At 42.6% G+C, this 138,301-nt stretch overlaps 1 protein-coding gene and 1 pseudogene across 1 annotated transcript; one reads left to right on the forward strand and one right to left on the reverse strand.

The window, feature by feature from the left end:
* The first annotated feature begins 24,344 nt into the window (after nt 1-24,344).
* Slc17a8 (solute carrier family 17 member 8) lies at nt 24,345-78,594 on the forward strand. The gene is made up of 13 exons (XM_052165052.1): nt 24,345-24,398; nt 26,363-26,514; nt 42,169-42,421; nt 49,184-49,302; nt 51,792-51,906; nt 53,203-53,290; nt 60,582-60,668; nt 61,358-61,497; nt 62,583-62,732; nt 64,316-64,448; nt 70,423-70,533; nt 75,735-75,862; nt 77,147-78,594. Exons 1-13 carry the CDS (start codon nt 24,345-24,347, stop codon nt 77,489-77,491), a joined length of 1,875 nt encoding a protein of 624 aa, XP_052021012.1. The 3' UTR covers nt 77,492-78,594.
* A 16,433-nt stretch (nt 78,595-95,027) lies between these two features.
* Nucleotides 95,028-95,742, reverse strand: LOC127670970 (eukaryotic translation initiation factor 4E-like; annotated as a pseudogene).
* Nucleotides 95,743-138,301: the final 42,559 nt, after the last annotated feature.

Genomic DNA, 138,301 nt, shown 5'->3' on the forward strand with positions numbered 1-138,301 from the left:
GGCTTTTGCATGAGCGTAGCCATTATAAAGCCCCATGCTTCTTAAATGCTTCTTAAATCGCCCTAATGAAATTCAGACATACATGGAGAAAAGGGGTAGTTGGACAGAGGAAGGACAGGAGTGGGAGATGGGTAAGAGAAGGTAGCGAAGTGAATATTAATGAAATTATGTACAAGAATGGAAACATCACAATGAGACCCACTATGTATAATTAATACATGCTAGTTTAAATGTGATAATTGGGCTCAGGGTATAGTTCTGTCAGTAAAGTGTTTGCCTTGCAAGTATGAGAATCCGGGTTAGATCCAGAATGCATGGGAAATTCCAGGGATGAGGTGCACACTTGTAATCCCAGTAGTGAGGAGGTGGAAACAGGGCTTGCTGGCAGTCAGCCCAGCCTAACACTCTAGGCCAATGGGACCTCCTGTCAGAGGAGGTGGGTGTGTCTCTGAGGATGATTCTTGAAGCTGCACAGCTTCCATTCACATACATACAAATGTGGGTGTGGTCCCCCCCACATTAAAAAATTACTTTTAAAAATTGCTTTTGGGGCTGAGTCTCAGTTGATAGAGGTCTTGCTTAATGGCACAAAGCCGTGGGTTTGCTTTTCAGTATTCTATAAGCTCTATAAAGCTTATAGAGTATATAGTATTCTATAAAGCTTATAGAGTATATAGTATTCTATAAAGCTTATAGAGTATATAGTATTCTGTAAGCTCTTGTGCTGATCTGTACTCTCATCAGTGTAGAGTTGGAAACAGGACCAGAAGTTCCAAGACTATCCTTGGCTGTAAGTTCAAGGCCAAACTGCTAAAAGAGAGCCTGCCTTAGGAAAAAAAATCATTGAGAATTGGGCAACAAACTTTTAACATTGTTCGATTTTGTCAATGGGAGTTCAAATTTGTCAACTATTTCTATCAATCGAGTTTGTGCTGTTGATGCTGCAGTTGTGAAATTGCCCTGTATTCAGGCTAATGTGTTTCCTTGTGAACTCAGTTTTTAAGTTGATAGATATCCTTAAGTTCAGAAACAAGCATTTAAATCTCTTGCCTTAAAGTAGGAAGTTGTATTTGCAGCCATCAATCAAAATAAATTGATTTTGTTGGTTTAAGTTTGAAATGAGATGTACATTGGATATATAAACAGAAATAGATCACTTCTTCTGTTTTCTTGTTTTTACTTTGGAATGCTTGTAACCCTCCTTTTCATATGTTCCCCATCACATCTTCAACAACACATGTGTGAGAATACCCAGTGGCAAGCAGAGTATGCGTCAGGTCCATTTGAATGTCTTGTCATGTAAGGTTCTGAGTTCATATTTTTTCCCCGATTTGAGACGTGTCCAGTTAATGTGCCCACTCAATGATTGAACTATTTGCTTTAAAAATTTGAGGTCTTGCTGGTTGGCCTTGAATCAGAGATTCACTTGCCTCTGCTTCCTGAGTTAAATGGGTTAAATGCCAGACAATTGTTAGTTAAAAAAAAAAAAAAGAAAAAAAATAGCTTCTAGAATTTCACTAATTTCACATATATATATCATGCTAATACATCACATATATGTGATGTGTCTCGATCCCAACCACCCCTAATTCTTCCTTTCACACACCTCCCCATATTTTGTATTTTATTGCTTTTGGAATATTTTAAGACAAATGAGTCTGTAACAATCCAAGTTACCTAAGACTTGAATGTCTTTCAAGCTTAAACACACAGTAAGACATACATTTGTTTGTTTTGATACAGGGTCTCACAGTATAGCTCTGGTTGGCTCCAGACTCCAGTCTCCCACCCCTCCCTCCCCCCCTCAGCCTCCTGAATGACATAACTACAAGCATACACTGGCTTAAACACATTTTGTATTGCAACCACTATGTAAAATACACAGCTGGAAAAAAAGCCTGAGAGAATGCCTTTTAAACGTCTAGTATGCCTTATTTTATGGTTGGTAGTCAAAACCCTAGAAGGGTTTCACCACGTGATTTGGGTTGAATGGAGCTGAGTCCTGTTCCCCTCTCTCTTAAGTGAATGTAGAATCAGGGTCCAAGAGGTCAGACTAAGAGTGGATGCAGTCCAGTGTTCGGTATCTCTGTATCCTTTTGTGAATTCTTCAGATGCTTTAGTTGAGACTGATTTACGTAGCAAGCACTGTTGATTTGGCCTCACCAATATGTATGCTGGGAAATTCCTGTTGAAGATGGCGCAAAGTGGGAGATGCCAGAAATCTATGCAGTCAAACTCAGTGTCAGGGCTACTGATGTGGATAACAGATGAGGATGGTTGTAGGGGGCAGGGTGAGGGGATGGGAGTGGGGGAGGACACAACACTCAGGCCAGTGGTGCTGGCAGCGCCCAGATGTGTGATAGAAAGTTTGTAGCCTTGGGGAGGAGAGAGCACAGCTGGAGCAGCCAGCTCCCTAAATGGTGCTTGTCGGATGTTAGAAATCTTTTCTATTCCAGGCACCAGGTTGTTGCCGTAGCCTGGGGTACCTACCTACCTAGGCTGTAAGCCACACGTTCCCATTTAAAAAGGTTGAACTCATTTTGCCATGCCTTATTTAACTTGTACCATTTGGGTATGGGCTGCTCTGTTTTCATTACTTTTTTGGCTTGTTAAGAATTTGCATGTATTTTACCTTGAGCATAGTCCCAATTAGACAACTGAATCTCCACGTGTTAGCTATTCTATTAGATAGTGCGAGATATATATAAGCTGTGCTCAGCAGTGCAAAGGTGAAAACAGTGGCACTTTTTAGCTTAGCTCCGAGCTCCAATCTGCTAGGACTGGATGCTCTAAACTTGCTCCTTTGCTGACAAGTGCCAGGCTTCGTCAGGAGAGGGCACTGGGGCTCTGTCACAGAAGCCTAGCTGTCTAAGCAGGGAGCTGCCTCTGGGCCACTGTGGAGCAGAGTCAACTCTGCCACTGTGACCACTGCTTTGCTCCCCAGTCCTTACAGTGGAAGCAGATTGGGATGTCCCACAAACGCAGTAGTAGGGCTGAGCCTCTCCGCCTTAGGTACCCAGCTTTAAAACAAAGCCCCTTCCTTGGCACATCGCCCCTGCTTTGCTGCCTTTTAGAGCACCAGCTACTTGGGTGTCCTTTTGTATCTTACTCCTCTTTAGTTAACTGGCTTCTAGCTAATACTTTCTTTTTTTTTAAAAAGATTATTTTTATTAGATATTTGCTTTATTTACATTTCACATGTTAACCCCTTTCCATGTCACCCCACTGAAAACCCCCTGTCCCATCCCCCCTCCCCTTGCTCCCCTTCCCCACCCAATTTCCTGACTTGCATTCCCCTATTCTGGGGAATCTTCACAAGACCAATGGCCTCTCCTCTCACTGATGTCTGAAATGGTCATCCTCTGCTACATATGTAGCTGGAGCCATGGGTCCCTCCATGTGTACTCTTTGGTTGGTGGTTTAGTCCCTGGGAGCTCTGGGGGTGGGGTACTGGTTGGTACGTATTATTGTTCCTCCTGCAGAGGTGCAAACCTCTTCAGCTCCTTGGGTCCTCTCTCTAGCTGCTCCACTGTGGAGCCTGTTCTCATTCTATTGGTTGGTTGTGAGCCATGGGTATTTTGATCCACTTTCCAATAAGAATCAAAGTGTCCACACTTTGGTCTTCCTTATCTTGAGCTTCATGTCGTCTATGAGTTGTATCTTGGGTATTCTGAGCTTTTGGGCTAATATCCACTTCTCAGTGATTGCACACTGTGTGTGTTCTTTTGTGATTGGGTTACCTCCCTCAGGATGATAGTTTCTAGCTCCATCCATTTGCCTAAGAATTTCATGAAGTCATTGTTTTTAATAGCTGAGTAGTACTCCATTGTGTAAATGTACCACATTTTCTGTATCCATTCCTCTGTTGAGGGACATTTGGGTTCTTTCCAGCTTCTGGCTATTATAAATAAGGCTGCATAATGGAGCATGTGTCCTTATTACATGTTGGAGCATCTTCTGAGTATATGCCCAGGAGGTATAGCTGGGTCCTCAGGTAGTGCTATGTCCAGTTTTCTGAGGAACCACCAAACTGATTTCCAGAGTGGTTTTACCAGCTTGCAATCCCACCAGCAATGGAGGAATGTTCTTCTTTCTCCACATCCTCTCCAGCATTTGCTGTCCCCTGAATTTTTGATCTTGGCCATTCTGACTGGTGTGAGGTGGAATCTCAGGGTTGTTTTGATTTGCATTTCCCTGATTTCCCTGATGATTAAGGACATTGAACATTTCTTTAGGTGTTTCTCAGCCATCCAGTATTCCTCAGTTGAGAATTCTTTGTTTAGACTTTTATCATGAAGAGATGTTGGATTTTGTCAAATGCTTTCTCAGCATCTGGTGAAATGATCATATGGTTTTTATCTTTGAGTTTGTTTATATAGTGGATTGCATTGATGGATTTCCAGTTATTGAACCATATTCCTGGGATGAAGCCTACTTGATCATGGTGGATGATCGTTTTGATGTGTTCTTGGGTTTGATTGGCAAGAATTTTATTGAGTATTTTTGCATCAATATTCATAAGGGAAATTGGTTTAAAGTTCACTTTCTTTGTTGGGTCTTTGTGTGGTTTAGGTATCAGAGTAATTGTGGCTTCATAAAACAAAATTGGGTAGTGTTCCATCTCTTCTATTTTGTGGAATAGTTTAAAGAGTATTGGTATTAGGTCTTCTTTGAAGGTCTGACAGAACTCTTCATTGAACCCATCTGGTCCTGGGCTTTTTTTGGTTGGGAGATTATTAATGACTGCTTCTATTTCTTTAGGGATTATGGGATTGTTTAGATCATTTATCTGATCCTAATTTAACTTTGGTACCTGATATCTGTCTAAAAATTTGTCCATTTCCTCTAGATTTTCTATGTTTGTTGAGTATAGGCTTTCGTAGTAGGATCTGATGATTTTTTGGATTTCCTCAGTATCTGATGTTATGCCTCCCTTTTCATTTCTAATTTTGCTGATTTGAGTACTGTTTGTGCGTTCTGGATAGTTTGGCTAAGGGTTTATCTATCTTGTTGGTTTTTTTCAAAGAACCAGCTTCTGGTTTCGTATAGCTCTTTTTGTTTCTACTTGGTTGATTTCAACCCTGAGTTTGATGATTTCCTGCCATCTACTCCTCTTGGGTGTATTTGCTTCTTTTTGTTCTAGAGCCTTCAGCTGTGCTATTAATCTGTTAGTGTATTCTCTTTCCAGTTTCTTTTTGGAGGCACTCAGTGCTATGAGTTTTCCTCTTAGCACTGCTTTCATTGTGTCCCATAAGTTTGGGTATGTTGTGCCTTCATTTTCATTAAATTCTAAAAAGTCTTTAATTTCTTTCTTTATTACTTCCTTGACCAAGTTGTCATTGAATAGAATGTTGTTCAGTTTCCATGTGTATGTGGGCTTTATGTTGTTTTTGTTGTTATTGAAGACCAGCCTTAGTCCGTGGTGATCTGATAGGGTGCATGGAATTATTTCAATCTTCTTATATCTACTGAGATCTGTTTTGTGAGTATGTGATCAGTTTTGGAGAAGGTACCATGAGGTACTGAGAAGAAGGTATATTCTTTTGTTTTAGGATAAAATATTCTGTAGATATATGTCAAATCCATTTAGTTCATAACTTCTGTTAGTTTCACTGGTTCTCTGTTTAGTTTGTGATTCCCTGATCTGTCCATTGATGAGAGTAGGGTGTTGAAGTCTTCCACTATTATTGTGTAGTGTGCAATTTGTGTTTTGAGCTTTAGCAAAGTTTCTTTTATGAATATGGATGCCCTTGTATTTGGAGCATATATGTTCATAATTGAGAGTTCATCTTGGTAGATTTTTTCCTTTGATGAATATGAAGTATCCTTCCTTATCTTTTTTGATTGCTTTAGGTTGAAAGTCAGTTTTATTTGATATTAGAATGGCTACACCAGCTTGTTTCTTGGCACCATTTGCTTGGAAAATTGTTTTCCAGCCTTTTACTCTGAGGTAGTGTCTGTCTTTGTGCCTGAGGTGAGTTTCCTGTATGCAGCAAAATGTTGAGTCCTGCTTATGTATCCATTCTGTTAGTCTATGTCTTTTTATTGGAGGATTGAGTCCGTTGATATTAAGAGATATTAAGAAGTGATTGTTGCTTCCTGTTACTTTTGTTATTAGAGGTGAAGTTATGTTTATGTGTCTCTCTTCTTTTTGTTTTGCTAAAAGATGATTAATTTCTTGCTTTTTCTAGTGTGTAGTTTTCCTCCTTTTGTTGGTGTTTTCCATTCATTATCCTTTGGAGGGCTGGATTTGTGGAAAGATACTGTGTAAATTTGGTTTTGTCATGGAATATCTTGGTTTCTCCATCTGGTAATTGAGAGTTTTGCTGGGTATAGCAGACTGAGTTGGCATTTGTGTTCCCTTAGGGTCTGTATAACATCAGCCCAAGGCTCTTCTGGCTTTCATAGTCTCTGGTGAGAAGTCTGGTATAATTCGGATAGGTCTACCTTTATATGTTACTTGACCTTTTTCCCTTACTGCTTTTACTATTCTTTCCTTGTTTAGTACATTTGTTGTTTTAATTATTATGTGATGGGAGGAGTTTCTTTTCTGGTCCAAACTATTTGGAGTGCTGTAGGCTTCTTGTATGTTCATGGGCATCTCTTTCTTTAGGTTAGGGAAGTTTTCTTCTATAATTTTGTTGAAGACATTTACTGGCCCTTTAAGTTGGAAATCTTCACTCTCTTCTATACCTATAATCCTTAGGTTTGGTCTTCTCATTTGTCCTGGATTTCCTGGGTTAGGTGCTTTTTGCATTTTGCATTTTCTTTGACTGTGGGCCAATGCTTTCTATGGCATCTTCTGCCTCTGAGATTCTCTCTTCTATCTCTTGTATTCTGTTGTTGATACTTGTATCCATGGCTCCTGACGTCTTTCCTAGGTTTTCTATGTCCAGAGTTGTTTCCCTTTGTGATTTCTTTATTGTTTCTACCTCCATTTTTAGATCCTAGATGGTTTTGTTCAATTCCTTCACCTGTTTTTTTTTAATTTTTTTATTTGATATAATTTATTTACATTTCAAATGATTTCCCCTTTTCTAGCCCCCCCACTCCCCGAAAGTCCTGTATGCCCTCTTCTCTTCCCCTGTCCTCCCACCCACCCCTTCCCACTTCCCCGTTCTGGTTTTGCCGAATACTGCTTCACTGAGTCTTTCCAGAACATGGGGCCACTCCTCCTTTCTTCTTGTACCTCATTTGATGTATGGATTATGTTTTGGGTATTCCAGTTTTCTAAGTTAATATCCACTTATTAGTGAGTGCATACCATGATTCACCTTTTGAGTCTGGGTTACCTCACTTAGTATGATGTTCTCTAGCTCCATCCATTTGCCTAAGAATTTCATGAATTCATTGTTTCTAATGGCTGAATAGTACTCCATTGTGTAGATATACCACATTTTTTGCATCCACTCTTCTGTTGAGGGATACCTGGGTTCTTTCCAGCATCTGGAAATTATAAATAGGGCTGCTATGAACATAGTAGAGCATGTATCCTTATTACATGGTGGGGAATCCTCTGGGTATATGCCCAGGAGTGGTATAGCAGGATCTTCTGGAAGTGAGGTGCCCAGTTTTCTGAGGAACCGCCAGACTGATTTCCAGAGTGGTTGTACCAATTTGCAACCCCACCAGCAGTGGAGGAGTGTTCCTCTTTCTCCACACCCTCTCCAACACCTGCTGTCACCTGAATTTTTAATCTTAGCCATTCTGACTGGTGTAAGATGAAATCTCAGGGTTGTTTTGATTTGCATTTCCCTAATGACTAATGAAGTTGAGCATTTTTTAAGATGCTTCTCTGCCATCCGAAGTTCTTCAGGTGAGAATCCTTTGTTTAACTTTGTACCCCATTTTTTAATAGAGTTGTTCGGTTTTCTGGAGTCTAACTTCTTGAGTTCTTTATATATATTGGATATTAGCCCTCTACCTGATCTAGGATTGGTGAAGATCTTTTCCCAATTTGTTGGTTGCCGATTTGTCCTCTTGATGGTGTCCTTTGCCTTACAGAAACTTTGTAATTTTATGAGGTCCCATTTGTCAATTCTTGATCTTAGAGCATAAGCTATTGGTGTTCTGTTCAGAAACTTTCTCCCTGTACCGATGTCCTCAAGGGTCTTCCCCAGTTTCTTTTCTATTAGCTTCAGAGTGTCTGACTTTATGTGGAGGTCCTTGATCCATTTGGATTTGAGCTTAGTACAAGGAGACAAGGATGGATCAATTCGCATTCTTCTGCACGCTGACCTCCAGTTGAACCAGCACCATTTGTTGAAAAGGCTATCTTTATTCCATTGGATGTTTTTAGCCTCTTTGTCGAGGATCAAGTGGCCATAGGTGTGTGGGTTCATTTCTGGATCTTCAATCCTGTTCCATTGATCCTCCTGCCTGTCACTGTACCAATACCATGCAGTTTTTAACACTATTGCTCTGTAGTATTGCTTGAGGTCAGGGATACTGATTCCCCCAGACTTTCTTTTGTTGCTGAGAATAGTCTTAGCTATCCTGGGTTTTTTGTTGTTCCAGATGAATTTGATAATTGCTCTTTCTAACTCTGTGAAGAATTGAGTTGGGATTTTGATGGGTATTGCATTGAATCTGTATATTGCTTTTGGCAAAATGGCCATTTTAATTATATTGATTCTACCGATCCATGAGCATGGGAGGTTTTCCCATTTTTTGAGGTCTTCTTCCATTTCCTTCTTCAGAGTCTTGAAGTTCTTGTCATACAGATCTTTCACATGTTTGGTAAGAGTCACCCCAAGATACTTTATACTGTTTGTGGCTATTGTGAAGGGGGTCATTTCCCTAATTTCTTTCTCAGCCTGCTTATCCTTTGAGTATAGGAAGGCCACTGATTTGCTTGAGTTGATTTTATAACCTGCCACTTTGCTAAAGTTGTTTATCAGCTGTAGGAGCTCTCTAGTGGAGTTTTTTGGGTCACTTAGGTAGACTATCATGTTGTCTGCAAATAATGATAGTTTGACTTCTTCCTTTCCAATTTGTAACCCTTTGACCTACTTATGTTGTCGAATTGCCCGAGCTAGTACCTCAAGTACAATATTGAGAAGATAAGGAGAGAGGGGGCAGCCTTATCTGGTCCCTGATTTCAGTGGGATTGCTTCAAGTTTCTCTCCATTTAGTTTGATGCTGGCTACCGGTTTGCTGTATATTGCTTTTACTATGTTTAGGTATGGGCCTTGAATTCCTGTTCTCTCCAAGACTTTAAGCATGAAAGGATGCTGAATTTTGTCAAATGCTTTTTCAGCATCCAATGAAATGACCATGTGGTTTTTTTCTTTGAGTTTGTTTATGTAGTGGATTGCATTGATGGATTTCCGTATATTGAACCAACCCTGCATTCCCTGAATAAAGCCTACTTGATCATGGTGGATGATTGTTTTGATGTGTTCTTGGATTCGGTTGGCAAGAATTTTATTGAGTATTTTTGCATCGATGTTCATAAGGGAAATTGGTCTGGAGTTCTCTTTCTTTGTTGGATCTTTGTGTGGCTTTGGTATCAGCGTAATTGTGGCTTTGTAGAAGGAATTGGGTAGTGTTCCTTCTGTTTCTATTTTGTGGAATAGTTTGAAGAGTATTGGTGTTAACTCTTCTTTGAAGGTCTGATAGAATTCTGCACTGAAACCATCTGGTCCTGTGCTTTTTTTGGTTGGAAGACTTTCTATGACTCCTTCTATTTCTTTAGGCATTATGGGACTGTTTAGATGGTCTAGTTGGTCCTGATTTAATTTTGGTATTTGGTATCTGTCAAGGAAATTGTCCATTTCCTCCAGATTCTCCAGTTGTGATGAGTACAGGCTCTTGTAGTAGGATCTGATGATTTTTTGGATTTCCTCAGTTTCCGTTGTTATATCTCCTTTTTTCATTTCTAAGTTTGTTAATTTGGATACTTTCTCTGTGCCCTTTGGTCAGTCTGGCTATGGGTTTATCTATCTTGCTGATTTTCTCAAAGAACCAGCTCCTGGTTTTGTTGATTTTTTGTATGGTTCTCTTTGTTTCTACTTGATTGATTTTGGCCCTGAGTTTGATGATTTCCTGCCTTCTACTCCTCCTGGGTGAAATAGCTTCTTTTTGTTCCAGGGCTTTCAGGTGTGTCATTAAGCTGGTAATGTATGCTCTCTCCATTTTCTTTTTGGAGGCACTCAGGGCTATGAGTTTTCCTCTTAGCACTGCTTTCATTGTGTCCCATAGATTTGGGTATGTTGTGTTTTCATTTTCATTGTGTTCTAAAAAGTCTTTAATTTCTTTCTTTATTTCTTCCTTGACCAAGGTATCATTGAGTAGAATATTGTTCAGTTTCCACGTGTATGTGGGTTTTCTGTTGTTTTTGTTGCTATTGAAGACCACTTTTACTCCATAGTGATCTGATAGGAGGCATGGGATTAGTTCGATCTTCTTATATTTGTTGAGGTCTGTCTTGTGACCAATTATATGGTCGATTTTGGAGAAGTTACCATGAGGTGCTGAGAAAAAGGTATATTCTTTTGTTTTAGGATAGAATGTTCTCTATATATCTGTTAAATCTAATTGGTCCAAAGCTTCAATTAGTTTCATTGTGTCCCTGTTTAGTTTCTGTTTTCCTGATTGGTCCATTGAGGAAAGTGCAGTGTTGAAGTCACCCACAATTATTGTGTTAGGTGCAATGTGTGCTTTGAGCTTTAATAAAGTTTCTTTTACGAAAGAGGGTGCCCTTGCATTTGGAGCATAGATGTTCAGGATTGAGAGTTCTTCTTGTTGTATTTTTCCTTTGACCAGCAAGAAGTGTCCCTCAGAGTCTCTTTTGATGACTTTGGGTTGAAAGTCAATTTTATCTGATATTGAAATGGCTACTCCAGCTTGTTTCCTGAGACCATTTGCTTGTAAAATTGTCTTCCAGCCTTTTACTCTAAGGTAGTGTTTGTCTTTGACCCTGAGGTGTGTTTCCTGTAAGCAGCAAAATGTAGGGTCCTGTTTACGTATCCATTCAGTTAGTCTGTGTCTTTTTATTGGGGCATTAAGTCCATTGATGTTAAGAGATATTAAGGAATAGTGATTGTTACTTCCTATCATTTTTGACGTTATTTTTTAAATTTGATTGCTTAACTTCTTTTGGGTTTGATGAAAGTTTAGTATCTTGCTTTTTCCAGGGTGAAGTTTCCATCCTTGTATTGGTGTTTTCCTCCTATTATCCTTTGTAGGGCTGGGTTTGTGGATAGATATTGGGTAAACTTGGTTTTGTCATGAAATATCTTAGTTTCTCCATCTACGGTGATTGAGAGTTTTGCTGGATATAGTAGTTTTGGTTGGCATTTGTGTTCTCTTAGAGTCTGCATGAGATCTGCCCAGGACCTTCTAGCCTTCATAGTCTCCGGTGAAAAGTCTGCTGTGATTCTGATAGGTCTTCCTTTATATGTTACTTGGCCTTTTTCTCTTACTGCCTTTAATATTCTTTCTTTGTTTAGAACATTTGGTGTTTTGATTATTATGTGACAGGAAGTATTTCTGTTCTGGTCTAGTCTGTTTGGAGTTCTGTAGGCTTCTTGTATATTCATGGGCATCTCTCTCTTTAGGTTAGGGAAGTTTTCTTCCATAATTTTATTGAATATATTTGCTGGCCCTTTAAGTTTTAAATCTTCACTCTCATCTATGCCTATTATCCTTAGGTTTGGTCTTCTCATTGTGTCCTGGATTTCCTGGATATTTTGGGTTACAAGCTTTTTGCATTTTGCATTTTCTTTAACTGTTGAGTCCATGGTTTCTATGGAATCTTCAGCATCTGAGATTCTTTCTTCTATCTCCTGTATTCTATTGTTGATATTTGCATCTCTGTCCCCTGATTTCTTCCCAAGGCTTTCTATCTCCAAAGTTGTCTTCCTTTGAGTTTTCTTAGTTGTTTCTACTTCTGATTTTAGATCCTGGATGGTTTTGCTTAGCTCCTTCACTTGCTTGTTTGTGCTTTCCTGTAATTCTTTAAGAGATTTTTGTGTTTCCTCTTTCATGACCTCAGCCTGTTGACCAAAGTTCTCCTGTATTTCTTTAAGTGTTTTTTGTGTTTCCTCATTGTTGGCTTTTGTATTCTCCTGTATTTCTTTCAATGATTTTTGTGTTTCCCTTGCAAGGGCTTCTAACTTTTGATCCATTTTCTCCTGAATTTCTTTAAGTATGTCCTTCATGTGTTCCTGTACCAGCATCATGACCAGTGATTTTAAATCCAAATCTTGTTTTACTGGTGTGATGGGGTATCCAGGACATGCTGGTAGAGGAGAATTGGGTTCAGATGTTGCCATATTGCCTTGATTTCTGTTAGTTACGTTCCTGCGTTTGCCTTTTGCCATCTAGTTCTCACTGGTGTTAGTTGGTCTTGTCAGTGCTGGACTCACCAGTGCAAGCTGCCCCTTCCCAGGTGGCCTCTGGTGCACAGCTTACCTCCTGCACTGCCTGTAGACAGGGTGCTGCTGCCCAGGCTGTTCAGATCCCGAAGCAGGCACCCGAAGGCTCCCGCTGGGGCCCGCTGGATTCACTGGAGCATTCCGAGTTCTCCCCGTTGGCCGCCCGGAAGCCCCTCTAGCCTCTTGCAGGACCTGGAGATGTGTTGCTGCTGTCCAGGCTGATCTGGATCCGGAAGTGGAGTGAGTTGAGCTGAGGGCTCCCGCTTGAGGCCTCAGAACCGGGACCCAAGCTCTGGGCAGCAGGAGCAAGCTGAGCTGTGAGCTCCTAGACTGCCTCTGGGTGTACACTGGGTCCCCCGCACTTCCTGGAGACCGAGTACTGTGGCCCTGGCTGTTCAGATCCGGAGCACACTGACTTCTCCCCGCTGGCCACCGGGAAGCCCCTCTAGCCTCTTGCAGGACCTGGAGTTGTGGTGTTGCCGCCCAGGCTGATCTGGATCTGGAAGCGGAGAGAGTTGAGCTGAGGGCTCCCACCAGAGGCCTCAGAACCGGGACCCAAGCTCTGGGCAGCAGGAGCAAGCCGCGCTGCGAGCTCCCAGACTGCCTCTGGGTGCACACTGGGTCCCCTGCACTTCCTGGAAACTGAGCGCTGTGGCCCTGGCAGTTCAGATCCCAAAGCAGGCACCTGAAGGCTCCCGCTGAGGCCCGCTGGATTCACCGGAGCACACCGACTTCTCCCCGCTGGCCGCTCGGAAGCCCCTCTAGCCTCTTGCAGGACCTGGAGATGTGGTGTTGTCGCCCAGGCTGATCGGAGCACACCGACTTCTCCCCGCTGGCCGCCCGGAAGCCCCTCTAGCCTCTTGCAGGACCTGGAGTTGTGGTGTTGCCGCCCAGGCTGATCTGGATCCAGAAGCGGAGAGAGTTGAGCTGAGGGCTCCCACCAGAGGCCTCAGGACCAGGACCCAAGCTCTCCTTCACCTGTTTTGCTGTGTTTTCCTGTAGTTCTTTAAGGGCTTCTCCCTGTTTACTTGTGTTCTCCTGTATTTCTTTAAGTGAGTTATTTATGTCCTTCTTGAAGCCCTCTATCAGCATCATGAGCTGTAATTTTAAATCTAAATCTTGCTTTTCCAGTGTGTTGGGGTATCCAGGACTTGCTGTTGTGGGAGAACTGGGTTCAGATAGTGCTGTGTTGCCTTGATTTCTGTTGATAACGTTCCTATGTTTGCCTTTTCCCATATGGTTGGTTATCTTTGGTGTTAGTTGGTCCTGCTGTCTCTGTTGGGTTCTTGTCTCTCCTGTGGGCCTGCAAGCCTGTCTTAGCACCTCTGGGTGACAGGCTCTCCCCTGGTACAAAGTGCTGTGGCACTGCCCAGCTCCTGGGTGCAGGTGGAGCCCAGACTGTTGTCGGAGAAAAGATGGTGGTGCCTGACCTCCAAAGCTGGAAGTCAAATCACTCCCTGCAGAGTGGTTCTCCCCGGTAGGATTGGTGCACAGAGGACTGTGGAGCCGCCCAGCCCCTGGGTGCAAGCGGAGCCTGGATCGACCCAGCTGTTCTGCCTCTCTGATTTCTGCCTATACCTGCCCACTTGATCACCAGAGAGAAGATGATCTGATACTTTCTTTATTAAAAATTTCCTATTTATGAGTCCTTAATTGCCCTATCCCTCCCTGGAAAACAACTAATGGATTGTGAAGGACCTTGTCTTCAGCTAATGTTAATTCCATTAATTGGATAGCTGTCACCCCTGTTCACATGAAAGGCCCTGGTTAAACTCAGTGGGACTCAAAATGAAACAAAGAAAAACTCAAGTATGGGAATGGGACTTGTGAGGTGTTTGATGGAGTGAGAGTCTTCAATACGTCATACATGAAATTGACAAAGAATAAATATTATTACATTTTTCCCTGTTCAAATAGCATGATGTCTGTCTCCTGTGTGACCCTGCTGCACAACTTCTAAAAAGCAGGTCCATGGTCTACATATGCTGCCAGCAAAAGGCGTGGCGTGTTATTTGTTAGTTCTATATTAAAGCTTCCCTTTTGAAAAGTTCTGAGCTGGGCGTGGTAGCTCAGGTACGTAATCCCAGCTTTCGGGAGGCTGAGGCAGGGAGATTTCTGGACTCCAGAGGCCAGTCTGGGCTACGTAGTAAGTTTAGGGGCAGTCAGAGTGATAAGGTATCTCACAAGGAGAACAAGCGGGGTTATTGTGAAATGTGCTGGTGATTGTGGAAATATGGTTCAGATCTATTTCACACACACACACATACACACACACACAAATAAAAATAAAACCAGTGACCTAGGTTGCTGATGAACTCTGTGTTTGAGGTTTTATGTAAAGGTACAGTATAGAGACAAGTTTGGAATTTGTACATAAGAATCAACATTGATGAAGGTTTAAATCTCACTGCAGTGATGTAATGTCACCAAAGTAAGGTATGCCAAAGGCATGCTAAAAGCATGCAGTGCATGGACTTTGGAGCCGGATAAAGGTGTATTTGTCTTCTGTTTTATAAAGAATTAGGCCAGAGTTACTTATTGGTTCACGAGTTGGAACAAAGCCAAAATTGTAACAGGAAAAAAAAAAACAAACAAACCAAACTGAAGTCCTTTTTGATTATGAGACAAAGTCTTGCTGCCTAGACAGTCACCCCAGCCTCTTGGGTTCTGAGACTACAGACATTCATCACTGAGCCGAGTTTTGGAAGGTCATTTCTGTAAAAAAGAGGAAAAGGCTTCCCATGGAGGCAGCCATCATCTTGGGACTGCTCACAGCTAAGGAGTTACCATTGGCGTCAGCTCTAGTTATGTGATTATGTGACTGACATTCTACCAGCACCGACCTTATATCCACTCACCAGAGCAACTGTCGACATCTCATTTTCAGAAATGTCTGTGAACAGTCTGAGTTAAGGCTTCACTTTTCTAGATGTTCTGAAAGAAACCCCCTGGAGCCTTCTGGGCCTGGGTGGCTGAGGCCATGTGCTGTCATGCTACCTTTATCTCATTTAGCTTAGAACGGTTATGAAACCAGTACGCGTGCCAGGAACATCTGGCATGCTCTCATCCGGAATAGCTTCTTTGAGTTGGCGAAGGACAAATGTTGGCCTTCAGGTCAGGGGAAGTGAAGGTTGTTAGTTGTCAATTTATTACAACCTGGAATCCTCCCGTGTGATGGTCTCAGTGAAGGTCTGTCTCCATTTAGTTGGCCTATGGACATGCTGGGGGCGGGTATCTTAAGTCAATGGCCTGGAAAGACTCAACTCACTGGGGAGGGGGGCACCATCCTCTACGCAGGAGATTCCGAATGGTGGAAGAGCAGAGAAATTCACGGAGCTTGGAAAGGAAGCGTGCATTTGTTTCTCTCTGCCCCTCAATGTAGATACAAATGTATTTGCTGCTTTCAAGTTTCTGCCTTGGCTTCTCCACAATGACAAACTATAACCTGGAACTGTAAGCTGAACAGAACTCTCTCTCTCTCTCTCTCTCTCTCTCCACTGCTTTTTTGGGGGGTTATTTTATCACAGCAACAGAAGAGGATCTAGAGCATGTAATTCTAAGCAAATGGTAGCTCTGTTCTTTTTAGATTCTCCAAATAGCAAAGTAGGTATCAACAGCAAAAAGGAACAGCCAGTTTTCTAGGGCATTATACCAAACACACAGGGTGTCGCTAGGACACAGGGTTCAATGCTTAGATTTCTAGCCTGAATGGTTTTTTTTTGTGTGTGTGTGTGTTGTTGTTGTTTTGTGCTTAGATTTCTAGTGTCAATTTTTTTGTGGTTTTGTTTTTTAAAACCCTTCTTTGATGTGAGTTCCTTTTTTATATAAATATTTTATTTTAAATGATGTATATATGTGTATGCCTGGGTGCAAGTGTGTGCACCTGAGTGCAGTTGCTCTGAGAAGCCAGAGGAGGGCGTCAGATCCAGATTGCTGCGAGCTAGCAGTGTGGATGCTGGGAACCAACGGTAGGCTCTCCATGAGCATCCATCCACAATGCTTGTTTAACCAACCACTGAGCCACATCTCCAGGCCACGATTTGCTCTCTTAAAAATAGAAGCACACGTTTGTGGCTTGGAACTAGTTCGTTCCTGCTTGGGAACTAGAGTAAATATTTACACGGAATGAGTTTGAAAATCTTTGTCTTTCACAACACAGAGCAAGTTTTCTCAGGCAAATTACAGCTCACACTTGCCCAGCACAGGGAGGGAGGTAAAGTGTGTGAAGTTCCTGGTGTGGCTGCTCTAGACTGGTAAGTACCCTAGATACTCATGCTTCATCACAGTGCCGGATGCCTTCAAAGCACTTGAATGAAAAAAGAATGTACAATTTGTCACCCAACACCAGTGGAAAACTTTCATTCTTCAAAAATAAGTTTCCACCAGGCAGTGGTGGTGCACACCTTTAATCCCAGCACTTGGGAGGCAGAGGCTGGTAGATTTCTGAGTTCGAGGCCAGCCTGGTCTGCAGAGTGAGTTCCAGGACAGCCAGGGCTACACAGAGAAACCCCGTCTCAAAAAAAAAAAAAAATGCTTCCAAGGTACTACAGACTTGGAATTGTGAATTTCTTGGGGTACAAATATGAACAGGCTGTGGCCTGGCCCCCTGCCCCCGTTTGCACTGCAGTTGGGCAGGAAGCTTAGTAAGCAGGCAGAGAGAGAGAGAGAGAGAGAGAGAGAGAGAGAGAGAGAGAGAGAGCACATAGGCTGTGGCTAGGAGCCACACTGTAGCTAGGAAACAGGCATTTGGGCTAGTCTAGGGAAGCTCTTCCCAGAGGCGACAGGGCCTGAGCTTGGGCGTCCAGAGCCCTTTTGGAAGGGTGCTTGCGTTAACACAGGATTACGGAGGAGCCACATTTTCTCCCATTAAACTGGAGATCCTGGGCATGGGGCTGGTTGAGATAACTCCCTAAGTCCTTCTGAAATCAGGGGTCATATTGAATTGACCAAATTTGCTTATCATCATCACCATTGTTATTTATTCTATTATTGTTTTGGTTTTTTGAGACAGGGTTTTGCTGTGTGGCTCAGGTTGTCCTGGAACTCACAGACCAGAGAGGTCTTGAATTCCCAGCGATCTGCCTACTTCTGCTTTCTAAGTACTGGAATTAAAGGCGTGTGCTGCCACCACCACCATCTGGCAATACTATTTTTAAACACGGTCTCACTATGCATCCTAGAATGGCCTAAAACTTGAGATCCTCCTGCCTCAGCTTCCTCAAGGGCTGAGATCACAGGAGTGCACCACTGTATTGGTTGGCCAGTTAACACCTGGTTCACATTGTAGCCCAGGCTGGCCTTGAGCTCCCCTCGCTTCCATCTATCGAGTGCTGGGATAACAAGCATGGACCAGGGACGCCTGGCTTGGGATAATTTTTCTATGCCTATGTTGTGTGTGTGGTGTGCATGTGTATATGTGTGTCCACATGTGTGGGCACGCATGTGCCTGGGCATAGATGGTTAGCATTGGGCATCTCTTTCTGTCACTCTCTATCTCTTCTGCTCTGAGGCAACATCTTACTTTAGCCAATTTGCTCTGGATTTACCCTGTCTCTAGGGTGCTGATCATACAGGTGGCCACCATGCCCTCTGGGTATTAGAACTCTGCTCCTCATGCTCGTGTGGCCAGCACGTGTGCCTGTTGGACCACCACCCTGACTCTCTTTCAAACACTTTTGATGAGAAGAAAAAGTGGAATTAGTGTTGGGTTAAGGCAAGAACAAAGCAAATACCAAAACAATTGGCAGTGTTATTTGTATCTAAAGATTGATATTTTGAAATATTTTAAAGTATTTTAGAAGAATTCACAGGGTTTGAAACGTTTTAGAATAAATAATATTATTTGAAGACAGTGGCTGATTTCTGGGGGAAGTGCGTATCCTGTGACTCTATTAAATCTACAAACGACCAGAAGATGTCGCTGTTGCCCAAGCAAGTCACATTAACTAGTTTCCAGTCTGGAGAAAACCTTGTCAGGGATAGTTCGCTTGTGGTTAGGAGTCCTTAGAAGAACAGCACGTCAAGAGAAAGGCTTGCAGAAGATGTGTGAGTTTCTTCTTCTCCATTCTCAACACAATGAAATTATCTGGTCCCTCAGGTTTTTGTCGTACCCCGATAACAGCAAAGGGAGAGCCAGTGAGATAGCTTAGCAGGTAGGGTGCTTGCCACCAGGCCTGATGACCTGAGTTTGATTCCTGGCATCTACATGGAAGAAGGAGAGAATCGACTCAGGCATGTTGTCCTCTCTCTCTCTCTCTCTCTCACACACACACACACACACTAAATTGGAAGGTGAAGGTGATAAAAATATCTATGCTTTGTGACATATTGTGACATTCTGTTACAACTGCATTTGTGGCATTTGTGAAATTTACCAGATTTTATAATTTATTTTGGCTCTGGATGCCATCTAAGTATCTATGAAAAATTTAAAGTCATTCTGCATGGAGTATAAAGCAAAGTCATGTCCTCCCCCGCCCCTCCCCCACGTTCCCATGGCTTAACGACACAGGGTCAAAGGACCGGACGTCTCCCCATTTCTTCAAAAGGAGGGGTCAGTGATTCATGGTACCTACCAAGCAGTATTTGCACATAGCCCACAGGTAGCAGGTGGTTCAGGAGAAAGAAGGACAATTCCACTGTTTTTACCACTGGAAACTAGAGTACAATCTTAATGTGTTTTGTCGCGGAGAGCGATGCCTTCTAAACGGAGAGGAGAGGCAATGGAGGACAGCGAGCAGATGGACGCACGGCTCGGGTTTACTTGTTTTTGCCTTTTGAGACAGGCTCTTACTGGAAAAAAGGCCACGGAAAGCCTCAAGCTTGTGGCGATCCCCCTGCCTCTGCTTTCTAGGTGCTAGAATTAAAGAAACATGCCATTACCCTTGGCTCATAAGTATGAGTTGTTTTATAATAAATCTTTTAGAGTGTGAGTGTGTATGTGTGTGTATGTGCGTGTGTGTACTTGGGAGTGTGTGTGCACACATGTGTGTGCAAGAGAGAGAAAGAGTGTGTGTGTGTGAGATGCAGGATGCACACACACACACACACACACACACACACCATGGTGATCATGTGCCATCCTGCCACGGGCCTCTGGGTAATGTTTCTGTCTCCATCTCCCATCTCCCCAGAGGAAGGCTGGGGTGACAGAGGCACCCCATACCATCAGACTTCTTTTAAAGCATGGCTTCTGGGGGTTGAAGTTGGGTGAACTGGCTTGCCCAGCAAGTGTTTCTCCTGAGCCACCTTGCCAGACAATGAGCATCACTCCAGTCCCTTTTCCGCCTGATGCCCCAATACATTAAGTCATCTCCATCCCTTCTCTTTCAACAGTGAGGGGCAGAGTGGGCCTGATCCAGTTCTCTGGGAAGTTACAAGGCTCGAAGGGGGAAAGTTAACAGTTTTATAAATACAACAAATCATTTTAATTTGTAAAGAGTATATTTATGTGTGAGTATGTATATGTGTTTTGTGTGTATGTTTGTGTGTGTGTGTGTGTGTGTGTGTGTTATGTGTATGCAGGTGCCTGTGGAGACCAGAAGAGGCATTAGAACTGGAGCCACAGCTGACTGTGATCTTAGAAGTGCTGGGAACTGAACTTGGGTCCCCTAGGAGAGTAGCAAGTGCTGTTAAACACTAGGATATCTCTCCAACTCATTTTCTCTTATTATATATATATGTATATATGTATATATATATATATAATTTCATACATGACCACTGCACTGCATCTATGCCTTCTCCATCCCTCTTCCAGAGTCTTTTTCTAAGTTCCTGGGGGCCCAGTTAATTGAATTCCAGTCCTGACTGGACTCAGATGAAGCTGGTGAGAGAAGTTTGGCGGAGTAAAGTGAGAATTTGCCATCGGGTTTACCTATTGCCCCTCCCCAAAACTGACTTTGGATACATTCTCGACTGGGTTCCAGAATCCTTCTATGGAATACGGGCATAACGTTTGCTCTTCCGTCTTTGGCATATCCTCGTCTCCATTCTAGTTTATAAGAGTGGGACCCTAAACGTAAGAAGATAAGGAAGCAGTCACAGGGGGTTGGGATGAAGGTTCCCGTTTGCCTTCCTGTGGGGGCAGCTCATCCAGTCTGCGGTCCACAGTAGCCCCCTAAGCCAGGACCTAGGAAATCACTGCTCTGTGTTAATATCTTTTCACTTTGTTATCAGTTTAATTTCAGCCAAACGCTTTATCGAAAGCAAATGTGTTATTGTGGCATCTTGAAAACCAGCACCCTGCTCTTTGTTTTAAAAAATGTCTATAAGTGGGGCTGGAGAGATGGCTCTGCGGTTAAGAGCGCCAACTGCTCTTCCGGAGGTCCTGAGTCCAAATCCCAGCAACCACATGGTGGCTCACAATTATCTGTAATTAGATCTGATGCCTTCTTGTGGAGTGTCTGAAGACAGCTACAGTGTACTTACATATAACAAATAAATTAATCTTTAAAAATTTCATTTAAAAAATGTCTATAAGCTTACCAACCGTTCGGCTCCCACATTAACAAGTTCATACAGCACCGCGCACAGCATACGCGGCACAAGGCCGCTGTTCCCCCTGCTCTGGCCTGCCTTATGGTCTCTTCCTGACGCTCACACCACGCCCTCCATCATAAGGGAGCCCTCCCTCTTCCAGTCCCATCTACCCGCTGCAGCCGACATCCTTGCTCACGGTTGAGGGACCTCTTCCTTCTTCACGCTTATTTGTTTTATTAAAAGAAATATTGTTTCTATGACAGCACCATTGCCTAAAAAGCCACCCAGAAGACCTTCAAGAAAAGGAACACAACAACAAAAAATATCGGTGAATAAAATAAACCTTGGTTCTGAAAAGTCTGGTTGTATGAGTCCTAACTGCCCGCTCGTGTAGTAAACTAACTACTATACCGCGAATATCTATTTTGGCTTCTGTTTTTGGAAGCACTGGTAAATGGTTAGTGGGCCCTGTTCCTTTGGGTCTGTCGTGGCATGTCATGGTAAAAGACGACGTCCTGTGCCCTGGGGCTGAGGGAAAAAAAGGCACAGAGGAAGGAAGGGGGTGCCACTTTGGCTTCAAGCATTCCAGCAACTTAAAGACCTCCCACTCGATCCCGCCTCCTCAGGACCTGGAGACTCCAAGCTAAAGAGGCAACCTTTGCCACTTGGACGTTTTTGGGTGTTGGGGGAGCAAAGTGTTTATTTTATCTTACATTTCCAGGTCACAGTTCATCACTGAGGGAATTCAGGGCAAGAACAGATGCAGAGTCCATGGAGAAATGCTTTTTACTGGTTTGCTGTTTAGTTCTTCATTTAGCTAGCTTCCCTCCCTCCCCCCCTCCATCTTTCAACAGAAATCTTTTTTTAAAGATTTTATTTATTTTATTTATATGAGAACACCATAGCTGTCTTCAGATACACTAGAAGAGGGCATCAGATTCTGTTAGAGATGGTTGTGAACCCTCATGTGGTTGCTGGGAATTGGACTGAGGACTTCCTGAAGAGCAGTCAGTGTTCTTAACTACTGAGCCCTCTCAACAGAAATCTTAATACCCCACAGCAAGAAAAAATTATGGAGTTGTATCAATACATTAGTATAAATACATGACTTAGGAAGCATACAAACAATTTTGAAAGGTAATTAGTTAAAGATTAAGTTTCCTGTGTGTCATAGTGAATGGAAAGTGGTAGAACAAATCAACAGCTCTTAAGTATTGAATCAAAGCAGGAAGAACAGCCTGTGGCACACTGCGATGTAATATAACTTCAAAAAATCTCATACCTGCTGGCATATGCCTTTAATCCCAGTACTTGGCGGAGGTGGGCAGGAAGAAGAAGTCTGAATTTTTGTGCGTTTGAGGTCAGCCTGGCTTACATAGTGAGATGCTGTCTCAAAAATAAAAATAAAAACATTCAAATGAGTTTCATTTCTCTTCCAATTGTACTTTAACACATAGTTATAGCCATACACAGACTCTGATTCCCTATATTTTTTCTAGTAGTAAGCGTTAGTGATGCAGAAATTTGTAAGAAAAAACTTTCCTATAATACTTAGCATCTGATAAAGTCTTGCAAATTATGTCAACATCATTAAGGGCTTCATTTCAATCAGGTCTATTTTAAATATCTTTTGATTTTTAATATTATAATTTAATTCTAATATTTTGGGGGGTGGGGGTGGCCACTCCGTGTCTGAATTAGAGCACTGAGCGCACACTCTTAACAACAACTCTAGTGTAGCATTAGGAGACAAGTTTTAAAGCCAGGCTTCTTATCCCGTCATTTCAGTCTCTTAGTTGTGTGAACTGCAGCAAATTGATGTAACCCCTCCCTCTGTGCCTCAGTTTTCTCATTGTGTGTCATATAGTGGTAGAACCTCCTTACGATCATTTTTGGGGAGGGAGCTAAATAAATCAGTGAATAGTAAAAACTTGATGTTTGTGTGGTGGATTGAATAGGTTTGGCTTCCACTGACTTGTGGGTTTGAAGGCTTGGCCATAGGGAGTGGCGCTTTTAGGAGGTATGGCCTTGTTGGAGGAAGTGTGTCACTGTGGGAGGGCCTTGAGGTCTCCTATGCTCAAGCCATGCCCAGTGTGACATGCAGTCTCCTACTGCTTGAGGATCAAGATGTAGAACTCTCAGCTCCTTCTCCAGCAGTATGTCTGCCTGCATGCTACCATGCTTCCCACTATGATGATAATGGACTGAACCTCTGAAACTGGAAATCAGCCCCAATGAAATAGTTTCTTTTTTAAGGGTTGCCTTGGTCATGGTGTCTCTTTACAGCCATTATAGTCTATCTAAGACAGTCTGGCACCTGGGAAATGGCCCCCAAATTATAGTGATCATTATCATCAACCATCCACAGCACCAGTTGACCCAGCTTGTGCTGCGTGCCCAGGGCTTTCTGCAGGAATGGTGCTCTCAGTAGCTGCTGATCCTCAGAGACCGATGCGGTCTCTACTGAGTTCTGCTCCTAGATATGTAAAATAATATATAAGTAGCGTAAAGCTATTTGGGACTTGGAGAGTGGGTTAGAAACTTGACTAGCGCTGTGTTCTGTAGGAGAAACTGCTTACATTTTATTGGCTTGCATGTGCTTTGAACCAATGAGTGACCTTTGAGGGGGCAAGATAAGGAGGGAGTGCATGTGTAGTTTCCTGGGGCCTTAGGGTTCTGTATTGTGCAGGGGTGTATTGGGAAGGTAGGTGACAAGAAAATGTCCCTTTAAGAGTGCAGGCCTGGGCAGGATTGTGCGTGCGTGCGTGTGTGTGTGTTGTATATGCAGGTGTAGATGTGTGTCTTATGTGTGCATGTGTGTACATGTGTGTGTGTGTAAAAAAACTGAACAAAAACACTGAAAAACTATTCTTAAAGCTCATATGCAAAAATACTTAGAATGAGCCAAGGCAATTTTTTAAAAGGGCAAAAGTTGAAGGACTTTCATTTTCTCATCCAAAGCTTATAAAGCTACAGTCGAGACGGTGAGACACTGACACATTAACTAGGCACACAGACTGGTGGGACAAAATTCAGAGTACAAAAGTCTTCATGGTTTTGTTTAATTGATTTTTTAAAATAAAAGTGTCAACACAATCCGCTGGAGAAGAGATAGCAATTCTTGGGCCGGGGGATGGTTCGGCCACTAAAGCATTTAATTTTAAGTAGGAGGACCTGTGTCCAGTCTCCAGAAACCGTGAATAAATACCCAGCAGGTGGTTTGCACTTGTAATCCCAGCAGTGAGGAGGTAAGGCAGGAGGGTTCGTGAGACCACTTACTCTAGCCTACTAATCTCCCAGTCAGTGAGAAACCCTGCCTCAAAGGATCCTGAGGAGAACACTTGAAGCTGACATCTGGTCTCCACAAGCACATGCGTTCATATTCACACGCACGCACACACAGATGTGTTAAAAAGACATCGTAGCAGTTCTAACAAATGATGGATTTTCACACGATGAATTCGAATGTTAGTCTCACGAGACATGCATAAACATGGACTCAACATGGCCGCGGGCTCGAGCTTACAGGATCAAGCAGTAAGGCTCTTAGAACAGAACACAAGAGGAAACCCTTGAGACCTCGGGACAGCTGAGACCCAGTTTGTGAAAGAAAAAAAATGTATCCATTTTTTTTTTCTCCACAAAATGTAAAAAGTCTGCACTTCAAAATACAGATGGACAAATGGAAGCACAGACAGACTTGGGAAACTGTTTGCAGAACACATATCTGACAAAGAACCTGTGTCCACAACATGCACCTGTGGGATCATTAATAAGCAGACAAAATCCACTTAATATATGTAAAGTATCTAAACAGACATTTCACACACCCTGAAAGATGTCAGTGACTCTTAGGCACGTGGAAAGACGGTCGATGTGTCATTAGTCACTGTGGAAATGCAGATTAAAGCCACAGGGGACGCTGTTACACCCACCACATTGATTATACTTTTAAAAAATGGAAATAGCATGGATACGGAGAAACGGGAACCATCAAATGGTCTAGAGGAACTGTCAATTATAGCCACTTTGAAAATAACTTGGCAGTTTCTTAAAAAGTGAAATGTGCATTTTCATATCACCTAGGAATTTTAAACATTTTCTCCAGAGAAATAAAAGCAGCGAAACATATACAAATGTTCATAGCAGTTTTGTGTTTTTGTTTTTATGTGTTTTCATGTTTTTAATTGGATATTTTCTTTATTACATTTCAAATGTTATCCCCTTTCCCCGGTTTCCCCTCCCGGAAACCCCCTATCCCATCCTCCCTCCCTCTGCTTCTATGAGGGCCTCCACCCACTCGACTCCCACCTCCCTGCCCTCGATTCCCCTACACTGGGCATCTATCAAGCCTTCATAGGACCAAGGACCTCTCCTCCCATTGATGCCTGACAAAGCCATCCTCTGCTACATATGCTGCTGGAGCCATGTGTACTCCTTGGTTGATGGCTTAGTCCCTGGGAGCTCTGGGGAATCTGGTTGGTTGATATTGTTGTTCTTCCTATGAGGTTGCAAACTCCTTCAGCTCCTTCAATCCTTTCTCTAACTCCTCCATTGAGGACCCTGCATACAGTCCAACAATGGTTGGCTGTGAGCATCTGCCTCTGTATTTGTAAGGCTCCCTGCCAGAGCCTCTCAGGAGACTTGCTTCCGTTTCCATCCATTAAAATTGGGAAAAATAAGAAGTCCATACATCTAAAGCAACAGTAGGACTCTGACTACGGTGTGGACACCGTGGGAAACACAGCATCGACTGCGGAAGCTCTCGGCAGGTGCTAGTTCCACTCAATCTACTGTGATCCAGGGCTAATGCAGCTTAATTCAGATCTGAAGAAGGTTTTGGATTTCAGTGTGTAGAGAAAACAGCGAGCCTGGTGCAAACAGATCCTGGGATCCTGAGGGGCTACATCTGTACATGGCCGTCTCATATCAGTCTTGAGCTTAGAGCATCAGTGCCTCCCAGACAAGGCTGTTTCCTCGTGGTGGCATAGTCCTGAAGTCTGTAATGTGGAAGCAACTGGTTGCTCCCACCCAGGTCCAGCGGGTGTTTAGACAACATCCACTATCATCCAAGTCTAGGTAATTTGGTGCCTCAGAAGAGGGCCAACTCTCCCAGTCTAGAGGGCTTTGAAACGATGCCTTTGTGAACCTCTGGAGGCTATGTAGATGCAGGGGCAAGGGAAGTTATCAAGGCAAGGGGTACCACTTGAGGAAATCTCAGAAGCAAGAGGGAGCTGGCTGAGTTTGGGCTAGTGTTGCTGTGGAGAGCAGAAAAGAAGCAAAGGTCAGGGTCTTTGGAGATGTTTCAGGCGCCACAATGAAGTTTCACTTATCTTGAGGACAAGTGGTGAGGAGCTCAGAGCAGGTGGTAGAAAAAGCTCAGATATCCTTGCTTGGTCCTAAAAGCACCTGTGTGCCACCGCTCCTAGATGTTGTGACCCGGGACGAGCATTCAACCTAAAGGGTGCTGTTCCTTGAACCACATCCACGCTTGTGGCCAGCTGAAAAACCACCTCCCAGCTACCCTGAAGGGACTTAAAAGGCATGCCGTGGCGGCTGAGAGCCAGTGGGGCTGGATCTTAGAAAAGCAGGAGACTTGTAAATATTTCATAAACTTTACTCTGGGCGCCTGCCCTGGCCGAGAGCCCATTCGGTAAGGCAGGGATGCAGAGGGGCAGGTGGGCTGGTTTCTATAGCATCGCCCCAAGGAGAAACTGACAGCGCCACTTGCGAGCTGAAGGAGGCAGGGCTGGCTTCAGAAGCTCCTGCTGGGCTCAGGACCCCTCGTGCACTGAGCTCACTTTAGCTGCAGCCAGGGATACAGCTGTGCTCAGTCTGAGCGTGGCTACCCGCCACAGCGGCGACTGACAACTGCTCAGCTGGGAGCTTTTTGCAAAGCGCTGTATTCCTAAGCAGCGACTCCTCACCCAGCTTTGTCGATTCTGGATGGAGAGGAGAGGGTTTTTCTCTTCTGGAACACCTGAGCTGGGGTTTTTACCTCCTTTCTGATTTTAAGTAGTTTCCTCCGTGAGAACTGAATTTCAAGTGCTCCTCAAGGGTAAACGCAGCGCCCCTGGGCTGGAGATGAGAGAGGGCAACAGCTTCTGAGGTTGCCTGCTAGGGGCTCTGAGGTGCCTCCCCCACCATCACCCCCCCCCCATTCAAAATGCCATTTAAAGCATTTGATACCTTCAAAGAAAAAATTTTGAAACCTGGGAAGGAAGGAGTGAAGAATGTCGTGGGAGATTCGCTGGGGATCTTACAAAGGTAAACTCTGAACTCAAACTTTAGGTTGATTTCTGAGTAGCTTCACATTGCTTTTGTCTAAGATATTTTGTCGTGTTTATAAAAGTGCATTTTAACGGGGAGGGGGCGGGTCGCATTAGACGGTTTCTGGTGCCTCCTCTAGAGTCAAGTTTATATCTGGACAAAAACGGTGCGTGGAAAGTATTGGGTCTTGCCAAGAATGCACAAGTTTCCGGGTTCAATCCTCAGCACCAGGGTGTGGGCTGGGAGGGCTTATTCAAGTCAGGAATATACCAAGACAAACACTCTGTTTTATCTGTTGAATTACCGCTTACCTGTTATTCTGTTAGGAAGATCACTCACTGCTGCTGGTATTATTTTTTATGCTTGTTATAATAATCAAAAGGAATTTTGGAGTCAGAATTTCATGTTAATTCAGTAGCAATGGTGTGATTTGAGCTGAAATAACTTAAGAGAGTTTTACTATAAATTATAGTCAAATATTTGCAGTATTTTTTTCAGTTTTAGACCCAAATACATAATATAAAACAAGTGAAATGTCTTTTCGTGATATCATTCTCAAAAAGGAGAGTGGCTGCCCTGTAACTTGTAGATGGTAATGTAGAACATTATCATTCTATAAGGGAGAAAAATCTTATGTAGTAGCAGTGGGAAAATTCCAAGACCGTCAATGAATTCAAAGAGATATTTAGTCCATGACAGAATCAACATTTTTAATATCAAATATATTACTAATAGTAGGAGAGTTTGCCGTGTATGAATGGTGTCACATTTTAATTTGTTCCTTTTTTTTGACAATAGCAAATGTCTTCTCATGTGTTGTGAGTTAATCAGTAGTCATTATGTGCAAGGTAACATGATTTTATTTTCATTTATTTTTATTTCTCAGATATAGGGAATGTTAACACTAACCTTGATATCTTTTCTCTTTTGGTGTTTGAATAATTATTTCTAATCCTAGTGAGAAAAATGACATTTGTCTTCTTCTTTTAGCTTTTTTTTAACATAAATTTCAAAGCATTAGTGCTCAAGAGACCGCTTCTAAGTAACCTGCATGAGGTCTGAGAAGCTTCCTGTCTCTTGTTTTTGCACCACACACTCCTCTTGATGCTGAATTTTTCCTGTGTCTCTTCTGATGAAGGTTCATCCCATAAGAGGCTAGAGTTAGCAACCGTCTCACTTCAGTAATTAGAAAGCTTCCCTCTGAGATGCCAGGTCGTCACGTGCAGGGGAGGACTCCGTGAGAGCACAGGAACCAGCCAAATATAGAAAATGATTATAACATTTTTTAAAATAAGTCTTCCATTTTTTTAAGTGAGTCTTCTGCCGATCACTCTCCAGGTAGCATCTTCCTGTGGTGGTGCTCACTTGATAAATGCAAAAGGAAAGCGCATTAGTGTAATTGGCTGACCTGAGGGATAACAAAGACATCTGACAATGTCAGGAATGAAAACCCTGGCTTTGGACCAGGGTCAGCACTGCCCTCCCAACATCTTCTGAGTCTGTGAAGATCTGACAGAGAGTACTTAGTTCTTAGAAATGGTAACTTTGAACCCCAGTTAAGTTGTTATCCACCATCTTTCCCATGAGTTCATTCTTCCCATGAGAGACATACGGTCAGATTTTGTCCTCAATTATTATACATTGGGTTTTATCAATAAGAAGAAGGGGCATTTGATTCCCATCTCATTGTAAACATATTTAACCTTAAGCAAATTTCTGCGTGATTGCTTTTTTGTGTGGGGGGGACTTTATCCTTTTTGAAAATAGGAAGCATCAATTGTAAGAGTGATTTCTAAGGTTTGGTTCGATGATTTGTAATAAGAGATTTTTGTTTATGAAGCCACTAGTCAGGTTCATGACTGAATTAGTAATTTCTAAGTCACACAGCCCACTTGAAATGGAACTATGAGTCGGGGCTCTTTGACCAGCATCTGAAGCAGTGGTCTTCAACCTTCCTAATGCTGTGACCCTTTAATACACTTCCTCATGTCGTGCTGACCCCCAACTATAAAATTATTTTGCTCATACTTCATAACTGTAATTTTGCGACTGTTATGAATTATAATGTACATCTCTGATATGGAAGATATCTGATATTCAACCCCCAAAGTGGTGGAAATCTCCTTGAGGTTGAGAACTACTGGTCTGGAGACTTGTACCATAAGAACAGCGAGCACAAGGCTAGGAGGAGAATACACTGAACAAACTCTGGGCAGTGCCATTATTGACACAATACCGATGACTTTAGAACGAACAAACCAAATCCAAGATTCCGTGTGTTCATTGGTGGACCTTAGGTGGAAATTGCTGGCAGGGAGGGAAGGAGAGTACTCAATCCTCAGTCCTGTGATCTCTATCAGAATTTTTGTTTGTTTGTTTTGTTTTGTTTTTTTCGAGACGGGGTTTCTCTGTATAGCCCTGGCTGTCCTGGAACTCACTCTGTAGACCAGCTGGCCTCAAACTCAGAAATCCACCTGCCTCTGCCTCCCTAAGTGCTGGGATTACAGGCATGTGCCACCACCACCCGGGGAAGCTCTATCACAATTAACCAGACAAGCTCTGGTACAAGTCTAGAAAATGGTTACATGCAAAGCCTCCTACTGTGAGCCCAGCATAGAAAGAGGCATTTCCTCCTTATTCCCGGACCACCAGGTGATTGAATCTAAGCTTAACAGTGAAACAAAGTATCTTTTCTGTTTCCAAGGGCATTGGGAGGTCAGAAGCCCTGCTTTTAACTACGGAGGTGAAGGGAGTTATAGGTATGATCCCATCAGAATGTTTAAGACTGTGACTCACATACATTAAACAAACAAACAAATTAAAACAAACAAACAAAAAAAAAGACTGTGAGTGCCACCTCAATGGAATTCCGAAGATTCTCTTTTTAAATCATGGGCTGCTCCTCCTGGTTTCCGGGAGTGGTCACCAAGCAGGGAAGCCTTTGAGAGTTAGCACTTGGGTTTGATTACAGTCAGCTTTTTCTGGAGAATGGGTTCTGTGGAGAAGCAGCTAAATAATTGCTCAGCTGAAGGGATAGTGAGAGTTTAGAAGTTTGGAGTGAACAAAGATTCCCCACCCTTATCCCCGGAGCCTTGGGCTGTGTAGTTAACATGGAAGGCATTGAACTTGGGGGGTATGTCCCAAAATTAGCTTGGAAATTTGTTCAGCTTTGGTGACAATGGGAGCATTCCATGACTGTTCATCCATAAAAATATAATAATTATGGCAAGCACATACAATATTCCAGACACTATAGTTTATTTAATACTATTAAAAACCCCGCGAAGAGATTACCACCTGTGCAATTTTATAGATGAAGAAATCAAGGCACAGAGAGGATGACGGAGTTGTCCAAGGGCACACAGCTTACAGAGAGCTTAGGTTTCAAACCAGAAGTTCTATGTCAAAATTCTTTTTTTTTTTGCCACATTATTTTTTAATTGACATATAATAACTGTATATTCGTGGGGTATGGGGTGATGATTTGATGCATTATCCGATGTAATTTTCACATCAAGATAATTAACACTCCAATCTCCCTAAGCATCCAGTATCCTTTGCTTTAGGAACTTTGGAACTCCTCTTGTTCTTTATAAATTAGATAATAAGTTGCTGTAAACTATGGCTGACCTCCATTCCGCACTGCTTTCTCTTCCCTTTCTAGTTTCTGGTGAATATTATTCTACACGTGGCTTCTGTGACATCACATCTCTCCTTTCCCCTCCCTCCCCCTTCCCTTCCTTCCTCTTCTCCTCCCTCCCTTCTTTTCTCCCTCCCTCCCTCTCTTCCCCCCTCCCTCACCTCTGTGTAGCGGGGTGACTGGAATCGAACCCAGGTCCTTACACATGCTAGTGTTGCATTTCCGTAATAAACAGATGCACCCTGTCCCACCATCAAAGATCCCTGTTAAAGATGCTCTGAGATGACATGAGCCTAGAATCCCACTGCTGTGATGTCCGCGATCTATCTGCATGACCCACGGCAAATACCATGGTGATGCCGGGTGACTCTACTAAGCCATGCCAGACCACACCCCATCAGCGCTCACGACACCCCACAAAGTTCAACTTCATTCCACCAATGTCTTCTCAGTCCACTCTGGACTATATAGACTTCTTGGCATTTTCTTTTTACCGAGACAGGGTTTTCTCTGTGTAGCTTCGGCTGTCCTAGAACTCAACTCTAGATCAGGCTGACCTCAAACTCACAGAGATCCCCCTGCCTCTGCCTCCCAAGTGCTGGGATTAAAGGAGTGTGCCGCCACTACCTGGCGGACTTTCTGGTGCTTATTGGAGTTCCTCTAACCCACTGTCCTGGCTTTCATAAAGCCTGTTCCCAGGGAGAGTTATTCTAACTTAACCTTGCCCCTCTCGCCCACTTCCCAGTGCCTCTTGCTTCCTTTGGTTCTACCGCTGTTAGGCAGGATTCTCTAAAAGCAGCGTGTGAGTCAGGGAGTTTGTGGGAACCTGAACTATAATCCATGAAAACCAAACTAATTCATAAAACGTAATGGAGGAAGCAAGGCAGGGTAGGAAAGCCAAGAGGGCTATGCAAAGCTGTAGTCCCAGGCAACCGGCAGGGTAGGCTGGGGAAGGTAACCCGCACGAGGACCAGCCTTGTACGTCGTCGATGCATTAGTCAGTCAGGGGCTGTGAGCTCAGCAGGCATGGAGACCCCGTACCTGTGGACAGTTTTAGAAGGGATGGCTGTGCTGCTTAGCAGCCCTGAAAGCAGAGGCTATGTGGCTGCTCCAGGCATGTGCTGGCCTGGTCATCTTGCCCATGCATCGCAATGCCTGAACAGCCAACCATCCCATGACTCAGACCTACTTGGCTTCTCTCGGAGATGATGAGTCCTTCCAGGTTCATCTGCTCCCTGGCTCCATGCTCTTAATCCCCGAGATATCTTCCAGAGAAGCTACCAGAACAAACCGTAGGTCCCACTGTCACGACTGGTCTTTCTTCTTCCGCTTCTGTTGGAATTGTTTTGATTGCTTCCACTTCTGTTGGTTCCCCTGGGAAGTTGACCCTGACCATCAGCCTGGAGGAATCTGAAACCAAGATGATATTTCCTTCCTGGGGCTTGGTTAATGAACCTACCCAATTTCAGGTAACGTGAGACCAAAGAGCACCAGGGGATGTCTCAGTAAGTATCTGGGTGCCAAAACATTTCTTCTTTCATGATAAAGCCACAGTCCTAATCTCTCCTCAGGACCAGGATCCATTTTGCTTGTTGATGTGGTGATCCTTGGTCTTTCTGTCGTGTTTTGTGAGGGCCTCAAAGTGGCCAGGCAGTAGTCATAGCCGTTCATTTAATGGGAGGTCCTTTGTGTTCCACACATGATCTTAGCCAAGAGGTCAAGAAGCGATTCCAAGGTGCTGGAGAGATGGTCCGGTGCTTGGGAGTGTCTACTGCTTTTGCACAGTACCCACGTTCAGTTCACAGCACCCACATCTGGATGGAAGCTGCGTATAGCAGCAGCACTAGGGGGTCCATTACTCACGCTGGTCTCTGTAGGCACTGCGCACATGTATACACCCACACAGACACATAGACACACAAAAATAAAAATAAAATCTTAAAAAAAAAGAAATGCTTCTATGAAGTTCCAAATGGGGTAGTTCTTCCTGGTGAGCTAGGATCTGTTAAGCCATGAGCTGAACTCTGGAGACCTAAGTTACACCCCAAATGTGACGGAGGAGTAAGGGTGGGCAGGGGTACTTCTCTCATCTTTTTTCTCAGCCTTAGTCATTCCAAATTAATTAGTCTATGATTATCAGGGTGGGATGCAGGAAGGCATGGTGGTAGAGGGGTAGCTGAGAGCCTTATATCCTGAGCTATGCTATAGGCAGCAGCAGAGCAGAGAAGAAGAGGGAGGGGAGGGGGAGGAGAAGAGGGAGAGGGGAAGGGAGAGAGAGATTGGGCCTGGTGTGAGCTTTTAAAGCCTCAAAGCCCACCCCCAGTGACACACCTGCTCCATCAAGAACACACCTCCTAATTCCTCCCAAACAGTTTTCCCAAATTGGGACTAAGCATGCAAATATCTGAACCTGTGGAAGCATTTCTCTCTCTAGCCCCCAACATTATGTCTTCATAGCTTTGATCGTGCCAGCTCATGAAAGCTATTTTTGACTATATTGTTTCTTGATATCCTGTGTTGAAGTGGTCCTTGTACTCTCCCCACAACCCTCCCCCCACACCCCACTCAGTTGCATGCCAGGACCTGGGCCTTATCTACTAGAGAGGCGTGGCCTTGTTCTAGAATGCATGATGTTGTTCATTGAGATTCTGTTAGGAAGCTCATAGGATACTTTTCCTCGTATGGAGTCATAGGTGTTCCAGCAGTGAGATGACTTTTACTACATCCTGGGTTGTGGTCCACTTTCTTGTTTTTGGATCTTACCTAAAACTAACAATTTTCAGAGTATAGTTTGTATCCTGGAATAAATATGTCAGAACAATATTCCCTAGTGTTCAGTACAGTGTGTCTAAAGCTCAAAGAAAGTCACTAGGCTATGCATATCTTTAAATAGTAGAAAATACCAAGTACAGCAATTTTTCCTTTACTTGGGAGGGAGTGTTCTGGAATGCCCTGAACCAAGTTTGGATGTGTGCATATGTTCATGTGTGTGTGTATGTGTGTTCATGTGTGTGCGTGTGCATGTGTTCATGAATGTGTGTGCCTGCATGTGTTCATGTGTGTGCATGTTTTCATGAATGTGTGTGCCTACATGTGTTCATGTGTGTGCATGTGCATGTGTTCATGAATGTGTGTGCCTACATGTGTTCATGTGTATGTGTGTTCATGTGTTCATGAATGTGTGCCTACATGTGTTCATGTGTGTGCATGTGCATGTGTGTGTGCATGCATTTGTGTGTACATGCATGTGTGTGTACACACCTATAAATCCTTAAAGCATCTATTTGTCATACTCAGAAGGATATGTATTTTATGAGTAATTGGTATTGTTTTGCTAATGAGCTCTATAAAACACTTTATCCACTTGTCATAATGGACCACTGTGGTATTATTATACAAAAGTTCCTGAAGGTCTGAGACTATGAATCACAATACATCTCATAGATCTCCCCACTGGGACTTGCTTCCAAGGATGTACCTTGAGGCAGGGTCCAGATGTGAGCCTTTAAGGTTTGAACTCTCAGGTCTCTTTTCTAACCACAGCCAGGAGATAGATTCCATTTCCTCCCCCACCTCTCTCCCTCCTCCTCCTGTCTTCCTTCTCCTCTCTCCTCTCCTTCCCCACTCCCCCTCCTTGCTCTCCCCTTCCTGTTCTTTTCTCCCCTCCCATCCTCGCTTTTCCTCTTCTTCATCCTTCTCCACTTCCTCTCCCTCCTTCCCTTTCCACCCACCCTCTCCTCCTCTAACCACCATCCTCCCAGCTCCTTCCCCCCTCCTCTTCTTTACTCCCTCATTCCTTCTACCTCTCTCCTTCCTCCTCCTTCTCTTCATAGAAGATGGACCCAGGGCCTTGTTCTTGTGAAACACACACCCTGCTAGGTCTCTGCACCAGTCCTGGAAGTTTGTTGCTGCTTTGCTTCTGAGACAAGGCTAAATAGCCCAGGCTGACTTCAAACTTGGCCTTCCAGGTAGCTGGGCTAATAGGTTCTAATGATAATGCCTGCACTCCACCCCTCCCGAATCTCCCTGTATTGCCAAGTCCTAGGCTCAGTCCTCCTACCCTAAACTTTTGAGTAGATGTTATTATGGGCATAGGCTACTGTCTCTGGCTTTTTATATTTTTATATTTTTCTGAATTCTCCAATACATATGTATGACACCCAAAGTCTTTAAATGCTTGGTTTAGGTGTACTATGTAAAGAACCTGGGAAAGGACGAGTTTCAATTTTGGACATGGACATATGTAATGTGCTAACATACAGAAGTTCTCTTGGCTTCCATGGAGCGGCCTACTGCACCACCCAAAGGGCTTGGTCACAATCAGCAGATGGATAAAGGGTATCCACCTTTGATAAAGTGGACAGGAAGTTAGGAAGGCAGGACCAAGCCTGGATGCGGGACCTGCAGAAGGAAAGCAGTGGGAACATCCTGTATGATGCCACTAGATTGTTCTAGATGAAACATCATTACTCCTGATCATGTCTGTTGGTACCAGTTATGGTTTGTTGGGAGTCCTCTGGCTGTGACCATAGGGCAACAGCTGCCTCTCCATTGCATAACCACCCCTGGCACTGTCCTTCTTCCTGCCTGTGTTCTCTTTTTTTTCTTTCTCCTCTTCCTCCTCCTCCTCACCTCTCCTCCTTTCTTCCTCTTTCTTCCTCTTTCTTCCTCTTTCTTCCTCTTTCTTCCTCTTTCTTCTTCTTCTTCTTCTTCTTCTTCTTCTTCTTCTTCTTCTTCTTCTTCTTCTTCTTCTTCTTCTTCTTCTTCTTCTTCTTCTTCTTTTTCTCCTCTTTCTTCTTCTCTTTCTTCTTCTCTTTCTTCTTCTCTTTCTTCTCTTTCTTCTTCTTCTCTTTCTTCTCTTTCTTCTTCTTCTCTTTCTTCTTCTCTTTCTTCTTCTTCTCTTTCTTCTCTTTCTTCTTCTTCTTCTTCTTCTTCTTCTTCTTCTTCTTCTTCTTCTTCTTCTTCTTCTTCTTCTTCTTCTTCTTCTCCTCCTCCTCCTCCTCCTCCTCCTCCTCCTCCTCCTCCTCCTCCTCCTCTTCCTCTTCCTCCTCCTCCTTCTTCTCTTTCTTCTCCTTCTCCCTTCTCCTTCCTCTTCCTCTTCTTCTCCTCCTTGTTCTCCTTCTCCTTCCTCCTCCTTCTCTTCCTCCTCCTCTTTCCTTTTCTCCATCTTCTCCTTCTCTTCCTCTTCTTCTTCCTCCTCCTTCTTTTTGTTCTCCTCCTTCTTCTCTTCTAAATCTCACTCAAGTGTTTCTGATACCAAAGCATCTACCTGGACTATGAAGATAACTTCCTGAGACTCCAGAAAAAGCATTTTTTTTCCCATTGTTCAGGCAAGATCAGAGTCTCAATACACAGTTAAAACTCTGGGCAACCATGAATGCCATTTAATTACTGAATTTATTTGTTCCCAACTAGGATTTTTATTTTTCTATTTTTCATAGTGACATGGGTAAAAAAAAAATCTTTTTTTCCATTTTGACTTTTAACTGTAAGTATACTGGAAGTATAGTGTGGCAATAGGGAATGGTAGGGATTGTAGCAAAAGGGAGACCCAGGAGAAAGGGTGCAGCAGGAGAGAGTGTGGATTTAACAATTCTAGGTCTTGAAAAGTTTCAAAAGAAACAAAGCCTCCGTTAATTTCTAGACCAAATGATGATTTTTAAACTCTGGCAATTAATTCAGATTCCAAAACCACTCTCCGCACACACATCATGCATGCTAGATGTGACTGTTGAACTTGTTGGTGTGTCACCAGTGACCTAAGGTTTTAGAATTAACAACAAGAACAGCAGAGAATAGAACTTGTACTGGGGCAGGAAATAGCAAGTCTGCCTGAAGGACAGGGCAGGAAAGGGGGAAACTACAAAACAGCGAGGACTGACCCCTGAATGCTGAAATTGCTGGATGCTATGGTGTGTCCTAATCCAATGTGATTGCAGATGGTTGGTGTTCTTGTAAGAAGACACTTGAGAGGCATCGAGGATGCAGACCAGTGGTCCTCAGCCTCCTTTACTGTGACCCTTTAAAACAGTTCCTCACGTTGTGCTGACCCCCAACCATAAAAATATTTTTGTTGCTACTTCATAACTGCAATTTTGCTACTGTTATGAATCTTAATGTAAATATCTGTGCTTTCTGATGGTCTTAGGAGACCCCTGTGAAAGGGTCATCTGACTCCCAAAGAGGTCGAGACCCACAGGTTGAGAACCACTCATGTGCGTAACCAAATACTCACTGAAAAGCAATTTAAGTGGGGGAGAGGTCTGTTTTGGATCCTGGCTTGAAGATACAGTCTAGCATAGTGGGGAAAGCATGGAGGCTAGAGTGGATTATGGCTGTAGAGGTTCAAGAGAGAGGCTGCTTGTTCACATCTGGGTATATCAGGAAACAGACATGGGGCAGGAAGCAGGGCTAGGTTATAAATCTCAAAGCTTAGCTTGGCTCTTACTCCAACTGTACTGTATAAATAACACACACACATATATATGTTATATATATTATATTACATATAAATATATTATAATATATACAATATATTAATGCATATAATATAAAATGCAAATATGAAATAATAATATAAAATACAAATTACATACACACATATATATATAGGGTTTCTATTCTTGCACAAACATCATGACCAAGAAGCAAATTGGGGAGGAAAGGGTTTATTCAGCTTTTTTTAAAAGCTCACTTAAAAAAAAAAAAAGATTTATTTATTTATTATATGTGAGTACACTGTAGCTGTCTTCAGACACACCAGAAGAGGGTGTCATATCTCATTGGATGGTTGTGAGCCACCATGTGGTTGCTGGGAATTGAACTCAGGACCTTTGGAAGAGCAGTCAGTGCTCTTAACCATTGAGCCATCTCACCAGTCCTGGGTTTATTCAGCTTACACTTCTACATTGCTTTTCATCACCAAAAGAAGTCAGGACAGGAACTCACACGGAGCAGGAACTTGGGGGCAGGGCTGATGCAGAGGCCATGGAGAGATGTTATTTACTGGCTTGCTTCCCCTGGCTTGCTCAGCTTTCTTTCTTATAGAACCCAGGACTACCAGCCCAGGGATGGCACCACCCACAATGGGCCCTCTACCCTTGATCACTAATTGAGAAAATGCCTTATAGCTGGATCTCATGGAGGCATTTCCTCAAGGGAGGCTCTTTCTTCTGTGATAACTCCAGACTGTGTCACGTTGACACAGCTGGTACATATATATTCTCCCTTAATTCCAAACACCATCTTGAGAGGACTTAACCCATTTGACCTGGAATCTCACCATAAACACTTATCCAACGCTGGCAAGTGGGTGGAGTCTAAGCACTCATGGAGTGATCTTCGGGTTCTGCTCGTGTGCACGACCGACATTGAGCTTGTTTCTTCTCAAGTGAAAAACCCTCTCCATAGTCCGTGGGACATTTGGATCCACTGGCAGGTTAACTGTTCTGAAAATGCTTGAAGACTTCTCAGGCTATGTTCCCAGCCAGACCTCAGGGCTTAGACTATTACTAGACAAGCATACATATGAACCATGCAAGGAACCTCCTAGTGTGTAAAAGACCCCAGCCCACAGTCTGCAGCTTTCTATATCTGGAGAAACAACAATGCTGGCTGTCACCCTGGAAAGAATGAAGCATCTCTGATCTAAATGAACAACCACAGGCAAACATGGAGAGATGCCAGAGTGGTCTAAACAGCTATTATGGATAATTAAAGCCCTCCATTTCTCAAGAAAGGAATTCTTTTTTTCTCCCTTATTCATGACCAAGTGGGCCCTCCATCCTTCATAGAGAGATTATTTGAGGGTAGGAAAAATACATTCTCACCCCATCTCTGAGGGCAGCAAGTCTGGAGTGACGTGTGGGCTGATGCCCCAATTCCGTTCAGCTGAACGAAGACTCATTGTCTACATGAACGGTGCTGAGTCCTGGGAACAAAGACGAGGTGGGGGCTTCTGCCCACCAGGTGGGGCAGGTCTTCATTCATTCCTGCACATATGCATTCATTCCTGCACATATGCATTCATTCCTGCACACATGCATTCATTCCTGCACACATGCATTCATTCCTGCACATATGCATTCATTCCTGCACATATGCATGATGTGGTGTATTTACTCTCTACCCCTATGCTGAAGAAGACAAAAAAAAAATCACATCTCTAGCTCTCAACATGATAAGCATCCAGATAGAGGAAAATGAAGTCGTATGGTGCCATGGGATGCGGAGAATGTGCTTAGCACGAAACAAACAAAACAGAAGCCACAGCAATGCATTGAATGCAGAGGATAGGGTAGAGCCTATAGGTTAGTCCATGCGTATGCCTTTATTGGCTGTGAATTTTACTCTTTGTAGCAAAAAACCTTAGCAGCTCCATAACCTATTTGTTATAGAAGTGATGGGAGATTCAGAATAGCTGAGATACTTGCCCAAAGGCACACAGCTACTCAGCACAGCATGTTGTCTGACTGTCTCAAGTGTGCTTTGTCCCGGTCTTCCTCTTTGAGCTTACCTATGTAAAAACACCAACCCAACCCAACAACAGCAAAACACACCAAAATCGCAGCAATGTATTTATTTTATTTCCGAGACAGGGTCACATTATGTAGCCCTTGCTGTCTAGAAAGTCACTGTGTTGACCATACTGGCCTCGAAATCACTGAGATCCACCTGTCTCTGCCTTCAGAGTCCTGGGATTAAAGGCATGTTTCACCAGGCCTGGCAAATTTAAGTTTTTTAATCATTGGTATGTTTCTGTTTTGCTTGCTTTTTATTTTTATTTTTAGCATAGAAGATGAAGCCCACAGTCTTATACACACCAGGCAAGTGTTTCTTCACTAAACTATGCCCTCCCACTATTTAAATATTTTTGAAACAAATCAATCTGATTTTTTTTATACCTTCTCTGATAAAAATGGAATCTTCGCCATTTTGATGTCTTCTCACCTCCATCCAGACTGAGCAAATGCCTCACACACAGCTCAGGAGGTCTCTCTAGGATCACATTTGCTTCTGACCCTGTGGTCTCTTAAAGCAGTGGCTCAGCTGTCCCTTTCACAAGGGAGACTGAACCACGCACCCAGTGACTTAGTTGCTCTGTTCAATCAGTCTCTGCCTCTATTATGAGGGAGTGGCTTCAGATCAGTCAGCTCTAGATCCTGTTGTTCATAGAGCCTGCCCTTCCTGCATCTGGGGGATCATTACCCTTTTTACATTACTACTGTGACCCCCATAGTGTTGTGCATTTTCTTGGGAAAGTCTCAGATTATCTTAGCAGGTACTATGCACAAGAGGATGCTCATGTTGATCTCAGGATGTCTGAGCATGTCCTGTGTACAAGAAGGTGCTCCTGTGTTGATCTCAGGATATCTTAGCAGGTACCATGTACAAAAGGATGCTCACGTGGATCTCAGGATGTCTTAGCAGGTACTTGCACAAGAGGAGGCTTATGTTGGTCTCAGAATGTCTTAGCGTGTAGTGTGTACAAGAGGATGCTGTGTGCATTTGGGTTTCTAGGCAGCGGACTGTAAGACAGGACTAGAAAAAAGAGGCACATGCTGAGAGAAACCGAGGAGGTAGCGGGGTGTTTCTGGGGGAGCATCCAGACCACGTGCTGTCTGTGGACAGAGTGGGAAGGGATCCAGGTTAGAGAGAAGCATTTGAGGTCATGGTACACAGCTTCGTCTAGTGACTGTTACTGGGTATGTGTGCATCTTCCTTCCCTACCAGCACAGGAGGTGGAGGAGAGCAGAGAGCATGCCACATTCAGCACTGCTCTTTGTCAGTGGCACAGTGCCTGGCACATAGTAGGTGCTTAGTAAAAGTCTGCTGTGCTGACCCGAATCTAAAGACTGTATGTTTTCCTGTACATGTGCTTCAAACCTTGTCAAAAGAAGCTGCCAAAAGTATCTTCTGTATGGATTCGTGGGGAAAGGAAAGCACTTTGTTTTTATAAACTGTTTTATTAACAATTATATTAGCTACTTATAGTAATCTAATATTTATGAAAACAGAATCATACTCAGAAGGATTACAGTGTCACAGGAAACAAATAGCTCCTTTTGTGTGTTGAATATGTGTGTACATATGTGTGTGTATGTGTGCCTATGTGTGGGTGGGAGTGGAGGTCAGAGATTGACTTCTAGTGTCTATTTCAACTACGATCCACTTTATTCTTGATTTTGTTTACTTATTTATTATTATTGTTAGAGTATGTGTGCACATGTGCATGCACACCCATGCATGTGTGTGCATACATGTGCTTGCCTCTGTGTGCCTGTGAAGGTAAGAGGACAACTTTCAGGAGTTGGTTCTTTCCTTCTACTCTGGGACCCGAGGACTGGACTTAGGTCCTCAGGCTTGCCTGGCTGGTAATTTTCCCTTCTGAAGCTTCTTGTCTTCCTTCTACTTTATTTTTGAGATAGCGTCTTCATCGAAGCGGGGCTCATCAGTTTGTCTAGGTTGCCTTTATCTCCTTCTCTAACCTTATAATTACAGACATGCTCTACAATGAATGCCTCAGTTTTTTATGGATGCTGGGGATTCACACTAGGGTCCTCACATTTGTACGGCAAACACTTACTGATTGATCTCTCCACTACACAAACAACTCTCGTTTCTTAATTGATACTGTACAGTTCACTCAATTACTTTTATTGCTGGAGAAACAGGTAATGGGCTACAAGAACATACTATCACTTGAACCTATAGAAATATGTGGAAATAACCTGCAAGTGTTTTTTTTTTCCTTGCATATAATCTTAGCAAGCTTCAAGTGACTCTAAAATAAAGGTGTCCCGTAACAGTTGGCTGGACCACACCATGAGGTTGTCCCATCTTTCTTTCAGCAGGAATTCAGTATGGTGTACTGTTAAGGACATGGATTCTGTCTCAAATGAGATCTCCTCTGTCAATGGCACTGAGGTATTTCACCTCACTGGGTTTGTGTGAGATTTAAGAGACGTTTTTCCTTTTTCTTTTTTTTTTTTTTTTAAATAAGGCCATGCTCTGCAGTCCATGTTGGAATCAGACTTGCTTTGGCATTCAGATTTATACTTAAGACCCTCCTGCCCTCACCTACCATGTGCTGGGATCAGAATAGACACTGCTGACCTCAGCAGATTTGGGTGATTTCGCCCCTATGAAATTCTAGCACAATGTCCAGAACATTGGTCATTTCAACCACAATTCTCTACTTCAATCATAATGATGATGATGATGATGATGATGATGATGATGATGATGATAAGTTTTACAGCAGAAGCTGAGCACTCCTGTGGGCTTCCTCTTTTGGTTACTTGGCGCCATCTTTATTTTTACTTTGTGCATCTTGCCTCACCTTGAATACTGGCTTTTTTTTTTTTTAATTCTCTGTCTGTTCCTTTCATGATGAAGAAAAATTGATGGGACCAACGAGGAGGGAGATACCATTGAGCTGAATGAAGAAGGACAGCCCGTGCGGACATCCAGAACACGCCTCCCTGTCTGTGACTGCAGCTGCTGTGGCATCCCCAAGCGGTACATCATCGCTGTCATGAGCGGCCTGGGATTCTGCATTTCCTTTGGGATTCGGTGCAACCTTGGAGTGGCCATTGTGGAAATGGTCAACAATAGCACTGTGTATGTGGACGGGAAGCCAGAAATTCAGGTCAGTGTGGAGCTACAGCAAGAGGGTCTGTGTGTGTGTGTGTGTGTGTGTGTGTGTATTCATTGATTGGTGTAAGAAACACATGGAGTGACAACCCCATTCTGGGTCCAGGACATGGTGACAGGGATAGAATGCTTCCTAACACCGGCTGGGACCTTGGGCTCCGGGAGACATACAGTATAAGTGACAATTTTGTATGTCAGCTGCTATACCAGTGTGACTGTACTAAATTCTTGGGCTCCCCTAGGAGTGGATATACCATGATTTTGCTATTGTGACTTTCCAGAGAAAGTGATGGCTGAACCAGACAGATATTTGGTGGGACAGGAAGAAAAATGTTTGAAAAAAAAAAAGAACATTGTATGCAAAGAACTGTAAGAGAGACAGACAGACAGACAGATAAGCCATAATGTGTTAGGAACATGAGAACCTCACTTTTTGTGTATGTGTGTGCTATGAACCCCCTTGAACAACTTAGTGAAACTTTGGCCAAAGATAATGTTTGAAATCTTTAGTATAATAGAAAAAGGATTATACAGGGAGGTAATTATATTAAAATGTAGAACATGTTTACAAGTTAAATTTATGAGGTAGAAACTCCGGGCTTCCTTACCAATACATCAGATGGCAAAACCTAGCAAAGTGCCTGAAATTGCTACAATTTTAAGGTCGAAGTATAAACAATAGCTTGAGATCATGGCAATAACTATAATGTAATTCGAATGTGTTTCTGCCTTTTCCCTCATGACACAGTTGTGGGACTGATATTGCCATGTTTTTAAACTATGCTTATATTTGCAGACATTCTAGCTTTCAGTCAACAGGCAATAAAGATAAAAATACTGACTTTTCTATAGTTTATTAGAACACTCTACTGCAACTTTGCAAAATCGCCCATTGAGATTGGAATTCCAGGGAAAAGGATGGTTCTAGAAGCTTAAACCAAAGGAACTCACCCAAGAACATTCTATTCCAAAGTTTTTACCCCAGAGATTATGCAAATCAATGAAGTGTTTTGCCAAGTATCTTCATGAAGCTCTTAATAAAATATTATATATTAAGTTTTAAAAAACCCTGACTTTTCCCCATCCAAGTTCTTAGACACAGGATCCCTCCACAGATCCCAGGATGATCCCTGATCAATAGGAAGAGACCTCTAGACGTAGATAAGCATTGGGACTCATTTAGGTTCTGGTACTGGGCTGGTGTTGTCATGCGAAAGCATGAAGTTATTTAATAAACTGTTTCATGGATGCTGGAAACATAAATCTAGTTCATTTTTTTACCTAGGCTTCATAAGTTATGGAATGAGTAAATGAAAATGTCTCCTCATGGGCCACTCCATAACTGTCTAGTTCACTGAACCGAACACAGACTCTGAACTGACTGTGGTAAAGATTGTTCACCTATGGTTCACTGAACTGAACACAGACTCGGAGTTGACTGTGGTAAAGATTGTGCATCAATGGTTCTCTGGATGCTTGTGTTTGGATGCATTGCGTAGATCCGGGTTTCCCATGTTAGTGTTGTGGATGCCATGCTTACAGGGTTTCATAAGAAGACATTGTGTGACATAAAGCCTACTCTGTTCCTGAGTGCTGTGTGACTCTGAGGTGGGGACATGGGGAACTATTTCCTCAGCTGACAACATGGTAGTCTTCTCCTCTTAGACATCAATCACATCTGTCAGTATCACCTAGAACACTCCCCTGCCAAGGGCTGCCTTGGGGAAATTTGATGTCAGTTCATGAAAAAGAGGTCTTTAGCTGGCATGCAGGCTTTCCCCTTTCTTTCTAAGAGATTGTTCTGTCGGAGGGAAACAGCTCCATGGAGATGCTTCCGCCTGCTTTTCACGGCTCAGCTGAGTCTGGCTGAGACAGATAGCCTGTTTAGTCAGGGTGGGGGGGGTGGGGTGGTGGTGGTGGTGATGGAAGGAGGTGAGACAGGGAGAGGACATTCGATGCCTTTAAAATAAAGACTCCGGTGGGGTTTCAGATGTGCCTCACACATATTCTTTCAGCCTTTTGTGAGCAAGGCTAGCTGATGAGAACTTGCCTGCAGAGACACAAGTCAAAAAGAGACGATGTCTGCATTTGTTTGTTACCGGTCAACCGAGTCTGACTTAGGGAATATAAAAAAGACGGATCGGTGCTCCAGTGTGCTCTTCAGTTCCTATGATTGTGCTTAGAGGATCTGATTAAGATCTATAAAATATGTTTTATATCATTTTGTCTTGTGCCGAGGATAGGAGTTTAGAAACTGGGTATAGTGGCTTATTCCTGTAATCCTAGCACTCAGAAGACCGAGGCAGGGGAGTAGGGCTGAGTTCAGGCTGGCTTTAGCTAAATAGTGAGCTCTAAGACAAACTAGGTTACATAGCAAGACCTTGTCTCAAAAACTAACCCAAGAAGAGAGAGAGAAATAAAAGGGAAAACACAAACCTAAAATAGTACCCTAAACAATAGTAGACCCCCTTAATAAGAAGAATAAAAAAAACCTCACCAAAACCAACCAAACAACAAATGTTCATGTTCTAGCAAGCAAAACTAATTTATAGCATACTGTTCCTCTCTTGTCCACACAGAATGAGTTAGGTTTCAGCTGAGTGTGACCAACAGGGTGTCAGGGCTCTGGGTGGCTGGCATTTCTGTTTTTGTTTTTGCTTCATGGGAAAACGTAGTTATTTTACGCTGAGATTTTTTTGTGGAAGCCTCATTTGAGGAGCTGGAGAAGGGCCAGGACCAGAGGAGACCTATGTGGCACACTTCCCGCAAGTGGTGCGATGGAGGACTAAGCTGATGTGTGGCTAGTTGCGTTTTTATTCTAATGCCATGAGTTACCACTAGGTTAAAGTTCAGTGGGCAAGTGTAGCCGTCCAGCAGCCATGGATGAACTGGGTTACCTGAAAGGGTGGCTGGAAATGAAAAGGGACGGGGTGCGAGAGAAGAATGAAGCCAAGACAAAAGTTTCCGATCAAGGCACCACGTTTATTACTCAGCACTGCGTTTATCTAGGGAAAGCACAGACCCCGTCCTTTGTTTCAGGGGAACTGAATGGCAAAGCAATTTCAGCAGGCAGTCTGCTCCTGTCGGAAATTGATTCCACCTTGGTAGTTAAGGTCCAACTGTGGCAAACACTTACGGTCTATTCAGCCTGCTCGAGGCTGTCAGGAAGGGCACAGAAAAGCACGTGCCTAGCATAGGCCAAGCCCTGCCTTCAACCTTGGCACTTCTCCCCTGCAAACTGGTAAGTTAAAGCCCCTGTGGCCCTCAGTAGCTGGCATATGGCAAACAAAAAGCAACCAAAGGCTGAGAAACTTTGCAGTGATTTCTCACTATCCAGGAGTCTTGCAGGGTTTCAGGGATGGACTTTAGGATTTTCCAGACTTACTTTTAAACATCACTGCTCATTGGCTCTGAGATCCAAGAAAGGTGTCCTGGTGTCCTGGCCAGGATGGCTGGTTGTGAAGAATAGAAGTTGAGTGAGAGCTACTCACACTAACAAGGGACGTGCAGAAGACTCAAGTGGAATCTCATGGAAGTGAAGAGCAGATGGCAGGTTGGGAGGGGAAGTTTGTGTGCATGATCCATCGTGTGGGTAGGGAACTGAGGTCCAGAATGCCCTCTACCAAACTGGGAAAGGCATCTTTATGAGTTCTTGAGACAGGAAAAGAACCCCCATGGGAGATGTAGACTCTGTTTTACCCCAGGGGACCTGGAAAATACTTTGCTAGGGTTTCCAGCTTGTTGGCACCACACGCTCTCTCATCTGCTTCCTCCAGTCTGCTCCCGCTCCCCATGTCTCCTGATGACTGCTTTCTGTCATTTACGGTGGCTTCTTCCTGCCCCCATGACCGAGTCCTGTGATCCTGTGGCTCAGCTCTCTATTCTAGTGTCCATCAGCTGTGGTAGACAGAGGGGGAGTATCCTATGGCTAGGGAAGCCGAATTCTCTTGGCAGGAGGAGGCTGAACAGGACAATACAAAGCAGCATGTCTAGCAGCCTTTTGGTAATCCTCATGGCTCTTATTGTGATGGAAAGAAAAGGACTTCTTGCAGATCAAGTGGGTACTTCTATGAAGCACCTATATAAGCTTCCTTTTCTATTATTTCTATTAAGTACCTTTATAACGTTCCTAAGTACCTTAACCCTTGGCCTTCTCCCTTTTAAGGACACTTGCCTTTTGTTTAAGGGTTCAGCTGGCTAATTCTCAGTGTCTCGTTTTGAGACTCTTGGCTTTTTTGCATCGGCAAAGACATGTTTTCTAAATAAAGGAGCATTTTGGGGGCTTTGATATGGGCATCTTTTGGGGTAGATAAAGCACTCTATCTCCAAGCTATCTTTCTGGCCATTCTCTTACTCTTTATTGGAGATAGGGGCTCACTAAGTTGCCCAGGCTAGCCCTGAATTTACTCTGTAGACTAAGTAGGCCTTGAATTTGAGACTCCTGCTTCAGACTTCTGAGTAGCTGTGACGAAAGGCCTGTCCAACTGAGAGCAACCCTCTTGATACACATTTATCGTTGGCTGTGAGTGCAGCGTCGATTTCCAAAGCTTATTCACTAGCTGGATGAATATATATTTTACCCATTGATTAATAATTCTCCATTTCCCTCCTCCCAGTCCCTGAAAAATCACCACACCCTCTTGAAGTCTATCAACTGACAACTTCAGATGCTTCATGTAGGAAGGAGCACACAGCATTGCTCTTTCTATGGCTGCCTGACTTCCCTTGGCATCTGTGTTCTAACCCCATCTGTGCCATTGAGTGTTATGAAATGTCTTTTTATTTTCATTGAAAGTACACACCACACTGTTCAAGTTCATTTGTCAGTGGGCATCTAGGTTGCTTTATATCTCAGGTATCAAATATATCAGATATATCAGATGTCCACAATGAATGTGGGAGTACAGACTTACTTGAGATTCTGATGTCTTTTGGATACTCTAAAGTATAAGTGGTGAGTTTTTTTAGCTAAATTTTTAGTTCTGTTTTTAAGTGTGTGAGGGAATTCTCCTTTCATGAGTGAGGGAACCATTCTGCCTTCCCAACAGCAGCATAAAACATTCCAGATTCTCCACATCCTCACCAGCTCTCTTCTTCCTCTTTCTATATATGTAAGCATACACACACACACACACACACACACACAGACACACACATACACACACATACACACACACCTGTGTGGGAGGCTATACATGCTATCCTGACAGATATGATGAGCTAATTATATTTCCCCAAAGGTGCCAGGCTAGGCACCAATTTCCCAGTGGTGATCTGTATGGCTATTGTCCATTAGCTTGTCTTATTTGGTGAAGTTTATGTTCAAGCTGTCATGTCATTTCACACTTATTATCCAGTAGGGTCAGGTGATGCCCAAAGTTGCTTCTCAGCAGGTCTCAGTTCTTTAAAAGATGACAGAAGCATCATCTTCTCAGAGAGAGAAGGGTGCGGACGGGATGCTATTGCTGACAGTTAGCAGCGGGATGAAGAAGGTAGAATAAGTTTGTCTTAGGTATGCTTGCAGACAGGAGACTAGCATGGCTATCCTCTGAGAGGCCCAACGAGCAGCTGAAAGAGTCAGATACAGATACTAGCACCCAGCCAATGGACAGAAGCTGGAGACCTCTGTGGTTAAATTAAGAAAAGGCTGGAAGAAGCTGAGGAGGAGGGCGACCCTATAGGAAGACCAGCAGGCTCAATTAACCTGGACCCCTGAGGTTTCTCAGACACTGATCCACCAACCAGGCAGCATATACCAGCTGATATGAGGCCCCCAACACATACACAGCAGGACTGCTGGGAGACTTGAGGCTCCAGGGAGTGGGGAGGTCTAGTGGGTGGGGGTGGGGTAGAAGCATCTTCTTGGAGATGGGGGGAAGCATGGGATGGGGAACAGTCAGGGGGCAGATTGGAAGGGGGATGAAGTCTGGACTGTAAAAGAGGATTATAGAATAATAAATAAATAAATTTTAAAAAATTAAAAAAGAAAAAAAAGAGAATTGAGACTCAATCAGGCATGGTTGTGCATCCCTCTAATCCCAATATGCAGGGGACTGAGGCTGGGGGATCACATATTTGGAGTCAGCCTGGGTTACTCACTGAGACCCTATCTCAAAACAATGACAAAAGAGGGGTTTGCTTGTTCCTTATTTATCCTGAGAATTAAATCCAGAGCCTCACACAAGCAAGGCAGACGCTCTACCACTGAGCTATCTCCCTAGCAAAATACATTCGATCATACAGTGACAACTTCGTTTTTTTCTATTTTGGAGATTGAGCATGGGGTCTTCTTAATGCAAGGTGAGTGCTTTAACTACTACACTGCATCTGCCTAAGACTGTAGTTATCATTATGTTGTCACTACACTGATAGCTGAACAACCCAGGAAGTCACATGCTAAGTCCAGAGCTTGTTTGTTGGTTTGTTTTGTTCCTTCGCAACCCATTTTATTTTCTTCTTAGCACACATGGCTCTTGGGAATATCACATTTTACACATGTATGGTCCGTGTGTGTGTGTGTGTGTGTGTGTGTGTGTGTGTATGTGCACTTAAATTTATACATCTCTTCCCTCTCACCAGAAGGTAAGTTTGTAAGACCAGAGACCCCTTTGGTCCACACTACCACTGCCACAACCCAAGTATTCAAGGTGTGTTCCAGAAATTTACCAGAAAAGGGAGGAGCTTATGAAGCTGTCACGTGGTGACATATGGTATCCACTGTTCTCTAAATACAATTGCATCTGATTTTTGTTTCCAGATGGCGCAGTTTAACTGGGATCCGGAGACGGTGGGCCTGATCCACGGATCTTTCTTCTGGGGTTATATTGTAACACAGATTCCGGGTGGCTTCATTTCAAACAAGTTTGCTGCTAACAGGTAAGAGTGATCGTGACAAATCCTGCCCAGGTTATCCCGGGGCCATGTGCCTTTATTGAATCTGTGGATTTGTTCTCAGGGTAGAGGTGCAGAGAGGAACATAGGAACCACACAGGCAGATGCAATTTGGAGGAGATATTGATCCCTCATGGCACTGTTTGTTTTTAAGAGTCTCTCTGGATTTGCTTCCCCCCACCACCTCCCCACAATGTAATTTACCTTGTAGCTCATTAAGCGATGCTGTAAACAGAATAATTATTTGTGAGTTTGGGGAAGTGGTTCACGACCCCTCACTGCAAAACCATTGACTCACTTCCCTTTCTTGGTTTCCTCATCTGAGAAATGAAACAGTAGGTTAAGTTGTGGTTTGGAGCATTGTTGGTTAGTACTCCTACATGTTTACATCAATGTCACCAGCACAATAGAAGCACGGTCATGTGAACACCGAGGACTTGCCTTTAGACCACGAGATGCTTTCAATGTTCTTAAATGACCCAGCACTTGTCTGAGGCACCAACTCTTCAGAACAGGGTGGACTGTCACCAGAGGAAGTGAGTTTTCTGTCACTGCCAGTATTTGATGAGAAGAGTGTTCCCTGGAGGGAGATACTGTAGTCTGGATCATGTTGCAGAAAAGGAGTGGGTCAAATATCCAGGTCCTTCCCAGGATATTTGTCACGAGACCCTGTGTGAGTCAACTCCGTAAAAGAGATCAAAGTTTGCAAGGGAGTTTATTTTTCCAGTCTGAAATCACAACTGTCATGGCTATGAAGTTGGCATAGTGAGTCACCAATGGGAATTTTATTTGAAAAAGAGAGGAACAGAAAGGAATGTAATTAAAGAGAATAAAGACAATGAAACATCACAACATGTGGCCTATGAGAGTAAGTATTGGTTTCTAAAACTGGTCTCATTCACATGTGTATATGTATAGGCTGGGTGGTAATATGAAATATATGTATATATACATATACATAAATATATATATATATATACACATACATACACACACACATATACACACCCCAGATATGTGTGGTGTGCACACGTGCATCTGCACACATGCAAATGCAGGTGCATGTGTGTAGGGGCCTGAGGTTGATGTCAAATGCCTTCTCCAATCACACCCTATGACCTTAGTTTTTTGAGACAGGGTCTCTCCCTGAACCCAAAGCTGATTGAAGTGGCCTATGTGGCCAGCAAATCCCAGAGATTCTCCTGTCCTCCTCTCACCAGGCCTAGACGCCCAGGCTCACACTACACTTGGCTTTTTATGTAGGTTCTTTGGGATTGAATTCAGGTCTTCATGCTCGCCTGGAAAACACTGTACTGACTGAAGTGTCTCCTCCCAAGCTTAATTGGAAATGTGTTTTTAAGATGCTTGAAAGCCACTGTCATAGGATCTAAATATATATAAGCACAATTGTCTTTATGTGTGTCCTCTAGCCTATTCCTTTTACTTCTCACGGTTACTTGCCTGTGGTATTCTCTTAAGACTGATCAAGTGCTGATGGTCACTGGCTCTTCAGCAGTCACTGCTTATAATCCTGCCTCTAAAAGAAAACCACTCATACAAAGATTTCCTACTGTGTATGGAAAGTGCGAGAGTCATTGAAATATGTGAGGAGGGGCATTTGGGGGTGTATCTCAGGTGGTGGGGTACTTATTTAGTAGGCATGGAGCCCTAGGGTTGGTCCCCAGCCCTGAATAAAACTGGGTATGGTAGCATAAGCCTGTAATCCTGGCATTCAGGAAGTAGAGGAAGGAGGATCTGAAATTCAAGCTCATTCTTAGCTATATGTGTGTTCAAGACTAGCCTGGTGTATGTGTGTATGTATGTACATATCACACACACACACACACACACACACACACACACACACACACACACACATACACACGACTCTGCCTCAAAGAAAATTATGAAAGGAGAGAAGAAAATGGTGCTTTCTTTTTAAAATTCTTCCTTCTTTCCCAGAGACTCTTGGGTTGGCAAGGAGGAGGGAGTAAATGGCTGTGTCAGGAAATGGGAAGTAAGATAAGTAGTTCACAGCTTGCTCCAAGGCCACAAGCTGCTTTCTGGATTGTCAGTATTCTCTTCTGGTCTGTTGAGAGGAGAGTGGGAACAATCCCAAACATACAGAAATAGGAAGGGTCACTTGGCTGAAGCCACGGTTGGATGTGGGTGTACCTGAAGTTCCCCTTAGCACAGTTGTCCTGTGGCCTTCTAGGGCATTGTGCAGGTTGGACATCTTGGGCTTCTGTGAATGTGACTACAAATGGTCCATGGACTACGAGTTGAAAATCAAAGCAACCCAGGTGTCTAGCTGGTGGCACAGCTGATTTTAGCATACTGTCTATTTCTTTGAATTAGTTTCTCTTAATTTCCATCATGCTCTTTCATGAATGTTTAGGCTGTTTTCTGATGTTTAATTGAAGTATTTTAGCCACTGTCATCCTGGATAATAATGCAGTACTTTGGTCCTCTAGGGTCTTTGGAGCTGCCATCTTCTTGACATCGACTCTGAACATGTTAATCCCTTCTGCAGCCAGGGTGCATTACGGCTGTGTCATGTGTGTGAGGATTTTGCAGGGGCTGGTGGAGGTAGGAGAGACCCTTGCTTTATAGTTAAGAGTGTACTTGGCCTCAGTGGTGCAAGTCCTGTTATCTCAGTTACCTGTTATCTCAGTTACCGAAGAGGCAGAGACGGTGGGGGTGGGGTGGGGGGAGATCTCAAGTTTCAACAATTCCTGGGAAGCTCAGTGAGGCCCCGTTGTAAAATAGAATTTAAAAGGGGCTAAGGCTATACTAGTGATAGAATACTTGCCTAGCGCATGCACAGCCCCATGAAGTTCCGAGGTTACCCTTCATAAGAAGAAAAGGAAGAAAAATCTAGATTGCTGTTGAGACGTCAGTGCAACTTTAGTTCTCTTATGAAAGGAGATGTGCCGTACTTCCATAGCCCCCAACATGGCAGAAAGAATGTGGCACTTATAGCTGTGACAACCAAGGTTAAGACCCATCCTTAACAAACTGGAGCCTCAGATTCTGGGCCTGGAAATGAGGAGACCAATAGGTTGATTGTGGAAGTCACTTTCTACACGTTAGTTTTTTTTTTTTTTTTTAAGATTTATTATTTATTATATGTAAGTACACTGTAGCTGTCTTCAGACACTCCAGAAGAGGGCGTCAGATCTCGTTACGGATGGTTGTAAGCCACCATGTGGTTGCTGGGATTTGAACTCAGGACCTTCGGGAAGAGCAGTCAGTGCTCTTAACCCCTGAGCCATCTCTCCAGTTCCCACAATATTCTTTAATACTGTGAAATATGGATGTAAGATATCCTTTTATTCTCCATGGCCCTTATATTTGAACTATATTTTTGAACATCAGCATCGCTGTTATAGGAGTCAAAATTAGTTAAATTATGTGATTCAATGTCTTCAAAAATCTGTTTGGGTGTCAGTAACAAAGTATTGCCCATAACAGGCACTCAGTTCTCACGGTTCTGGAGGCTGGGAAGTCTAAGACCTGTGTTGCCAATCTCTTCAGTGACCATGAAGGCTTGCTTCCTGGTTCTAAAGGTCTTTTCTGTGTTCTCCTCTCCTAGGGAGTAACCATCTTCCCAGAGTTGCTCCTGTAAGGGCACTAATTCCATTCATGAGGCCTCCGTCTCTGTGCCCTTGTTGCCTAGTAACACAACGCCCATATTCAAATACCACCACTACAAGAATTTGGTATCAACATAAAAAAATTGAGAGGAACATAGGTGTTGTATTTGGCAATGTATACAAATTACATTTTTATATTGTAGCTTGTGTGAAGCAGCAATACTTGCATCTTAAACACAAAAAGAAATTGGTATAAGATGCCATCGTCAATGTTTAATCTTTTGGCCAGGGTGTGACCTACCCAGCATGCCATGGAATGTGGAGTAAATGGGCACCTCCCCTGGAGAGAAGCCGTCTTGCCACAACTTCTTTCTGTGGTAAGTGTGCTAGAATCATACGTTGCTTATGGAATGTTTTTTGGCTTCAAGTAACTGAGAACTCTACCAAGAATCTTCAAGAGCACTTTTTCTTTTCAACTGAGAGAATTCCTAAGGTGAACAGTTGCTGGTGTTGGGTCCATAGCTTTCTGAGCTGTCCTGGCCCATAGATGTGTTCAATCCCTGGGGCCAACTTCCAGAAGTTGTCCTCTGACCTCCACTCCTGTCCCATGCCTTGTGTATGCCCCTCATGTGCACATAAAAAAAATAGTTTTTAAGGTAGAAGAGATGGGATTCCCAAGTTCTGCCTCCCCCTTAATTTCACAGTGAAAATACACAAAATTGTATTTTTTTCACAAGCAAAAATACAAAGCCTTGTTTAAGATTGTAAAGCCCCTCGTCCACGGAGCTAAGCTGAGACCACTTGGCTCATAATATGGACTTTTTGTTACTACACATACCTACCACGTACAAATTACCACCGACTTAGCTGTGGGCATTATATTCTACATCAAAAAGGGAGTGGTCCATTTATCTTACCTGAAAGTAGACCAGAGTCTACGACTTCCTCAAGGGGTAACACGACTTCAGTTCTGGGGTCTCTGACTTTCATCTTGCCAAGGCTGCCTCATCTCAAGCCATCTTTTCTACGTCTTGGAGGAATCAGTGATGGGAAGGGTGTATCTCATTATGGACTAGTGAGAGAAATGGGAACCAGCAGTACAGATAGAAGATTTAAAATGCATAAAGATAAATTTAAAATTTATTTGCAAATATTTATTATAGAAGGGGTCTGGGAAAGCAAAAGTACCTTAGTCCACCCAAGTTACTGTATGGCCAGTGAGGATTAGAACTTAGGTGTCTCTGATTGGTTTTCTATAAACAGACCATTATTTTTGCATTATTGTGAAGTTATGAAAATAGATATATTTTGCAAAACCAGTTTGGTCTTTAACAGAATCATTTGCTATGAAGAAAGCTACAGTTGTATTAAATATTTAGGATACATTTGAGTCAATGTTCCAAGGGAGTGTTCTTGTAAAATTTTTAAATTTACTTTTACTTAAAAGTTCATTTTTGACTCTCTTAAAAAAGAGTTAAAATGTAATTATGGTCTAAGTGTTCTGCCCGCCTGTGCCTGTGCACCACGCCATGTGTGTTCCAAGTGCTTGAAGAGGTTGGAGGAGGGCATGGATCCCCTGGATCTGGAGTTTCAGAGGGTTGTCATCAACCGTGGTGTGCTGTGGGGACCAAACTTGGGTCCTCTGCAAGGGAACAGACTGCTTTTAACTGCTTTCCAATCTGTCTCTAGTCCCTGATTTTTTATTTTTTTCTTTTCTTTCTTTTTTTTTTTTTTTTGGTTTTTTTGTTATTTGGTTTTTTGGTTTTTTGGATTTGCGTTTTTTGAGACAGGGGTTCTCTGTGTAGCCCTGGCTGTCCTGGAACTCACTCTGAAGACGAGGCTGGCCTCAAACTCAGAAATCCGCCTGCCTCTGCCTCCTAGAGTGCTGGGATTACAGGCGTGTGCCACCACTGCCTGTCTCTGATTTTTGATTCTTAACTACTGGTATTTATTTATTTGTGTGTGTTTGTGTGTGTGTATGTGTGTGTGCATGTGTGTGTATGTATGTGTGTGTATGATAATGATGATGATGATAGTGGTGGTGTGTATATGTGTGTATATGATGATGATGATGGTGTGTTGGTGTTTGTGTGTGTGTGTGTGTGTATGTGTGTGTCTGTATGTGTGCATGTGTGTTCGCCTGCATGTGTGCATGTGAGTGCATGCCATGATGCATATGTGGAGGTCTGGGAAGACCGTGGGTGTTAGTCCTCACCTTTCACCCTGTTTGAGAGAAGGTCTCTTGTTTTGTTACTGTCTGTGACAGCCTGGCTGGCCTCTCCTCCTGCGCCTGCCTCCCATCTTGGTGTAAGAACTCTGGGATTACAGGTACTCACCACCGTTCCCAGTTTTACAAAGGTTTGGGGGGGAGTTGAATCCAGATCCTCATGCCTGTGCGGCAGGTGCGCTGCCCACTGAACAATCCCCCCAACTCTGCTTCCTTTCTTTGAGGCAGGGTTTCAGGTAGCCCAGTCTGAACTTTAATTTGTGATTCTTCTGCATCCATCTGCATTGAGCTGGGATTGGTGCACCACCAAGTCCTACCTCTTGGTTTTTAGTCTAAAAAGATACAAAATATCCCACACTCCCCTCAACTTGGGGCTCATTTTCACTGACTATGTAAAGATTGGGTCACTGAATTCCAATGACTGTTATAGTTTAGGTGACCATTGGATGACAGTAGGTGACCATTGGATGACAGTAGTGACTACTGGACTACAATAGTGACCACTGGACTACAGTAGTGACCATTGGACTACAGTAGTGACCATTGGACTATAGTAGTGACCACTGGACTATAGTAGTGACCATTGGACTACAGTAGTGACCACTGGACTATAGTAGTGACCATTGGACTACAGTAGTGACCACTGGACAGTAGTGACTACTGAACTATAAGAGTGACAACTGGACTACAGTAGTGACCACTGAACTATAAGAGTGACCATTGGACTACAGTAGTGACCATTGGACTATAGTAGCAACCATTGGGCTATAGTAGTGACCATTGGACTACAGTAGTGACCACTGGACTATAGTAGTGACCATTGGGCTATAGTAGTGACCATTGGGCTATAGTAGTGACCATTGGACTACAGTAGTGACCACTGGACTATAGTAGTGACCATTGGACTACAGTAGTGACCACTGGACTACAGTAGTGAGGATTGGACAATAGTAGATGACTATTAGACTCTAATAGACAACCATTGGACTCAGGATCCTCACCAAAGGAACCAAGGCCCCTTTCTTTGTACAGTTGGTTTGTGAAGTCTCTGAATTCTCACCTTGCTGTCTCTATGAACCAATATTTCATCAGCATGACCCCACATGTCAGATTCTTTTATTCATAAAGAATTCTTAAAGATGTTATTTTTTTTTCTCTTAATGCCTCCTTAGTATTTTCTGGCACAATTCAGCTGGCTTCGTCAGTTATGAAGATGGTTTGTATATAAAAAGCTGTTCAAATTGGTATGTCTATGGAAACTGGATCTTCAGAGAATTTTTCTTTTTTTTTCTTTTTTTTTTTTTTTTTTGAGATAGGGTTTGGCTCTGTAGCCCAGGCTAACCTCCAGATCATAATCTTTCTGCCTCTGCTTTCCTAGCGTTGGGATTACAAGGTATGCACTGCCATGCCTAGGAATTTGATTTGGTTTTTTTTTTGTTTGTTTGTTTGTTTAGCATGAGAGAAGGAGAGGTGGGAAGAGGGGGAGAGAGAGTGTGTATTCATGCTAGGGCATCTGTAGATGGCCTATCCTCCCACCATATGGGTTCAGGGGATTGAATTTGTTGGGTTTGGTGGTAGTTGCCTTTATCTGCTGAGTCATATATTGGTCCAATCTATCTAATTTTGTAAAGCTGCCATGTCTTTCCTAAGATAAGCTGATTTGAACTTCTTTATCAAAGGGATAAATCCTCTTTATTAGTATGATTGTTTTCATATTTTCTTTTAAAATTATTTATTTTATGTATATGGGTATTTTGTTTGCATGTATATCTCCATACCACATGCATTCCTGGCCCCTATGGAGGCCAGAAGATGGCAGTGGATTACCTGAGATCAGAGTTACAGATGGTTGTGAGCTGCCATGTTGGTGCTAGGAATTGAACCAGGGTTCTCTGGAAGGTGGCCAGTGCACATGACCTCTGATCTATCTCTCTAGCCCCATTAATTCTTTTTCTTATTTTCTCTATATCTCCTTTAAATCATCGTTAGCACTGTAAAATATTTCCTGGAAGTTTAGTGGGAGATATGGTCTGTGCGCCTGTTTTGTGCCTAGTTTCACAGAGTGCATAGCTGTGATGTTTTTTAGCTTCTTGTCTGTCCTCTTGATTGCCAGAGTGTAATCTCCACCCTACAAAAGTTACAACAACCCCAGAAGATGTCAGACTGCCCCGCTGACAGTGGGCGGTGTGACCTTTGACTTTACTTTCTATGACAGGGATTGGCAAGACCTTTCAGTTTGATTTGCCAGCAGAAAGAGAGTGAGGAGCGGCCACTCCTCGGTCTCAGAGAGGTTTTACAACCCTGATGTAAACATGGCTTGACTCAAAGAAAGTTGCCTGGTCAAGGTTGCAGGCCTCATTACTGTTTCCCAGATGAGGCGTGGCTTTGTTTCAAGGAATGGTGGAGGTGAAAAATGTCCCTAGAAAGAAATTTAAGCTTGAGGTAAATCCCATTCTTGGTCTCAAAAGATCTTGGAGTCAGGAGAGACTCTAGAAGCCATGGGTCACAGCCTGACACTTCAGAGTTGAGGAAAGCAGGGAGGAGAGATGGAACGACATGGGGAGTGAGAATGAAGCCAGGGTCGCCTACTCACAGACATCTTCATTTCTTCTCCACGGCACACCACTCTCTGCCAGCTTTGTCTGCCCTCGGTGGTTAACACATGGGTGCTGATGTCCACTCTGCTCTCTATGGTAGTCTGAGGGCTGAGTAGCCTACTTGGAAGAAACTCAAGGGGTTGTGAGTGCAGACAGGAGATGATGTTGGAGCTGTGACTGAAGAGGAAGGAGAGTCTAATAGGCAGGGGAAGCAGTGTGAGCCACTTATAGTTTCTCCAGTGAGAGAATGCTTTTTTATAAAAATATTTATTTATTTTATATATATGGGTACACCGTCGCTCTCTTCAGACACTCCAGAAGAGGGTATTACATCCCATTACAAATGGTCGTGAGCCACCATGTAGTTGCTGGGAATTGAACACAGGACTACAGGAAGAACAGTCAGGGCTCTAACTGAGGAGTCATCTCTCTAGCCCGAAGAATGCTTCTTAGAGTGGGGGATTGTTGGCATTTGATGGTGAAGGAGGCAGGGTTGCAAAACCACAGGGTAAGATCTTCTCTGGGGTCTTACACCCTTGTCACCATAGGCAACTCATGGCTTCCCCAGCCTTGTTTTTTCTTATAAAATGGGGGCTAACAGTTGTATCTCCTTCATCAGGTTGAAGTAAGCTGAGTACAAATTAAAGGTTCAGAATTCTTGGCCCAGTACTTAGCATGCAGCATGTATAGTAACTGGTCATTCTTTGTAATTTTTTCTGTCTCAAGGACAACTTTGCATCATGGAAACTTTGCATCATGGAAACTTTGCCTTCCTGCTCCTTGGGGGCAGGAAGACCATCTTATGTGCACACACACACACACACACACACAGAGAGAGGGGGGGAGATGCTAATGTTGATTTGGAGTGCTTGCTTTATTGCTGTGAAGAATTCTGAGCTTTAAAATACATGCACTTCAGGACTGGGGTTGTAGCTCACTTGAGAGAGAGCCCTTGCCTGGTTTTCAGAAAGATCTGTGTTTGATCTTAATATCATCTAAGAACAGATGTGGTGACACATCACCTGATAGGCGGAGACAGGAGAATCAATAGTTCAAAGTCATAAGTGATCAATTCAAGGCCATCCTAGGCTACATAATAGCCTGTCTCAAAGTGAAATGCGTGCTTTTGCTATTCTGCACACAATAAAAGCATTAGCAGTTGGCAATCGTGTGGCCCTTTCCAGCTTACAGAGCATCCTGGAATACACTCCTAGTTTACCCTTATACTACCCAGGAGGCGGAGTCTTCATTCCTATCTTATCTCTGAACTAGTCTTTTTGCTTCCCCATATCTCACAGTCACATTCCAGGGTCAAGGCTGCTCCGATTTTAGAGATAACACCAAGCTTAGGCAGGTGTGATGTTTTCCTATTCCCCCTCCCCCTCAGCCCCACCCACTTCCTAAAGCTTTGTCTTAGTGTTGGATTTGGGGAATGGACTATCCATTCATGCTGCTCATGTTTCTTAAGGAGCAGCTTCTCATTCACAACCCTTAGGGGAATCTCAGAGAAGGACTTTCCCATTCAGTTAGCAGTTACTGGAAAGTTATAGGGCTTTAGTTTTCCTAGCAGAAGTCCGGGAGCTGCAGCAGATAGGGAAACCAGGTGACTGCCTCTAGTTCCCACTCTCTTCTCCCGGACAAGACAGATATTCTCACCCAAGTCCACGACGTCAAAGGACAGAATCATCAAGGTCTAAGTTTAAAGATTTCAACTGGCTTTTTTTTTTCTTTCTTTCTAGAATCATCGACAGTTCAGTTCCTATGAAAGAATGATTGTTGCAAAGGGGCCAAGTGGGAGAGATTAGCTCATGGGCAGAAACTAAGAATAAAAACCAGAGGACCATTTTAGTGACTTCCTGTGCATGGCAGCAAGGCAAAGACCCAGGACAAGAGAAAAATAGCCAATTGCATCATGTGACCCTTTCAATAGAAGGACCAAGGCAGGGATACTTTGTTGTCACACTCAAGGAAACTAGCTTGCTATTTTTCCTGGCTTCTTAAAAGAAATTCGCTAAACAGCTTAGCTTCTTTGCCTTGGTGATGCAGAACCCTGGAAGTAGTGACTCCATTTTGATTTTTAGTGTGGTCTGTTTGGGCCCAGTATAAGAATCCCCGTCGCCTAAAACATTGGTCTCCGATAGTTGTTATTCAGTGAAATGATCTTGAAAATATACCTACTTAGAAAGTGAACGGAAGCTCGGCGGTGGTGGTGCATGCCTGTAATCTCTCTGGGAGGCAGAGGCAGGGGAATTTCTGAGTTCGAGGCCAGCCTGGTCTACAGAGTGAGTTCCAGGACAGCCAGGGCTATACAGAGAAACCCTGTCTCTGAAAAAAAAAATCTAAACAACAACAACAACAACAACAACAACAACAACAACTACAACAACTACAACAACAAAGGTCCTGGGAGCTCTGAAAGCAGATTCTATGTGTCTTTAGTTGCTCTCTTTAGCATCCAACACTGTGCCTGGCTGCATTCAAATTGTTCTTTTATACTTTTCTCATTTCTGGATCCTTTTTGCTCAAGAAATTCTAAACTGTGGTGCCTGAGCAAAGTTTGTCAAATCCCTGAATGTGTCTCTCAGTGAAGTTAAAGAGCATCCTGAAGATGATGTTCTCCTGATTGCTCTGCTTTAAGGCATGCTTGGGGGCTGGGGTAGATAGCTCAATTGCAGAAATATGGCTTTAGTCTCCTGTACACTAAAAATAGCAATAATGTTCACTGGGAATCCCAGACTGTTGTCATGGAGACATCTGACTCGGACTTCATCACACATACTTCTGCCTGGACTAGCAAGGCTTCATGATGATTGGCTGGTGTCCCTAAATTTTTTCTGCTTGCAGGTTCCTATGCTGGGGCAGTGGTTGCTATGCCCCTTGCGGGGGTATTGGTGCAGTACATTGGCTGGGCCTCTGTTTTCTACATTTATGGTGAGTGGTTTGGTTTCAGGAGTTCATGTGCTGACACACAGAGATATATTTTACTACGTAAGGGTATGCTTAAGGGCTAGCTGTGGGAAAACAGAAATACAAAACTCAGTTCATTGTAGAAATGGAAGCCTGTCTGTGATCAATTTAATGCTTATATTAAACTTGGCATTTTGAAAATCAGAATGTTGCCTTATGTTAGGTCTCAATGAACATGATGAAAATCAACAAGATACTTCTCAATGAACATATTTTTAAAAAAAAGTAACAGCCTAGACAGGGAGCCATTGAAGATAACACTTAAACATTGTTACAGGGATGCTGAATTATAGCTCTCCATAGCTGGTGGCTTCTGGTGGCAGGGTGTGTGTGTGTGGAAGGACTCAGTTTTCTTTAAGGGGCTGGCCACTGCGAGTTTGATAGTGCTCCAGGGAGAATATGCACAGTATAAATAGGACTTGAGGGTTTTCTTTTGTTTGTTTTTTGTTTGTTTATTTCTTCTTGCAGGTGTGTGTGTGTGTGTGACAAGGATGGGGAGGTAGACCTGGGAGGACTGGGAACTGTGATCAGGGTGAATTATGTGAAACTCCCAAGTAAACAATACAAATATTATTTTGGGAAAAACCTGGGCAGTTACAGAGATGGAAGCCAGTGAGGCCACAACGCTGAACCTTTTGGTTGTTTGTCTGCAGGTATGTTTGGGATTATTTGGTACATGTTTTGGCTGCTGCAGGCTTACGAGTGCCCAGCAGCTCACCCAACAATATCCGATGCAGAAAGGACCTACATAGAAACAAGCATAGGAGAAGGGGCCAACTCGGCCAGTCTGAGTGTAAGTAGAGACGGAAGGTAGGCTTTGATCTCTTTCCCATATGTGTTTCTCTCCATGACTGTACTACCCGCAAAAGCTACAGCTGGTGGAGGAAGATTCATGCAAAAGCAAGAAGGAAATTCGGTTCAGCGCAGTTCAGTAGCCAGTGTGGGTTCCGACTTCTGGAGGCTGACCCTATGCTGTTTATTTTAGACATAATTAAGTACATTGTGCTTTTGGAAAAAAGTTCCTGGTAACAGTGTTTTCAATCCCACATGCATAAGCTTAAGGCATGATGACATTTGTCTTAGTCAGGGTTTCTATTCCTGCACAAACATCATGACTAAGAAGCAAGTGGGGAGGAAAGGGTTTAGTCAGCTTACACTTCTGCATTGCTGTTCATTACCAAAGGAAGTCAGGACTGGAACTCAAGCAGGTCAGGAAGCAGGAGATGATGCAGAGGCCATGGAAGGATATTCCTTACTGGCTTGCTTCCCCTGGTTTGCTCAACCTGCTCTCTTATAGAACCCAAGAACACTAGCCCAAAGGTGGTCCCACCCACAAGGGGCCCTCCCCACTTGATCACTAATTGAGAAAATGCCCCACAGCTGGATCTCATGAAGGCACTCCCCCAACTGAAGCTCCTTTCTCTGTGATAACTCCAGCCTGTGTCAAGTTGACTCACAAAACCAGTGAACATCGAAACTCTTTTGCAAAAGTATGTGTGACTTCTACTGTGAAGATACATTCTATAGCTTAAGGGACTAGGGTCTGTTGTGGTCTCAGTCCTAGAAATAGTGTAGAGATCACCAGGCTATAAAGTACATATAACATCTCCCATAAGGATGGTCTATGGATGGAGAATCTGAGATAAGCATCATAGTCTTGGAGATTCAGGTAATTAACTATATTAACGATACCCACTCCCAACCTTCTTGATGGAAAACAGGTATATACATCCTTTCTATTAAAGAGACAAGTTTGCATACTTAATATGCTTGGTTTCTCTAGTGCTTATCTGAGCACAAAGACCTCATGTTCTCTATGCCTTCTTACCGAAGTAAGATGCTCAGAATTTCATGGTCTTTTTTTTTTTTACTCCCTAGAAATTCAACACACCATGGAGAAGGTTTTTCACATCCTTGCCTGTCTATGCCATCATTGTGGCAAACTTCTGTAGAAGCTGGACCTTCTATTTGCTCTTAATAAGTCAGCCTGCTTACTTTGAAGAGGTCTTCGGATTTGCAATAAGTAAGGTAAATGCACAAATGCTTCCAATGTTTTTGAACTTTAACTGTCTTGATCCAATTGAGTATAATTTTGTATGATGAAATAATTAATGGCTATCATCATTCATAACAGTTCTGTGATACTTCGCATACCAAAGTTCATAAAATAGTCTATTCAATTTCTTCTTAGTAAGGATCAAAGGTGTATTAATCTGCTTTTAAAAGCCATGCTCTATCTAGTCTGAGAGTGTTTCTGAAGCTAATGTAAACATTGAATATTAGTTCAAAGGTAAAAAGAGTCAATGGTGTGGGTTTATAAACTATTCATTATTATTGTGTGCAGTTTTACACTCTACCTACCTTTGCTCTGGGAAGCAGCTGTGCTACCAGTCCCCTCTGAGTTTCCCTTGAATCTTCAGATAAAAGACACACATACACACAGTTGTTCATTTTCAACTTGCCTTCTTGGCACAATTGCTGGGGGCTACTATCACCTCCTGCCTGGAAAAGCATAAGCCCTCACCTATTTCTTATCTCTATCTCCCCCACCTGCCCTAAACTTCAGTTGCTAAACTCCCCTGACCACCCGCCTGTAGGAGAGGCCACAGCCCACTGCTCCTCCGAGACCTCACATGGTGGCCTGGTTCTCCTCTTTCCAAAACATGTCGAACTCCCTCTCCCCTTCCTTGCATCCCTTTTCCTCCCAGCTCTCTGAAGTACCACCTGTACCTTCCACCCCCCAATTGACCCATTGCTTTCTTTACTGACAGATCAAGAACCAATTGGGGAACAGGACCTTAATATCAGAACTCCCCCCTATACATTGTGAGCTAGCAAGATGATTTATTGGTAAAGGTGCTTATGATCAAGTCTGATTACTCACATTTGGTCTCCAGGACTCAGATGGTAGAAGGAATGAATCAATTCCTGTAAGCTGTTTTTTTTTTTTTTTTAACTTCAACATATGTGCTATTACCAGATTCCTTCTACCAAATAAATAAGTGCAACAACCTGCTCCTTAGGAAGCCAAAAAACAAACAAACAAACAAACAAACAAAACCAACCACAACACTGAGGCTAAGTTCAGACCAGCTTTTTTTTTTTTCCATAATGGTGAATGTAGTAGTAGCAATGGTTACTTATAACAGTTTAGAAAGAACCTCCCACAATGCCCCCTGCCATTGTCATTAGGTTGCCTGTGACTCAGGAAGGTTTTGGTAGTGAAACCAAACTAATCATTATAAGACCAAAAAAGTTCCTGTCTTCAAGAGAAAGGACTGCAGCCAGGCAGAGGGAGATGCCTGACTAGCTACTGGCTTGATAGCAAGCAGAGGTTGGAAGAACCAGCATAGACTGGATACTGGTACCTTTGTGATGAGTAAGTGCTGTCTCTGACCCCAGGGAGCTTTCAGTCTGGTGGGGAAGACAGTTGGTCCATACACAGGATCACTCTACCATTCATTGCTTAATGGTTAGTGCAGACCTCCTGGATCCCACATTAGGTGACTGAACTTGGTAATGACTGTGGGGCTGTGTAGGAGGGGTAAGCAAGGACTTGTAAAGGCCTCTCAGTAGAATGGAAGGCAGCTCTTTATTTCTTTTCCTTCCAGGTGGGTCTCTTGTCGGCTGTCCCACACATGGTGATGACAATTGTGGTACCCATCGGAGGACAACTGGCTGATTATTTAAGAAGCCGAAAGATTTTGACCACAACCGCTGTCAGAAAGATCATGAATTGTGGAGGTACCGTATATGACAGGAGGTTCAATGGTTTCTGTAGAATTAGAGCAAACAGAATTGCAGAGACTACTTTAGAACAAGCCCAGACAGTCTCTCATTCAAGTGTTAACTCAGATCAACCATGCTTAACTTCTGAGACTGACCTCTATAAGGCTTGGTTAGACTGAGTGTAACCATTGTAATGGATCTCAAAGACCTTTGAGTCCATCTCCTTGTATACAGTTGAGTGTTGTTCTTCTTATCCCTGCCAAGTGGTCATGTTGCCAGTACTTGTGAAATCTGGGACAGGACAACTTAGTTGATGGCTGATGAATCAGGACACACTTAAAACCACAGAAACACTTCCATCTATTCTGAAGCCAACATAATATAACTTCTGGCCATATAGCTGCTTAATATCTATCTTTTCCATATATCTATCCATTTATTATTTGCTTACATAGTTTACCTCCTTTTCTTCTTCATTTTATGTGTACATATATGTTTGGGTAAAACACAGAGGACATGTAATTTTGATTGAGGGACCTGAATGGTGGGAAGGAAATGAAGATTTAGTGCACTGTATTTAGGATCTTGTTTATTCACATGTCAAATAGGACTTTGAAGGTGTGATTAGCTTAAAGAGTTTTTGTTGAGATAGGGTCCCATGTATCTCAGGCTGGTCTTGAACTCTATGCATTGCAGAGGCTGGCCTTGAACCCCTTGATCCTTAGGCCTCTAGCTTCTGAGTGCTGACATTATAAGCATCCATCACCATACCCTATTTATCTGGTGCTGGGGATCTAACACAGGGCTTTGTGCATGCAAGACGAGCAGTTTACTTAGCCATATTTTCATGCCATAAATTAAAGGGTCTTGAGATGGAGAGATTATTTTACATTAATTAGGTACACCCAGTATAGCTATAAGTTTTCTTGAGACAGGAGGCAGTAGGTTAAGGGTCATGGCAGTGGAATTGGGATGATCCCAAGTAGACTCTAGAAGCCAGCTGAGGCAAGAACAAACTCACCTCTAGAGTTGTCTCAATGGATGCAGCTTTGGTGGTAGCTTGCTTTTATCTCAGGGTGGTCCACTTAGGATGCCTGACTTACAGAGCTGTATGATAATAAATGTGTGTTGTTTTGAGATGTTAAGCTTATGGTAATTAATGACTGTAAGCTAATAAAATAGCAGATGTCTCACTCCTCTGTTTCATTCCACACCAGCTCATCGCCCTCCAAGCAAATGTGCACATATCTTCTGTCTATGGCATTGCTCACTCACAATTTCTTCACCGTGAGCTCTGCTCACATTCTCTCCCTACCCCATTTTTCTCTACAAGTATGCAAGAGTGTAGATATGAATGACCTCAAAGGGTGATGTGTTGAATGTTTGGTACCCAGTTAGTAGAACCATTGAGAAGTGATTGGGTCATGAAGCTACAAATTTCATGAGTAGGATGAGGCACAGATGAATAAATGAGATCTTCTTCTTCTTCTTCTTCTTCTTCTTCTTCTTCTTCTTCTTCTTCTTCTTCTTCTTCTTCTTCTCCTTCTCCTTCTCCTTCTCCTTCTCCTTCTCCTTCTCCTTCTCCTTCTCCTTCTCCTTCTCCTTCTCCTTCTCCTTCTCCTTCTCCTTCTCCTTCTCCTTCTCCTTCTCCTTCTCCTTCTCCTTCTCCTTCTCCTTCTCCTTCTCCTTCTCCTTCTCCTTCTCCTTCTCCTTCTCCTTCTCCTTCTCCTTCTCCTTCTCCTTCTCCTTCTCCTCCTCCTCCTCCTCCTCCTCCTCCTCCTCCTCCTCCTCCTCCTCCTCCTCCTCCTCCTCCTCCTCCTCCTTCTCCTTCTCCTTCCTTCTCCTTCTCCTTCTCCTTCTCCTTCTCCTTCCTTCTCCTTCTCCTTCTCCTTCTCCTTCTCCTTCTCCTTCTCCTTCTCCTTCTTTCTTCTTCTTCTCCTCCTCCTCCTCCTCCTTTTCTCCTCCTCTTCCTTTTCTTCTTCCTCCTTCTCTTCCTCCTCCTCCTCCTTCATATAGTAATCCTTTAAATATTTTCTGCAATGCCAGCATGGTTGTCATATTGCCATAGTTTGTGTTTATCTGGGTGTCTTATGGAATATTATTTTCCCATCAATTGAAAATATTATTTTGCTGAATATAGCATGCTTGGTTGGAAGTTACTTTCAGGGCTTGAAGCATCTCCTGACACTTTCTTGTGTTTTTAGGTTTGACGCCAAGAGAGCTAATATTATTCTGATCCATTTCTATTTGTAGACAAGTTGACATTTCCTTTAATATAATTTCTTTGCTTTGTAGTTTTGGCATCCATCAATGACACAGAGAGGTTCTTCTCTGGCGATACATGCTTGAGAGTCTAGATACTTCTTGGGTTTGGATGCCTACTTCTTCCTCTAGATTTGGGGGGCCTTTTCAATATAAATTTAATCAAATACATTGTCCACTCTTTTTTTACTTTATCTTAAGTGCTTCTTTTGTCTTGTGGGCCCTTAGGGGGTTTGCTCTTTTGGACGTGTCTTAGAGTTCTTGTGAGACTTGCTCATGCTCATTTACTTTTGTTTTCTTACATATGTCTGATGGATTATTGTCTTGACCTTGTCCTCTGTCTGTGACATTCTACTTCTGCTTGGTCTTGTCTGCTGATGATATTTTCCACTGTATTTTTTAAATGGGTCAATTGATTCATCTCCAGCATTTCTGTTTGCTTCTTTTCCACCATGTTTTAAAATTTACCTTCCCATTTGCCAATAATCCGCCTTGGTAACTTTTTAAATCTAGGTCCTGAATATAGTTCCTGGCTTCATCATCTGCTTATTTCAGTGCTCCTTGTGCTCACTGATCCTCTTCCAAAGTAAGACTCTGAAAAAGTTTTTGGCATCTCAACTCCTTTATTATCTTTGGTTCTCAGTATTGAGTAGTGTCAGTTTTCTTTAAGGGTGTGGGTCCAGGTAGCTTAATCATGCTTTGGTGGATGGTCCCACACTTAAAAGTATATGGACAACACAAATTAGAGTCCATAGGTTATTTAAAAAGAACATGGAGTTGGTGTCCAGAAGGTGGGGGGTGGGTTTTGGAGGAGTTAAAGGGAGGAATTGGAGTGAATATGATCAAAATACATCCTATGAAATTCTCAAAGAATTAATAAAATATTTATGTTTTTAAAACAAATATATTCTGTCATTATTTCTCCTACCTCTTCAGCATAGTTTAAGATAGATCCAACTTTCTGAAGAGTGGTCTCTTAGTCAGGTGACTGGCATAATTTTAAGTCTCTATCAGGCCAGTGATTCTATGCTCTTAGGGGTGGGTAGGAAAGGAGAGAGGGAGGAAGAAAGAGAGAGCATTCATCTAACAGCACACAGAAAGATGGTGTAAATACCACTTGCCATACACAGAGGGTGGGGGATAATTAGAGCAGAGGCTTCACGCTGGAAACCATCACACTGGTGGAGCATGAGGATGCTGTGAACCCACAGGAAGTGGCTAAAGGCCTGTGTTGCTACCACACAGAAGCCTGCATTGAAGACTGGGTGAGGAGCAGAGGTGAGATCTGAGGCAGAGAGAGATCTAGAGGAGGGAGAACGGCTGCCATTTGATTGTATTAGTGACTCGGTTGGCCCTTGGCAAACAGAGTCTCACTGAGCATGTCATTTAGAAAGACTGTATGGCAAGTGTGTCAGAAGTCAAAGAAGGAAGGCCACCAATCCCACTAAATGATACAGGTAATGGAACCCAGAACTGAGGCCAAGGCAGAGATGACAAAAGCAGACATGAGATGTGAGAGCAACGTCTAAGGCTGAGCACATGCAATTTCATACGGAAACCAAGGATTCAAGAAAGTGTGCAATGGTCCTGAAGTTTCTGCTTGGCTGTCTGTGACACATGCACACCTATGTGCATTTCAGTGCCTTGAATAGCCAACTTCCTTTCCTCCTCCACTGTTCCTCCAGGCTGTCTGGCTCTGCTTTTTAACTTGAAGAGATGAAGAGATGGTCCAAGGTTGGCATGAGTTGTGATTTTGAGGCAGAAGCTGATGTCAGGCTTTTCTGACTCCGTAATTTAAGCCTTAAACATGGGTAGGCTGTTGACTGACCTAGAGAAAGGGAGAAGGAAGTGGGAGCAGTGGTTTGCTTTGGGATGTTTGGGGAGTATAAAGAAGAGGAACAAACACTCAATTGGTCCCGTTGACTTGGAAGCAACTATAGGATTATTGTGTGGAGATATGCAGACTCAGCAGATGGTTTCCAGAAGGAAGCCTCTGCTCTAATCCCCCACCCTCTGTGTATTGCAAGTGGTATTTCCGCCATCTTTCTGTGTGGGGTTAGATGAATGCTCTCTCTCCCTCCCTCCCTCCCTCCCTCCCTCCTTCCTTCTCTCACCCCCATGGGAAAACATGCATTCATAATTTTCTCATCTTTCTTTTTGTTGTGTTGGAATCATTTATTCTGGATGAGAAGAACTGAGAGTACATTCCCCTGCTATGCTTTCTGTGCAAGTGTCTCATGCTGTTATCAGAGGCCTGAAGACTTGGGTGAGGTAGTGAAAGGGAGGAAGGTTGACCTTGCTTCACTAGGAGTGAGGCATGATGTTGTTTGTTTGTTTGGTTGGTTGGTTATTTAGTCTTCCCTTTTCCTTACTAGAGATGGAGCCTAGACTCTTGTGCAAGCCACTTGAGCATTCTACTACTGAGCTATCACTAGCCAGTTTTTCATTAACAGTCCCCCCCCTCTCTTCCCTTGCCCTCCCCTCCCCTCCCCTCTCCTCCCCTCCCCTCCCCTCTCCTCCCCTCCCCTCCCCTCCCCTCCCCTCCCTGCCCTCCCCTCCCCTCCTCTCCCCTCCTCTCCCCTCCCCACCCCTTCCCTCTCATCTCTTCTCTTCTTCCTCCCTCCTTCCTATCTTCCTTTCCTTTCCTTTCCTTTCCTTTCCTTTCCTTTCCTTTCCTTTCCTTTCCTTTCCTTTCCTTTCCTTTCCTTTCCTTTCCTTTCCTTTCCTTTCCTTTCCTTTCTTTCTTTCTTTCTTTCTTTCTTTCTTTCTTTCTTTCTTTCTTTCTTTCTTTCTTTCTTTCTTTCTTCCTTCCTTCCTTCCTTCCTTCCTTCCTTCCTTCCTTCCTTCCTCCTTCCTTCCTTCCTTCCTTCCTTCCTTCCTTCCTTCCTTCCTTTCTTTCTTTCTTTCTTTCTTTCTTTCTTTCTTTCTTTCTTTCTTTCTTTCTTTCTTTCTTTCTTTCTTTCTTTCTTTCTTTCTTTCTTTCTTTCTTTCTTTCTTTCTGAGACAGAGGCTCACCATGTAGCTCTAGCTGTCCTGGCATTCACTCTGTAGATCAGGCTGGTCTTGAACTCACAGAGCTCTGTCTGCCTCTGTCTTTCAAGTACTGGAATCTTCTTGGTTTCATTTTTTTTAATTGAAGTAGGATTTCACTATTTGATAGAATTACTTTAAACCACTATATAGCCCAGGCTGTCCTTAAATCTTCAATCATTCTAACTTGGCCTCAGTCTCCAGGCCTGAGCCACCACATCTGACTGAGGGACTTTTATTTCAGAGGATAATTATAGCTATTTGCTTTGGGAAGAAAATATTAGAGGAGTGTCGTCATGTAGGAGACCACAACATAGTCAAAGGGGGCTATTGATACACACACACACACACACACACACACACACACACACACACACACACACATATATTCTCAGATTATCAGGACCAATTACTGATGGATTGACCACTTACCTTCCTCATCTCAGGGTCATCACTGACCCTACTAGGACCATTTGTTGTCCAAGGTGCAACAGGTAGCAAGGTAGAAAGTTCACAGGATATCTAGGCAATAACATAGTCATGTAGTCATGACCATCGAGGAATATTGTAGATGCTGAGCTTTGGTGTATGCACTAAACACTCAGGTTCACAGACACGGGTGAGTTTCATGTGCCGAGCCAATAGCTTTGGCGGACAGACGGAATCATGACAATTTGTCTTCTGTTTCTATTTGCAGGCTTCGGCATGGAGGCAACCTTGCTCCTGGTGGTTGGATTTTCCCATACCAAAGGAGTGGCTATCTCCTTCCTGGTGCTTGCTGTAGGATTTAGTGGCTTTGCTATTTCAGGTAAAGCATTCTCTGGGTTTCTGAGTCATGTGTAGATTCACTAAGCCCGAGAAGGAAGGACAAGGACATTAGAGCATGTGCATTTATTTAATAGCCCAGATTCCTAAGACACAGGGACACTGCACAGAGTTTCATTGTGTGAGGCAACATGAGACTCACCTGGGATGAGCTCAGAGCCCTCTGGGATTGTCCATGGGACAATCCTACCATGGGAAGGCGCATGAATGTAGCTGTTTTCCCTGAGATATAAACAGAACCCAGGCATGTGTCCCAGGCTAACCCCAGGTCACTACCCTACCTGAAAGACTCACTTCCTACTGGAGGACTGCTAATTAGAGCTCAAATGGTCATGCCATTTGACACTTGGTCACATGCACTGGTAGTGCTTTAAAGCAGTTTCTATCGTTTTCAATAAGTTTTTGTCTACTTTATTATTTTTATTTTACAAGCAAGAAGGTACAGGTCTGGGGTAAGGTGGAGTCACTCAGAACAAATAAAAATGATGATGATGATGGTGATGGTGATGATGGTGATGACGATGATGGTGATGATGTGGGCTTACTGTAATCAAGCACAAGATTCCATGCTGCCGATGCTGTCACAAAAGCCACTGCGTGCCATTCTCACAACTACCCTCGGGGGTTTCAGTGTTATTTGGTCTCCATGTGAAAGGAGCAGAAGTCAGCTGACTGTCTGGAGAGGAGAGCGTGCAAAGCACTGTGCTTACAGACTCTAGAAATGCCCTGTGTGAAGCCCAATGAGAATGTTGACATAATCACTCTGTCCTACAGCATCATGAACCAAGTGGTGGTGGCAATATTTTACTGAGTTTTTCTCTATTTTACTGAATGATAATAATAGTAATAATCATCATCATCATCACCATCATCTTCCCATTGCCACACAGTTAGCGGTAAAGGAAGGACAGAGACAAAGGTTCGCTTGCCTCTAAGTTCTCTTTGTCCCCAAGCCACTTTAAGCATCAAACAGAATGGAAATTTACCAGAACAGAAAAATACTGTATCTGTTTCCCAAACTACCCTAAGAGAGGCCTGAAGTGTCTGTCAAAATAGAACTCATCAGTAAGTACATTAGGGAAAGGATTGTTTTCAAAGAGTTTGTAACCCACAACTTGGGTTTGGGGGTACACGGAACTGGGCCTGAGACACTTCTTGACTGTTTGTGTGTATCGATAATATTGTAGATTACTTAAATTCTGATCTGGAGACTGGAGGCACGTGACTGCAGTGTCTGTATGTCATGGGGGGGGGATGCTCTGGGGTCTTTCATGATCTCTCACAGTACTTGCTAGATCAGGGCTGTTCTCATCAGCACTGGGCAGCCATCAGTACTGGGCTCTCTCAGCACTGCAGAGATCACAGCAACCAATTAAAAGTTTTTACACTCATAGAATTTATGGTCTAGGGAAAATCAGCTACTCAAAGTTCTCACCACAGTGTTGCTCGAGGAGTAAAGTTTTATGTATTTACTATTCTCATTGTTTAAGTTCTCTGAATACTATGGCCCGGCCCATTGCTTCCCAAATGTTCGTGCACATAGAAGCTACCCCAGGACCTAACAAAATATAGTTTCTGATTTGTTAAATCCAGAGTAGGGCATACGATTCTGCATTTCCAACAAGCTCTGCAGAGTGACCTGGATCAACTTCAACACTTTTTTCTTTGGAGGAACTTTGTACATTCTAGGCAAGTCCTCTGTCACTGAGCTATACCCAACCCCTGGTCCTTTTGGATGATGATTTTTCTATGTAGCTCAGCTTGATGTTAGCCTTCCTATATAGCCCAGGCTAGCCTTGAACTCTGGATTCTCCTTCCTCTGCCTCCCACTATGAGGACTGTACATGTGTGCCGTCATACCTGATGACAGTCTATATGCTGACTAATGAGGATGCAGCTCTCCGCATGTGTGTCCAGGATGCTGAGGGAAATCTCTCAATAAGTCTCTTATACAAAAGAGATTCATATTCTGGCCCCAGAGATACTGAGAAACCTTCAAGTTCACACTGTTTCCTTTCTTCACGACTGCCAATTAATTCTCAAGAAGAGGTTTCCAACCACAGCAGCTGCCTTGGGCATCTACCCCATGTTGTCCATTTTCCTCCTTTTTTTTGAGATTATAATTTAGTTGTAATATTGTCTCCTTCCCTTTCCTCTCTAAACCCTTCCACATATACCTCCTCATTCTCTTTCAAATTGATGGCCTGTTTTTTTTTTTACTAATTGTTATTGCATGCATATATGTATATATATGTATATATATATATATGTGTGTGTGTGTGTGTGTGTGTGTGTGTGTGTGTGTGTATGTATATGTATGTATATATTCCTATATAACTGTTCAGTCCATATAATGCTACTCGTATGTGAGTTTTCACGGCTGATAGTTTGGTGCTGGACAACCAATTGGTGTGTCCTTCCCAGGAGAAGGCCACGTCTCCTATTTCCAGCTTTCCCCAGTTGTCTATAGTTCTCTCAGACTGTATGTAATATTTTCAATTTTTTGCAATATGCTACAAAAAAATCTATCAGTGCCCCAGTCTCTCAGTGACTTTCCCATTGGAACACCACCAGCACTGTGTAGACAGAAACCTCGTGGATTTCCTCAAGTTCTCTTTAGCTGGATGCAATGCCCAGGCTGGCTTTGGATCAGAGTGGAATGCTCCACAACCCCATTAATTGCCTCTTATCTCTGTTTCTTTTCAAATAGAGTATTTATTGCATTCAAATCACAGTAAGATTAACTAATCGAGCAGCTGTTTTATGTTTCATTTGTCTGGTACTTTGATCTGAAAGAGGTGTATTTATTGCAGAAGAGGTTTTTAAAAATGTCTCCCTGATGTAGGTAGAGAGAGTTACCCAGATTAATGAAAATATTATTTTAAAATCTATTTTCAGGGTTTTCTTTTGGGTGGGGGGATGTACAGAATAGAGAATTAAAAACCAAACCAACAGTCAGTCGTGAATGGGCGAAGGGCTAACGGGCCTTCCCTTCACTCCTCACTGTTTGCTATACTGGTGGATTCTGGGAGAAGGGAGTCATTGCCTGAGCTGTGCACTGGTCACTGAGTCCTCTGGGCTTCACTGGATAGCTCTAAACCCATGTTCAGATAGAGAGCCTATTTAAACTCAGCCGGTTATAAAAACAAAACAGACAAGAATGTGCAGAAGGGATTTGTAGAACAGAGGGGAGGTAGGTAGGGGTGGCAGGTGCGACTAAGCAGTATATATTATATACATGTATGAAATTGTAAAAGGACAGGGTGGGGCTTGGAGAGATAGCTCAGCAGTTAAGCTTGCTGAGTTTGGTTCTGAGAAACCATGTCAGGTGCCTCAGGACTACTCATAACTCCAGCTTCAGGTCATCTGATGCTGCCTTCTGGCCTGCTACAGATGTCTGTGCTCATGTGCAGACTCATGAACACACCCACAGAACTAGAAATAAAACAGCCGAGCCCCATTTTTTTTTTTAAAGAAAGTGTCAAGGGACAAATTTCATATGTGAAAAGTAGCCCATAAAACAAAAGGAAGCAGATGTGTAACCAAACAAAACCCAGAATCCTTTGCTATATGTTCAGTAGCTTAAACTGGTAAATAATCATGAGTGTTTGAGTGATTCCTATGGGGCAGATACAAGACAGATGGCTGCTCATGTCTTACAGTCATGGGTATGCTAGACACCATGTATGCCTGTGATCCCAGGGATTCAGAACGCTAAGGCAAGAGGAGAGCTTAAGTTCATGAGTTTGAGACTAACCTGAGATGTTAACTCTAAATGAATAAAATAAATGAACAGAAGGTGAATGTAAAACAAATTAAGTAGACAAGAGTGGACTTGGATGTCACTTCCAGTTACGATTTACTCACTTAGCACACTACTACTTAATTTCTGTAACAGTTTTATAAGAGTGATCACTCTAATCTGTAGATGAAGACTTGGATGTCACTTCCAGTTACGATTTACTCACTTAACACACTATTACTTAATTTCTGTAACAGTTTTATAAGAGTGATCACTTTAATCTGTAGATGAAGACTTGGATGTCACTTCCAGTTACGATTTACTCACTTAACACACTATTACTTAATTTCTGTAACAGTTTTATAAGAGTGATCGCTCTAATCTGTAGATGAAGAAACTGAGGGCCAAGGATGTGAAATCTTTGTCATCTCAGTTAAGTTATCAGAGCTGAGGTCTAATTCCAAAATGCACCCCTGGGTTATATGGCCAGGATTGGTTTCTGGGGACTTTGAGCTTCTTGCAATGTTTGTCTGTCCTCTGTCTCCTTCACTCGATTTACTCTTCCCTTCTGGTGGTGGGTTAGCCATGGAAATGTATCATTTTGCTGCTTCCAGTGGCATCTTCTCTGATAGAAGACCTTAATGATAGGGAGATAGCAGATGCTTCTCAGTAACAGCAGCAGCAGCTATAGTCCAGGAACTACTGTGTGGTAAGAGTAGCATAGCTGTTTACCATGGCATTGGGCACTGTGTAGTTAGAATAACATAGCTTTTTTTTTTTTTACCATGGTGTTGTGTAGTTAGAATAGTGTAGCCGCTCACCATGGTATTGCGTGGTTAGAATACCATAGTTGCTTATACAGGTGTTCACATCTATATATTTCCTATGTCTCATGTCACAGCACCTTTTACAGATAGATAGTAAGATTATTTCTCTACCTGATTACACATGGGAAGTAAGCTTTGAGCCCATACATACCGACTTGAAACATGAAGATCCTTTGTAAGTTAATTTATAATAATAAGTTATATTTATACAAGTAGCTAGAAAACATCTTCTGTAATACATCATGTGACCACCAAGGCAAGTCTCTTTCAGGACTGTTAGTGGTGGCTTTGGAGATGCCACATTGGAAGGTCAAGTTCTGTTCTATAGGATTTGATTGTTTGCTTTAAATGGATACAGTCTAGGGTTCTTTTGGTTTTGGAGTTCCAGATCTTCTGGGCACATTTGCTCTAATTCCAGAGCCCATAGAAACATTACTAATTAGTGCATAAAGTCACACTTTGTGAAGGCGCAGCCTGGAAATATGCAATCAGAGCTTCTTGGCGGAATATCCACTAAACATATACTAGAGAGGATCAAACTGATTGACACGTTTCCCAAAGGGCATTGGGTATTCTGTTTCAAGTCTGACTTTGAGGTTTCTGCTTTTACCACAGGTTTCAATGTCAACCACCTGGACATTGCTCCACGATATGCCAGCATCCTCATGGGGATCTCCAATGGCGTGGGGACCCTCTCTGGAATGGTTTGTCCCCTCATTGTTGGGGCAATGACCAAGCACAAGGTAATGGTCTCTTTGTGGCGTGGGCTGCAGTGTCAGGGCGGAAGTCCCACGTGAACTTGAGAACTTGGTGACTCGCCCCAGTGTATCAGTGTGTGTGTGTGTGTGTGTGTGTGTGTGTGTGTGTGTGTGTGTCCCTGTTCTTGTCTAGGTCTTGAACAACTGTCTCTTCTTCCTCCTCCCTTCATTTCCCCCCACCTCACTGGTTACCAGTGGCAGTGAGACCAATTGCTATCTGGTTCCACATTTTCTTAGCTGAGAAATAAATGTTTGTGGGAGAGGAGTAAAGGCCATACAGACTGTTTAGAGACACAAAGATGAAAGTCAAGCAACCAAGAGGAACGGTTTATTTAAGTCTGCTCTATGATTCTAAGTGCTAACCCTGGGTAGCCCATTTCCACTCATTACACATACATTTGTAGTGCAAGATCGTAATGAGCTTTCTTAGGAACCTTAAAGAGGGTTAGAGGATGGGTCAGAAGCTCAGAGCACTAGCTGTTCCTTAAGAGGACCAGGGTTTGGTGGCCCGTACCCACAAGGCTCATAGCCATCAGAACTCCAGTATCATATCCCCTGGAGCTGGTGTCACAGACGGTTATGAGGCATGCTGTGGGTTCTGGCAACTGAACTGGGGGCCCTCTATAAAAACCTCCAGGGCACTTAACCACTGATGCCCTCTTCTGGGTTCCCTAGAATCAGCACACACATGTTGCACAGACCTATATGGAGAGACAACACTCACACACATACTTTAAAAAGCCCTGAACCTTCAAGGATGTGGTACATAGTCATTATTAAACCTTTGTGGTTTTTAAACTCATTTTTAACTTTAAAAAGGTTTATTTTATGTGAGTGAGTGTTTTGTCTGCTTGTGAATATAAAGACCACACACACACACACACACACACACACACACACACATCAAGGAAGACAGAAGAGGGCATCAGTTTCCCCGGAGCTGGAGTTATGGATGGTTGTGAGCTATCACATGGATGCTGGGAATTGAACATGGATTCTCTGCAAGGACATACAGAACACTTAACTCCTGAGCAGCCCCTCATCCCTATGTTACCTGTATTTTTTACATATTTATTTTAATATGTATTTGCATTTATCTTAAAATGGCATTTATTTCATTTTCAACGATTCAAATGAAGTATAGGTTCTGGATGTTGATTTTAATACGGTTCTACAGTCTATGTGGAAGCACAATGTGGTCTTTAAGAGGCAAATGCTAACCTCTGGTTTTCCTTAACCCGTTAACTGCCACTATATTTCCTTTGTTAGACCCGGGAGGAATGGCAGAATGTGTTCCTCATAGCAGCGCTGGTGCACTACAGTGGAGTCATCTTCTATGGGGTCTTTGCTTCTGGGGAAAAACAGGACTGGGCCGATCCGGAGAATCTCTCTGAGGAGAAATGTGGAATCATTGACCAAGATGAATTAGCTGAGGAGACAGAACTCAACCACGAGGCTTTCGTAAGTCCCAGAAAGAAGATGTCTTATGGAGCCACCACCCAGAATTGCGAGGTCCAGAAGACGGAGTGGGGACAACAGAGAGAAGCTGCCTTCGAGGGGGAGGAGCCATTATCCTACCAGACCGAAGAAGGAGACTTCTCAGAAACATCCTAACGTCCATCTTTCCCTCAGCTTACAACCGGATGTAGCCACACCCATCGCCTTTCCCATACCTCACCTTGCCAGGGGACCAAATCATGGGAAAGGGGGGAGATTAAATCAACAACAAAGGAAAGAGAAATGCCTTCTTACAAGGATGGGAATATGGATCTTGGTCTCAGTTGATAAAATAGTTGATAATATTTTGGAGGGGGGGGTAGATTGGACATTGGCCGTTGAGCCTTCTCTCAAAAGAACTAGTTATTCAGGAAGAAATGGCTAGAAGTAGCTCATTGCTCAAATAAACACTGGAAGAAAGCCCTCTTTGGTCTGGAGAAGAGTACATAGTGGTTGCCACCACATCTCCTAGGATATCCATGCAGAGGAGAGTTTCCTAAACCTAATGAAGGGGATCACTCATGGGGGCCCTTGTTCGTGCCAGGTGCTTTATGAACATTCTTCTTTAACCCCACACCCTCCCTAACACAGTTAGGATACTTGTTTTACAACTAAGAACACTAAAACAATCAGTTGACCTACCCAAGGTCATCCTCTCAGGGCCAAGGCTGAGACTGGCAGGTGAGCAGGAGTTATAGGAAGGCAAGAAGGAAGGAAGGAAGGAAGGGTCTAGCTCAGTGTAGGAACATTTTCAATATCAAAAACTAAACTGGAATCAGCTATTTTATGGGTAATTCCATGTTTGGTCAAGGGTATGTGTGTGTGTGTGTGTGTGTGTGTGTATGCTTGTACTATGTAAATATTTAGACTAGTGTGGCAGAAGGAATTCAAACATGGGACATTCTAGCAAAGACCCTCAAGGTGTTATATTAATTGTTGGACCAAACAATTTGGTAAATCAATGGCTTTTTTAAAGTCATAGATTAGTAAAATATATAAAGCTAAGTAAGACTGCTCAGTTTCCAGGAATGGTTGAAAAGAAGCATATGAAAGACTGGCCATTAAATTAAAACTCTCTACATTATCAAGAATTTGGCTAAGTAATCCCAGAACTCAGTAGGCAGAGGCAGGCAGATTTCTGAGTGCAAGGCCAGCCTGGTCTATAGAGTGAGTTCCAGGATAGCCAGTGCTACACAGAGAAACCCTGTTTCGAAAAAAAAAAAAAAAACCAAAAAACCCAAACCAAAACCAAACAAACAAACAAAGTAATGTCTCAAGTTAACTATAAGCCCCTAAGACATTTAACACATAAGCAGGTTCAGGAGAGACTATGTAGGTAATAGTCTCTTGAAAGAATCCTGTTCAAACAAATGTGTGCCACCAGCTTTCTTGGAAAGTATGGTCAGATGATATAAAACCATGCCCAAAAGACTCACGATGACTCCATCTGGAATGTTCATAGAAAGCAAGAGCATAGCAGTAGTTTTATAGAGAAATACTGCAGTCAAAATATCCAAGAGAACCAGGCCTATAATTGGTACGGAAGAATTCATCTGTGATTGTGTAGGGCAACAACATGGATACTCTAAATACATTTGAAATGTAATGTTAGCATGTAAGGGCATATTAGAAAATAAAATTAATTTCCTGCTCCTTAGTTTTGGAATTTTTATTTCTATTTTCAGGAGGAAAATTTAATATGATAAAATATAAATTTACTTGCATAATATTTATTTTCTAGGTTTTTTTTCTATTTTATTTCTGGACCCTTGTTATGCTTAAGGAGTTATAATGCACTTTATAAAAAGACTAACCATGAATTTTAAAAGAGAAGAGCCAACTTCCCATTAAATTATGTTCTTCATATCATTTGTACATAGTTTGTGTGATCAGATGTTAAATCTCCTTATTGCGTGAACCCATGTAAGTCCCCTCGAGCAATTCTGGGCACAAAAAGCACTCAAGAAATAGCTGTCATATCGGCATTATCTTTAACTCTTGTATGACCATGTCATCTGTAAAGAAAAGATGTCATGTCATTTCATGCACTGGCCACAGAGTTTATTATGAAAGTTATACTGTTTTCTTGGTCAAAAAAAAAAATAGGAAAAATAGAGTTTATTTCTTTGTGTGTTAATAAAGCAAAAACTTTAAGTATGAAAAAAATCCCTCATGATGATCTTGAAGGTAATGTAGAGTATAACACAATCTATTGTTAGTGTTGATGTCATGCAGAAACACCACATTTTGCTTTTAACCTGTGTGTATGATATATTTTTTTTAATGGTGGGCTGGCTTGTGGCATTAAACATTATAAAGCACGTGGCCTGGTGGTGATGTTATTTCCATGTGGAACCCAGTATTTCTGTTTCATACTTCAACCCCCCAAGCTCAGCAAACTTGTTTTTCCTTCCCTTTTATCTTTCCTTGGTTAATCACATCATCCCGGAATTCCATCATACCGGAACTCAGAACTGTCTTTGACTTAAGAAAGTATCCAGAGTTCTTTCTTTTCTCTGCCAAGTTTCTATTTCCATCTATAGATCCATGTCTGACACAGCTTTGGAAAATGGTCACCATCCTCTCTTAAGATGTGGCTTTATTTTAAATATTATTAGCATATCTTAATTATTTATAACAACTGGTTCATTGTGACAATTTCATTAACACATACACGCAATGTCTTTTGATCATATTCATCCCATTACTTTGATGGTGCCCCCGCTTTCTGATCCTCTCTCTTTCCATCTAGTCCCCCTGTCTACATTCAATTTTTGTTATGGTTTTCTTTTGTGATCCAATGACTTGCATTAGGGCTCACAAGAGCATGGGCATCTTTTGAGTAGTGCTTATAAATGTTCCTTCTCCCCAGCAACCATTAACTGCTTGTAGATCCTCAGGGAGGGGGGGGGGGGAAAGGGAGGGCCTTGAGTTCCTCCCTACTCTATGACAGGATGTTGATGTTGTCTCAGACTTTTGTGCAGGTAACCACAGTTGCTGTAAATTTGAGAGCACAGAAGCCATGGTGTACTTGTCAATTAGCATTCCACAACATTCTACCTTTTCTGCCCCCAGCTCTGATAATTTTTTTCCTACCTCCTTTTGCCCAGTGTTCCTTGAGTCTTAGAGAGGGTGATAGAGATGTCACATCTAGGGTTGACCGTTCAACTGCTACTTTGATCAGTAACACATCTCTGAAGCTACCTTCTCTGACTAAAGCTGACAGCTACATTAATATATAGGCATAAACGTGATTTTGATGGAAACTTGATAGGCACATCATTCCATTTAGCAAAATAGTAGCAGTGACTCCCTTGGTGGGACCTATATTTACTGACAAGTTTTATAGCCCAAGTTTTAAGGCCTGAATTTCTTACTGTGAAGTGGGCTTCACTTCCAACTAGAAAGTGATTGGTTGCCCAGATAATCACCATACCACTGGTGCACAAGTGGGCATAACTTGCCTGACAGTTTGAATGTAGGAGACAATGTCCACACTAGTTTAAGGCTATTGATAAACTCTACTCCCCTCCAAGTAGCCTGCATTCCAGCCTATAAAGGATAGCCTGCAAAGAAGAGACTTCTTAGTTCCAACAATTAGGAATGGGGTTAAACGGTTTCCTGGTTGAGCTAGTAGTGGTGGAAAGACTCTGGGCTTCTGCTATCCCATTCTTGAATTTTAAGGGGGATGCTAAATCGAGCTTCCCTACATTTCAGCCAATCCTAGTGCTTTAGCCCTTCCCTTCCAAACACGCTTCGTTCCTCTTGCTCTGTCCTCTGGAGGTGCTGGTACCCAGTGTCTTCAGTTTTGCAGCTTTCCTGGTGGCTGTGACACAAGACAGCTCCCTTCTTTTTGAGTTAGTTCTTCAGAAGCTGACTTAGATTCACATATACCCCCACAAAACATCCTAAATTTGAGAAATCTTACATTGTGTTTAATAAGTCAACCAGAATGTCCCATCATCAGCATAAACACCATAGATTTTGAAGAATATCCACTGGGTACCCATAAATGCTGTAGGGCATGTGACAAGTTTTTTCTAACCCTGGATGCCTGGGAGAAAAATTCTGTGCCCCGATCTCTGTCTCTGTCTCTCTCCTTCACTCCCTCCCTCCATCCCTCTCATTTTCCCTCCCTCCCTCCTTCTCCCTCCCTCTCAGGCTTATCCCACTCCCAACATAACTACCAGGTATCCAGGGGAACAGAAATCAGGAACCCTGGTTCTTATGCCTCACTCCAGCTGAGCAGCTGCTGGGAAGAGGAAGCCCACTGGCTCATCTGGTTTTCACCTCTGCCTGTCCTTGGGCTTTTGGATCAAACTCACAGGCAGGTTTTTCCACTCCACACTAAAATAAACGAGTCGCTGGTCCTGAGTCTGAGGACATCGCTGTCTGCAGTTACTGCTGCATAAGAGAAGCTGAGAAGAACAAAGGAAACAGGAGGAACTAAGCCAAAGATTAGACTAAAATTAGGCTAAAATAGGAACCTAATCTAAAATCTGATATTTAATAAGTTCATTCATTGGATGAAGCCTCCTATTTAATTAGATTGGGTTAAGAGCAAGGGCTGCTATCTAGTGTGCAGCAATGAAACATTTGTTTACCAGTTCTGAGGTCTTATGTTTTTTAATCCTCAGCACATAACAATAAGACTAATTTACTAATTGTTTAAAGGTTTATTTGTTTCTATGTATATGTATGTGCATATGTATGAGTGTCTGTATGTATGAACGTGCTCCATGTGTGTGCCTGGTGCTCTCAGAGGCTGGAAAAGGGTGTCAGAACCCCTAGAACTGAAGTTCTAGGAAGTTCTGAGCCATGAGTGAGAATGTTGAGAACAGACCAGGCTCCTCTGCAAGAGCAGTAAGTATTCCTAAACCACTGAGCTACATCTCCAGCTTAATCTTAATTGAAAACTAAGAAGCTAGATGTGATGGTAGATGCTCATTCTCCTAGCATTCAGGAAACTGAGACAGGAGGATTGCTATGTATTTAAAACTGGTGTTGGGTACAGAGTGAGTACCAGGAGTCTCAGGGATATGTAGCATTGTTCCAACCAGCAGTGACTAAGGGTTCCTTCTGCCCACATCCTCACTAACATGTGCTGTTGTTGATTTCTTAAGGACAGCCATCCTGACCCTGGTAAAATGTTTGTTAGCCATTTGTGCTTCTTCTTAGAACCCTCTTCAGATCTATGGCTCCTATTTTGTATTGGGTTGGTTTGTTTGTGTTGATTTTGTTTTTGTTTTTACAAAGGCCCAGAAGTAAGGGCTTACTTCTTATCATAAAATTATCTGAGGTGGTGGAACTTAGTAGGTAGGGCCCAATGGGAGTTCTTAGATCCCTTCAGGTGTACCTTCAAAGTGGATTGAGGGAGCCCTGTCTCCTTTGTACCAAGCTATGAGGTAACGGATGCTTACCGCCTCGTGCTTCCAGCATAAGCCCTAAGCAGCAGCTGTGATCAGAGCAACCGATTTCAATGTGGCTGTCTTAGTTAGGGTTTCCATTGCTATGACGAGACTCCATGACCCAGGCAACTCTTATAAAGGCAAACATTTCATTGGGGCTGGCTTACAGTTTCAGAGGTTAGCATCATAGCAGGAAGCATGGTAGCATGCAAGCAGACATGGTGCTGGAGAAGGAGCTGAGAGCTCGGCATCTGGATCCAAACAAAGGCAGTCTGAAGGAGAAGACTGTCTTCTAGGCAGCTAGGAGGAGGGTCTCAATGCCCACCCCTACAGTGACACACTTCCTCCAACAAGGCCACACCTCCTAATAGTGCCATTCTCTGGGTCAAGCATATTCAAACCGCCACAGTGGCTTTGCAATGTATTTCTTTAGATTTGAAATTAGACAAATGACTGAAATTCCAGGACTTGAAAGCACTTTATTAAAGTGAGTACACAATATAATTTTCACCCCCTCCCTCTTTTCAGTATAATGCCTAGACTCTGAAACAAAGTTTGCAAGCAACCACTAAGACATACCATTGATGTGGGAGATGGTTGGCCTTGTTGGTGATTTATCTGGTAGAATTCGCCCGGAGGCACTGCTCAGCTTTCTCCAATGGAGACAAATGGCATCAAGCCTCAGCCGGAGCAGATTAAGTTTCCTTTTCTAAACCAGCATGAGAGTAGAGATTTTTGGTGCAGCTCATACATCGGTTCCTGCACCTTTCTCTTGCTGAGGACATCATGAAGGAAGAATAACTGTAGTCACACCCTGAAGTTAGACAGGCATTCGGTGTTCTGGCTGCAGTCTATAAGCGAGAACTTCCAGTGAGTAGAGCTGAGGCCTCCAGACCTACCTCCTCATTTGTGGCCCACGGGCAAGACTCATAGAACACACTTGGGCAGTGTGATGGGAATATCAGAGGATCTGTTAATTCATCTTTGTATTCATCACCAGCTGCCACAACCTTGGTGTTGACTTGATACCACAGAGGCTACAGCTTGCTCAGAGTAGGGGCTGCAGAGAAAAGTTCTAGCTCGTGGTGCCTTTTTCTGGAAGTCTGGTTCCAGAGCTCAAGCTATAGTTTTCCTTCTTAGCTTATTTTCTTCTCTCCTTGTTTATCCCCCTAGCACAGTTCACTCCTTCCTTCCTCTATTTTTCTTGACTTTTCTTGACTATCCATCCTCTTCTGTACCCCCCCCTTCCTCCTTTCTCTCCTAGGTCACAGAAGGGTGCCTTTCATCTTGAGTAGTTAGGCAGGTAAGAATATCTTCAGTATATCCATCTCTCTTAGATCCAACTCTACCACTCCACATGGAAACTATAAGCCACTGAAATTAAAAGGCTAAACTCAACTGGAAGGTCCTGGCATAGTTTCCTCCCAAACCATGCATTACCTGATTACAGTATGTACCCAATCAAGATGAATAGCACGCTAGAGCAGTGGTTCTCAACCTGTGGGCTTCAGACCCTTTGGGACTCACATATCAGATACTGTGCATATCATGTATTTAGATTACGATTCATAACAGTAACAAAATTGCAGTTATGAAGTAGCAATGAGATAATTTTGTGGTTGGGGGGGTCACCACAGCATGAGGAACTGTATTGAAGGGTCAAAAGATTAGGAAGGTTGAGAAGCATTGCTCTAGGGAGACGGTGCTAAATGTCTTTGAGAAATTAATGGAAAATACTCTGAGGTACTGGGAATAAATAGCCACAAAGACTGGCTAAATACTACTACTTAAAGAATTGTTCAAAAATAGGGCTATTTATATAATCAAAGTGAATCTCATTTCTTTCCAGATTAAGTGATTATGCACAGCATGAGTAAGCTTTTTAACGAATTATATAACTTTCTCACAAAACAACATTTTGTTTTTAAGAGTTTTTGTTTAAGAGCGCCACTTGTTCAAAGTTGTTTCCGAGTTTTTATGGTCAAAGATCATCACTGAAATTTACATTTTAAAGAATGATGTAATGCTTTCTTGGTTATTTTGGTCTCATGGGATCTGAGTACCGTGGAGTTCACGCACACTTCATCTTAAAACTCTTCTTTGGGCTCTTGCTCTCTTGTTCCCTTGATCTCTTGCCTCCTTCCCCCACCCTGTCCCCTCCCCCTCCCCCCTCCTTCCCCATTCTCTCTCCCCCCTCTCTCCACTTGCTCATGGCTGGCCTCTACTTCTCTACTCTCTCTTTCTCTGCCTCTACTACCCTCTTAACTCCTCTCCCCATGTCCTGAATAAAAATTAAAAAAAAAAATCTTCTTTGGGAGTAAGTTTCATAATCAGTTGTGATCTAAACTATGATCCTGATTATTATTAGGAGTTCTAAATCATTTGTGGAAATGGAAGTTAAGAGTCAAATGACTCTGCTGTGAAAAATAGTATGTTGTCTAGTGCTTGTAGGTCTACGTGGTTTGACCATGCATGAGGAAAGAGTTCACTTTGAGGAGGAGATTGTAAGATCCAGTGGTCCAAGAAAGACATGTGATCAGCTCTCTCTTTGATGAAGGCCATTTCATATATGTGTGTATATATGTCTATGTGTATATGTGTTTTGTGTGTATATATGTATATGTATTTGTGCATATATATGTGTGTTTGTATATGTGCACATACATATGTACACATGTATACATATATGTGTATATCTATATTGTATATATGCATATGTATATGTAAGTATATGTGTATACACACACACACACACACACACATATATATATATATATATATATATATATATATATATATATATTCCAGCCAATACATATACATATATACAATACATTATGTGTGTATATACATATATGTATTGTGATGGTTTGTATATGCGTGGCCCAGGAAGTGGCACTTTTAGGCGGTGTAGTTTTGTTGGAGTTGATGTGTCACTGTGAGGGTGGACTTTAAGATCCTCGTCCTAGCTGCCTGGAAGCCAGTATTCTGCTAGCTGCTTTTGGAATATATACATATTTTAGAAATACTGAAGACTTTACTTCTAATTGATGGATTCATCCGTGCATTTGAGACAAGTACCTTGAGGAGTTGTATGATATATATCAGTAAGTGGTAAGCTATTACTAAGTTTCTATGCTTTCAGGGCACAAACCTATTTACTTGCTCACAATTCTCTGAGTCAGAAGTCTGGACTGTTCTCAGGGAGATGGTTCTGCTGCTGGCCTCTCCTCCGGTCAGTCCTGTGACTGCAGTCATGTGACGTTTGGCTGTGACTCAGCATCACTGGTAGTTGATGCTACCTGTGGACTGTGGCTTCCCATTCCATGCCATGTGACCTCACATGCTCCTTTCAGGTAGACCCAGAGTCTTAAACCAGGGTAGACTTGGGTCAGTGTTGTGTGGAGGAGATAGCAGGAGATGCAGTGCCTCTTGCGGACAGCTCTCAGACTGTCTCACAATGTCATGTCTTCTGCGTTCTACAGAAGAATACAGACAGTTCGAATTGGACTTATCGGGCTATTTTAAGAGAGCATATGAAGTTGGGGGAGGGCATGGAAGGTGGCAGATGTGAGAGGAGTTTGAAGAGTGTGGATGAATATGATCAGAACACATTGAATGAAATTCTTAAAGAATTGATACAAATATTTTTAAAATAGAAAAAGAACTGAGACCACGTGCCCACATGCCTTTAATCCCAGCACTTGGAGACGAGTCAGGAAGATTGTCATGAATTTGAGGCCAGACTAGTTGACATACCAAGTACCAGTCAGGGCTAGAGAGCAAGAACCTGTCTCCCAATACCAATACATAAACAAAAATCCAAACCAAAGAAACCAATGACCGACCAAGAGATGGCTTGGTCTGAAGAGACCGAAGAGATGACTCAGAGCTTTAGAGCACTCTCCTTCCAAAGAACCCGGCTTTGATTCCCAGCACCCACACGGTGGATTACAACCATAGCTCCAGTTCCAGCAGACTCCAGTTCCCCCTCTTCTAACCTCTTCAGGCACCAGGCACACATGTGGTGCAGATACGTGCAGGTAAACGATTATACCTGCATCTATCTGCACCACAATAAAAAAAAAGAATAGAAACTACAACAGATAAGAAGTGATCCAAAATAACAGCAAAAATGAGATACAAATTATACACATCGACTGTGTAACTTCTTAATTTTTTTAAAATTTTTTAATTCTCTTTATATTCCCATCACAGCCCCCATTCACTCCCCTCCTCCCAGTCTCACACCCTTAGAAAACCCTCACCCATTGCCCCTCCCCTTCTCCTCAGAGAAGAGGGAGCCCCCTTTGGGTACTATCCCACCCTGGGACATCTAGTCCCATCAGGACTAAGCACTTCCTCTGTCACTGAGGTCCAACCAGACAGTCCAGGTAGAGGGAGGGGATCCAGTGTCAGGGAACAGAGACTGAGACAGCCCCTCTCTCACTTGTTACTGAACCACATGAAGACCAACCTGCATATTTGCTACAAATGTATAGGAGTTCCAGGTCCAGCTTCTGTACGCTCCCTGGTTGGTAGCCCAGGCTGTGTTGAGCCCCCGTGGTCCCAGGTTAGTTGACTCTGTGGGTCTTTTGTGGTGTCCTTGGGACTTTTAATCACCACAGAAACACTACACTCATTAATGGCCATCCTTCCCTTCCCTCCCTACTTCTGTATCTATGGGTTTGCTCATTAACAACACTTCAGATAATCAGCCTCTTATAAAGTTTGGCCTTTTGTGTGTGGCTTCTTTCGCTTAGCCTGGTTTTGAAGTTCATCTATATACTACCGCCATTTCCCAAGGAACAGTATTTCACTGTATGGATACACTGTGCATTACTTTTGTGCATCAGTTGATAGGAATTGGGTTTGTTTCTACCTTTTGGACATTAGAAACAGTGCTTAAATCCTGCCTCTTTAAGGAAGCTTTTGATTACTATTTCATAGGCTTTTTTCAATGTTTTATAGATATGGTGGAAACATTTCATTGGCTCCCCATAGTTATTAGAAGGCTGTTATTAAAATAGAAGATTGTGGGGGCTTGGGAGATGGCTCAGTGGGTATGGGCTCTTGCTTTGCAAGTATAATGAGTTTGAATCTGGAAAGCTCACGTGAAATGTGTGCCTGCCTGTAACCTTGGCATTGGTTGGGCAAGGGCTGAGCAAGGTAGGCGCTGAGAACTATATGCAGAGAACTGGATCCTGAGAGCTTGCAGGATAGTTACCCTCTCCAAAACAGAGAGCTCTTGGTTCAGTAAAAGACTCTGCCGCAAGGCAGTATGGCGGAGGGGTTCAGGAAGACACTGATGTCTTGTTCTGGTCTCTGTGTGGCATGTGCACACATGGGCACATGCAGAGTGCACATACACTGTGCACACACACACATTTCTCTCTCCCCCCCCATCTCATGCATACACACAAAGATTGGTTTCCCCTTAAAAAGCTGGCCCTCAGCACACCCTCAGACCGTCTTCAGTTTGTTCTCACTTCATTTCTTTGGCTGTCTCCTGTGTGTGGGCCTCACTGGGCTTCTGTCTGCTGCTCAAGCACATGACTGTGCTCTAGTCAAGGCCTTCCAGTGTGTATTCTAGCTTTTCCATTCAAATGCAGAGCCCACAGGGCGGAGGAAGGACTCACCTGTGTATCCCTTTTACTGCTATATCTGTGGCACACAAAATTGTGCCTGACAGATTGATTGGTATTCATTAAATATATGTAACACAGGCAAGTGAACATGTTTCTTCACCAAGTGGTTGGCTCAGCCTAAATAAAAACACCAGATTTCTTTGTGTTTGGTTGCAAGTGTGCCTTGTGTCACTACTGTGAGTCTAATCCATGCTGATCAAAAGTTCTAATGAGTATAGAGAGATCTTTAACCAGGTTTGTCAATTAGACCCATTTCAAAAAACACAGATACGATTATATAATGCATCAATATATTTGGTAGAAAAAAAAAGGGTTGAACGCCTAGGATTTATGTGAGGGAGACTGTGGGAAAACAAAGGGATGAGAAACTTGGGGTCAACTTCTCCAAATTTCCATCTAAAAGGGTCTTGGAACATTTAGGTAACGACTGAGAAATTCCAGGAAAAGGAGCTTCATTGGAAATAAACATTTATCAGCACATACCATTTGCTGGGCTGTTCAAAGGTTCCTGATGCAATTCATTTTGGCAGCTCCTGTATTAAACTGAGGCAGTGGAGAGTGGCAAAGGTTTTATTTATCTCCTGTTATTATCTGTTGACCTTTCGAAAGACCCAGTAGCACGGCAGCTATAGATTAGCTAACCTATCGGGAAGGGTGAAGCAATGTCTTCAAAGACCCAAGGTTCCATCAGCCCCCTCTTCACGGTACAGCTGTCTGACCAGAGATCAGGGAGCAAAGGGAAAACTCAAAACTTGTATTAAATAAAGTCTGGCTGAGGTACATGGAAATTTATTGTTTGAGAGATTGAAGACTAACTGTTCTCAGTTCAGTGATGACCTTTGACCCTCCTTGTGTCATCCCCATCACTGCTGCAACATGCTGTAACAAGGTGTGTGATTTTTCCCTTGACAAGAGATGAAGTCACGGGGAGGTTAAATAATTTCCCCAAGGTCGCAAGCACATGGCAGACGACCTGGGAATTTTGTTTGTTTTGTTTTTGTTTTTTGAGACACGGTTTCTCTGTGTAGCCCTGGCTGTCCTGGAACTCACCCTGTAGACCAGGCTGGTCTCGAATTCAGAAATCACCTGCCTCTGCATCCCAAGTGCTGGGATTAAAGGTATGTGCCACCGCTGCCCTGTTCTACCTGGGATTCCAAATCCTAGTCGTCTTTGACTATGAATGTCTTTGGCCTTTCTCTAAATGACAGTGCATTCAAGTGGGAAACTTTTTCTCCAAGGCCTCGTCATTTCTGTCCCTCAACATCCACCAGTGATTGATGATGACGGCATATTCAGTGGGTGCTGTCTAGGTATACTGGTAGGTATAACACTCGGGCTTCTGGGGATGAACACATATTTAAGAGAAAAGAAATCCTTGTGTTTGTGGAGAAATGAAGACAATAAACATAATGTGCATTTTTTAAAAGGGTGGCAGGAAAGTGTTGAGCAAGCCCGGGGGTTTTGGAAACACCCAGAGGCAAGCTCAAGATTGGTGGTCACGGAAGGCGACCCTGGCACAGAAGCTTGGAGGAGATGTAGCCGCCCCAGTGACATTTTTGATGTAGAAAGGAGAGAGGTGAAGGCTCTGAGGTAGAAACACTCTTTGGATGGGAGAGACGCCAAGCAGAGCGGCTCTTGCTAGAAACAGAAGAAGCAGAAAGCACAAAGTGGAGCTGGTGGATGGTGAGCCGAGCTGAATGTGAGCCTGTGGGTGGCCTTACAGAGCCTTGTTCAGTGTAGACCGCCTGCGGCTACATGTGAACTGGGTTGCCTGTTAAGAGAATTTTGAGGTTAACGGGAAGGAGGAGGCGAGAGAGATTTGAGTCAAGGCGGGAAATCCGGTCAAGACTAACTTTAATATTTTTAATGACATGTTATATAGTCTTGGGGGAATCCGCCACCCCTCCCAGAAGCCGGTCACATCAAAGGCAGGGCTGTGAGTCTTCTTTGGCTCCAGGTCTCAGCGGGTCGCCTGCCTTCAGCCTGGCGGGGTCTCTGTTGGGTGTCTGGTGAAACCGTCCTGGGGCGGTGTTGATAGTCAAGGTGAGGCGCCTTATTGTTCACAGGAACAAAGGCCGGAGGTAGCCCATCGGAAGAGTTGGGGGTTGCCAGCCAGCTTAATGTTGTGGGGGAAGAGACAGTTCAGTCAGACACTGCTTCCTCCAGTGAAAAGAGGGAGCCTCGGAGGGGGTTGGGAAGATAAAGAAATAGGATCCATAGTACTATTGAAAGGGTAGGATCCAGATTACTACTGAGTGAAGGGTGGGAAGGAAGGTTAGGGCAGGGCAGCGTCTTCAACAATGTAGAGAGCACTTGCAGTTAAATCAGGTAGAAGCAACGCTGGTAGAGGGCAGTGGTGGAATTTGGATAAAATTTGCTAATGGACTGGAGGGAAAGAAAGGAATCAAGTACACCTTCCCCATTCCTGACAGGGATCCATCTCTCTGACTGAGCTGGATCCTCTAAGCACGATGCCACAAGGGAACGGAGGGTTCCAGAATCTTCCCAATGTATGTAACACATTAACAGGTAGTTTATGGTCAGAGAAGACATTAAAATTCCATAAAGCAGTTCATCAAAATGCTCCATTATATGGCTCAGTCTTTAGAGTACAAAAATCAGAAGCTAGTTCCCTTAGCCCTCCCCTTGGGCCACTCTTGAGACTGTGGTCAATAGAGCCCTCAGACTGAGGCTTCGTTTCTTTTGCTGTGAACTATTGATTATTCTTCTGCCCTGATTAAGAGGCAATAGGACTTCATGGGGACAGTGGCTTGCTGGAATACTACTGGCCGAGGCACTCAGTAAAGGTGCCTGGCACAAAGTAGATCCTTAATAAATAAGTGTTGTTATGACTAAATGAAAGAGAATATCCTCAAAGATGTTTGAGAAAAATACAAAGATCTATGCCAGGTTAATCATTAGTGAACGAGGCAGCTGCTGAGGCCCTGAAGTCACAAGGTAATTACTTCGCTTCACCTCCTCCTGTCATTTCTGGTGGTTGAGTTATGGAGTAACGAAGATGCTTCCTCAGAGTTTTTAGCCCCTGGTACCCAGCACTCTCATTAGCCAACTGCATCTGGATAGGTGACGTAAGAGCGGTTTGCTGAACATAATTTTTCAACGTAAGAACATCTGTTCCCTGATCAGCTTCGTTAGAGCGCCTCTCCACACCATGTATCTGATCCGAGATGAGAAACACAGCAAGACCAGCAGGTACAGAAGCTAGGGAACTCCTGGTCTGAGCTCTGGGTGGGCTGGCGAGTCACGTACTTAGGACAGGGACAGAGGTTCTCCTGCAGGAAGCATTAGCCATACTCTATCCCAAAGCAAACTCTCCCGCTCCCTCCTGGATCCATTTACCTCATATATGATCCCTGACACTAGTTTTATGGAAGGGTATGCTAAACACAGAGGATGAGGAGTGTGACAACACCCCTGTGCATGTGATCATCACGTGCTGCAGTGAGAAAACAATATGGTGATCCTAGGACTGTGCTTCCGTGAGAAAGCCCTTGAGTCTCTGGTTCAATCTCTAGCAATGGGAAATTAAAAAGTGATGCTTTCCCTTGGCATTATATTACTAGATTAATGTAAACAAATATTTGAGGGACTGTCCTTAAGTGCCCTAGATGTTCAAGTCCTTTGCCTTAACTACTACTAAAAAAATAATTACTATAATAGCTAAATATCTGGACTAATAACACATTTTAGCGTTTCACAATTTTACATGTGTCCTTTGGAAACCTCATATGTATATATAATACAGTTTGATCATATCCACACTCCACTTCCTCCTCCAACTTCTCTTGGGTCCTTGCCCCACCATGCTCCCTCCTGACTTCATCTCTTTCCTCTTCCTCTTCTTCCTAACTTTCCTTCTCAAACAATGCACTAGGTTGGGTCCAATTAGTACTCTCTGTATGTACATGATATTCAGCCATCCACTGAGGCCCCGGGCAGCAGACTATGCACAGCACTCCTGAAGAAGCTCATCCTCTCTCCCTTGGGAGGCATTCATTGCCAATAGCACCTCAGCTAGGAGTAGAGTCAGCGACAGCCCATGTCCCTCCATGCTGGCACTCTGATTGGCTTGATCTTGTGCCCATCTTGTTCAGGTGCCCACAGTTGTTGTGAGTTCCCTAGTTCAATGTCCCTGCCATGTCTAGAAGATCCTGTTTCCCCACAGTAGTTCACAACTTCTGGGTCTTATAATATTTCCACTCTAGAGTCTTCCAAAATGTTTCCAGAGCCTTAGGGGAAAGGGGGCAGGGAGTCTGATATAAATGCCCCATTTCATATAGAAAGTAAGTGTCTCAAGCCTCCATTGGTTTCAGAGTCCTGCCCTTGGCTTTCTGAGGACTCCTGTTGGTCATTTTCCCCTCTTTCCCTGCTGTTCATCTGCCTTCTTGCTTCCTACTTTTCCTGTGTGCCATCTGAGCAGACCCAACCCCAGGAAGGCCCAAAGCACCACTCCCCTAACTCAAATCACCATGGAGAAGAGGTTCTTACTACGTGACTTGTTTGGTTCATGATGAGGGGATGTAACTTAAACATGGACCGGGAAAGCAACTTCCTCTGTGTGACAGCCTTTAACTTAGAAATATTTTAACCATCTGCCTCAACTTCCCTATTGGACGTGGCCCCTCTCAGATGTGGGCCTGTGGTTGTCTAAACGGTCACTTTATAGTCCTACAATCCCACGAGTCCTCCTTCTGGCTCCTCTGGCAGGTGGGGCCCGGGAGACAAGGGCATGAGAGGAAGTCAAGAAAGAAGGCTGTGGTGCAAGTCCAGGCAACTGAATTTGGAGATTTGGATCAGCAAGACTAAACAGGTTAAAAAATGAGTGGATAGCATCAGGATGGAAGGTGGACAGTGGTCAGCTCTGCTAGGAGATTAGATGTGCAGTGTAGAAAAAGAAGGAAGGCCAGAGGAGGGTGTGTGACCTTAGGTCTAAGATAGTAGACCTAATAAAAGTAACAATAGTAGACTTAATAAAAATAACTCATGATGAATGCAAATTACTTATATGATAGCTAAAGTATAAAAAGTCAATTCCTGGCTACAATCCTCTTTGTCACTGTTAGACATTATGACCTATTTCTCTTTGGTTATATTTTCTTCTTTACTAATTATTTTAGGAGTTTATATGTAAACAGATGTATACTTAAAATAACCCATCATTAGTGAAAGCATTTTTTTCCCCACGTTAGGCATTGGAATTTAGACAAGCTTCCCTTCTGGTATCTCGAGTATTTCCCAGTATCATCAAAACATTTTAGAAAGAGTAATTTTAATAACCGTATACTATATCTGAGGGTGTTGACTCTGAAGTCATTTTTAAGCTGGTCTTTCATTACTGGAACCCACATTCTTTCTGTTTCTATGAGATTAAAGTAATGTTACAACCTTTTATCCATAAATATTTGTATATGAATTGAATGATCCTCTCAGGAGAAACTACTAAGTGTGAAATACCTGGTTAATATTTTTAAGTATAAAATGACTTTTTGATTATTGATCATTTTCTATATGATAACTGTCATTGCTCTTCTTGGCTGTCAACTTGACTATATCTAGAATTCATGAAACTCAAGTGGCTGTCTACACTTGGGAAGGATTTTTTTTTTAAAGACAATTCACTGTACACATTTTATTTACAGTTTTGTACACTGTCTTAATATGGATGGGACTGCTTTTCTACTTAAGCCATTGTAACCAAAGCAAAATAACTTAAGTAATTCATAGTGTTAAAGTACAGCATAAAGATACATAAGCAGACATACTAATTCTAGTTGCGAATGTAATTATGGTGTTACATTTTTATAGTCCACAATTATGTTTAGGGAATCACACAGACACAGATCACAGATCATTTGAATGAAATGCATACATTTGTAGCAAAGCTTTGTAGGTACAAAAGACAAAAAAAAAATTACCAAAGAATGCACAAATTTAATGTCTATTCCACCTTTCTGTCATATTCCTGAACCCTTCACCAATGTTACAAGAGGAAAAAAAAAAAAAAACCAAAAGGAAAACAAATGAAAAACTGAAATCAGAATCACTAATGTTATCAAGGAGGGAAGCAAATAAATTAAATCTAGCCGCCCTCAGTAAGAGGACAGCAAGGGCAATGCTGTGACAGGAAACAGAAGGTTGCCAGAAAGCTGTACTCAGACTCTCACACCAGCAAAGCCCACTCCTGCCGGAAGTGAAACAAAACCAGATCTTTCCTGCTAAGGTAATAGAAATGCAAGTTCTTTTTCCGAATACTGTGGAAAGGCAAATGCGTGTGTCATGGTAATTCTAACTGGCTGTTACAGAGAGGGCCAGGAACACATCTGCGGGTTCTGGGGTGATGTATACTGTAATTCTTTGATTGGGATAGTGGACACACTAGCAAAAATTGGAGACTGGAGGAGGAGAATGAACACAGGAATACAAGACAAAGGCGAATGAAACTTCCCTTATATCTTAGCAACACTTGGGTGGAATCAACTTCAGTGCAGTCCGCTCTGCTTTGATGAGGCTTTGGTTCAGCTCCCAATCTCAACTGAGTGACGCAGTCTCCTGTGAGAATACTCAGGAGGTGTCTTCTTAAACAGCAAACCTATTTTTAGTGGTGGAGCCACTCTTTGATCTTCCGTAGCTGGGTCTGCGTGGGACTGATAACCAATTACTATCTTCGGAGGAAGTCCTAACCTTTCCTTGCAAACCCTCCCTATGTGTGTGACTGCGTCTGTCTCTTGTTTTCACACTCCGAGGTCCATATTGTTATCTTATCGCCTTTAGCTCTAACGTTAACAATAGCTCCATACACATCATCACTGTAGTCATCAAAAGATTCTCCAATAAGGCACAGCAGTGTCTAGCCAAAAGCGATCGAGGTCACTTCGTCTCTGCTGCTTGTTCAATGTAAACTCCTCGTTTGTTTTTCTCATCTTCCCACAAAGGCTCAATACTATCCTTAAAAAGTGAGCAGTCACAGACAGGCATTACATTACTAGACAATTGGATATGGTTGTATAGAGCCCAAAAGTCTTCAACAGATTCAAACTTAGAGATCAATCGAAGGTTTGCTTGCCAAGTTCTGCTTTTATCATTTTTAAATTTAAACCAGAGTGCCCACCTGCTCTATAGAGGGTGTTTAATAATAGCAACCTCCTGACTAGACTCTTCTAGAACCCGCAGTTCTAGAAGAGACTAGTAGACTGTAATATCAGTGAAGGGATAATCTTGCTAGAACCACTTTACCCTCTTTTGCAGGTGAGGGATTAGTGGTAGGGGTGGTTTCCGGTTCCACAGTCACCATCTTAGATCGATCTCAGGATTTTTTTTTTTAATCAAGTTATTTGAAGTGGGAAGACCCACTTTTAGTGCAGATCTTTTTGAGGTGGGGAGATACACATTTAATCTGGATCTTTTGAGGCAGGAAGATCCACCTCTAATCTGGGCCATACTTTCTGCTGGCAGCCGGTACCAAGGACGTGGAAGAAAGGAAGCTTGCTTTCCTTGCCTGCTTGTTCTTATGCTCACTTGCTAAGGTCTGGTCTGCTGCTATGTATTGTAATGATAAATTCTGTACCAGAAGGGAAGGTCTAGGCCCACAGTGAAGTATCACATTTACAAGTTTTTGCTGTGCAACCCTTGTTCCTTCATTTAAAACTATTGGTTAAAATAAATTGGCTAGAGCCAACTACTGGAGGGATTAGAGGTAGGTGGGTTTTGAGTTACCTGGTTGGGGATGGAGTAGAAGGAGAAGAGGAGAAGAAGGAGGAAGAACAAAGGGAGAGGAGGAAACTGCCACAAGAGGAGATGGACCATGATCACATGGCCAGGAGAAATAGCAAGTACCTGGGGTCCACTGATGGGGAGGTAGCCAGGCCAGCAGTTAGAAAGGTAGATTAGGGGTTACACCCCCAGTAACTGCCAAAGCCAAATAAAATAACCATAGTCTGACTCATTTATTTGTAAACTAGTCATGGATAAGCTTAAAGTGGTTCTAGCAAGATTATCCCTTCACTGATATTACAGTCTACTTCTTCTGGTCCCTGAAGACCAGTTGAGCCATCCAGCCTCATGAACTGAGCAACTACTGGGTTATTGGACCTTCTATTGGTAGGCAGACATTGTTGGATTAGCTGGCCCTCAATCTCATGACAGGGAGCATGCTGGCTCCTGATAGGCATGAGTTTAGTTCTCAGACTACTTCCCTAGAGCTGATACTTTTTATTCTACTGAGACTTAGAAAAAGCGAGACTTAATTTTGCACTGGGGTCAAAACTCGCTGCCAAACTGTCTGACTTCAGAGCTCTTTCTCAGGCTCTTTCTTCTCACTTGTGCTAAGTTAGTTTCCCTTGAACATTTCCAGAATTTCACAGCTTTCTCAATGTAGTAGTATCCACTGACCTCATCTTCTGTGCAGCCTTCCAGTAAGAGTGTTGCTCCCGTAAGCCACCAAGCGAGCCACCCAAGAATAAATACATTGTACGCACAGTGTAGTATCAGAGAGCTTACAAATATTTATTCTAAGTGAAGGCAGAGGGAGTAACTTATCATTTCCATTCACAATTAGATACTTGGCAAGAGCAGGAGATTCGAAGCTGGCCAGTTCACTAATTTGGTGTGAGGTGCTGTCAAAATTATTCATCAGTTTAGCTTAAAGTTGACAAGCAATTATCTTTCTCGTGCCAAGTGAATTTCATGAGCATGGAATTTAAAGATGCCCATTCTGTCTACTCAGATGACTTCACATGAGTTCCTGATTAGAACAATGTGCTGGAGGAGTGAGAGGTAGATAGTAGCTCCCAGAAATTAAAAATAAAATACATATTTTCAACAACGATAGGCTCTGTGTTTCTCCCCTCCAGTATCTTTCACTAAAGAACAGAACAGGATTGCACCTTACAAGTTAAATTGGTAATCTCAAATTAATTACATTTTCTTCAAATGACTTTAAGGTTTAGAGTGGTTCGGGCATCACAGCAACACTGAGAACAGGCTGTAGATGCTCCCCACATATGCCTTGCCTGACATGGCCACCTCCCCGCTATAACAAATGCTACATTTGTTATAACTGATGAAGCCCCAACCACTCAGCATCACCACCCGAATTCCATGGGGATCATGTCTGGAGTTGTGCATTCTGTAAGGTGGACTGTGTGTATGTGTCTTCCATTCCACTACCACATGGATATTTTTATGGCTACACCTCCTTTCATTCATTCCTCTGCCAAAGTGCTAAGCCGTGATACTGCTGTGATACAGTGTTAGTATCTGCTGAGTGAGTCTGCCTTTTCACATTGGCATCTTTTCTGACTCCCTGTAAAAGTGTATTCAGTGCCATGAAGGCCGGGCTCTCGTGGATGAGGCAGCAGAAAGGCAGGAGCTTGCACATCAGCTGTTTCCTTTCTTCCACTGTTCTTGCAGATCCTTTCTTCCACAGTTCAGAAGAGTAGCGATTGCATGCAGTCACCCAGTAGCTGTCCCCCATCAGTAAGCAAGCAATGGTACTCAGTTTCCCCAACTCACTCCTTGTATTGACAGCTCATTAGGACAGTGATCAGCTTGGAGAAGCAGTCTCTGTGGGATTCTGTCCTATGCAACCTGTGCCCCACGCCTAAGCCCAGACCGTATCTCTGGGGAGAGAAAATGTAAGACATTAGGATATGAAGTGATAGTGACAGTATCTGGGACACAAGCCATCTCTGGAATGGCTGTTACCAGACAGAGAGGCTGGAGAGTAAACGAGGGGGTAGAGATCTTCAGCTGGGTATGAACTGAATTCTATATAAACACTGCACACCACAACTGCATGTCCCATGGAGGAGTGGTGGGAGGACCCTAAAGGACTCAAAATCTGACATAAGAGAAAGCCACGCCACACATACACACACACACACACACACACAAACACCCCCACACACAAGCATGCATAAATAAATAGATAAGTAAATAAATAAATAAATAAATAAGTGGGAGTACAGACACACCCACACAGACACACCCACCACACACAAGCATGTATGTGCACACACACACATGCATGAATGCATGTGTACATTCACACACAGAATCCACATACAGAGACACACATGCACATGCACACACAGACACACCCACACAGATACACAGACACATGCACATGTACACACACACACAGAGGACATGATTCTTTCTGCTACTTTGGTTTCTGTTTTCTTTGGCCATTTCTACTTTTTCACAAATTTATCATTTTTTTCCTCCACTAATTCCTCAAAATGCTATCATTTGGCCCACTTAGAATGAAAATTTCTACATTAAAATGTTTCATGTATCTTCTCCTCAAATCAAATCCTTGTATTTGAAAAGTAAAAGTTTAAGATGATTGGCTTAAAATAAAGTAGAATGTTCTCATAAATGAGGATTTATTTTTTATTTTTTTGGTTATGAGCCTAGCCTTTAATGACTGGGCCATCTCATCAGTCCAAAAGAAGATTTCTTAATCAGAAGAGAGTAACCCAGAGAGAAAAAAGAATGAACTCTGAAATGTTAAAATTTTGTGGGTCAAATTAAAAAACCTAGAGAGAGATTTTGCCAGTGCTTACATCTAAAACGGTATAAAAAGAATAACATATATCAACCAGGAACCAAACAAACAAGAATAAAGCAGGGGAAAAAATTAGAGGAAAATAATTGAATAAAAAATTTAACAGCAAAAAAAATCTAAAAATAAATAAATAAGTAAATGCAAATTAAAATGAGAAATCTGTTATTCTGAATTTAGTATATTGAGAAAAAAGGACAATATCATATGCTAGAGAAGATGCAGCAAAATGAGCGTGTAAACTGTAGAGCAAATATGAAGACTCAATCAACAAAGGTTAACGTTGAGACTGTGGACCCAACACCACAGTACGGCTGCACTCACTAGACAATCCTAAAGGATGATCAAACTGACGTGCCTAAGGTTAAACATCCAGCTACAGCGCTGACTGACATTGTGAAAAGGAAAAAACAACTGTTGTGAGGTTTTCCTAACCAAAAATTTGAAAATACAAGAGTGTTATAAGTGGTTTATGTTGTAAGTGTATGTAGAAATGTGTGTGGAAGTTTCTACACAGAAAGGTTACCATGCTCACAAGCTCTCTCTTTGTCTGTCTGTCTGTCTGTCTGTGTCTGTCTGTCTCTTTGTGTGTGTGTGTGTGTGTGTGTGTGTATACATGCCTTGATAGGTATGTTTGGAAGCCAAAGGAAGACACTGAGTGTCTTTCTGTATTGCTTTTAGCCTTTCTTTGAGACATGAACCTGAACTGTACCCTTTGGCCAAGGCTAGCTGGTCACACATCAGATTCTGCCTGGGTTTTTTTGTTTGTTTGTTTGTTTTGTTTTTTGTTGTTGTTGTTGTTGTTCCTAAGTTCTGGGATTACAAATACATGCAGCTACAACTGGTTTTATGTGGATGCTGTTGAATTTGAATTCAGGTTTTCATGTAAGAAGTCTTACGCACTGAGCTATTCCCCTGGGCCCTGACTTTTGGTTTCTTGGGGTTTAAAAATGTGTGTGTGTGTGTGTGTGTGTGTGTGTATGTATGTATAAACATTTGAAGGCATTTTACTTTTCTGAAAAGCAGAAGCAAGTCTTGAAGGAGTGGAAGCTGTAAGCTTGCTGAAATTTAAATAGAAATTTTAAATGGAACTTTAGTCTACAGTTAAATTTAGGAGCATGTAGCATTAAGTAGAATTAGCTGAAATATAGCTTAGTACATGTGAAATGAAAAGTTTTTTAAGTGTAACCAAAACTACAAAGTTCTGTTGAGTTGATAAAGGCCTATGGGGTGATTTTTTTTTTTTCATGAAAGAGTAAAACAAAAAGAGAAAGGGAGTAAAGGACAGAGTTGAGGCTCAGGCTAATCCAGTTAGATGCTTGCCATGATATCGATTGATGTTGCTGATGTTTGCCAGTGTTTGAGTAAAAAAATGCATGAGGTAGGATGCTGTTTTAGCAGCTGCCACTGGGAACTAATGAAATAGCTTAAACAAGGGAGAACAATCACCTCCTTCCCTTTCTTAGTGTAGTGTTGGAAAGGGAACTCTGCAGTGTAATTCCTTTTTTTTGTTCTCCCAGTGTGTGTGTGTGTTGTGTTGTGTTGAGGTTTGATCTCAGGTTCAAGTGCTTTATATCAGTCAACCACTTTATATCCTGTGTTATCTCTCCAGACCTGTTTTATTATTCTCAATATATGCTGTTCTTGTTGGTGCTGCTCTGGCTTTCGACATTACTTCAGCCAACACACAGGAGGTAAAAGGAAGAAAAGGGTGAACTCCATGCAAGTCACTACATCAGCTCTACATTTATTCCATGGCTACACCTAGCTGCAAGGGAGTCTGAGAAAGACATTCTTTATTATGAGTATCTATGCACCCAGCTAAAATTCAATAGTCCTAAGTAGAAAGGTGAAAATAGATGTTTGGTAAAAATTAGAAAATTCTGCTCAAGCCATGAACCTAAACTTTTACCTGTTGGTGTGAGGAATTTCTAAGTGAAGGAAATACCTTTGTTTTGGGAGAAAAAAAAATGGCCTTGCATATTATTAGGGCATGAAGGTAGAAGAAGTAAGACAACTAAAAAGAGAAGGCAGAATAAAAGAAATTTGGATATTTTTTCTATAAGCATCAATGAAGATGGGAGGATTAGTTTTCTTCACAAAGAGGGGAGAAGTGTCAAGTTCCATGACCCAAGCCTGGCCATCTTAAATTTATAGTAAGTCTGCCTCACAATGGAAGCCTCCATGAAGCCAGGTGGTGGTGGTGCATACCTGTAATCCCAGCACTCTGGGAGGCAGAGGCAGGTGGATTTTTGTGTTCGAGGCCAGCCTCATCTTACAGAGTGAGTTCCAGGACAGCCAGGGCTATACAGAGAAACCCTGTCTCAAAAAAAACAAAATTAAAAAAAAAAAAAAGGAAAGAGAGCCTCCATGAGCCTGGGTTTTATATATGATTCCAGGAGGAGAACTGATATTCTGTGTTATCAAATGTTGTTCATGATAGTAAAAGCATCTGGGAATGAGACAGGTTACAAGGGTAGTGTGGTGGCGCTCTGGAAACATTAGTTCTGCCCCATGGATCCTATCAGGCACAATACAAAATGGTTTTATCTGAACTGAACATATCCAGGTGTGTGTGTGTGTGTGTGTGTGTGTGTGTGTGTGTGTGTAAGATTATGCCATCCATAGCACAATGTACCAACACTTACACTGTAATAGTTGAAAGTGTACAGGCCAGTGTGGGTAGTTATATACAAATACTATGCCATTCTACATGAGGGCCTTAAGTGCCTGAAGATTTGAGTATCTGTGGGGATGCCAGAACAACCCTCCACACTAACATACTCACAGCCACTGTCAGCGTCACACCTGACGGTTACCTTCAAATCAAGGTAGTGTTATTGGAAGTGTTATTTCTCAAGACTCCTTTCAGGGTACCTTACTCAGGCATGCTGCTATGCCTGGGCCCTTGGAAGAATACAGACAGGCCTTACAAAGGCTCAAATCACTAGAGAGATGCTACAGAGCCAGGACTTCATGGCAGAACAGTGTATGAACTCACACCTCTCCTGTTTGAGAATTTGGATAAAAATAATCACAAAACCAGTCATGAGTAAAATTGCCATGTCATCGATCGGGTATGCCTCTGTGATTTAAAAAGCTATTGTTTTGTAGCTTAAGATTAAAAATAATATTTAAGTTGATATTGTTTTCAAAGTTCTATATATCCCAAGTAGCTCAATGGAATGGCTGGATGGTCAGAGACTTGGAAAGATCACGATTAGAAAATTGGTGAGAAAGACATCTGGAGAAATATGTTCTGTATAAATGCTCATAAAAAGGTGACTTTAGCTGAGGAGGAACTCAGTAACCAAGTGGATAAGATGACCCGTTCTGTGGACAGTCAGCCTCTTTCCCCAACCATCCCTATCATTGCTCAATGGGCACATGAACAAAGTGGCCGTGGTGGCCAAGACGGAGGTTATGCTTGGGCTCAGCAACATGGACTTCCACTCACCAAGGCTGACCTGGCTACAGCTGCCTTTCCTGCACATTGTGATACTGCCAAAACCGCCATCTGTGGACTCACAGAATGCTTTATCCACCATCATGGTATTTCACACAGTATTGCTTCTGACCAAGGAACTCATTTCACAGCCAGAGAAGTATGACAGTGGACCCATGATCATGGAATCCACTGATTTTACCATCTTCTCACCATCCTGAAGCAGCTGGTCTGATAGAAAGATAGAGTGGCCTTTTGAAGACATAGTTACAGTGCCAATTAGGTGGCAGCAGCATGCAGAGCTGGGGCAGAGTTCTTCAGAAGGTAGTATATCCTTTGAATCAACGTCAGATATATGGTACAGTTTCTCCTATAGCCAGGATCCATGGGTCCAGGAATCAAGGTTCAACAACCTCATTAAAGGATTTTGTTGTATATATTCCTTGCACATGTGTTATATACCGGCAATTTCATGTAAGTATGCATTTTAGATTGAGCACATTTCCTGCATACTCCACCATCTTTGTCATCCCATTCCCACCAGGCCTCTTTGTTCCCTTAGATATCGATGCTTTTACTGTCATGTCATATATACACATGTGATTTAGTGTGTCTGTATGAAATCTAAGAGCCACATAGAAAAGAAAACCTAATATTTGTCTTTCTGAGGCGGGCTTAATTCCCTTGCTATGATTATCTGCAGGGGTGATCCATTCTTCTAACACGCCATAAATTTGTTTTTCTTCGTGGCTGGAAAAAAATCCATTTTGCATACACATCACATTTTCTTTATCCATCCCGCCACTGACAAACACCCAGGTCAGTTTAATAACTTAACTATTGTGAATGGTTTTGTGATAAACACGGTATCAACTATCTATGTGATAGTCAGCGAATATTTTGGAACATCTATTATACACATGGCCCTGAGCTAGAGACAGTAGATGAATAAGGAATGAGGCCACCTGTAGCCCTCAAGGACTTTACCAGGGCTGAGGTAGACATAGGAAACAACAAGTAGAAGATACTGCAAGCCTGCTACAGAATAGACAGGCTTAGTGGGCTGTGCTTTTGGATGCCAAATACACAAGTTTTTAAGCCACAGTTATTCGTGGTATCTTTTAGATTAAAAAAAAAAGAAGGAAAGAAAAGAGAATAAATTGCAGACTGGGAGAGCCCTTCTGGTTTCCAAAGCATCTGGGATTTCTTGGTGTTGTTTATAGAACAGAGCCTGAGAAAAATCTTCTCTGCTAACGAGCCAAAATTTAGTTTATAATTAGACAAGAGGGCTTGGCAGCAAGAGAAGATGGAACACAGCTAGGAATCAGAGAGCTGATAGGAAGGAAGCAGTCTGAAATTAATTTCAAATTTCAGCTTTTAAAAATGTCTGTTAAAATAATAGATTTCCACTGATACCAAGCTCGACCCATCTCAGGAACCAGACAAAAGGCCCCATTGTGTAGCTACCTTTCAAAATATAAATAGTAACCATTAATGACAGTGTGCCAGGCAGTGCCAGGAGCTTTTTATATGTGGTCTCAATCTTCACGAACATGTCCTGTGGGGATTCTTAACCTAATTTTATAGAAGTGAAAAGTGAGGATCAGAATGCATAATTTGTTCACTTTGTGATGCTAGAGGGGCAGAAATGAGCTTTGTATTCCGAGCCTCAGAGCCTATAATCTTTACAATAAGACTATTTAGCTCTTTATTATATATATATATGTGTGTGTGTGTGTGTGTGTGTGTGCATGTGTATATGTATGTATACCCTTCTCAATTCCAAAAGATATGTGTAGTAAAACAAACTTTAATGAGTATATATAGAAACCAGTTACAATGAAGGGAAAGAAAGTCAAAAGCTCTTTAAAGGAGAAGCAATGTCATCAAAACCAATAATTTTTCACACAAAGGTCTGGTTTGGTGAGAACGTAAATTAAGGAATTAAACTAAAACCAGATTGAACATGGAAGTCTCTAGAAGCTACAGTGAAGAGGGAAACATGTGCATTATATATATCTGTCATAAAAAGGCATATACATAAACTCAGTGAACCAGTTTGTCATACGGACATTAACGATAGGGCAGTGTAGATGATGTATAGGATAATAGTGTAGAAGAAATTGAGATTATTCATACACACATAGACACACACAAACATTTTCATGGTGTGTAAAAAAAAACCTGGCAAACCCTTATGAGACACTCTTTATCAGGAAATAAGTTAATATTCCCTAGGCCTGTCTCCTTCTATTGTGTTAGTTAATGGAATCAGTGAGCTTATACATTGCATGGTTATAATAGTAGTAGGTTGGGTAAGAACTCACAGACTCCTAAAGACTTGAGACAGTGTGACAGAACAGAGAGACTCAGTCGGTGGGATATTGCTGACTGACCATGGTCCAAATCTACATCCACCTCCATGTCGTCTTTTCCTCTCTTGTGTATTTATGGAGCACAGTGACAGATGCTGAGGTCAGTAAGAATGGCCACACGGTTATGGAGGTCATTTGGAGTTTTTGGTTTTTTCCCTCATATGTAATCAGGAAAGAACCACCCTTGCCTTCTCACAATCCAGCCACCACCAAGGTTGTCTCCCAGCAGCTGAGAGGGAGCATGTTTAGGTATCCACTTAGTTAATGACTTTGACCCATAGCAAGCCAGGGACACCATCTTGTGGGAGGTTTTATGCATAGACTAATAGGCATGCCCTACTGGCCACCAGGTACTCCCAGAGGCCCTGGTTCTGAGTGGAGGACAAACTTCTTCCCAGAGATTTCTAGATCTAAAAGAAAGAGTGCAGTGTTGGGAGACTGGTGGGCCTCTGTTCAAACATCATTATTTGGACTTGCTAATCTTTGCCTTTAGACAAACCCTTACCCAGCATCAGCTACCTTAGCTGTGTAGAAAGGGGGCTGGATCCATTTTGGAAAGTGTGTGTAAGTGTTAAAATAATTCTGTGGAAGTAGCACTCTTTACACGATGGCTGGGATGAGATGGAGGCTCCTCTTCATCGTTGTGGTGAGAAGACATCTCTGTGTTTGGACAAGTATTTATAGAAAGGGCTGACTGACCTGGGAAGAGTCACCTTAAAGGTGGCTGTCACCATCCATGTGGCACAGGGTCCCAGAGTCAACAGAAAGAGGACCAGCATTTACCCCTTTCTCTCTCTCTTTGCTCTCTCACTGTGAACCCAGGTATCAGCAGCCTGACAGTCCTGCTGTCATGATCGAAGAAGGCAGCCTGAAGTTGGGAGCCAGAAGAAACTCACCAGAACTGAGTCGCTTTGATCAGCAATTGTGCAGTTGTAATGAATTGTGATGTGTGTGTGTATATTCTTTTACACTTCTTCTTCTTCCTCTTCCTCTTCCTCCTCCTCCTCCTCCTCCTCCTCCTCCTCCTCCTCCTCCTCCTCCTCCTCCTCCTCCTCCTCCTCCTCCTCCTCCTCCTCCTCCTCTTCTTCTTCTTCTTCTTCTTCTTCTTCTTCTTCTTCTTCTTCTTCTTCTTCTTCTTCTTCTTCTTCTTCTTCTTCTTCTTTTCATTTTTTTAAACTAGATGATGATAGGATGCATCAGACAGGAAATGCCCCCGACTTCTGCACTGTTGAACAGCCAGGGACTGCCACAGAGCAGGGGCGCCACACATAGTTACTGAATGAGTGGGCGAGTTAATACAGGAATGATGGGATGAAGTAGGAAGGGTTTGTGTCCACAACTACCCTCACCTTCATCACACAACACACTAAAGTTCCTGAGTTCACAACTATGGTCTCTCACATTCAGGGCACAAGATATCATTTTTGAAAGAGCCAAGAGAAATGATCTTTTATCATCTGCTCACCGACCTAATATTTTCTTTCTTCTTCTTTTTTTTTTAAAGAATTATTTATTTATTGTATATGAGTACACAGTTGCTGTCTTCAGACACACCAGAAGCAGGCATTGGATCCCATTACAGATGGCTGTGAACCACCACGTAGTTGCTGGGAATTGAACCCAGACCTTTGGAAGAGCAGTCAGTGCTCCTAACCACTGAGCCATCTCTCCAGCCCAACCTGCTTAATTTTTTTTTTTTTTAATCCTCCTATCTGCTTCCTATTACACCTTCAGATGAGAAACAGGCTCCATTTCTGATGATAACTTTAGAACTTTTGTATGGTTCCTCAGGAAACGCTTCTTATTTTATTATACAGATCGAGAGACTTGTAGGCTGAGTAGTTAAATACAGGGGCATCCACATTTGCTGGTAGGTGCTTACTATTATAAAGTCAGTACTTTGATAAATTAGCCATTAATTTTTAAAAAAAAACCCATACTAGTTGAAGTTGATCATCGGCCATGATTTCAGCAGGAAGATATTACCAAAATGATTAATGGAGAGTGATGTTAGGATTGAATTAAAAATCAGTTTAAAATGTTAATAAGCCAAGTATTTAATCTTCATAGATAGGCAATAAAATCAGAAATGATGAGAGTAACTTCCAAAAATTCTCTCTAAAGGAAGAAAATTAAAGATGGCATCCGTGGCAAAGTTAAACTAGGTAATTAAAATTCATTGAGTAACGATCCAGTTTTTTTTATTTTTAATAAAACAGTGTTGGGCTTTGTAATGATAATCTGAATGCCTTTGTTAAAGACAATAACAGGGATGGATAACAATTTCAAAGTGAGCTTTGATAAAATAACAGGTCATTCCGTCGTTTTAGCTTTATCTATGTTATCTGATCGCCAAACCCGATACAGATACACTCACATCCTTTGCCTAGGAACAGGAAATAAATCCTGGGCATACTTGCGGTGGCAATGATTCATCATCCTGCAGCGAGTGTCTCCCCAGAGCGCCACCTTTTCTTATATTCTCCAAAGACAATGGAGCATGACAAATGACAGTCGTAAGAGCCCCAGTTTGTTTCAGAAATGCAAAGCCCCAGAGATTAGCACGGAAATTCAGCTGATCTTCTGCCTATTGTCTAAGCCCTACATGTAAGAGAAAAACCTGGGAGAATATCCCCAAAGGTATATGCTCTGACTGGTGGCCTGGACCAGGGAATAAGTTCCCTAGAATGGAAGAAACTGAGCATAGCTCAGGAAGGAAGATAGCAGCCATAACTGCACAGGGGTCAGAATGGCTATCACCGGGAAAATAAACAGCACCAAATTTTGGATATGGTGTGTGTGTGTGTGTCTATTTCTGTGTGCACATATGTGTGCAAGTACATGTACCTCTGTGTGTGTGTAAGTCAGAAGCTGAAGTTGGATGTCTTTATCACCTACCCCCTACTTTATTTACTAAGGTAGGGTCTGTCACTGAACTTGAAGAGATTCCTCTTAATCAGACAATCTGCACCAGGGGTCTCCATCTTTGCTGTCTAGGGGTTTGGATTACAGGCAGGCAGGCTGCAATGCCTGTCTAGAGGCTCCGAACTCCATTCCCCATACTCAGGTAAAATGCTTTATCCAAAGAGCCACCTCTCTAGTCCCTAAACCTTGCTTCTCATCAGGACTCTGCTCCAGGGTTGGAGTAAGATCTTATAGTCAAAGCCCTTCCAACTGCAAGATATCCACATCAGCCATTATGTGGCTGCTCATTGTTCCAGCCTGAGCTCTTGTGGCGTAGCAGTTTTTCACACTTACTTGGGGTACCAAATTTCTTTGTAAGACTTAAGAACTTTGTGCCTACAGGCCTGACTTTCCAGAAGCCTCTTGTAGCTATCAGTTCCCTTGGAAATCTTCCCATCATTCAAGGTTGGGTGGTGCATGAATTCTCATTATCTCTTGTCTACTTCCCAGTCTTAGGGCTCTGAAGCAAAGCCAAAATAAACACCCAGCAAAGACATAGAGAAAAGTTCTTATGTGTAGAACTTTCTGAAGAATTCAGAAGTACAAAGAACTTTGGTCAAATGAAAAAAAAAAAGTCTAATTAGATTTCCTGTTACCGACACTGTTTATTAGTATTGTTTTTGTCTCCAGTTGTTTTTGGAGAGTGACAACTATGCTGGTTTGTTTTTGTCATCTGTAATTGCCCACAGTTACATCGAACAGGTTACCTGGAAGGGAAGCTGGGGATGTATGGGAAGGCGGCAAAAAGAGACGGAGACCAAGTTAACACTTGCTATTCAAGGTCTCAAAGTTTAATGAAGAACTCCAGGGGAAAAGGCTGGAAGCTTCTCAGCAGAATCAGTTCAGTTGCTCCACAGGTGGCTAGTGTTTCCCAGGAAACTGCAGGTCCTTGAAGAACAATAGGCTTCACCTTGGTCTGAGCACTCCACCCTAGGTGGAGGGGATTATGGCTGACACAGGAGTTCCAGCTCAAAGACTGGGAGAGGAACTTCACATTGATTGATGTCAAGTTCCTGCCAGGTGGCATGGCACCTCAATAATGCTCTCTACAGTCAACTTGACCCAATTCAGAGACACTTAAGACGAAGGAACCTCAATGGAGAAATTGCTTCCATTGGCCATGGACACATCTATTGGGCGTTCTCATGGTTAATGTTTGAAATGGAAGGCTCCAATCCCCTTAGGGGGATGGAATCCATAGGTAGGTGGTCTGGGCTGTATCAAAAAGCACTGAGCAAGCCTTTGGCGAATGAGCCAGCGAGAAGGGGAGCAGGGCTCCTCTATGGTGCCTGTGTCTGCTCCTACTTAAGTTCCTGCCCTCAGTTCCCTCAGTGATAACCTGCAATGAGGATATGTGAGCCAAATAAGCCCTTTCCTCCCAATCTGCTCTTTGCCACAGTAATTACCACAGCAATAGACAAACTAGAGCAGTAGTCTTGGTATCCTATTCATGCTGGGTACTTTAAAAGTCTTGATTTTGTTTCCGTGTTTCCTGCTCCCTCTGCTTCCACTAGCTTATCTTCCCATAGCATTTGTTTATTTCTCAATCAGTATCTCTCTGTCTCTGTCTCTGTGTGGGTCTGTGTCTCTCTGTGTTTCTGTCTGTCTCTGTCTCTGTCTCTGTCTGTCTCTCTCTCTCTTTCTGTGAGTGTGTGTGTGTATTTAGGAAATGCATAAACTCTTCCCCTCCCTGTGCTGAGGGGTTGAATTTATGAAGGACAGACAACACCCACAGTGGCCACTCACTGACTACCCTGTCTGGTTTGTCAAGGTTAGAAATTATAAACATAACCCAGAACAGAATTTGAAAATACCTTCATTTGGTTTCTTCAGGACCAAGGACTATAATGTCAAGGATCGAGTTGAAGTGTATATGTATCTATAGTTTTTTCTGGAAATTTGTTTTGAACGACAATGATGTATCTTTCACTTAGTAGGAGAAAGAGTTCTCTGACACTAAGTTTTCTGCACCCAACTCACATTTGTTCCTTAAGAAACAAAACATTGATCATATTTTTGTTTCGTATTTTTGCTGCTGGGAACGGAAACACTTAGGAGTGTCTCTTCCCTACACAGGTCCTGTTGTATTCTGCCTTCACAATGAAGGACACGTGGTTTTATTTTCTTCTCTCTGTGGCCCCCAGACTCTGGTTCTCAGGAAGGCTTTAAACTGGGTTCATGCTGTGGGCAGCCACGGACGGGTAGCAGTAGGTAGCAGTGGGCAGCTGTGGGCTCCTTAGTCTGTTTCACTACTATCCCCTCTTATGGTGCTCCTAACTTCTGACCAGCACTTCTGAGCTGTGGCTTGTGAAGACAACTGCCACATAATAGCTAGAGGGTCTCTGGCCTGTCACTTGAGTCCAGATGAGATCAAGGCTTTGAACAGCTATTCTAAAGACAACCTATGTCACAGGAGGGCCTGTGACATAAATATTAGGCACAGCTTATTTTGTTTCCAGACCTGCATGCAAGATAGGGACCATTTAATTCCCCTTTATCTAATGGACAAGTAGAGCAATTAAGAAAGCTGGCCTTAGCTGAGAACGTAGCTCAGAGGTAGAGTGCTCGCCTAGTCTTCAAAAAGTCCCAGGTACTGAAGAAAACACAAAACCTTTGCCCAGTGCTATTAAACCTGCTCAAGCTTTTCAAACAGTGGATCATAGTCATTGATAGAGAACAAAATCAGTTTAGGGGATCAGGATGTATTAAAAGAGCAAAGAATAAAGTAAAATAGAAGATATAGAAATAGATCATAAATAAAAATTATATTTTACTGTAGGTTTCCATCTTTGTTTCTGTTGTATGAATGAGCATTTGTACCATGTTGGAATATGAAATTTAGTTATTACTCTGAGTCATAGTCCAAATCATTAGAAAAACAACAACAACAACAACAACAAAAAAAAAAACTTCTTGTTTTCTACTGCAGGGTTACAGAGGTTGAGTTGCTGGAAATGCAAAATTTGGAAAAATGGCTAACAATGAACTTCTTTTTTTTTTTATTCGATATAATTTATTTACATTTCAAATGATTTCCCCTTTTCTAGCCCCCCCACTCCCCAAAAGTCCCGCAAACCCCCTTCTCTTCCCCTGTCCTCCCACCCACCCCTTCCCACTTCCCCGTTCTGGTTTTGCTGAATACTGTTTCACTGAGTCTTTCCAGAACCAGGGGCCACTCCTCCTTTCTTCTTGTACCTCATTTGATGTGTGGATTATGTTTTGGGTATTCCAGTTTTCTAGGTTAATATCCACTTATTAGTGAGTGCATACCATGATTCACCTTTTGAGTCTGGGTTACCTCACTTAGTATGATATTCTCTAGCTCCATCCATTTGCCTAAGAATTTCATGAATTCATTGTTTCTAATGGCTGAATAGTACTCCATTGTGTAGATATACCACATTTTTTGCATCCACTCTTCTGTTGAGGGATACCTGGGTTCTTTCCAGCATCTGGCAATTACAAATAGGGCTGCTATGAACATAGTAGAACATGTATCCTTATTACATGGTGGGGAGTCTTCTGGGTATATGCCCAGGAGTGGTATAGCAGGATCTTCTGGAAGTAAGGTGCCCAGTTTTCGGAGGAACCGCCAGACTGATTTCCAGAGTGGTTGTACCAATTTGCAACCCCACCAGCAGTGGAGGAGTGTTCCTCTTTCTCCACACCCTCTCCAACACCTGCTGTCTCCTGAATTTTTAATCTTAGCCATTCTGACTGGTGTAAGATGAAATCTTAGGGTTGTTTTGATTTGCATTTCCCTAATGACTAATGAAGCTGAGCATTTTTTAAGATGTTTCTCCGCCATCCGAAGTTCTTCAGGTGAGAATTCTTTGTTTAACTCTGTACCCCATTTTTTAATAGGGTTGTTTGGTTTTCTGGAGTCTAACTTCTTGAGTTCTTTATATATATTGGATATTAGCCCTCTATCTGATGTAGGATTGGTGAAGATCTTTTCTCAATTTGTTGGTTGCCGATTTGTCCTCTTGATGGTGTCCATTGCCTTACAGAAACTTTGTAATTTTATGAGGTCCCATTTGTCAATTCTTGCTCTTAGAGCATACGCTATTGGTGTTCTGTTCAGAAACTTTTTCCCTGTACCGATGTCCTCAAGGGTCTTCCCCAATTTCTTTTCTATTAGCTTCAGAGTGTCTGGCTTTATGTGGAGGTCCTTGATCCATTTGGATTTGAGCTTAGTACAAGGAGACAAGGATGGATCAATTCGCATTCTTCTGCATGCTGACCTCCAGTTGAACCAGCACCATTTGTTGAAAAGGCTATCTTTTTTCCATTGGATGTTTTCAGCCTCTTTGTCGAGGATCAAGTGGCCATAGGTGTGTGGGTTCATTTCTGGATCTTCAATCCTGTTCCATTGATCCTCCTGCCTGTCACTGTACCAATACCATGCAGTTTTTTAACACTATTGCTCTGTAGTATTGCTTGAGGTCAGGGATACTGATTCCCCCAGATTTCCTTTTGTTGCTGAGAATAGTTTTAGCTATCCTGGGTTTTTTGTTGTTCCAGATGAATTTGATAATTGCTCTTTCTAACTCTGTGAAGAATTGAGTTGGGATTTTGATGGGTATTGCATTGAATCTGTATAGTGCTTTAGGCAAAATGGCCATTTTAACTATATTGATTCTACCGATCCATGAGCATGGGAGGTTTTCCCATTTTTTGAGGTCTTCTTCCATTTCCTTCTTCAGAGTCTTGAAGTTCTTGTCATACAGATCTTTCACATGTTTGGTAAGAGTCACCCCAAGATACTTTATACTGTTTGTGGCTATTGTGAAGGGGGTCATTTCCCTAATTTCTTTCTCAGCCTGCTTATCCTTTGAGTATAGGAAGGCCACTGATTTGCTTGAGTTGATTTTATAACCTGCCACTTTGCTGAAGTTGTTTATCAGCTGTAGGAGCTCTCTAGTGGAGTTTTTTGGGTCACTTAGGTAGACGATCATGTTGTCTGCAAATAATGATAGTTTGACTTCTTCCTTTCCAATTTGTATCCCTTTGACCTCCTTATGTTGTTGAATTGCCCGAGCTAGTACCTCAAGTACAATATTGAAAAGATAAGGAGAAAGGGGGCAGCCTTGTCTGGTCCCTGATTTCAGTGGGATTGCTTCAAGTTTCTCTCCATTTAGTTTGATGCTGGCTACCGGTTTGCTGTATATTGCTTTTACTATGTTTAGGTATGGGCCTTGAATTCCTGTTCTCTCCAAGACTTTAAGCATGAAGGGATGCTGAATTTTGTCAAATGCTTTTTCAGCATCCAATGAAATGACCATGTGGTTTTGTTCTTTGAGTTTGTTTATGTAGTGGATTGTATTGATGGATTTCCGTATATTGAACCAACCCTGCATTCCCGGGATAAAGCCTACTTGATCATGGTGGATGATCGTTTTGATGTGTTCTTGGATTCGGTTGGCAAGAATTTTATTGAGTATTTTTGCATCAATGTTCATAAGGGAAATTGGTCTGGAGTTCTCTTTCTTTGTTGGATCTTTGTGTGGCTTTGGTATCAGCGTAATTGTGGCTTCGTAGAAGGAATTGGGTAGTGTTCCTTCTGTTTCTATTTTGTGGAATAGTTTGAAGAGTATTGGTGTTAACTCTTCTTTGAAGGTCTGGTAGAATTCTGCACTGAAGCCATCTGGTCCTGTGCTTTTTTTGGTTGGAAGACTTTCTATGAATCCTTCTATTTCTTTAGGCATTATGGGACTGTTTAGATGGTCTAGTTGGTCCTGATTTAATTTTGGTATTTGGTATCTGTCAAGGAAATTGTCCATTTCCTCCAGATTCTCCAGTTGTGTTGAGTATAGACTCTTGTAGTAGGATCTGATGATTTTTTGGATTTCCTCAGTTTCCGTTGTTATATCTCCCTTTTCATTTTTAAGTTTGTTAATTTGGATACTTTCTCTGTGCCCTTTTGTCATTCTGGCTAAGGGTTTATCTATCTTGTTGATTTTCTCAAAGAACCAGCTCCTGGTATTGTTGATTTTTTGTATGGTTCTCTTTGTTTCTACTTGATTGATTTCGGCCCTGAGTTTGATGATTTCCTGCCTTCTACTCCTCCTGGGCGAAATAGCTTCTTTTTGTTCTAAGGCTTTCAGGTGTGTCATTAAGCTGGTAATGTATGCTCTCTCCATTTTCTTTTTGGAGGCACTCAGGGCTATGAGTTTTCCTCTTAGCACTGCTTTCATTGTGTCCCATAGATTTGGGTATGTTGTGTTTTCATTTTCATTGTGTTCTAAAAAGTCTTTAATTTCTTTCTTTATTTCTTCCTTGACCAAGGTATCATTGAGTAGAGTATTGTTCAGTTTCCACGTGTATGTGGGCTTTCTGTTGTTTCTGTTGCTATTGAAGACCACTTTTACTCCATAGTGATCAGATAGGAGGCATGGGATTAGTTCGATCTTCTTATATTTGTTGAGGTCTGTCTTGTGACCAATTATATGGTCGATTTTGGAGAAGGTACCATGAGGTGCTGAGAAAAAGGTATATTCTTTTGTTTTAGGATAGAATGTTCTCTATATATCTGTTAAATCTAATTGGTCCAAAGCTTCAATTAGTTTCATTGTGTCCCTGTTTAGTTTCTGTTTTCCTGATCGGTCCATTGAGGAAAGTGCAGTGTTGAAGTCACCCACAATTATTGTGTTAGGTGCAATGTGTGCTTTTAGTTTTAATAAAGTTTCTTTTACGAAAGAGGGTGCCCTTGCATTTGGGGCATAGATGTTCAGGATTGACAGTTCTTCTTTTTGTATTTTTCCTTTGACCAGCAAGAAGTGTCCCTCAGGGTCTCTTTTGATGACTTTGGGTTGAAAGTCAATTTTATCTGATATTAAAATGGCTACTCCAGCTTGTTTCCTGAGACCATTTGCTTGTAAAATTGTCTTCCAGCCTTTTACTCTAAGGTAGTGTTTGTCTTTGACCCTGAGGTGTGTTTCCTGTAAGCAGCAAAATGTAGGGTCCTGTTTACGTATCCATTCAGTTACTCTGTGTCTTTTTATTGGGGGCATTAAGTCCATTGATGTTAAGAGATATTAAGGAATAGTGATTGTTACTTCCTATCATTTTTGACGTTATTTTTTAAATTTGAATGCTTAACTTCTTTTGGGTTTGATGAAAGGTTACTATCTTGCTTTTTCCAGGGTGAAGTTTCCCTCCTTGTATTGGTGTTGTCCTCCTATTATCCTTTTTAGGGCCGGGTTTGTGGATAGATATTGGGTAAACTTGGTTTTGTCATGAAATATCTTAGTTTCTCCATCTATGGTGATTGAGAGTTTTGCTGGATATAGTAGTTTTGGTTGGCATTTGTGTTCTCTTAGAGTCTGCATGAGATCTGCCCAGGACCTTCTAGCCTTCATAGTCTCAGGTGAAAAGTCTGCTGTGATTCTGATAGGTCTTCCTTTATATGTTACTTTGCCTTTTTCTCTTACTGCCTTTAGTATTCTTTCTTTGTTTAGAACATTTGGTGTTTTGATTATTATGTGACGGGAAGTATTTCTGTTCTGGTCCAGTCTGTTTGGAGTTCTGTAGGCTTCTTGTATATTCATGGGCATCTCTCTCTTTAGGTTAGGGAAGTTTTCTTCCATAATTTTATTGAAGATGTTTGCTGGCCCTTTAAGTTGTAAATCTTCACTCTCATCTATGCCTATAATCCTTAGGTTTGGTCTTCTCATTGTGTCCTGGATTTCCTGGATATTTTGGGTTACAAGCTTTTTGCATTTTGCATTTTCTTTAACTGTTGAGTCCATGGTTTCTATGGAATCTTCAGCATCTGAGATTCTTTCTTCTATCTCTTGTATTCTGTTGTTGATATTTGCATCTCTGTCCCCTGATTTCTTCCCAAGGCTTTCTATCTCCAAAGTTGTCTCCCTTTGAGTTTTCTTAGTTGTTTCTACTTCTGATTTTAGATCCTGGATGGTTTTGCTTAGCTCCTTCACTTGCATGTTTGTGTTTTCCTGTAATTCTTTAAGAGATTTTTGTGTTTCGTCTTTCATGACCTCAGCCTGTTGACCAAAGTTCTCCTGTATTTCTTTAAGAGATTTTTGTGTTTCGTCTTTCATGACCTCAGCCTGTTGACCAAAGTTCTCCTGTATTTCTTTAAGTGTTTTTTGCATTTCCTCCTTGTTGGCTTTTGTATTCTCCTGGATTTCTTTCAATGATTTTTGTGTTTCCCTTGCAAGGGCTTCTAACTTTTGATCCATTTTCTCCTGAATTTCTTTATGTATGACCTTCATGTGTTCCTGTACCAGCATCATGACCAGTGATTTTAAATCCAAATCTTGTTTTACAGGTGTGATGGGGTATCCAGGACATGTTGGTAGAGGAGAATTGGGTTCAGATGTTGCCATATTGCCTTGATTTCTGTTAGTGACGTTCCTGCGTTTGCCTTTTGCCATCTAGTTCTCACTGGTGTTAGTTTATCTTGTCAGTGCTGGACTCACCAGTGCAAGCTGCCCCTTCCCAGTTGGCCTCTGGTGCACAGCTTACCTCCTGCACTGCTTGTAGACAGTGTGCTGCTGCCCAGGCTGTTCAGATCCCAAAGCAGGCACCCGAAGGCTCCCGCTGGGGCCCGCTGGATTCACTGGAGCACACTGACTTTTCCCAGCTGGCCGCCCGGAAGCCCAGCTAGCCACTTGCAGGACTTGGAGATGTAATGCTGCCGCCCAGACTGATCTGGATCCGGAAGCGGAGAGAGTAGCGCTAAGGGCTTCTGCCTGAGGCCTTGCCCCAGATTGTGTCTGTGGAGCAGATGGAGCCCGTGTGCACTCCCAGGGAGTGCCGACGGTGTATGCTACTGTGACCTCCCCTGTGTTCCGCTCACTCCGCTGGGCAGCCGATCCGCCAACCGGGCTGTCGCACACAAGGTTAGCCTGGCCGCCCAGTCCCTGAGTCCAGGCAAAAGCCTGGGAGGCCAAGGTCCGAGCAAAGTTCCCCTAGGGCTATGACTGTTAATTGGGTCTGCCAGGTGACTAGGATGGCGGTCGGGCGTGCGCGCCCGCGCTCCCTGAAAGCGCAGGGAGAGTCTGCTTTGCTAACAATCACCTGGGCGGGTTGACTCACAGATGGCCCACCAAGCCGCCCAGTTCTTGGGGTCAGTCCTGTGCCTTTTGGGGCCTGGACCCCCGCTTTGTTAGCCTTAGGCTATGCCTGTTACAGGTCTGCCCGCCTGAGCTCTCTGTCGTCCTGCAGGCAAAATGGCGGCGGCGCACTCGCAGGCCTGGGCAAAAAACCTCCTGGCTGGGTTGGCACCCCGATGGCCCCCCGACCCGCCCAGGGCCTGGGTGCAGGCCAACGCCCGTCGGGCTCAGACCACCGCGGTGTTGGCCTCGGATTAAGTTTGTGTACCTCAGTCTGTCTGATCCCTGGAGTACGGAACCAAGATGGATGCACCTCTCCTGACTGGTGGGAGGCCGAGTTCTCAACAATGAACTTCTTACAGCCGAATGAATGAGGTGAACAGTCAACTAATCGATTTTTAAAAGGTTACACTTTCTTTGTAGAATAGTGTGCATAGGGGCTGGGGATGTGGTTCAATTGGTACAGGGCTCACCTAGGAAGCACAAGGCCCTAGGCTCTCTCCCCAGCATCACCTAAACTGGCTACGATGCTCTGTGTCTTTGGAAGATGAAGGCGAAAGGACCAGAGTTCAGGGTCACCCTTGGCCATCTAGAAAGTTCAAGGCTAACCTGGAAAGCATGAGATTACAGGTAGTGACACAAGCTGCGAACATGAACCAAGGAGGCACTCCTAAGTTTTAGGACACCTTTGGAGACCATCGGATGTGCGTGTTTGAAAACTTAAGACATTTGTTGTGGATAAATACCTTCTCTATTACACAGAAGAATAGAGGATGCTCTCTACTGAGAATTTACCACATGCTAGGTCCCATTCTGAAAGCAGTGAGCATAGGATCTCTTATGACCCTTATGACATGTTTCTGAGATTGCTTTCTCAACCCACGGTCTTGCTACGGTCTAGAGTTTTCCTACCATTTCAGATGTAGAAACCCATATGGGACAGTAGGACAGCTTGCCTTTAAGGATTGGAATTCAAAGCAGGGTTGATTTTCTCCATCCTCAAGCCAGTTGGGAGAGAGGACAGTGGAGCCACATCTTCATCTAGAATCTTTTCCCTTTCTGCTTAACATTAGTTTTCTTCCCTCCGACAAGGATTTTATAGAGTTCCATTCAAATTGCTCATGCTGAGTTGAAGCCCTTTCCTTCTTTGTCTTCTTTGTAGTAGCACAGAACAGCTGGTCACCATTCCTCTCCCCCCCTCCCCTCCCCCGCCCCGACAATGAATGGTAAGACTGTCATCAAGTTGGGGACAGTAATTGTCCTTCTTCAGAAACGACAATCTCAGCTCCTTCAGCCATTTTTTTCTTGGTCCTATTTTCTCCCAAGCCTTCAATTACTTCTTTGTTTCTTGCCTTGTCCCTTGGGGATAGAGCGGCAGCTTATCCTTATCAGCCCTGGCTGTGGGGACAGAATGAGGTGTGGACATTTCTAGCTAGTATTTATATTCCTCCGTCCATAGGCTGGGGACCATGCGGTGACATTTTATGTGCATCCTGCCAGCCCCTCTGGACCCCACCACACTTACAAGTTAGCTGTCCAGAGTGGTGTGGGACACACATATGTCTAGCAACCTTTGAGGCATTGCTGGCTCCCTATTAACAGTCCCAGCCTCCTCCCTGTTTCTCCCTCACAATACCCTTCCTCTGCTCTCCAAAGCGCCTTACAGGCTTTGTCCTCTCAGAGACTTGCACTTGGTCTGTGTCCTGTTCCTCTTTCTCTCTAAGCCCTTTTTCCTTTCTGCCTTAGACTGTTTAAGTGCTTGTCATCATCCTTTTAAATATTGTCAATTTGTTGTTTAATTTATGAAACATGGACTTGCTATAAAATTCAAACAGTATATAAGGCACACACACATAGGGCATATACTTTTCCTAATCTGCTGTCCTCTAGAGACAGTTGTTGGCAATTTCATACGCATCATTCTTTATTTTATTTTATTTTATTTTATTTTATTTTATTTTATTTTATTTTATTTTATTTTATTTTATTTTATTTTATTTTATTTTATTTTATTTTGGTTTTTCAAGACAGGGTTTCTCTGTGTAGCCCTGGCTATCCTGGAACTCACTCTGTTGACCAGGCTGGCCTCAAACTCAGAAATCCTCCTGCCTCTGCCTCCAAAGTGCTGGGATTAGAGATGTGCACCACCATTGCCCGGCCATAGGCATCATTCTTGACATGTTCTATACAGCCAATTTATGATTTTTAACATATACTCATGGATGTATTTTTCTATGATACATATGTACTTTGTGATAGACACACATGCACATGTACATGTGTGTTATGCACAAACTGGATGGCTACCTTATTCTGTATTTTCTTTACAGCAGTTCAGCTTGGTTAGTGAAATATGCTTGGCCTAGGGAGTGGTACTATTAGGGGGTGTGGCCTTGTTGGTGTAGGTGTGGCCTTGGTGTGGGTGTGGCCTTGTTGAAGGAAGTGTGTCCTTGTGAGGGTAAGCTTTGAGACCCTCCTCCTAGTCACATGGGAGCTAATCTTCTCCTAGAGGCCTTTAGATAGACATACAGAACTTTCAGCTCCTCCTGCACCAAGCGTTCCTGGACAGTGCCTTGTTCCTGCCTTGATGATAATGGACTGAACCTGTAAGCCAGCCCCAATTAAATGTTGTCCTTATAGGAGTCACCTTGGTCATGGTGTCTGTTCACAGCAGTAAAAGTCTAAGACAGTAATTCCATTATGCATTTATAAAGAACGTAGGTTGTATATGGCATTCCATTCCAGGGAATAAATCCTAGTTTATTTCACTGAGCCCTTTCTGATACACACGCGGTTTTAAGAGCGTGGACTGTGGAGTGACATTATCTGAGAGAATTCTGTCACCTTCAACTACTAGCTCTAAGGACATGGCCACCCACTTCTTTGTTGCTTAGCTTTATAACCTCAGAACAAAAAAACGGCAACAGTAACTCCACTTTGGGTGACCTTGAGGGTTCAATATGCTAATGAGTCTCACCTCTCCTGCAGTGTGTGGCACTGAGCAGGCTCCATCCAGTCAGCACCGGCTACTGACTAGACTGTTTCCTAAGTTTGGCTGTCACCCTGTGTGTTGCAGCAAATAACCTTGAACATAGGAATGATATTCATAGAAAGTCTCCCAACCAAAAAAAGCACAGGACCAGATGGCTTCAGTGCAGAATTCTATCAGACCTTCATAGAAGACCTAACACCAATACTCTTCAAACTATTCCACAAAATAGAAACAGAAGGAACTCTACCCAACTCATTCTATGAAGCCACAATTACGCTGATACCAAAACCACACAAAGATCCAACAAAGAAAGAGAACTTCAGGCCAATTTCTCTTATGAATATTGATGCAAAAATACTTAATAAAATTCTTGCCAACTGAATCCAAGAACACATCAAAACGATCATCCACCATGATCAAGTAGGCTTCATCCCCGGGATGCAGGGATGGTTCAATATACGGAAATCCATCAATGCTATCCACTACATAAACAAACTCAAAGAAAAAAAACCATATGATCATCTCATTAGATGCAGAAAAAGCATTTGACAAAATACAGCATCCTTTCATGCTAAAAGTCTTGGAAAGAACAGGAATTCAAGGCCCATACCTAAACATTGTTAAAGCAATATACTGCAAACCTGTAGCCAACATCAAACTAAACAGAGAGAAACTTGAAGCAATCCCACTAAAATCAGGGACTAGACAAGGCTGTCCTCTCTCTCCATATCTTTTCAATATAGTACTTGAAGTTCTAGCTAGAGCAATTAGACAACATAAGGAGGTCAAGGGGATACACATTGGAAAGGAAAAAGTCAAATTATCACTATTTGCAGATGACATGATAGTCTACTTAAGTGACCTGAAAACCTCCACCAGAGAACTCCTACAGCTCATAAACAACTTCAGCAAAGTGGCTGGTTATAAAATCAACTCAAGCAAATCAGTTGCTTTCCTATACTCAAAGGATAAGCAGGCTGAGAAAGAAGTTAGGGAAATGACACCCTTCACAATAATCACAAACAATATAAAGTATCTTGGTGTGACTCTAACCAAACAAGTGAAAGATCTATATGACAAGAACTTCAGGTCTCTGAAGAAGGAAATCGAAGAAGACCTCAGAAAATGAAAAAATCTGCCATGCTCGTGGATCGGCAGGATTAATATAGTTAAAATGGCCATCTTGCCAAAACCAATCTACAGATTCAACGCAATCCCCATCAAAATCCCAACTCAGTTCTTCACAGAGTTAGAAAAAGCAATTCTCAAATTCATCTGGAATAACAAAAACCCAGGATAGCTAAAACTATTCTCAACAACAAAAGAAATTCTGGGGGAATCAGTATCCCTGACTTCAAGCAATACTACAGAGCAATAGTGTTAAAAACTGCATGGTATTGGCACAGTGACAGACAAGTGGACCAATGGAATAGAATTGAAGATCCAGAAATGAATCCACACACCTATGGTCACTTGATCTTCGACCAGGGGGAAAAGATAGCCTTTTCAACAGATGGTACTGGTTCAATTGGAGGTCAGCATGCAGAAGAATGTGAATCGATCCATTCTTATCTCCATGTACTAAACTTCACTCCAAGTGGATCAAGGACCTCCATGTAAAACCAGTTACACTGAAACTAATAGAAAAGAAACTGGGGAAGACCCTTGAGGACATGGGCACAGGGGAAAAGTTCCTGAACAGATCACCAATAGCTTATGCTCTAAAATAAAGAATTGACAAATGGGACCTCATAAAACTACAAAGTTTCTGTAAGGCAAAGGACACTGTTAAAAGGACAAAACGGCAACCATCAAAATGGGAAAGGATATTCACCAACCCTACATCTGTTAGGGGGCTAATATCCAATATATACAAAGAATTCAAGAAGTTAGACCCCAGGGAATCAAATAACCCTATTACAAATGGGGTACAGATCTAAACAAAGAATTTTCACCTGAAGAAATTCGGATGGCCGAGAGGCACCTTAAGAAGTGCTCAACATCATTAGTCATTAGGGAAATGCAGATCAAAACAACCCTGAGATTTCACCTTACACCAGTCAGAATGGCTAAGGTCAAAAACTCAGGAGACAGCAGGTGTTGGCAAGGATGTGGAGAAAGAGGAACACTCCTCCACTGCTGGTAGGGCTGTAAGATGGTACAACCACTTTGGAAATCAGTCTGGTGGTTCCTCAGAAAACTGGACATGACACTTCTGGAGGACCCTGCTATACCTCTCCTGGGCATATACCCAAAGGATTCCCCGGCATGCAATAAAGACACATGCTCCCTTATGTTCATAGCAGCCTTATTTATAATAGCCAGAAGCTGGAAAAAACCCAGATACCCCTCAAAGGAGGAATGGATACAGAAAATGTGGTATATTTACACAATGGAATACTACTCAGCAATTAGAAACAATGAATTCACAAAATTTTTAGGCAAATGGTTTGATCTGGAAAATATCATCCTAAGTGAGGTAACCCAATCACAAAAGAATACACATGGAATGCAATCTCTGATAAGTGGATATTAATTAGCCCAGAAGCCCTGAATACCCAAAGCACAAATTGCATAACAAATGACTCCCATGAAGAAGTATGGAGAGGGTCCTGATCCTGGAAAAGATTGACCTAGCATTGGAGGGGAATATAAGGACAGAGAAAAAGGAGGGGGGTGATCGGAGAATGGATGGAGAGAAGAAGGTTTATGAGACATATGGGGAGAGGGGTCTGGGAAAGGGGAAATCATTTGGAATGTAAACAAAGAATATAGAAAATAAAAATATTTTTTTAAAAAAGGAATGATATCCAAATATTTAACGACCATTACGCGGTGGACACTGATTAAAGAGAGCAGTACTGTCCACAGTGTTGATGTATGGCCCCAGAGGACCCTGGGAGCGATGGGTGCTTGCCTGTTGGCTTGATGAGTTGTGGAAGTCTGCAGGCTCTTGGAAAAGACCTGGATCTCAGACAGCAGTGTTTGCTCTGAAAGGGGTCAGTGTCCCAACGCTGTGACAAGCAGGCCAGCACATGAGAGTGCAGTCAGCTCTGTAGTCAAATCCACTTTCATACCCATGAGTCCATGTCTTTGAAGATAAAAGCCTAAATGTGGAATCCTTAGGGAAGGTTTTGCACACTTGCAGTTTCCCCTCTTGCAATCTTACATCCACAACACCAAAATACAGAAGTGCTGTTCCCTGCCACGTGCTATGTCAGTGAGTGTCCTTATGCCTTTGCTCATCTGATCATCAAAAAATGATATCTCAGTCTTTTTTTTTTTTTTTTTTTTTTTTTTGAGACAGGGTTTCCTGCCTGTCCTGGAACTCACTCTGTAGACCAGGCTGGCCTCAAACTCAGAAATCCACCTGCCTCTGCCTCCCAAGTGCTGGGATTATAGGCGTGCACCACCACTGCCTGGCCGGATATCTCAGTCTTAATTTGCACTCTTCTTTTATGATTGAGTTTGAGTGTCCTTTAATGCATCTAGAAGACATTTATACTCTTTTTATTTTTTATTTTTGGCTTTCAGATCTTTTGTATTATTATTAAAGGAATAAAATTTATTTTAAAATACACAACTCAGTATTGACATTTTTAAGTCATCAAAATAATTTATAATAGCTAAATGCCCCTTAAATATACATGGTATCTTCTGACGCAAAAAAGCAATATGCACTCAACCAGCTTTTAAAAATCTGTTTGGAACATTAAACATGATAGAAGTAGAAAAAAAATCTCTTATGATGTCCTCTATGAAAGGAAATTGTGACAGGTTCCTGATTAGAAAGAAACCGTTCCATCTCTAAGGGAGAATACGCAGCCTAAGTGTGGCTTCCTAGAGTGAATTGGGTAGTGTTCCTTCTGTTTTTATTCTGTGGAATCATTTGAAGAATATTGGTATTAGGTCTGATAGAATTCTGCATTAAATCCATCTGGTCCTTTGGCCTTTTTTTGGATGAGAGACTTTTAATGACTGGTTCTATTCCTTTAGGGGTTATGGGACTGTTTAGATGGTTTATCTGATTCTGATTTAACTTTGGTATTTGGAATCTGTCTAGAAAATTGTCCATTTCATCCAGATTTTCCAGCTTTGTTGAATATAGGCATTTGTAGTAGGATCTGATGATTATTTAAATTTCCGCAGTTTCTGTTGCTATATATCTCTTTTTATTTCTGATTTCTTTTTATTTCTGTCCCTGTGCCTTCTGGTTAGTCTGGACAAAGGTTTATCTATTTTGTTGATTTTTCTAAAAACAACAACAACAACAAACAGCTCCTGGTTTGGTTGATACTTTGTATTGTTCCTTTTGTTTCTATTTGGTTGATTTCAGCCCCGAGTTTGATTATTTCCTGCCACCTGAGTTTGCTAGTGTATGTTCTCTCCAGTTTCTCTTTGGATGCACTTAGAGCTATGAGTTTTCCTCTTAGCACTGCTTTCAATGTGTCCCATAAGATTGGGTATGTTATGCCTTCATTTTCATTAAATTCTAAAAAGTCTTTAATTTCTTTATTTCTTCCTTGACCAAGTTATTATTGAGTGGGGCATTGTTCAGTCTCCTTGTGTATGTGGCTTTCCATTGTGGGTGGTGCCATCTCTGGGCTGGTGGTCTTGGGTTCTATAAGAAAGCAAGAGAAGGAAGCCAGTAAGGAACATCCCTCCATGGCCTCTGCATCAGTTCGTGCTTCCTGATTTGCTTGAGTTCCAGTCCTGACCTCCTTTGGTGATCAATAACAATGTGGAAAATGTAAGCTGAATAAACTTTTTCCTTCCCAACTTGTTTCTTGGTTATGATGTTTTTGCAGGAATAGAAACCCTGACTAAGACAGCCTGTATTTCTTTAAGGGAGTTATTTGTGTTATTCTTTAAGTCCACTATCATCATCATGATATGTGATTTTATCAGATCAGAGTCTGACTTTCTGGTGTGTTGGGGTATCCAGGGCTCACTGTGGTGTGGTGAGAGAACTGGGTTCTGATGATGCCAGGTAGTTTGGTTTCTGTTGCTTATGTTCTTGCCCTTGCCTCTCACCATCTAGTTATCTCTGGTGTTAGCTGGTCTTGCTGTCTCTGACTGTGGCTTGTCCCTCCTGCAAGCCTGTGTGTCAGTACTCCTGGGAGACCAGTTCTCTCCAGGAGGAAATTGGGTATGGAGAGCTGTGGCACAGGGTTAGCTCCAGGATGCAAATGAAACCAGAAGGATCCTGTCTCAGGCTGCTCCTCAGTTCCTGTATCCTGAGGGCTCCCAGTGGAGCAGAAGTAGTGATCTTACCTGGGCTCACAGGCTTCTCAGTAATTCTTGGAGACCAGCTCTCTCCTGGCAATATTTGGATATGGGGCGCTGTGGCACAGGATCAGCTAGCTCCTGGTGCAGACAGAAACCAGAAGCTATACTCTTTTTATTGATCATTATTATTCTGGTTGTGAGTGAATGTCTTTATATGCTTAGCAGATATTTTTACATACTTTTCTGTCTACTTTTGCACACCTTTAGGGTTTTTATTGCTGTGAAGAGACACTATGACAGGAGAACTCTTATGAAGGAAAACATTTAATTGGGGCTGGCTTACAGTTCAGAGGTTCAGTCCATTATCATCATGGCAGAAAGCATGGCAGAGCACAGACTTGAGAAGGGGCCGAGGATTCTACATCTTTTTTTCTTTATTTGATGTATTCTTTATTTACATTTCAAATGATTTCCCATTTTCTGGGTTCCCACTCCCCACAAGTCCCATAAGCCCTCTTCCCTCCCCCTGTTCCTCCATCAACTCCTTCTCACTTCCCTGTTCTGGTATTCCCCTATACTGTTGCATTGAGTCTTTCCAGAACCAGGGGCCACTCCTCTGTTCTTTTTGGACATCATTTAATATGTAGATTATTTCTTGGGTATTCCAAGTTTCTAGGTTATTATCCACTTATCAGTGAGTGTATACCATGACTGATCTTTTGAGACTGGGTTACCTCACTTAGTATGATGTTCTCCAGCTACATCCATTTGTCTAAGAATTTCATGAATTCATTGCTTCTAATGGCTGAATAGTACTCCATTGTGTAAATATACCACATTTTTTGTATCCATAGTTCTTGAAGTCCTAGCTAGAGCAATTAGACAACATAAGGAGGTCAAAGGGATACAAATTGGAAAGGAAGAAGTCAAACTATCACTATTTGAAGATGATATGATAGTATACTTAAGTGACCCCCCCCAAAAAAAACTCTACTAGAGAACTCCTACAGCTGATAACCAACTTCAGCAAAGTGGCTGGCTACAAAATCAACTCAAGCAAATCAGTAGCTTTTATATACTCAAAGGATAAGCAAACTGAGGAAGAAATTAGGGAAATGACACCCTTCATAATAGCCACAAACAGCATAAAGTATCTTGGGGTGACTCTAACCAAACAAGTGAAAGACCTATATGACAAGAACTTCAGATCTCTGAAGAAGGAAATCGAAGAAGATCTCAGAAAATGGAAAAATCTTCCATGCTCATGGATTGGCAGGATTAATATAGTTAAAATGGCCATATTGCCAAAGGCAATCTACAGATTCAATGCAATCCTCATCAAAATCACAACCCAGTTCTTCATAGAGCTAGAAAGAGCAATGCTCAAATTCATCTGGAATAACAAAAAACCCAGGATAGCTAAAACTGTTCTCAACTGTAAAAGAACTTCAGGGGGATTCAGTATCCCAGACCTCAAACTTTACTACAGAGCAATAGTGATAAAAAAAATGCATGGTATTGGTACAATGTCAGGCAAGCCGGTCAATGGAATAGGATTGAAGATCCAGAAATGAACCCACACACCTATAGTCACTTGATCTTCGACAAAGGAGCTGAAAGAATCCAATGGAAAAAAAGATAGTCTTTTCAACAAATGGTGCTGGTTCAATTGGAGGTCAGCATGCAGAAGAATGCGAATCGATCCATTCTTATCTCCTTGTACTAAGCTCAACTCCAAATGGATCAAGGATCTCCACATAAAACCTGACACACTGAAACTAATAGAAAAGAAACTGGGGAAGACCCTTGAGGACATGGGCACAGGGGAAAAGTTCCTGAATAGAACACCAATAGCTTATGCTCTAAGATCAAGAACTGACAAATGGGACCTCATAAAACTACAAAGTTTCTGTAAGGCAAAGGACACTGTCAAAAGGACAAAACGTCAACCAACAGATTGGGAAAGGATCTTCACCAACCCTAAATCTGACAGAGGGCTAATATCTAATATATACAGAGAACTCAAGAAGGTAGAGTCTAGAGAACCAAATAACCCCATTAAAAAGTGGGGTACTGAACTATACAGAGATTTTTCACATGAAGAACTTCTGAGGGCTGAGAAACACCTTAAGAAATGTTCAACATCATTAACCATTAGGGAAATGCAAATCAAAACAACCCTGAGATTTCACCTCACACCAGTCAGAATGGCTAAGGTCAAAAACTCAGGAGACAGCAGGTGCTGGCGAGGATGTGGAGAAAGAGGAACCCTCCTCCACTGCTGGTGGGATTGTAAGATGGTGCAACCACTTTGGAAATCAGTCTGGCGGTTCCTCAGAAAACTGGGCATGGCACTTCCGGAGGACCCTGCTATACCACTCCTGGGCATATACCCAGAGGATTCCCCAGCATGTAATAAGGACACATGCTCCACTATGTTCATCGCAGCCCTAATTGTAGTAGCCAGAAGATGGACTCTACATCTTAATCCATAGGCAGCAGAGGCAGACTGTGCTGCACGACACCTATCTCCAGCATTTATGAGACGTCAAAGCCTGCCTCCACTGTGACACACTTCCTCCAATAAGGCCACACCTACTCCAAGGCCACACCTAGTAGGGCCAGTCTCTATGGGGCAAACATTCAAATGTATGAGTCTATGGGGGCCATTCGTACTCAGACGGTCACATGGGCCTTACTCAACTTTTCTTCTGTTGTTGTTGGTCTCTTACTGATTCATAGGAGCTGTTTAAACGTTACAAGCAATTCATTGTTTTGCTTATTTATAGAGACTCACTGGGTATCTGGGGCAGGAGTGGTGCTCTTTGAAGACTAGGGGCCAGAGGAGAAACAGCAGCAGCAGTGAAACACAGTGCTCAGCTTTATGGAGATGCCATTCTAGTGGTGGAGGCAGATAAGGAAATAAATTCTTGAGATAAAGTTCTGAGCATGGTGATGTTTCTTGAGAACACAGAGGAGGGACACATCCACCTAGTCTGTGTCAAAGTAGGGAATTCTAGAAGTGGTGTTCAAAGCCTTGAATAGTAGATATTTAACGGATGCTTGCTTTCAGTGCGTAGGCTGGTGAGCTCTTCCATCTCAGAGTCAATTCTAAGGAGCTGAACACCGCCATTCTCCTTGGATCTGACTCTCCTCTGCAGTCAGGCTTATTCCCAGCCCCAAGACACAAAAGGAATGGTGTGAATGCAGCAGTCTGCCTGGGAGGTCTAAACCCTTGCCTTCAGGAGAAATATCATTATTTATCTTAAAGGAGGAAAGCTGTCAGCTCTATTTCCCAAAGAGATAGAGCCCTTTCTAAATGGAAAGTGGGTCATGTCCCCCAGCACATTTGTTTGTGCTGCCTATTAATAATCTTTCAGCAACTTCTGCTTTTCAACCCCAGGTTGGACATAAAAGAACACTCAAGCACCCCAGTGACCTTCACCTTTCTATTACGTCTTGTAGTCAATTACTCGCTTTCAGTGTTTTACATCTAATTAACCTGCATAGCAACACATATCATAAAGTGGGTCATCCTGCCTTATAAAAGAATAAGTTGAGTGTAGTTTAGACCATTGATTCCACCTAGGGTGATATAACAGACACAGAAGAACAAAAGTCCCAGGCAGTTAGTGCCCCCTTTATGCCTGGGATATGCACACATGTGTTTGCATGCACATTAGGCTAGAGGAGAGCCTCAAGTGACATTCCTCAAGTGCCACCCCCCCCACCTTTAAAATATTTTTATTTGCTGGGCAGTGGTGGCGCATGCTTTTAATCCCAGCACTTGGGAGGCAGAGGCAGGATGATTTCTGAGTTCAAGGCCAGCCTGGTCTACAGAGTGAGTTCCAGGACAGCTAGAGCTATACAGAGAAACCCTGTCTTGAAAACCAAAATAAATAAATAAATAAATATAATTTTTATTATTTCATGTATCTGAGTGTTTGCCTGCATGTATGTATGTGCACCATGTGTATACCTGATCAGAACAGGACTTTCAGTTAAAAGTGGACTGGACTTACAATGGTGGCAAGCCACTATGTGAGTGCTGGGACTCTAATTGGGTTCTTTGCAAGAACAACACACGCCTTCACCACTGGTCTTCCATTGGCCTGAGGCTCATAAAGTGAGCTGGACTGGTAGCCAGTGGCCCTCAGTAACCTGCCTGTCTCTGCGTTTCCAGAGCTGGATTTCCTAATACTATTCTTGGCTTTTAAAAGGTAGGTTCTGGGAATCGAACTCAAGTCTTTGTGATTGCAGGTGAAATTCTGTCTCTGCCTCTCTGGTTTTTATCTCCTCTCTCAGACCTGATCTGCTGAACTTCTGTCCAACCAGGACTTTCCCAGATCTCCAAACTACCTGATGCTAACGTTCCCCTGAAGTCCAGCTCTTATCAGGGCAGGCATGTGACAGATGGCCACAGGGGTGGGGGGGTGGTGGTTGAGACAGGGTTTCTCTGTGTAGCCCTGGCTGTCCTGGAACTCACTCTGTAGACCAGGCTGGCCTTGAACTCAGAAATCTGCCTGCCTCTGGGCTGGGATTAAAGGTGTGCGCCACCCCCCCCCCCCCCGGATAGTTTTGTTATTGGCACTGCAACCTGTCTCCCTAGTGCAGCCAGCTGTACGGCAGCCTTGAATTTGCTCTGCTGTTCTGCCCACTACTCTTTCATAGACAAGTAACACAACTCGTGACCTACAGACCTTATGAGCCACTTGTGGTCCAGCACACAGGTAAACATGACTCTTGGTTGTCCACATGGCTTCTCTCTTGGCAGGGGAGGGAGAACTGGAAGCCACTCCCACGAAAGCTGCTTAGGAAAAGAACCAACATGACCCCTATGTGCTGCTGTAAGTGTGAAACAGGCACATTTGGATCCTAACAAAGCGTGTGTGTGTGTGTGTGTTTTCTTCTTCTTCTTCTTCTTCTTCTTCTTCTTCTTCTTCTTCTTCTTCTTCTTCTTCTTCTTCTTCTTCTTCTTCTTCTTCTTCTTCTCCTTCTGCTTCTTCTCCTTCTTCTTCTTCTTCTTCTTCTTCTCCTTCTGCTTCTTCTCCTTCTTCTCCTTCTTCTTCTCCTTCTCCTTCTTCTGCTTCTTCTGCTTCTCCTCCTTCTCCTCCTTCTCCTCCTCCTCTTTTTCCTCCTCCTTCTCCTCCAGGGATAAAGATTATATGCTGTCTATTAGGTCTAAATTATTTACTTTTTATCTAGAGAGAAAAGCCTCTGATGGGCAACTCTTACTGAAGATGGAACATAAATGTGTCCTTGCGTAGCTGTTTTATTATGAACTACACACATGGGAATGGAGGAAACAATCCTCTAGGGTTTGGTATCTATGAGCCAAAGACACTGCTGACGTCACTAATGAGCAATGGATTTTTAACATAGTAGTGTTGGGACTGAAACATGGTTTAGCTTTTGTACAGTACGAATGAGTAAGAAGAGATCCTATGCTAAAGTTCAGAATAATAACTGTGCTAGGGAAAGAATCAGTTGACTGAGATGCAACTTCACTTATCACACTATGGCTGACCTATAACTGTCCATCACCTATCAGTCTAAGAGTTCAGGAAAACTCAATTTAAACATTCCTAATAGATTCAGTTGTTAAATAGAATTCATATTGTTCTTAAGCTTCGTATTTTATTATTATTTATCAAACACAGGTTATGTATTACTTATATATTACATATTTTTATTTTATAATTACATAAATACATTAGTCTATATTATATTTATACATTTATTACATATTATATTATGATAAATATTATAATGTGTTTAATTATACTGTATATTATATATGTATAACAATGTACTAAATATTACATATTTATATTATTTATGTGTTATATTAATAATATAATTATATAACACATCATATATTGCATATCATATGGCATATAGTATATCATATATAAGAATATATTATATAATATATTATAATATAATAACATACAATATATGCAATATATCAAAATTATATATATTATATAAAATGTAATTATATATGACATTATACTATGTTATATATAACATATAACATAACACCATGTACCATATAACATATAACATATAATATGCAATATGCAACATACAGCACACAATATATATGACATAAAATATAACATATTATATATATTTGTAATATATAATATCATATACTATAAATCTGTAAAAATATAAATATTTGTATACATATATAAAATATATTACATAAATAATATGCATAAATATGTATGTGTTGCATCAATAAAATATAGAACGTGTGCCTTTGTGGTATATGTGTATATGTGTGTGCACACTCATATGCATGTGGTTATGGTGTGTGTGTGTGTGTGTGTGTACATTTAGCACTCTGAGAGCTGGCTGTTGATCATTCACTACATATCCCTGTTCTTCCCTTCCATTCTACCCTACTATTTTGTTTCTCTTTCCCTTAATGTTTTAAAAACTCTGGCCTGAGTTTTCTCTTCATTTTATGGGATTCTCCAAACTGTTTCTTGCCTCATTTGCTGGTGTTTTCCTCCTTCACTCCCAAATGCATTTCTTTCTCCTCCTCCTCCTTCTCCTTCTTCTCCTCCTCCTCCTCCTCTTTTTCCTCCTCTCTCAATACTCTTCAGATGTTAGCTAAAATTCCTTTCTCTTGTAGACAGACATTCAGAATTCCTCTGACGTGATTGGTACTTGGCTCATGTTTGCATCCTGGTGAAGAAACACCTGAGAAAAATCAAAGGCAGGGATTTTGATTTGTCTCATGATTTCTGTCAGAGGTTAAAGCCCGTGGCAGGCTGGCTCTATTGCTGGGGCCTGAGAAGAGGCTAGACAAGAGAGAAGAGATGTGGGGAAACCAGAGATGCTCCCTTCATGGAGGCCAGAGAGAAGGCAGGTGTGGGGAGAAACCAGGTGGAGGTGTGGCAATGATAGGTCTATCAAAAACAAACTCCTCCTCCCTCCAATCTCCTGAGGACCTATTCAGATATGAACTCTGTAGGGGGTCGGCCTGGTGCTGCTATGTGTTCAGATACTAACCGCTGTACCACTTATGCCAGCTTTTGTTATGTAAATTTTGTCCCCCCCCCAATTGAAAGTTAATTGGTTAATAAAAGACTAGAACATATGATTGGGCAGAGAGAAAGGTGGGACTTGAGGATGGAGTGATGGGTCTCAGGAGAGACTAGGGAAGGAGAAAGGAGACAGAGAGAGGAGGAGGCCACCAGGAGAGGAGATGGACCACAAACATGTGGCCAGGAGCAAGGAATCCTGAGGACAGCCTGATGGAGGAGAAATGACCTGGGAAGACACCTGTAAGTGATAAGGGACAGATGGCTGGGATATCAATTAGAGTAGCTCAAAACCTGCCCAGTTTAGGCTTATAGCTTGTAAATATACATCAGAATTTTCCATCTTTTATACTAGGCTAGCCAGAATATATAATTCATTTTTATGGGACTCATCATGGGATTCATTAATGGATGAAGTTAGTTCTTCCATAATCCAATGACTTCTTCAAAGCTCCGCAGTTCAAAACAAGTCTTCAGCCAGGTTTTTTATCTTTTCCCCAGGTTCACGTCATATGCAATCACAACAGCAAGGTCTTGACAAATACCACCACAGCACCAAATCCTTCTTCTCCTTCATAATATACGGCCATGAGGAAAATTCTAAACCACTCACCTTCACTAGGTAAGTCGTGGGAAGGTGGAGACCATACTGTTCTGTTCCCTGCTGAGTTGGTAGTGCTTTTATGGAAAACATTAAGGGCTTCATAAATGCTTATTCCTTTTCTCCTTCTTTCTCCCTGTGATAATTGGAATTATTCCTATAAAAAGCACATTTTTTTGGTCATGATTAATACAGAACATTTTGAGATGAGCCCTCACTGTATAGCTTTGGCTGACCTGGAACTCACTCTATAGGCCAGGCTGGCACTGAGCTCACAGAAACCCACCTGCTTCTGTCTCCCAAGTGCTGGGATTAAAGGCTTGCAGCACCATGTTTTTGTGATAACATGGGATTTTCCATGAAATTACAAAATATAAATAGATGCCATCTGTTCTTTAGGTGGTTTCACTCATTGTTGTCATCTTGCTGAGTGCCTCTGTGCCCGGGAGGATGAAAAGCCTCCAGGGTTAGGCTGTGGCCTCTCCTACATATATCACCACGTTGTTTCGGTCAGGTTGCAATCAATGACACACCAATAAAGAAGATAGAGATGTCTGTCCATGTTCAGTGTGGTGAGACAAACATTGGGTAAGTAAGTACATGTCACGTGCTATGATGAAAAATAAAGCAAGATAAGATGGAGAATGGAGGGGTTGGAGAGATGGCTCAGTGGTTAAGAGCACTGACTGCTCTTCCAGAGGCCCCGAGTTCAATTCCCAGCAAGCACATGGTGGCTCACAAACATCTATAATGGGATCTGTAAAGGGATGCCCCCTTCTGGTGTGTCTGAAGATAGCAACAGTGTATGCACATATATAAAATAAAATAAAAAATCTTAAGGGAAAAAAAAAGATGGAGAATGGATGGGGTGGGAGCAGGGAGAGCTGTGCTGTTATGTTGTATGTTGCATGTCCAGAGAGGCCTCTCAGATAAGTGAGTGATAAACTAAGTATGTGACAATGGCAGGTATCTGGCCAAAGACCTTCTGGGCTGTAGAACAGATGACATAGACGCCCCTTTGTTAATTCCCTTCCCTCCCCTAGAGGAAGGCATAAATCATACCTACAACAGATTGAGGCACAATTCCACCAAAGTTCCCTATGGGGAATCAGTAAGTTTACAGGTTTCTTACAGACCATAAGTGAGAGGATTACCTATAGGGGTGTGGCTGCCTTCTTCACAAAAACCGAACCAGATGGTCCAGACAGTCTTTACTCAGCAGGGATGATGGCCTTCCTATAGCTGGATGCATGGAGGCCCCTCCCTTAGGGTTGCATGGTCTATATACTCCTATATCCCTCCTTACCCCGGGCTGGGGACAAAATTAGGGCAACATAGACAGAGATTGGCTGGATATTCAGGTGAGCGTCCTGTGATCCACCTCTCTACCAGGGGAGTGTAAACAGTCAACAAGAACAGCCAGGGTCATCATTTTGTGTGGGTCATGACTGAACCTCCCAAGATGATGGCTGCTTGGCCCTGGGGGCCGTCAACCACATCAGGATATAGGTTCAATGAGTGGGACGGAAGCTATATGACTAGAGCGAGCGATAGAAGAGAATAGGGAGAAGTCATGGAGTTGCGGGGCATGCAGGTCTTTATAGATCTCAGTAAGAAGTTTGATTAGATCTTTGGTCTGGAGAAGATGAAAACCCATAGGGGTTTTGAGCTAAGCAGTGGCATGATGCTTTTAAGTGTTTTGTTTGAAATTCTTGAGAATTTCATACTTGAACTCAATGAAAAACGATCAAATCCACCTGCATTTCCCTTCCAATCTCTCTTGTGTCCTTTTGTTATGTTCAGTTAGTGCTACCCAAATGGGGTAAGGGGTATGGGGCCAGGTACAAGGGCGTGGGAAACCTACCAGTGATCAGACTCTCAAAGTAGAATGATTCTTCCTCCCCCAGCAGCTGTCAACCACCAAGAATGCCCAGTAATGGGCAGGGCTTAGAGAGCACTCCCTCACCTGTGCTTGGGCTTTGACTGGCTTGATGGTGTTCAAGGTATGTAGGGACTTGATAAGGGGGATAGTGCTTTTGTCTTAATAGCATTAATTAGCCACAGTGTTGGAATGGATGTCAGGGAATGCAGAAATAGAGAGACCAGTTGGGAGCCTATGGTGTGAATCCAAGAGAAAGCAGCCAGGCACAAACCAGAGGGATCATCGCAGAGGTGGTAAAAGGTGTTAGATTTGGATATATATTTTGAAGGTAAGTTTTAGAAGATTATGGTGGTTTGAGTAGGTTTATTGCCCCCGCCTCTCCCATAGACTCGTATGCTTGAATGCTTGACCCAGAGGGAATGGGATTTTTTTTCTATATTCTTTGTTTACATTCCAAATGTTTTCTCCTTTCCCAGGTCCCCCCTCCACCCATTCCCCAATCATCCCCTCCCATTTCTCTGTCCTGGTACTCCCCTACAATGCTGGATTAAGCCTTTCCAGGACCAGGGCCCTCTCCTTTCTTCTTCTTGGGAACCATTTGATATGCTAATTGTGTCTTGAGTATTCAGAGCTTCTGGGCTAATTAATATACACTTATCAGTGGGTACATTCCATGTGTATTCTTTTGTGATTGGGTTACCTCACTTAGAATGATATTTTCCAGTTCCAATCATTTGCCTAAGAATTTCATGAATTCATTGTTTTTAATTGCTGAGTAGTATTCCATTTTGTAAATATACCACATTTTCTGTATTCATTCCTCCACTGAGGGACATCTGGGTTCTTTCCAGCTTCTGGCTATTATAAATAAGGCAACCATGAACATAGTGGAGTATGTGTCCTTATTGCATGCTGGGGAATCCTCTGGGTATATGCCCAGGAGTGGTATAGCAGGGTCCTCCAGAAGTGTCATGCCCAGTTTTCTCAGGAACCACCAGACTGATTCCCAGAGTGGTTGTACCATCTTACAATCCCACCAGCAGTGAAGGAGTATTCCTCTTTCTCCAGATCCTCATCAACACCTGCTGTCACCTGAGTTTTTAATCTTAGCCACTCTGACTGGTGTGAGGTGAAATCTCAGTGTTGTTTTGATTTTCATTTTCCTAATGACTAGTGATGTTGAACATTTCTTAAGGTGCTTCTCAGCCATCTGAATTTCTTCAGGTAAAAATTCTTTGTTTAGCTCTGTACCCCATTTTTAATAGGGTTATTTGGTTTTCTGGGGTTTAACTTCTTGAGTTCTTTGTGTACATTGTATATTATCCCTCTGTCAGATGTAGGGTTGATGAAGATCTTGGGAATGGCACTATTAAAGGGTATGTATGGCCTTCTTCCAGTAGGTATGGCCTTGTTGGAGGATGTATGTCACTGCTGGGGTGGGCTTAGAGGTCTCCTAGTTAAGCGCCAATCAATGTGGAATCCCAGTCTCCTCCTGGCTGCCCACAGAAGACAGTCTCCTGGCTGCTTTCAGATCAAGATGTAGAACTCTCAGCTCCTCCTCCAGCACCATGTCTGCCTGCACACTGCCATGCTTCCTGCCATGATGATAATGGATTGAACCTCTAGAACTGTAAGCCAGCCCCAATTAAATGTTTTATTTTATAAGAATTGCCTTGGTCATGGTGTGTCTTCACAGCAATAAAACCCTAAGATAAAGATTTTTCTGGTAGATTGATTCAATGGTATGAAGTTCAAACACATAATTGTTGAAATTTTTGAGAAAACAGGTATGTAATGGCCAGTGGTACTTTTTACAGAAACAGTAATCCAAAGGAGGGGGAAACCCTTCTATCCTTAGGAAATATGTGGTCCTGTTGGGAAAGAACTTCCAGAGAAAATTCTAGCCAGCTACTCCTTGCACAGAACCTTCTTATAACATATACTAGCTATGATACCAGCACTCTGCATATACTATTTAAAATCCTTCCATAGAATACACAGCAATTATATCTTCATCTTACAGATGAGAAACTAAGACCAAGACCAAGAGCTGTTAATCAAAAACCCAGGCCTTAAGGTCACTTAGCTCCTGAGTGACAGAGCTGTGAATTAAACCCAAGTGGTTGGCCTGAGTCTTTAACCATCACCTTCACTAATGCTAGAGAACAAAACCATATAGCAGGTATTTCTCCACCAAGAAGTGAGCTTGGAGTTGCTGGGGCAGATTAGAGCTGAAGAAAACAGGAGGTGTTAGCACAGTGCTTCTCCAAACAAAGGAGAATTGGCAGAATCAGAGGAGTGTGCTATAGGATACCAGGAAGACACCAAAAGTAGTAGTGGTGGTAGTGGTGGTGGTGGGATATGATCTCTCTGTGACAAAGAGAAGCATGAAGTAACATTTCCAATAGATTTGAATGTAGATCTCCCATTAAACAAACTTTATACCACACACACACACACACACACACAGAGTACACATAGAGAAACACACAAGTATGCACAAAGAGACACAGGCATACAATAGAGACACACAAATACACAAGAAGACACAGAGAGACACGGACTTGCAACAGAGACATGTGATTGCACACACAGACACACAAGTGTATATGCACAGAGACACATAGTCACACACAGGTACACATATACAGGTATGTCTGCACACATACACAAACACATCCATATGCGCATATGCAGTTGTGCCACTTTGAAAAGTTGTTTGTGTCTCTTCTTGACCAATTGCATTACAAGTAGTGATGGGATGTTTCCTGAGAGGCTTAATGGTAGACCAAGGATCAATACCAATATACCTGCTGCCATGTCTTCCTTCCTGAAGTTTTGCTTTCATAGAAGAGCTGAGCAGAAACAGTAAAGTATAAGTTTAAAAGCATTCAGGGCAGAAATCAGTACAGACCAAGGCTCAGGGGATTTGGGTGAACAGATAGGGACAGGTAGAGAGTGTGTCTGGATGATGTGTTGCTATGCATAGAGGGTAATTAATTTAAGGATCATCTGGTAAAGTCTTGGTATAACATGTGGAGTCAGAAGCTTGTTGTAGGTGGACAGAAGTTGAGATCTCTGGCATACAGCATGTGAGAAAGTTCTAGAAAACCGGGTAAAGAATAGGTGTCTGGGGATCAAGGTGTTTACGAAAGTCTGACATTCTATGTTTACCTCTCAGGTGGTACGAACCTATCAGGAATTCATACTAGGACACCTACTATGTTTCTGGTCACACAGTAGGTAGATAATGCTTTTGCAAGTAATAAAGAAGAGGAAAAAATGGTGTAAAGCTATTAAGCAGTTGCTATATGCTAGGCACATAGCAAATCTTTTAACAACTCATAAGGTTGACTGTTAACACATCCACTCAGGTCCTCTAGATATGTCGGTTCTACAGATGAAGAAACCAAATCTCAAAGAAACCACATGCTCAATGCAAACAGAAGACATAAAAAGTGTCAAGAAGGAAGTGACAGACCACCATTGTTCTTCAGACAGGAAGCCGTGGTAGGCCCAACCTAGCAGAGGATCAGGTTGGCTCAGGAAAGGGAGGCATTCCAAAGAATCATTAGGCATCTTTACAGCTTGATGCAGAAAGCCTGGGGGAGAGACGGCTCAAGGCAGCTCATCCTTTCTAGTTTTCCTTTCTGGCAAGTA

The sequence above is a fragment of the Apodemus sylvaticus genome, chromosome 20 (genome assembly GCF_947179515.1).
Source record: "Apodemus sylvaticus chromosome 20, mApoSyl1.1, whole genome shotgun sequence".
NCBI lineage: Eukaryota > Metazoa > Chordata > Mammalia > Rodentia > Muridae > Apodemus > Apodemus sylvaticus.

Bases quoted from the DNA above. Each gene is read 5' to 3' on its own strand.
- Slc17a8 (XM_052165052.1), top strand. From the start codon at position 24,345: ATGCATAAACATGGACTCAACATGGCCGCGGGCTCGAGCTTACAGGAT. The intron at 24,399-26,362 runs GTAAGGCTCTTA...GCTTGTGGCCAG, and splicing joins CGAGCTTACAGGATCAAGCA to CTGAAAAACCACCTCCCAGC. The intron at 42,422-49,183 runs GTCAGTGTGGAG...TTTTGTTTCCAG, and splicing joins ACGGGAAGCCAGAAATTCAG to ATGGCGCAGTTTAACTGGGA.